Raw genomic sequence first — 110,161 nt, forward strand, 5'->3', positions numbered from 1 at the left:
GAAGACAGCTAGTGACAGGAGGAACAGCAGAAGAAATATGTCTGACAGCAGGAAAGCTAGGGACAGCAGGGGAAGAGATGTGTCTGACAGCAGGACAGCTAGTGACAGGAAGAACAGCAGAAGAGATGTGCCTGACAGTAGGACAGCTAGTGACAGGAAGAACAGCAGAAGAGATGTGTCTGACAGGAGGACAGCTAGTGACAGGAGGAACAGCAGAAGAGATGTGTCTGACAGGAGGACAGCTAGTGACAGGAGGAACAGCAGAAGAGATGTGTCTGACAGGAGGACAGCTAGTGACAGGAGCAGCAGGAGAAGAGAGTTGTGTCTGACAGCAACCCGATAGCTAGTGCCAGGAGGAATAACCTGCAAAGGGTAAAGACTAGGAGCTGGATAGCTAATGGGAATGATTGTACACATCTCTTCTCCTGCTGTTCCTCCTGTCACTATCTGTCCTCCTGTCAGATACATCTCTTCTGCTGTTCCTCCTGTCACTATTTGTCCTCCTGTCAGACACATCTCTTCTGCTGTTCCTCCTGTCACTAGCTGTCCTCCTGTCAGACACATCTCTTCTGCTGTTCCTTCTGTCACTATCTGTCCTCCTGTCAGACACATCTCTTCTGCTGTTCCTATCACTAGCTGTCAGACACATCTCTTCTGCTGTTCCTCCTGTCACTAGCTGTCCTGCTGTCAGACACATCTCTTCTGCTGTTCCCCGTCACTAGCTGTCCTGCTGTCAGACACATCTCTTCAGCTGTTCCTCCTGTCACTAGCTGTCCTCCTGTCAGACGCATCTCTTTTGCTGTTCCTCCTGTCACTAGCTTTCCTGCTGTCAGACACATCTCTTCTGCTGTTCCTCCTGTCACTATCTGTCCTGCTGTCAGACACATCTCTTCTGCTGTTCATCCTGTCACTATCTGTCCCCCTGTCAGACACATCTCTTTTGCTGTTCCTCCTGTCACTATCTGTCCCCCTGTCAGACACATCTCTTTTGCTGCTCCTCCTGTCACTATCTGTCCTCTTGCCAGACACATCTCTTCTGCTGTTCCTCCTGTCACTAGCTGTCCTACTGTCAGACATATCTCTTCTGCTGTTCCTCCTGTCACTAGCTGTCCTGCTGTCAGACACATCTCTTTCTCTGCTGTTCCTCCTGTCACTATCTGTCCTCCTGTCAGACACATCTCTTCTGCTGTTCCTCCTGTTACTAGCTGTCCTGCTCTCAGACACATATCTTCCCCTGCTCTGCCTCCTGTCACTAGCTGTCCTCCTGTCAGACACATCTCTACCTCTGCTGTTCCTCCTGTCACTATCTGTCCTGCTGTCAGGCACATCTCTTCTGCTGTTCCTCCTGTCACTAGCTGTCCTGCTCTCAGACACATATCTTCCCCTGCTCTGCCTCCTGTCACTAGCTGTCCTCCTGTCAGACACATCTCTTCCTCTGCTGTTCCTCCTGTCACTAGCTGTCCTGCTGTCAGGCACATCTCTTCTGCTGTTCCTCCTGTCACTAGCTGTCCTGCTCTCAGACACATATCTTCCCCTGCTCTGCCTTCTGTCACTAGCTGTCCTCCTGTCAGACACATCTCTTCCTCTGCTGTTCCTCCTGTCACTAGCAGTCCTGCTGTCAGGCACATCTCTTCTGCTGTTCCTCCTGTCACTATCTGTCCTGCTGTCAGGCACATCTCTTCTGCTGTTCCTCCTGTCACTAGATGTCCTGCTGTCAGACACATCTCTTCTGCTGTTCTTCCTGTCACTAGCTGTCCTGCTGTCAGACACATCTCTTCTGCTGTTCTTCCTGTCACTAGCTGTCCTGCTGTCAGACACATCTCTTTCTCTGCTGTTCCTCCTGTCAGACACATCTCTACTGCTGTTCCTCCTGTCACTAGCTGTCCTGCTGTCAGGCACATCTCTTCTGCTGTTCCTCCTGTCACTAGCTGTCAGACACATCTCTTCTGCTGTTCCTCCTGTCACTAGCTGTCCTGCTGTCAGACACATCTCTTTCTCCGCTGTTCCTCCTGTCAGACACATCTCTTCTGCTGTTCCTCCTGTCACTAGCTGTCCTGCTGTCAGGCACATCTCTTCTGCTGTTCCTCCTGTCACTAGCTGTCCTCCTGTCAGACACATCTCTTCTGCTGTTCCTCCTGTCACTAGCTGTCCTGCTGTCAGACACATCTCTTCTGCTGTTCCTCCTGTCACTAGCTGTCCTGCTGTCAGACACATCTCTTTCTCTGCTGTTCCTCCTGTCAGACACATCTCTTCTGCTGTTCCTCCTGTCACTAGCTGTCCTCCTGTCAGGCACATCTCTTCTGCTGTTCCTCCTGTCACTAGCTGTCCTGCTGTCAGACACATCTCTTCTGCTGTTCCTCCTGTCACTAGCTGTCCTCCTGTCAGACACATCTCTTCTGCTGTTCCTCCTGTCACTAGCTGTCCTGCTGTCAGACACATCTCTTCTGCTGTTCCCCGTCACTAGCTGTCCTGCTGTCAGACACATCTCTTCAGCTGTTCCTCCTGTCACTAGCTGTCCTCCTGTCAGACGCATCTCTTTTGCTGTTCCTCCTGTCACTAGCTTTCCTGCTGTCAGACACATCTCTTCTGCTGTTCCTCCTGTCACTATCTGTCCTGCTGTCAGACACATCTCTTCTGCTGTTCATCCTGTCACTATCTGTCCCCCTGTCAGACACATCTCTTTTGCTGTTCCTCCTGTCACTATCTGTCCCCCTGTCAGACACATCTCTTTTGCTGCTCCTCCTGTCACTATCTGTCCTCTTGCCAGACACATCTCTTCTGCTGTTCCTCCTGTCACTAGCTGTCCTACTGTCAGACATATCTCTTCTGCTGTTCCTCCTGTCACTAGCTGTCCTGCTGTCAGACACATCTCTTTCTCTGCTGTTCCTCCTGTCACTATCTGTCCTCCTGTCAGACACATCTCTTCTGCTGTTCCTCCTGTTACTAGCTGTCCTGCTCTCAGACACATATCTTCCCCTGCTCTGCCTCCTGTCACTAGCTGTCCTCCTGTCAGACACATCTCTACCTCTGCTGTTCCTCCTGTCACTATCTGTCCTGCTGTCAGGCACATCTCTTCTGCTGTTCCTCCTGTCACTAGCTGTCCTGCTCTCAGACACATATCTTCCCCTGCTCTGCCTCCTGTCACTAGCTGTCCTCCTGTCAGACACATCTCTTCCTCTGCTGTTCCTCCTGTCACTAGCTGTCCTGCTGTCAGGCACATCTCTTCTGCTGTTCCTCCTGTCACTAGCTGTCCTGCTCTCAGACACATATCTTCCCCTGCTCTGCCTTCTGTCACTAGCTGTCCTCCTGTCAGACACATCTCTTCCTCTGCTGTTCCTCCTGTCACTAGCAGTCCTGCTGTCAGGCACATCTCTTCTGCTGTTCCTCCTGTCACTATCTGTCCTGCTGTCAGGCACATCTCTTCTGCTGTTCCTCCTGTCACTAGATGTCCTGCTGTCAGACACATCTCTTCTGCTGTTCTTCCTGTCACTAGCTGTCCTGCTGTCAGACACATCTCTTCTGCTGTTCTTCCTGTCACTAGCTGTCCTGCTGTCAGACACATCTCTTTCTCTGCTGTTCCTCCTGTCAGACACATCTCTACTGCTGTTCCTCCTGTCACTAGCTGTCCTGCTGTCAGGCACATCTCTTCTGCTGTTCCTCCTGTCACTAGCTGTCAGACACATCTCTTCTGCTGTTCCTCCTGTCACTAGCTGTCCTGCTGTCAGACACATCTCTTTCTCCGCTGTTCCTCCTGTCAGACACATCTCTTCTGCTGTTCCTCCTGTCACTAGCTGTCCTGCTGTCAGGCACATCTCTTCTGCTGTTCCTCCTGTCACTAGCTGTCCTCCTGTCAGACACATCTCTTCTGCTGTTCCTCCTGTCACTAGCTGTCCTGCTGTCAGACACATCTCTTCTGCTGTTCCTCCTGTCACTAGCTGTCCTGCTGTCAGACACATCTCTTTCTCTGCTGTTCCTCCTGTCAGACACATCTCTTCTGCTGTTCCTCCTGTCACTAGCTGTCCTCCTGTCAGGCACATCTCTTCTGCTGTTCCTCCTGTCACTAGCTGTCCTGCTGTCAGACACATCTCTTCTGCTGTTCCTCCTGTCACTAGCTGTCCTCCTGTCAGACACATCTCTTCTGCTGTTCCTCCTGTCACTAGCTGTCCTCCTGTCAGACACATCTCTTCTGCTGTTCCTCCTGCCACTGGCTGTCCTGCTGTCAGACACATCTCTTTCTCTGCTGTTCCTCCTGTCAGAAACATCTCTTCTGCTGTTCCTCCTGTCATTCACTAGCTGTCCTGCTCTCAGACACTTCTCACTGCTGATGCAGTTCCTATTTCTGGCCATCCCTTCAGCACAACAGCTGCAGGATCCATCTGCCAGCCCCAAGTAAAGGTTAGCAGAAGCACAGCGATTCCTTCTCAGGTGTCCGACGCCAAACTCACATGACCAGCCAGTCACATGACCTCCCCAGAAGGTGTCTCTTCCTTCCAGCACCTCTCAGACTGCAAAGATCAGGAAGCTGCTTAGTCCAACCTGGCGACACATCCTATTGGCTGACACCTTTCATTTCAGTGGGCTTATTGCTCAGTGCTGCTGTCAATCACCCGGAAGCCCCGCCCCCTCATCGCTCCAGTCCTTACAGCTCCCTGTAAGTTATACCGCGGGGTCTGTAATTGGCAGCTGCTGGCAGGCATCAGGCTCCCGGGGGACGGCAAGACGGCTGTCAGTCAGTAGGTCACTGACGTCCGTGCCATGGAGGCATTGGGGAGTGACAAGAGCCGGTTATCATAGGGAGGAAGTAAGTTTAGTGAGGAGGAAGAGTCAGTGCGGGGCTGCACTTCTTAAAGACTCTGCAGCAGACTCCTCCATTGTCCTGCTTAGAATCCCTTTACCCTGCCTGTTAGCACAGATGCCATGTGTGGGTGGTAGAGCTGTGTGCCATGCCTGTAGGGACCCCCGCTAGTCTTCAGTTATGGATGAGAAGATAGAGGAGATATTCGGGGATGAGGTGGAGAGCCGGACCTCGCTGGAGGTCTACGATGAGATGGTCACCAACATGGCGGGCAGCATTTACACCGAGCTAGAGAAACTGGTGGGCGCCTACGGGCAGGAAGCCGTTACCGGCCTGATGCCCCTCTTGGTCTCTGTCCTTGAAAGCCTGGCGACAACGTGTGCCCGCGCCAGAGAGAAAGAGGACCAGCTAGAGATGGTGCGAGAAGACAAGCAGAGGCTGCTGATCCAGTATGAGAGGGAGCGGGATGGACGCAAGCGGGCAGAAGAGGTAAGATGGCGTATCTGGAGCTCCACGTTACTTACCACACTTGTCGCTGACTATTTCGTCTTTGTGTTGAGCTTGGGCTACTCGTCTGTATTGTGTGCGCATCAACGCACCTGGAATACCCTCGAGTGAAGCTGGTCTTTAGTGGCGGTGTTTAGAGCCAAAGCCAGAAGTGGATCCAGCGGGAAGGAGGCGTGCCGGGCGGCCCTCTCTGTGGAGGCGTGCCGGGCGGCCCTCTCTGTGGAGGCGTGCCGGGCGGCCCTCTCTGTGGAGGCGTGCCGGGGGGCCCTCTCTGGGGAGGCGTGCCGGGGGGCCCTCTCTGGGGAGACCCAACTGTTCCTCGATGACTTAAGGCCCATTTAGACACACAATATATCGCTCAGATGCCATCTTTCAAGCGATAATCGTTGTGTCTAACTGCACTGACATCGTAAAAGACAACGATGAGCCTTATCAGGGATTCACAGCGGGATACAGCTGATACTATTGTTTCAGCTGTATCCTGCTCCCTGAACACAGGCGGGGTATGAAGAACAGAGCTGTCCAGCTCTGTTCTTCATACTCAGCACGAAGCACTCGGCTGCATACCAGCTGAGCGCTCCGTGCACAGCCAGGGTATGAAGAACACAGCGGTCCAGCTGTGTTCTGCATAGCCCGCTCAGAGTGCTCGGCTGTATAACAGCCAGGCGCACTGAGCAGAGAACAGCTGGATGCAGAAGACAAGTGGCCCCGCTTGTTTTCTGCATCCCCCTTTCGGAGCGCTCCGAGCAGAGAACAGCTGGATGCAGAAGACAAGCGGCCACACTTATCTTCTGTATACCCCGCTCGGAGCGCAAAGTGATCGCTCAACGTTTGAGCGATCGCCTTGCCGTCTAAAGGCACACAACGATTATTGCTCAAAAGACATCTTTTGAGCATAATCGTTGTGTCTAAACTGGGTTTTAGTAATTTTTGTACGGTTCCCTAGGAAAATTGATATGAATAAAGATTTATGAAAGCTATCTAAAAGAAAAACTGTCTGTTGCCCATAGCATCCAATCACAGCTCATCTTTCATTCCGCATAGCAGCTCTTGAAAAAAACTGAAAACTGCTCTGTGATTGGTTGCTGTGGACGGTCAACAGACAGTTTTTGCTTTGCCCATAGCAACCAATCGCAGAGCAGCTTTCCTTTTTTTCAAGAGCGCTTTGAGGATTTAAAGCTGAGGTGCAATTAGTTACTATAGACAACAAAGTTTATTTTAGGGCATGTTCATCATTGCATTCTGATCGTGCTCTGAGCATGGGAACCAGGACTGTAGTAGCGGGCAGGGACTGCTGTCGCCTCTCTCCCTCCCACTCCCGGCTGGCAGTACTCTGCCTCCCTCCAGTGCCGGTTGCTCTGTTTTCCACACTCTGATCATGCTCCGATTGCAATCATGAATGTTGGTTGAACCATCGCACCTCAAACACAGTGGACTGCACCCATGACGTTGACACATGAGGTCCAAACGGGCATCATGTGACTCAGTGTTCCACAAGCACGTTCTGCGTTGAGTAGCATTTGCTGTTTGTGAATACTGGTGACCAGGTTCATTTGGGCAATGTTAAAAGGCATTTCGGAAATTCGTAGGGTGAAGAAAGTGAACCGATAAAATCCAGGATTTACAAATATTACAGACCAATTAATGGAAGGTTACTTTAACGTGCCGCACATGTAACGCAGACGTGACGGGAATAGTAAGTTATTTGGGTGACTGATTAATTTAAGGTAGATTCACATCCCCCTTGGAGGTTCCGCCGCAGATCTGGCTCAAAATACCGGAGGAAAAAGCGCTGCATGCAGCGCTTTTTTTCAGTCTAGAAGCCGGGTAGCTGAGTGGAAACCAAACAGACCCCATTAGTCAATGAGGTCCGTTCGGCGCTGTCCCGTTCCATCCTCCGACATAGCTGTTCGGCTCCTGAAACGGAACAGGAAAGCAGAACCACGGGCGCAGGTGTGAAAGCACACTAAGAAAAACCAGTGGCCACCAAGATCCTCAGAGCTGACGCCACGTAGTTTACTGAAGGCCCGTCCGTGTGTACAGCTATAAGCCATCAATAGTCAGCGCCCTCAAAGATACAATATGGCGGGAGGTTGCTGCCATCACCTTAGCAGAGGTCTTCGCCAATATCCATCTTGTATACAAAAGTGTTGGATGCTGGAGGAGCCGTTTTCAGCATATGCAGCCGACGTGGTTTGTAGTATACGAGGTAATTACGTTACATTTATAGGGAACCAGACAAGAATAATGGACCTCTTGAGGACGGTTTGGGTTTTCCAGCAAGAGCCCTGCCCAGTAGAAGTCCTCAGTTTATGTTTCCTTTTTGTGAATCCACATCAAAAAACTATATGTGGTATTCTAGCCTGAGGCAGTACAGATAATGCTGCGCCAGACAATCTACCCTAAACCTTGACCCTTAGGTTCACACGGCCGAGAATCTTGCGCAAGTTTGATTGCGAGCCTCACAAAACTCGCACGAATATGAACCCCCAATCTTTTGAATTTGGTCATATGCATGAGCGATGTTGTTCCGCACCACGCTGAAAAGTCCTGGCATGTCCTAGCTATTCGCGTTCCTTGGAACGCATTGTCCATTGTTTTCAATGGGACAGTAAAACGCCTCGCACGTCATCCAATGTGCACGCGAATGCCATGCGAGGTTTATGCCAGAAAGAGCGCCCTTGCCTGTGTGAATGTAGCCTCACTCTTATCGGGAACGTGATATATATTATAATAATTTTTTCCCTGCGAGTGCAAGGTGTTTTTGTGTTCAGCTGCATCGGAGGATCGGTAAGTGTTTCCCATTGTTTTCAATGGGAAACCTCATATTGCACTTGTGTGCAGATCACACGCCATGCGATTCTTTTGCCAGCCCCATTGAAAACAATGGGCGAGTTGTTCCAAGGAAATTCCCAAACATAGGACATGCCGTGATTTTTTTACGTGCACTGCTGTGTAATTTGGGAAAAAATCGCTCATGTATATACTCAGGTTTATACTCATGTGAGATTTGTGCGTCTCACATTGCAATCTTCTCATTCACGTGAAAGCGGCCTTACAGTCCAGAATCTGTACTGCGCATGTCTGACAGCGAGCCGTGCAGACCATCTGCAGTACAGATGTCCCAGCAGAAAAGACGTTTGCGTGGATGCCACTGCCTGGCCACACAGGTACGCAGGGTCCTTGGCCGTGGGCAGTGTGGAATCCCACTGCAGGCCCCTACATGCAGAATGCAACCCGCCCGTGGACATGAGGCCTAAGAGTTAAAACTTGCTTTACCTACCCCTACACCAAGATTCTTTGGGGTAGTAATGGCATTGGGGTTCCCCAGGAGTGGAAATGTTTTTTTGGGGGTTCCCTGTAGTATAAGGATTGTGAGTTGCGCACATGTGGGAACACTATAACTCGTATACATGCAAGTGGCATTTTTGGTGGATAACATTCATACAATTTTGGAAAACCCCTATTCTGTGCTTTCTGTAAGAAAATAACTATCACATCTACTTTACAGTATTGAGAAAGTTCGCTTCCACATCCTGCTGAATTCCAAGCCTTATGCCACGATGGCTAGTCACCCACCATGGTCACTGAACGGTACCATATCGCCTCGCTACCCGAAATAGGAAATTGCCTGCACATGAAGCAGTTTTTATCAGGACTGGAAATGTATATGAAAGGTTATTTCCTTACAGCGGACGTAGTCAAAACGCTTTTTGAAATTCATCCAAATCTCTGTAAATCCCCTAATATACACTCATTGTAGAAAAAAAAAAAACAGGAGTCTGGAAGTAGTTTTCAGAATAGAATGAAACTTGTGTGATTGTAACCTTGATATAAGTGATTACAATATCAGAGCAAAAGGATAAACTGCGGAGAACTGGCCCCTTGAAAGGAGGCTCCTGTACCCTGTTGGGCCACCTCTAGCTTGGATACAAGATGTGATACGGGTAGGCATGGATGCATACAGGTTCCATATGGTATCCTACAGCATATCAGTCGACACTTGCTGTAACTGAGCCTCTTGATCCTGGAAACTCACAGGCCGTAGAAGTTGGCGTTCCAGATGGTCCCTTACATGTTTTATTGCAGTCTGGGCAGGCTATGGAAGTGTGGCAATGTTGTGGTGGCATTTCTGTGGCACTTTGCTATTGGAAAACGCCTCTTGGAAGCCCTGCCATGAGAGGCAACACATGTGGCTGAACATATCACTGAGTTTTCATTGTCCCTCTTACCACTATGGGGGGTGACCAACTGTCATGTGTAATGCCTCCCTTCCCGTCCCACCAGACCATAACATCAGCAGTGGAGACAGTGTACTGTACAAAGGCAGGACTGAGGTGAACACGCCCGTCATCAGTGTCCAAACTAAACATGGATCCGCATCTGAAGACAACCTGTTTCTACTTCATAACAGTCCAGTTTTGTTGTTCATGACACCACAGCAAACGGAGGCAATGGTGGGTGGATGTCAAAGGCAGGACATGTAATGGGTACCGTAAGACCAAATGTCCTTCAGACAAGCGCCTGAAAAAAGAGCCTGTAACAATTAGGCCTCCTGTCTCTGGATGGCGGACAACAAAACAGTTGGAGCTGCTTGTACTTGTCGAACAATCCTCTCTACTCGTGGTTTGTCGAGGGTGCCCTGAGCCGGTTACCTTGGATGAGTGCCCTCACGCATCCCACTGGTCCCAAGACCTTCTAACAGTCTGGTAAGAATGGTTGGTGTCCCATACATGTTCTATTGGTGATACATCTGGCAACTGGGCAGGGCACAGAGGGGATAGCAGACAACAAAACAATTGGAGCTACTTGTGCTTGTTGGACGATCAGATGATCCTCTCTATTGGTGGTCTGTCGAGGGTGTTCTGAGACGATCACCTTGGACGAGTGCCCTCAAGCATCCCACTGGTCCCAACACCTTCTAACAGTCTGGTCAGAACGGTCCCGGTGGCGGCAATTCGTTGATACGACCATCCAGCTTCTCACTCTCCAATAATGTCCCCTCTCAAACTCTGTTAACTGGGTGAAATCTCTCATAGTGTCGTAGAGGAGTCTAGTGGTCAACAAGATCTACACAAGTGGAAAAAGAGGCCCATTACACACAAGGAGCCTCTGAGAGCCTTTTTATAGGCCAAGGGGGGAACCACTTTTAGGGCCTCAGGTGGCAATAGCATTGATCTAATCACACCACAACGCTGATCATTTGCATATCTGCCTGAGATGTAACTGCATGCCGAGTTTTGCAGTAAAAGGACAACTTCTTCTAGGGTCCGTATTATTAACAATAATAATTAATAATAATATTTTTTTTATCAAAGAGTACATTTAGAATATTTCCATTCACTGGCAACAAACACAGATTTTGTGAGGAACTGTAACACAAAACCCCTTGTGTGCATTAATGGAGTTTGCATGAAGCTGCAGTTGAATATTTGTGATGTTGCTCAGTCTATGGGACTGATGGAGACGGCTCAGTATAGTTCTTGGCTGCTTCCATCTGTGCCGTAGATATACAATGGAGCAATAGTGCATATGATCGACCGCTGCTCCATTCAAGCTCCTCCCATCTGTGGTCCCCAGTTATCAGGCTATTCTCTCCTATCCTGGGGACATGTCGATTATGAGAAAAACCCCTCAAAAAGGATTATGCCAAGTTTTAAACATGTCCACCTTAAATGGGATAGGGATAGGTGTCTGATTAGTGAGAGTCCGACCACCACTGAGATACCCCACCAGTCAGAAGAGGGGAGATCCTGTGCTCCCCTCCCACCATTACCATAAAAATGGAGCTGTGGTTCAGTGGCAGCGCTCTTTCGTGATTGTTGCGGATGCCCAGCAGTTTGACCCCCACTGTCACTTATCCCTATCCCGTGGTTGGAGTATATATTTAAAACTTAGTACAATCTCTTTAGGCCTGTTTCACACAGGCGACGCAATAGCTCATCGGTGGTCTGTGTGATATCGCAGTGTTTTCTCGTGGCGATTGAAGACACGTCACTTTGTAGTCATATGTGCGAGGATTTTTGGGGGTGCGCTTGAAATATAAGCCCTAACCTGGAAATAAGCCCTAGTTGTAGAAAAAAACCATTAACACATCACCTAAGAAGCACTATCTGTCTCCACTGCATCTTCTACCCGCTCCCTGGCTTGTCTTCTGGCCGGGGATTGGAAATTCCCCACCTCCAGGAAGTGCTGACTTTAATTGGCTGCTTAATGAACCAATCAAAGCCATTGTGAACGAACCTATAGGAAAGCAGGGGCTTTACATATATGCGATGTGTAGCATTGTCGTGAGAAAATCGCGCTATAGGCCTCAAAGCTACATCCACACAAGCGTGAATCTTGCATGAATATGAACTCCATACGCATTATGTGTGTGTATGTATGTATATGTGTGTGTGTGTGTGTATATATATATATATATATATATATATATATATATATATATATATATAAAACTTTTTTTTTTTTCCTTCACAGCGATGCCGTGAGGTAAAGAATCACTGCATGTCCTCTGAATGTATCACCCGTTGTTTTAAATGGGACAGTCAAACACACCGCATTCCGTGCAATGTTTCCCATTGACATCAATGGGAAACGATTGCTCATCGTCCAACGCGCGGGGAAACGAGGCGAAGGATCGCAATTTCACTGAAGTGATGCAAAAACCGCTTGCATCTGTGGTTACAATGCACATTGACAAGAGTGACATCGGGCTGGGTTTCTCAACCCAATATCGCGCTCGCCCGTGCGAATGTAGCCAAAGACCTCCTTGATACTAACATGCTTTTTGAAAATGCTTGTTAAAAAAAACAAAAAAAAAACGCTAAACGCATTGTACGCAGTGTATTTTATGAGTTATAGTTCATATCTGACAAAAAAGGAAAAAGGCTTGTGAAAAACTCTATTAAAAAATGCTGCGTGTGTGAAACCACCCTTAGGCTTGGTTCACACAGGGCGGATTTGCCGCGGAAATTCCGCCGCGGCAAATCTGCCTGCGGCCGCTAATCTCGGGTTTAGCCAGCCATGTGGACGAGATTTCTCAGAAATCTCGTCCACACGGGACGGCCAATCCGCTGCGGTAAGTCAGGCTGGAACCGCGGCTGCGGCAACCGCAGCTACGGCTTTAGAAAATGCAGCATGTCTATTTATTTTTTCTTTCCGCTGCGGCCACGCTCTCCTCCTATGGGAGCGCCGGCCGCAGCGGAAGGGCGAGCGGCCGGGCCGTTTCAAAGCCGCCGCGGGTTTTTACGCGGTGGTTCTCCCGGCGGAAGTCTCGCGCTTTTTGCTGCGGCCAGACGGTGGGATTTCCGGCGGGAATACGCCCCGTGTGAACCCAGCCTTACCGTTCTAACACAGTGTTTTCCCACAACAACCAATCAGATCACTTCTTTTATTTTGAAACCAGCTCAGAAAATAAGAAAGCTGGGATCTGAATTGTTGCCGTGGGAAACCCTACCATGTTCTTCAGTACTGATGTGTGAGCATCATGTCTACCAAAAAATAGCATCGCTAATCTTCTATAGTAAATGTATACAAGTCCCCGGTTCTGTTACGACTCGAGTGACATTTTCTGTGAGCGTTCTTCAGCACCAGGCAACGAATACGGGCGTAATTATAAATCGGAAACTCGCCGACTTTCCCTGTGATTTTTGTTGGCGATACAACCAATCACAGCTCAGCTTCCATTTTGTTATATTGCTGAGGTAAAATTCGGCTTTTAGCACTCCTCATCATTGACATTTGCTAAACGCTCGAAAATCGTGGCGCTGGAAAGTACCGTGATCGAACGGCTGTGTGAGAGGCTCCATTAAAAACAATGGGAGCTTCCGACAGCAGTTAGGCCTTAAACAAAGAAAACAAGGCTTGTGTGAGAGTGCCCTCCGCCTCCCTCACACAGACGCTTTTAAGCACTATTAGTGGGGCGTTTCCACGCAGCGCTAATCGCTGTCTAAAGCTCCCATTGTTTTCAATGGAGCCTCTCGGAGGGCCGCTCGATCGTGGTGCTGGAAATTTTCGAGTGCAGTCTGTTTTAGGTTTGACTTTTAGCACGCCTGAAGCATCATGAGGTATCTTTAATTCTACTGTCGGCGGCAGGGAGCTGCGGACAAAAGTGAAAGTACAATCATGGCAAAGCGTAGCAATTGAAATCGCGGCACTTTGCCCAACATCTGTGTGAGGGAGGCTTATACTGCTGAGGTAAAATAAAAGCTGTGCTGTGATTGGTTGGTATTTCTTATACTGCTGAGGTAAAATAAAAGCTGTGCTGTGATTGGTTGGTATTTCTTATACTGCTGAGGTAAAATAAAAGTGGCGCTGTGATTGGTTGGTATTTTTTTATACTGCTTACTAGAGATGAGCGAGCATGCTCGGATAAGGCAGTTACTCAAGCGAGCATCACTCTTCTCGAGTAACTGCATTCTCGTCCAAGCAGGTTCGGGAGGCGCAGGGGGGGGGGGGGGGGAGATCTCTCTCCGCCGCCCCCTCCCCGAGCCTGCTCAGATGAGAATGCAGTTACTCGAGAAGAGTGATGCTCGCTTGCGTAACTGCCTTATCCGAGCGTGCTCGCTCATCTCTACTGCTTAGGTAAAATAAAAGCTGTGATTGGTTGCTAGAGCTCAGCTTTCATTTCTTACACAGCTGAGGTAAAAAAAAACCTATAAGAGAAGCTCACACGGTGGAATTGAACTTGGATTCCTGCTGTGGCTATGCACACGTGTACCTGTAGATGCACATGGGATTTAGCCCCTTTTCAATAGGCAAATCCACGTGCGTAATCCACAACAATGTGCACTAGTGAAACACTGCTCAATTCTGCTGGAAAAAGGATACATCCAGACTGAAGTAGCCATTTCAAGCAGTGCAACCTGTTTACCGCGCACAAATGAATATGTAGGCAGGAAAAGTACAGAAAAATACGCTGATGCGCATGCAAAAAAAAATGGTTCCATAAAGACGTAGCGCAGAGGCGCGCACAAATGTGCATATGTCCGTGTGAAGGAGCAATCCATTCTTCTGGAGATAAAATCGCAGTGGCCGAGGGCCCCTAGGCGTCGCAGTGGCCGATGGCCCCTAGGCGTCGCAGTGGCCGAGGGCCCCTAGGCGTCGCAGTGGCCGAGGGCCCCTAGGCGTCGCAGTGGCCGAGGGCCCCTAGGCGTCGCAGTGGCCGAGGGCCCCTAGGCGTCGCAGTGGCCGAGGGCCCCTAGGCGTCGCAGTGGCCGAGGGCCCCTAGGCGTCGCAGTGGCCGAGGGCCCCTAGGCGTCGCAGTGGCCGAGGGCCCCTAGGCGTCGCAGTGGCCGAGGGCCCCTAGGCGTCGCAGTGGCCGAGGGCCCCTAGGCGTCACATCTGAAGATTGGTAAAACTTTGAAAGACATGAAATGTTGCTGTGTCTCATCTGGCATCCGGGTGGCTATCTCTGATTGAGAGGAAAGCACATGGGTCTTTGGGGAATTTTAAAGTTAGTTTTACTTCTACATTTACAGTGGAACAAGTATTTTAGGTATGTATTTAAATATTTGAATGGCTGTCGCCCACAGTGGCTGTTCTGCACCTCTCCCTAATGAGCTATAAAGACCTGTCAAGTCATCGAACTGGAACTCATATTGTGTAGAACCCCCTCTAGCCAACTCGACATTACATGGATTCCACACCACATTGCCGAACAGCCTGTTTCTCTCTCTTTATGCAGAACACATGCACTCTCCACTGGGGCCATTGTATGTGGGGAAGGGAGGAGTTCACTGAGGTGGTGATTGGCTCTATCTAAAATGTGTATGGCCAACTTTAAGGTGCATTTAGACAGAAAGATGATCGCTCAAAAGATGGCTTTTGAGCGATCATTTTGCATAATCTACTAATTAGTACTAATGCCAAATTCTTTGTCCTTCCAGCGGGGCTAACAGTTGAGAACAGGTGAGACCATGCAATCAGCAGTTATCAGCTCTCCCTGGGCAGAGCACAGTGTGCGGTCCTGCCCATCAGCTGTCCTGTTGAACTACGGTTTTCAAGCCGAACTGACATCCATTGTTCGACAAAAAAAACTGAAAGATGAGCACATTTACACGCAACGGTTATCGCTCAAAAGATGGCTTTTGAGTGAATTTTGAGCGAGAATCGTTGTGTCTAAAGGGGCCTTTAGAGTTTCCACAGGTGGAACAAGCGTCGGTTAATTGTTTTCTAATCCATTTACGGAATCACCTGTGATAAACTGGGACACTGTAAGCTTCTTAGACTTAGTCTTCAGTGCCTGTGCTCACATTTTATATAAAGTACGCATGAAGGTTACCTCATCATTACTGTAGTCAAAAGTTTGAATAATATGAGTGTTAATTTATAAGGATGCAATGACACAACCACAATTTATTTTCCTTTTGAAGATCAAATTAATGCTTCATATTCCGTTTACTTGAAATTGAGCAGTTTTGCTGATATTGAATCTTATTTACTAACGGAGGTTACACAAAATGCTGCAATTTTTGTAACCTTATGGCCTTGTGTTTATTTAGCTGCACGTCTGTACCTGGATGCCTAGGTTTAGCGCTGCTGCTGCTTAGTTTCTTGTTTGACTCCTAGATTATCTGTTTATTGTTCACCTTGTGAAAGACTTTTAGATGTGACTACAGAGTGCTAGTCTATCCACTGTGATTGTTCCCAGCAAGAGAAGCCACGTAACCTTGTAGATATGATACCTGTTAATGGCTAACCTTAAAGGGTATCGTATCTACAAGATTATGTGGTTTCTCTTGCTGGGAACAATCACATTTGGCTCTACTGGCTAAAGGCCCATTTACACACAACGATTATCGCTCACAATTTGCTCAAAAGCCGTCTTTTGAGCGATAATCGTTGTGTGTAACTGTACTGACATCATGCAGTTTTCATTAAACCATCGCTCATCGTTGTCTTTCAGCATGCTGAAAGACAACGATGATCCTTATCAGGGATTCACAGGGGGATACAGCTGATACTATTGTTTCAGCTGTATCTCGCTCCCTGATAACAAGCTCGGTATGAAGAACAGAGTGGTCCAGCTCTGTTTTTCATACCCGGCACAGAGCGCTCGGCTGTAAAACAGCCGGGCGCTCTGTGCAGAAACCGGCTGTATGCAGAAGACAAGCGGGGAAACCCCGCTTGTCTTCTGCATCCTCCGCTGGGAGCGCTCGGCTGTAACAGCCAGGTGCTCGGAGTGGGGGAACAGCTGTATGCAGAAGACAGCGGGGACACCCTGCTTGTCTTCTGCACCCTCCGCTGGCAGTGCAAGGTGATTGCTCATCTTGAGCGATCATCTTGCGCTGTAAATGACACAACGATGATCGCTCGAGAGTTGCTTGAGCGACATCTTTTGAGCGATTATCGTTGTGTGTAAATGGGCCTTAACACGGTGCTAAAGTTTTTTTTTTTTCTTCAGTCTATCCACTGTAATGTTTCAGATCAGTCACCCGTGCCGGACATTCCCAACTTCTTGATGTTTAGTGACCATTGCTTTTTTTCATTACACACTGGAGGTTTTCAATTAGGCTCCAAACTGGAGACTCTTTTATTATATCCTATTTGGTGAGACATGTGACTGAGGGCTGCCCTCCTCCCCCCTGTTCATGTCCGCACATCAATACGCACATGACCAGAAGGGGTTGGCAACCTTCCTGGTCCAGGCTCTTTGACCAGAGAACCTTCTTGTGGAGGCTAAACTAGGGGGAAAAGAAGAGTAAATACCTTGTTTCAGATCAGGCGAGCATCTCTCAGCTGAAGATATCCCTGCCATTCTGGAAAGCTGCTGAAATAGAGAGGAGTAAGGCTGGGTTCACACAGGACTGAAATCTCGCAGAATGACCGCATGGAAATACCCACGGGAGAAATGCTGCTTCAAAGCCCATGGGCTTCGCCGCCTGCATTCCGCTGTGGCTATCTCCCCATAGAGAGGAGAGAGGCCGCCACGGAAACAGGGAAAGAATTGACATGCCGCATCTTTGAATTCCACGCTGCATGTCAATTTCAGCGCGGCTTAGCTGCAGCGGTTTGGCCAAAGTGTGTGGATAACATTCTTGGAAATCTCATCCACTTTGCTGGCAAATCCCGGGATTAAAGTCGCAGTCGGGATTTCTGTGCAGAAAGTCCACATGGAAATTTTGGGGCAATTACATGCCGTGTGAACCCAGCCTAAGTCTCATTTTGGAAGATTTCTCTTCATTTCTGGTATTTTGTGCTGGAAAGAATAGCATGGTCTGTTGATTTAAGACGGAGGTTTCTGGACATCAAAGTTGCCACCAGGACGCACCAGCAAGTTCCCAGTATCCTTTGTACCGATGATGTACAATTACTTTTCCTAAAAGAGACATTACTGAAGTATTTAACTGCAATTAGAAGATGAAGTTGTCTGCCATTAACCCTTTGCAATCCAATTTTGGATTCAGGGTTTCCTAGGGGGATTTCTCTTTCTGCCATTATACAATGGCGCCATCTGCTGGCTAGAGCCAGTACTGCGGTATGGGACATGCTGGAGAAGCCCCCAAACAACAGAGTGGCCAGTAATATACAGTAAGAATACCCTGACGGACGTCTTCAGACATCGGAGCTGTACAGTCTTCAATCAGAATGTCTTTAGATGTCAGACAGTGGATTGGAAAGGGTTAAAGTAGAGAATTTATGTTGTAGCTGCACTAAATGTTGGCCACTAGAATGTAAGTATACAGATTGCGGCTTTCAAGACAACATCTGGCAAAAAAAAGTAGTGCTGCCAATCACAACACTGACCCAATTAATTATCGGGGTTAATTTTGTCATCCCTTTTTCTTCTGACGTGTTTTTTTTTCTTTTTAATAATTAGCCAGATCAGAAAAAAAACAAACTATGAGTATGAGATGTACGTCAACGAGTCCTAACTTCATCAATATTCAAATGTCCAGGAATCTTACTTTACATGAAACTTCACGTAAACTCCTAAATGTTTTATATTTAGAAATTCAGCTTTATCCAGGTTAGTTTTGGATAGTGATGGAAACAAAACACCTTGAGGAAGAATGGGTTATCTTGAAATTTTCTCTTTCAGTGGTCCACCAATATTTTTTTCCTTCTGTCATTTCATTGTATTTCTATTGGTCTTCCTTTTCAGAGATGCATGGAAATGGAAGACGGTATCGAACAGGAAAGAAAACTTTTTAAAATCAACTTGCTAAATATGGAAGGTCAAACGAAGAACATGGAGACGAAAGCCCGAAGTTATGCAGATCAGAGTAAGGAATAAGACCCTCTTTTGGTCTTCTCACTATCGCATTCCCAGTGTTGTGACTTTTTTTTGTGGTGGTCTATCAATCTAACTATAGTTCTCATTTATTGATTAACCTCTTAGTGACCACCCATACATGTTATCACACCCTGGGGGTCTGGGCATTATTCTACAGAGCCGTAAAAACACGCTGGCCCTGTAGACTAAAGCTCCAGAGTTGGGGAGTGTGACAGCTTCCAGGTATCGGAGGTAGCCAAGAGCCTGGAGCTGTCATAGGGGCCACAGTGGGGTGCCCCAGTCACACGATCGCCGTTATCCAATGGATAACGGCAATCGCATAAAATTTTAAAAAAAATTAGTTTAATCTTCCCTCACAGATCAGATCCATGGGGGGGGTGGGAGATGGAACTATTTACCTCTGGCCTCCGCAATGTCCCACGATGATCTGGTCCTACGAGGACCTGATGCCAGCTTCTGCGTATGTGCGCTACCCGCAAATTGTCGGGCGCAAGAGCCCGAAAAATTTAAAATCTCCCAGCTACCAAAGGTAGTCAAGAGCAAGGAGATGTCACCTGCGGCCCCCGGTCACGTGATTGCTGTCTTCCAATGGATAACGGCAACCATATAGAAGTAGAAAAAAGTTTTAAAAAGAAATTCAAAGTTTACTCTTCCCTCAGGGATCATATCTGTGAGGGGAGAGGAAATTACTTGCCGAAGTCCCCTGGATTTGTCCACCAACAAGATCTTTATACACTGACTTTTTCTCGGCTTCTGCACATCCTCCCTTCAGCAAAATTGAGGACGCATGCACAGAAGCAAGAATTGCCCAGGAAATTTAAAATCTCCCTGCTCCTGGTTACCAAAGGTAGCAGAGAGTCTGGAGCAGTGATTAGAGGCCTCGTTTAGCGGTCCCTGGTCACGTGATCAATTTTTTTTCAATGGTATAAAAAGGTGGCAAACCTACCTTAGGCCGGTCTCACACGACCGGATAGGGATTATGGATTTCGCAAGCGTTTGATCCGCAGTGATGCATGGCTCAATCAAACGCATTGGATTACACAATTCTGCTCACATTAGTAGTTCAGAATTACGTAATCCATTTACAGGAAATAGAAAGCAGCATGTTCTATTTTACCCCGAATATCCACGACCATTGTTCTCTACGGTTGCGGATATGCCTGCAGCCCATACGCAATTACATTGTGTAAGGCTACAGGTACCCACATCATCGCTAAGCGACGGTGCGGAAATTATAAACAAAAAAAAATGTGTACTGTGCATGACCACCTGCGAAAGTACACAGTTATGCGCAGCACATTACGCAGACTTACCCACAGCCACAGCCAGGCTCACAGCTAAGACCTGCTATGGCCTCCACAAGCGGATTCAGCATATGGCTGTGTGAGCCCGGCGTTATTGAGATCGCTACCTGTAACACATAATTTACTAGAAGCCCCGGGAACACTTGCCTTTCTGCAGTTCCAGGAGCAGCTTTCTAAGCGCTTTGTGTGTGAGACCACCGCACCTCAGCAAGTTTATGAAGCCTCAGATAACGCCACTTTCTACACCCCATCCCTGCCACTAAGGTCAAGAACCCCCCCCCCCCCCAAAAAAAAAAAATACAGGTGGTCCCCGACTTGCGAACAGGTTCCGTTCAGGGAGCCCGTTCGCAAGTCCGTTTTGTTCGCAAGTCCAACAAATGGTATGGAGCGGGTGGATCCCGCTCCATACAACGTCGGTTGCCGGCTGTTCTTACAGCGGGCACCCGGCGGCAGCAGTTCCGACGAGCCGCGCCGCTTGTCAGAACTGTTAACACTTTAAATACCGCTCTGACAGCGGTATTTAGAGTGTTAACAGTTCCGCCGAGCGGCGCGGCTCGTCGGAACTGCTGCCGCCGGGTGCCCGCTGCACCCGACGTTCAGGGGGCCCGTACAGCGTCCCACGATGAGATCGCGGGACGCTGTGCGGTTGCTAGGCAGCCAGGGACCTCCTGAAAGGCCCCAGGGCTGTCTATGCAGAGTGCCCATCAAGCGCACGGCTTGATAGGCGCTCTGCATAGACAGCCCTAGGGCCTTTCAGAAGGCCCCCGGCTGCCTAGCAACCGCGATCTGACCGGACAGGCTTCTGTCAGGCTTGATAGAAGCTTGTCCGGTCCCTGCACAGTATGATGTAATGCCATAGCATTACATCATACTGTGCTGTACAGATAGTTCGTATCTAGCGAAATTCGTAAGTCGAATGTTCGCAAGTCGGGGACTATCTGTAAATAAAAAATTGTTGGGTTTGCAGCAAGCATGAGAGGAGGAGGGATACCCGGTTTTATTGCCCCATGTGACCTAGCCGCGCCTCTGTAATTACCCCTCTTTTGAGAACTTCCACACAGTTGACATTATTATTTTTAACTAAGATTTAGGGAAATTCAAAAACAAAAAAAGGTAGTTGAGGGGACTATTTTTAGGGAGTCAATTTTTTTTTTCCCTGTACAAGTGTGCAATGAGGCTTGAGGTATGCTGCTACTTGCACAGTGGCCCCAGTAGGGATAGTGATCCCCACAGTAGTAATATTAACCCCTACAGTGGCCCCAGTAGGGAGTGACCCCGACAGTAGTAATTACCCCCACAGTAGCCCCAGTAGTAATATAAAGCCCTTCATTAGCCCCAGTAGTAATATTAACCCCCTCAGTAGCCCCAGTAATAGCCCCCCAACCCATATACTTACCTCCTCTGTGTAGTCAGCGGCGCTCATCCCCTTCTCAGCGCTTATCCCAGGGGCACGCACTGACGGCCGTGTGTGCGCCTGGAACGCTTCCTCCCTTCTCCTTGCCCTCGGAACTAAGAAGGAGCTGTGAGGGGAGGAGGATCCCGGGTGCACACACTGATGTGTGCATCAGGGATAGGGTTGGGACATCGACACAAAAATATCGATAGTCGATAGTTTGTTCAACGATAGTCGCTACTATCGATTATTGTAAAGTATTGGTGGAAAACTATCGATATTTCGATAGATCGACTTTTTTAAATGCTGTATAAAAATAAAACAGGTCTAGGGTTAATAAAGCAACACAATCAAGAACAAAAATTATAGTTTTCTTCTAGAACTTTAAAGTGTTGAATTTTTTATTAACTTCTAACTATTAATAACATCATTAAATATATTAAAGCTATAAATGAAAATAAAAAATTACAGATGAAACCTAGAATTAAAATATATATATATATATATATATGGTATATGAAGAGAAGTTTTTTATCATTGGCGCCAATAAACGTTATCTAATGAGCCAACAAACACACTGAAACAAGGTCCTGCCAGCTACAAGGATGCTGGTTCTGACACACATGATCTCTGTGTGTTTGTGGGGCTGCGTGCCCTGCATGTTTTCAAGTTGCTGCTGAGGGACCAATGGTCTCCATGGCAACTTGTAAACAATGCAGGGCCTGGTAACGCGAACGCAGTGCCCCAAACACAATTGTAATTGCGTTAGATGGCTCTCCTATCTTTTCTATGGGCACTGCGTTCGCGTTAGACGCTGATCACAAGACATGTCGCGTCTCCTTTTCTGGACACGACCTTCATGCATTCAGCGCAGCCCTCCATCTTTCATTTAGAAAGCATTGCCTACAGCCATGGCGTTAGATGCAAGCGTTCAGAGCCTACATCTAACGCGATGAACAAACGCATGTGGAAAAGGGGCCGAAGACCGCACTGTTTCTGAGAGTCGTTTTGCCTGGAGCAGACCTTATTGGTGACAAAGAGTCCCTTAACACTTTCCAAAAGTTTCTAGAACTTGTTTATAAGTTCATTAGTGCCGCGAGCAAAACTACATCCTGTACAACACAAAGGAAAGGGCAGAATGTAAAGAAAGAGGATATGGTCACTAGACCACAAGACACGGTTCTGCTTTACAAAAATCAATATTATATTGCCTTAAACTATCGATGTTACCGATATATCGGACATAACAATATCGATGAAAAGCATCGCCAAAGCATTAGCGATATATTGATATTTTGATATATCTGTTTTAAACCTTAATCAGGGATCAGCGGCGCTGAGCGATTACCGGCCGGGGAGCTGCAGCACCCCAGCTGGTAATCGCCATCATGGTGAGCAGCCTTCGGCATGAATGCCAGCAGAGAGAGCTCTGCGTGCCATTGGTTTGCCACCATGGGTGTAGGAAAACAAAATGCTTTTCAAAATTTTTATAATTAATGTTAAATTTGTACATCTCCTAAATGGTTTCAAAAAAACAAAACAAAAAGAAAACCTAAAGTTTTTCAAATGTGCTTCCAGAATAAAGTAAACAGATGGAAATATATATCTTATCAAAAATTTGTTCAGTGCGTTTGCACATATTTAACATACTGCAATTGAAAATGTGAAAAAAAGACAATTTTTTTTTCTCTAAATTTTCACAATTTTGGTGCTTTTAATAAATGCACACAAATTCTATCGGTCTATTTTTTTTTCTACCTAAATGAACTACACATATGTAGCAAAAAAACAATGTCAGAATTACCTAGATGTGCAAAAACTTTACGAAGTTATCCTATATTAAAGTGACACATTTCTGATCTCCACAATTTGGACTGCTCACTAAGGGGTTAACATTTATTTTGTTCACTTTTTAAGTTTGGATGAAAATGGTGCGTGAGCGTTAGGCTGCATCCGCACGGGCTACAAAATCTCGCCACAAAATCATGGCTACAATGTGAAGCCCATGGTTTCCAATGGGTTCTTCCACATGAGCGATGTTTTGTAGCGAGATTATGTAGCCCGTGCGGATCCAGTCTTATTCCAGGGCTCGGCACAAATGTGTTTTCATATAGTGAACTTTCTTACAAAAATTAAGTCTTACTTTTGTCCCCTTTGGGGACTTGCAGCAGTGACCAATACTTAGTATTCAAAAACATTATTAAGTGTTATTGCTTGTCACGCTGACCTGGTAGACATGAGCTCCACATGCTAGAAGTGGGGGGGCTTTTTTTTATAGATCCCTGATAGCCATGTTAACCCATCAATGCCTCACAATTGAGTCAAGTGGTGCTGATGGTCAGATAGGAGGAGCTTCTTACCACTGACAAACACATTTTAGATGCCACTCTTGCTATTGACCATGGAATCGAAGGGATTAAACAATTGCCCTCATGTTCACGGCTGTTATAAATTGCCCGGGCATCAAGACTGTACAACATGGTCTGCGTTTCACAGAAGTAGTCCTCTGAATGGCCATCACAAATGCATTAAACGTCTGTCGTTAAAGGGAACCTGTCAGGTTCTAGAAGCACCATGAACTCATTGGCTCCTAGTACAGGGGTGTGTTTTCTATACTTGCATGCCTTCCCAGTTCCTTCTTTGTCCGCCAGGGAGACAGCCACTTAGTCCTTGCATCGGGCTCATCTCTGCATTCTGTGTTTGCAGCTTACACAGCGTTTGCTCAGTGAATGAACGAATGAGTCCGATGATGGAGCAGATGGACATCAAAGGAATGGGGTGCTGGGTAAGGACAGAAAACACACCTCTGGACTTCGCAGCCCCCATCCTACAAGCCCCATAACTTTGTGTATGTTGCTCATAGGACGTGACAAGTACACCAAGAACTTTGTATTTTCGAACTATAAGATGCACTTTTTGTTAGCAGGACAAATCTCTTGCTAACCATTCCCTTTGCCTGCAGTTAGGGGAGCCCAGCAACGCCAGACCCTGTGACCGCTTCCTGATGAGCGGATAGCACCCCTGGAGAGAACTGTGCGGCCGTCCTTGGCCTCCACATTCTCCCTACCCAACACTGAGCTGTTTCATCGGTGCATGAGAAGCTGAATGTGAGGTTCACATGGCCATAAGCTTTCTGTCACAGCGATTTATAACTGTTCATCTCCCTCTCTGGTTGCAGCATGGGGGACATGAACTTCGCTGAAGCCTGAAGGAGGCAGCTGTTATCGGGTCAGACAGGACATAAATGTTACGTGTGACACAGACCCATCACTGCATGTCCTCCTCTTTAGTATCTGCCACCTATCCTTTCCATTAGTGGTAAGAGTAGGACAAACACTTCAATGACACAGAAATACATTAGGGCAGATTTATTCCTAGCCATCAAATAAGCAATGTTTCCATTATTCTTCAGCCTCTGTCGGCTTCAGCTGTTAAAATGAGTACACACAAAAGCAGTATATGAAATACAGTTGTGGCCAAAGGTTTTGACACACAATTCGTTTTTCACAAAGTTTGCTGCTTCGGTGTTTTTAGCTCTTTTAGTAGTTTTCTACTGTATACTGAAGTACAATTCTTAGCATTTCATAAGTTTTTAATTTTTTTTATTTTTTTTGGACAAATTTAGGCAAAGACCTCAATATTTACAATCTTGACTCTTCCCTTTTCATGAATTATGCAATTCACCCAGCAGGCAAGCCGGATATTTGCTTCTGGGCGAGCCACTCTTGCCTAATCGGTGCTTGGAGATCAGCACAATTTCTGTGTGTCTGTTTTGTTAACCTGCATTTTGAGGATTGACCACTTGTTTTCAATCAGATTGAAATTCAGGGAATTTCCTGGCCATGGACGCAAAATGTTAGGCCTCATGTCCACGGAGAAAATCAGGCCCGCCGCGGATTCTTCACGCAGCGGGTCCCTCCTTTCCCGTGGACATGAGACCTAAAAAGAAGATTTACTTATCTGTCCGGACGCTGTGGATCTTCCCTCCGTCGTGGCCAGATCTTCTTTCTTCGACCTGGCCGATGTGCCCGGCATCGCCGGCAGCATGCCGCGCGTACGCGCAGTGCACTTTTTTTTTTTGAACTCCTGCTCTCCTGCGCTCCCATGCCAGAGAGCAGGAATTCAGCTGCGGGTGTGCCGCGGATCCAGACGGCTTCCATAGGCTTCAATAGAAGCCTGCTGGAGCCGTCCCTGCGGGAGACCCGCACCTAAATGGAGCGTGCTGTGGGTGTTTTCCCGCACACACAATCCACACCTCAGGGGAAAATGACATCCGCAGGTATTTAACTACCTGTGGGTGTCCAAAGCATCCCTATGGGGCGCCGATCACGTGTGCTGTGACCCGCTGCGGATCTGTCCCCATGGACATGAGGCCTAAATGTTTTGTTCAGAGTCACTTTGTTACAACTTTTGCCTTGCGACATGGTGCTACATCATCATACTGGAAAAAGCATTGTTCATCACAAAATTGCTCCTGGATTGTTGAGAGAAGTTTCTTTTCGAGGATGTTTAGATCGTTATTCATGGCAGTGGTCAACACTGTGAATATTGAGTCCTTGCTTAAACTTCATGTATTCATCAAAAGTTTAAAAACGTGTGAAACCAAAATTTGTGTTGGTCTCAAAATATTTGGCCGTGATTGTAGTGACGTTATTACCCTCTCCACTTCCTTGGACCACCAAGGTGGTTTTATTTAGTGTGAAATATTTTCCCCCTCTGTGTGCATCCTATAGTCAGAAAAATGTGCTAATATCCCAAATCAAGTGATTACCTGTAAGTGGATGGCTGCAATTAAAAAAAAAATAAAAAATCCTTGTGAGTCTAAATAGCTGTACAGTTTATATTTAGAGATGAGCGAGCACGCTCGGTAGAGGCAGATACTCGAGCGAGCATTGCTCTTCTCGAGTAACTGCATACTGGTCCGAGCAAATGTGGGGGGGAGCAGGGGGGGGGGGGGGGAGAGAGAGCTCTCTCACTATGCCCGCCGCATTTGCTCGGACGAGTATGCAGTTACACGAGAAGGCCGATGCTTGTTCGAGTATCTGCCTTTACCGAGCGTGCTCGCTCATCTCTATTTATATTGTTTTTGAAAACTTGCGTATTGTCGCTTCCATATTTTCTGATTCTGGTCCACAGGATCACAAATTGTTCCCACATAAAAAGCTTTTGTTGTATTTAAAGGTATTGTCTGATGAAGACAACCACTTTATAAGTGGAGGACTGCCCAATTGCTGCGGGTCTGACTTTTCTTACTCTGCCTTGCTTCTACCTGGGAAAGCCGCGGCTGGCCAGATATGTTTCCTGTGGTGCCCCCTATAATGAATCCATAAAAGAAACAAATCTGTACCTTTTTTGAATAATGTATCCTAACTCCTAAACACTTACCATGCAAAGTGTACAACTCTCACATCAGACTGATGCATTGTTAGTTTTTCACAGGAAGCTGACCAACATCAGGTTATGGCTACAATGACGCTTATGTAAAAAGTGTTAAGGTGGTCATACATATTAGATGACGGTCGGTTGATCCTGCTGATCTTGGTAGGGCTGGCTGACCGTCTATGGGGTGATGGGGTTTCCCAAACCCCACCCCTCTTCCCCTCCCAAACATGCATACACCCTGCCGCCCAACGGCAGATGTCATGGGAAAGACAGTTTGGGAATGTTGGATTTCAATTTGCGCGATTCTCTGTTCCCATGGGATAGAAGTTTGGCCAACAGCTATCTGAGGGGTGTATGGGCGTATATGTATATGGATGGACAGTACAAGATCTTTCCAATGATCTATCTATACCTAGGTCTCTTATTATAACCAACCTCACCCACTACACCTAGAGGAAGCAAAGGGCATAATCATTGGTGAAAATTCTTAACTTTTGGAGTAGTGAGAATATGGAACTCTGCCACACAATATTGTGATAGTTAATCCATTGAACGGGTTTCAGAAGGGCCTGGATGCCTTTCTTAAAAGCTATTATGTCACCAGGTCTAGTTATTAGATTTCTGCAGATGGTTTATTGATCCAGTGAAGAAATCCGCTGTCAACCCAAAATAGCAGCCCCAAACAATCCTGTGTTAGGTGCAGGTCTAGTGCAGAAATCCCAAACTACAAAATGATCCCGCACTCAAACCAGGGTGCAGAACACCATGAACTTTATTCCATAAAGATTAATAGATTAGGTTAATATAAGGACATTCTGCAAAGTTTCCACTTGCATGTTTAGACCCTAGTAGAGTACGTACTCCTAGCGTGACTGGAGACATGTTGACTCACTATTTTATGGGGAGTGGGAACCACTTACACACATGCGGGTTGATTGATCACAGGAAACTACCTTGCTAATGAGCATTATGTGGAAAAGGTTAGGACTATGAATAAATAACATGCAGACCAAAACCTTCTATATATGCAAAGCAATCTCTAGTTGAAACCCATGGGAAAGTGGTTTTTAGTGTTAGAATCCTAAAAGTCTCTGGGACTAGTAAATATGGATAATATAGTCCTCAAGTAGGAGGGTCATGTGGTGTCCACACCGCCATTTGTAGGCATGTCCTGATTGTAACATCTTTTAATCTTAATGAGATAAAGTTCTTGGTTTTATGCATCCCTGGTTCGAGTGTGGGATCATCTTCTAGTTTTGGTTTTCAGTATTCATCCTGATTGGAGTGTTTGGAGTTGGGAAATAATTTTCTCTACAACGGGGGTGGGGCAGCAATTTCTTTCTGCCTCATACTTTGATGCACCTGTCTTTTTTTTTTTTTTAAAGCAAATTGGCCTTCAATTTATTTTTTTCATTTTTTTGTAATTCAAGATCTAAAGCTCTATTCAAACCAGTTTGGGGCATGTATGTAATGAGGGTGATTAATGAGTGGAGCAGGTTACCACAGGAGGTGGTGAGTTCTCCTTCAATGTCTTCAAGCAGAGGCTGGACAGACATCTGTCTGGGATGATTTAGTGACCCTGCATTGAGCAGGGGGTTGGACTCGATGACCCTGGAGGTCCCTTCCAACTCTACCATTCTATGATATATAGATAGATATTTTGTTACAAACGTATGCAACTCTATGCCGATGTTGCGTCCCATATGCTACTGGTTTAGAAAAATGTACTTGTGTCTACTTACAAATTCCCTGTAGTTTTTACATAGGTTTATTATCTTGTATATGTATATATGTTAAGCACCAATAAAATGCATTGCTAATTGATATATTTTAATTAGTTGCTGGATTGGAGGAGCAGAAGACACTCCTGAATAAGGAACTTGCCTCACTTACACAACTCCATGCTAAGGTAACCGAGTTTGAGTTTTTCTTTCTTTAAAAAAAAAAAAAAAATGGAAGTTCTGAGAAAACCACTACTGTGATGGACCTGAAGTTTCCCCGGAGCAGTTAATTGGCTTTAGGGTACATTCACATGTTTAAAAACTATGAGAAGAGCCACCTATATTTTGGGATTGAAATCTTCAATAAAAACACTGCTAGGAAGGTTTTTTTTTTTTTTTTTCTGAATTGCAAATGGACACTTCAAAATCGATACCCTCACCCAAGACTTTTTCTATTTCTTTGTGATGTGTTTTAATGACGCAGCTTTGTGCATCTGAATGTTTTACGTTTTTACATAAAAATCATTTTTGCAGTTGGTTATTATGTAACCGCTTTACTTCTATACTTCAGCGTACTCCAATACACTGAGAATTTTGTAGAATCCACTCATCCGGCAAACCGATGGGAGATGAGTAGGAATATCTGGGGCAATGGGATGTGTAAGATGTTTATTGCAGGTGTAGGGCAAGATCTGTCAGAGGCGCTATAAGAGATATAGTTAAAGCTGATTAGGATTTACACGCATACACTCCGCAGCATCCCTGTCTGTCTGCACAAGGGAAAAGAGATCTCCGTACAGGAGTGAAGCTGTGGTAGGTCATGAGAGCTAGAGAAGGCAGTAACATCCTGGACCCACATCTCTAATTTCGTATGTACAGGTGCGTCCACACTTAACTTTGAATTTTGTTAAGCACTCTAATGTCTAATGATACAAATTAAATTCAATATTGCGGTATGCCTACAAACCTGTCAACTGGCTGCAATTCACATGACATCCACTGGGTGGCCACACATAGACATGTATAGCATATACATCTCCTGACAGAGTATCATGAAATCATGTTAGGTTGAGGTATTTTAAAACCTACATGTTTGATTTTGTAAAAAGGGGCTAGGCGTGTATTGTATAGTGTTACGTTGTAAAATGATTAACCAGTTCATATTCATCCTGCAGATTGTGAAGAACTATAAAGAGTTAAGGTACCAAAGAGCACTTTCATCTGAAGCTGTTCGACTCTCTGGACATAACGCTGCACTGCAGGGCTTGTGAGTAGCACTGAGGAGTATTGGCAACTTGCAGTCATAAATTGCAGCAATGTGTCCATGCTGGTTACATATATTGTCAGTTTTTAGGTTAAGGCACTTTTCTGCGTAATGATTATAGTTTAAATAATTGTTGTAAACTAGCAAAAATGAACGATAATCATTCAGTGTAAACATGGCCAACGATTGAACGACAATTCGTTCACTTATCAATCATATCCTCTATCACAGAAAGGGAAATATAAAAACAAACACTGAAGACGGCCAAAATTCGTTCATATGATGGCATATGAGCGATAATCATTGCGTGTAAACTCTGCCATCGCTCACTCTTTAGCTGATTGATGATTTTAAGGTGAGCTTAAAATCCATTGTTCAGCCGCAGGGAAGACAACAGGGACCGCATGCTGTGTTCTGCACAGTAGTCGGCGATTACATTGTATTCTGCCGACAGCCCTTGCAATAGCAATGGAGCTGTGTGCAGAGCTTAGACCACTTGCTGTGCTCTGCAAACAGCTCCCAGAGGCCCTTTTACACGCAAGTGAAGCTAATAAAGTGTTAATGGACATTAGTGTCTGTTAACACTTTATGCAAAATGATCACTAAAACTGACAATCTTTCAGTCATTTGAAAGATTGTCTTTGTGTGTAAATGGGCTATTAGAGTCCCAGAATACCCATTTTAAGCCTCAAACAGTTGAGTTGACTACATTTCGCTTTATATAGCTCAAGTTGAACTAAATTTAAAAAAAAAATGTCTCCAGGAGTGTTGGGGCTGACCTCTGGGATTTATACTATTACCAAGAGCAAAGGCCTTTTAAGAGCCTCCTTTTTCCCAAGAGTAGTTTTGGGTGTGTAGTCTCTCTCTATGGAGATAAATGGTACCGACAAAAACGGCAGAAGCGGGAAATGAAGTCCTATTTAACAGAAAAGCCAATCTATGAAGATATATTATGAACTGAACAAGCTCGCTGCTTATGTTAGCATCGGATGTTGGCGGCATTGAAAGAAATTTAAACCTTCCTACCAATATCCGGTAAATGTTGTTACCATGTGACAGATGGCAGCAGAAGGGCAGTCTGACGTAATTATGTCTAGCATGAAAGTGCATGTAAAGCAGCTGTGCAATTAAATTCCGCCATGCATAAAAAAAAACCTGCCCTTCTTGACATTCATTGATGCTTGCTGAACTTTTACAGAGACCAAAACAGTGGATGCTGGCACAGTGAGGCGGTGGGTAGTGCATTTCAACAGTGGCATAAAAGGCAAGCTACGTTCTGCGTGACCATGTACAGCTGTCAATTACATATCCACTGCTTGGTCTCTGTAAGTGTTCAGCAAGCGTTAAATGTCAGTAAGTGCGGTATCATGTCAGACGCCATTCTGTCACACTGCCCCTCTGCTGCCATACTGGCGGGAAGTTTCACACTCTTTCGCCATACCACCATCCTCTGCTTCTGATGCTGTATGCCAACCTAACAAAATAGGAGGAATTTAGTTTTGGAGTAATCCTCGTATTTGGATAACAAAAGTGAGAGGAAAAAGTAATGTAGATGAAGGTACCGCTTAATGTCTGTTATTTGAATGATGCTTGATTCTTTTTAAGAAACAATTGAGGCTAAAAAGTCTGACCCCCATAAGTGGGATTATGGCAATAAAGAGAAAATGTCCATGTGGAGCAGTTTATTACACCAACATAAAAGGCCTACACTTGTTGGCATCCTATGGGAACACAAACTGCATTGCCTTGCTACGGCCCCACTTCCGGATAGAATTCGGTATGAGTTTGACCAAGGCTCTGCTCAACTGCATTCAGTGTGTACACCCAGATCCATGCCCTACAGCTGATGTAGGTGCCATTAAATCTCACTAGAAGTAAAAAAATGGGAAAAAGTGTCTTGCAGGATGACCTTGTATTGGAAAGTGCAGGTATGGCAATACATACTATCCCAACACATGTCATAAAGTTACTCTTTAGTAGAGATGAGCGAATGTACACGCTAAGCAAATTACTCGAGCGAGTATTGCCTTTTGCGAGTACCTGCCCGCTCTTCTCAAAAGATTCGGGTGCCGGCGGGGTTGAGTGGTGAGTTGCGGGAGTGAGCGGGGGGGGGAGAGATCTCTTCCCCCCCCCCCCCCCCCCCCCGTTCCTCCCCGCTCTCCCTCGCCGCTCCCCACCCCCGCCGGCACTCGAATCTTTTGAGACGAGCGGGCAGGTACTCGCAAAAGGCAATACTCGCTTAGTTTGCCTTAGCGAGTACGCTCACTCATCTCTACTCTTTAGGCATCCGGTTCATTATAGGTTTATGCATATCCAATGCTATGTGAGCGAAGCCTTGCAGTATCTTAGAATGAAATAAAAGCTACAGAAGCTAACCTCTATTTATTTAGCTTTTCTGTTGATTCTACATATAAAAGACCTTGTCTTGTACTTTTGTTCTGCGCTTTCCTCCCTTCCTGCGATGACGTTATTCGTAATCCTCGTGAGAAAGTGACTGCTTCCACTACACTTCTGCCACACCAGATTCTGACCTACAAGACATTCCCACAAATCCTGTTTTCTCTGCATGAATTTCAGGCCGTATTATATAACTTCATAACTTTGTTTTTGAAGAACAAAAAGTTGTTTTATCAGCATTCTGGTAAAATATGTGGTATACTTTATAGTCGCTGTCAGAGGCCACAAAATGGGGAAACCTGTTTTCCAAGACACTCTCCCAAGTTAGTATTATGTGGGTGGCTCTGTGGCTGAGAGGTTAGCACTGCTGCGTTGCAGGCCCAGACTGTAGACTCCAATCCAAAATCGGGCAACATCTGCACGGAATTAGCGTTTTCTCCCTGTGTGGGTTTCCTCAAAGTAGTCTGATTTTTCCCACATTGCAAAAGCATACGTGAGATAAATTAATCATATAAAGCTGCACAAATATTCTACATCATTTTTACTTAAAGTGGTTATCCTGCCCCAGTAATTTTTTTTACAAAGTGTTATATAATAACAAATGGAGTAATAGTCTCCTGACTAGTTACTTGCTGCACCCATGTCGACATTTCCCAGGTCCCCTGCTGGTCTCCGTTCACCTGCCTCTAGTCATGAGGTGTCAAAATGACATGTGACCTCTGAGGCCAATCACTAGCCTCCGTGGTGTCAACAGTTCACTGTTATGGCTACTGGTTGGCTGCAGCAGTCACATGTTGTCAACACTTCATTGCTGGAGCTCGGTGAACAGAGACCAACTGGAACGGGAAACGTCACAGTGGCAGTGACTGGACTAAGTTGACGATTACACCTTTTTGTTTTATCACATTTTAAGCTAATGGTAAAAAAAAAATCTATCCATCTCATAGGTCTGAACAACCCTTTAAATCTGTAGATAGATTTGAATGTAGTGCCTTCATTTTTATGCTTCACATTTTGTTGGAAACATTTGCCCAAAATTTAAGCTTTTGTTGGCTTCCCTTACCAAGACACCAAGCTGCATCCCATATGACGGATACCATTGATGAACCCTACTGACCTTTAATACAATCTGTTGGGTTTCGTTGTGGTCTCCCTTGTTTTACCAAGAAGCATAGTACTGCATGCAGAGCCGTCGTTCTCCTCAGATGTGCCAAAATTTGTGCCTGCACCATAAATGTGAAAAGAGCCTAATGGTCTCTTTACACAGGACCGTTATCAGGCACTTAGGTGTCTGACAGTTGTCGTAGCGATGATCGTTCAGGGAATGGATTTGGGAGTGGGACAGAGATCTCTTCTGGCCGCTCGCCTCCATTCACAGTAAACAGGCAGTCGTTCACAGATTAACGATCGCCTGTTTACTTGACCCGATCATCATTTAATTTTTATGCCTGACTAAACTGAACGACTAACGATAACCGAACAAATTAACATTCCTTGTTCAGTCGCTGGACCAATTATCATCCAGATATGCATGATCCAGCGAAAATCTGAATGATCATTGTTCCGTATAAACGGGCCCTTAAATCCTCATTTATCAAGGAATTTTGTGGCAGTTTGGGGCTTTAATACATTGCAAACTTTGATGCACACTGTTTTGCCTAAATTAGATCTATTTCACTTTTGTGCCATGAGCAGCATTTTTTAAAAAGGGAGCATGGTATCCACAGTCCGACATATTTATCATAATTTAGGCCAGAAACTGGAGAAAATTATGGCGCAGATTTATGCCAGGTCGTAGCAGGTGCCTCTACAAAAAATTGACACTTCTTACTTCAGTGCAGTTTATACATCAAGACAGGCTTGGATAATGCATATCTTACTAAATCAAGGCCTTAGAGCCTAAAAAAAAAAGAAGTAGATCACGCTTGGAACTAAACGTATCGACTTAAAATTTACTGTTAGAATTTCACGATCATTTGGTCCTTCAATTCTAGAGAGAAGAAGATACCTCTGCTAGACTTCCAGGAGGCTCCACCATCTCTAGAAAGTATCCCTGATGTTGGCTCCGACCTCGCTAGTGAAAAAGTAAGTCAAATTGACATTTTAAATTGGGTTGCATCATCAACCTTATGACCAATTTTAAAGTTCAATTCTCCCCAAGTCTCCCACTTCCCCTCAAGTCATAGACGTGCAGGAAGCCTGTAATTTGTGTTTTTTGGCAGTTACTTCACAGTGGAGAAATGTGTTGGCCAGTCTGCGGGACTGATACTAAGGGAACAAAATAATCACTAGTGAATTTCTTTCCCTGAAAGCAAAATACTAGAGAACAGCAACCACATGTTAGACATGGAAAGCACAAAGCAAACTCAAGGAAACACATGGGAGCTGTGAATGTATTGTAACAGACTGATGACTGTAAGCTTTATGTATCGCTTTACAAAGACCTTGCCATCCCTCCGGACTTGTATTCTTCATGAAATAACAATTCGGAGGCAGTTCTTCTTAGATCTCTACGTTGTGCTGTACCGCTGTTATTTGTGCTAGAAATATATGAATCAATTGCCCATGGAGTGCCGTCCAATCAGTGCTGACTGTTTAGGGAGACGCCCCCTCACAAGGGGCGGGCAACCCCCAACCCAGGAGAAACCAGAGGAATGGCACAATGCAGAGGTATGAGAAAAGATGCTCCAGGATTATTATATGGGGAGTAACACTGACACATCAGGAATGCTGATGGGTACTCTTCAAGGGTTTTTTCCGAGAATCCCTCCCCCATCCTCACACCACTCACCTTCATTTCTGTTTTAAACATGTAAATCCAGAACAATTTGCAATATAATTGCTGTACAAATGCTGCCAATATGGTGGCTTACTGTTTCTGGTCATGTGATACCTGCCATAGTATCTTTTTCTCTTTCACTGACGTCCCATAGCTTCTTGTACACCAGTGTCCCATTTAAAGTAACAACAGCAGTGATGCAATCTACAGGGGGCTTGGAAATCTAGTGGCCTCAACAAGCATGTGTTTTTTGTTGTTTTTTTTTAAACACCCGGCACGAGCACAGAGGACAATTTTTGACTCGGGCTGATTTGCATTACATGTATGGTAGTATAGCAGAGAAGGATGAAGAATTTGGTGGGGCGGGGTTGGATTATAGGATGTTGGGTTTAAGAAATTTTGAAACCGGTCTAATTTTTTTTCCATTTTTTTGCATGTATGCAGCTTAGGTTGTTCTTATGTTTTGTGCAAATATGTGTTTAATTGGAGCAGTGAACTCTAGAAATCAGTTAAACTGAAATGAAGAGTGCTAGTAGTTTCCTTTCTATACACAGCTTCTATCGATTTTTTTAATTTTTTTTTTTTTTTGCAATAGATTTCCATATATCCCACCCCATGTATAGAAGGGGTTTGGCTTTAGTTCAAACTAAACCTACTGTAAAAGGATCTGGTTGTTCTCAACGTCTTGTATTGTTACTATTAAGACCCAGACGAGCAGGTCACCTCATATGAGCAGACTGTGATTCATATAGTTATTTGCTCGGGTCATGGCCAGAATGACATTTTCATGCAGAGAAGTCACATTGGAATTCACTTCTATTCTCTGGTTGTGGGTTTTGTTGTGTCTGTATTTCTACGGTGTATTCTTGGTTCTATATATCTTTTATTTTATTTTTTACGTGAAGGCTTACCTATTTCACTATGTATATATAATTTATGACATTACTGGACTGTACTTTTTTACTTCACTTCATTGTTTTTAGAAACTGCACTAATAAGAATCAGATTTAATATAATACCCCCTTTCTCAGGTTTTAATTGAAGAGTGTAAACCAGTCATCACAGCCACCAATTCTCAAGCTGGCACGAATGGCCTCCCTAAAGACACGTCCAAAGATAATGTATCTGCACTAAGAGATGAACTGCAACCACAAGTTGAAGGTATAGAAGGGGCAAGATATTGCACCAACATGACCAACGACAAGATCTAAGCTACTGTATTAAGTATATAAGTTGTCTCTTTATGGAACATTATGGATGTTCTAGAGTGGCGCTCCATGGGTAACATTGCCAGATTGAACAGCTCCCAAAGACCGTGATATAATTTAAAGGGGTATTGTCATATGAGGCATTTATCACCTCTGAAATCAAAATGCTAACGACCACCTGTCCGGGAGTGAGTGAATTACATGTTCCACCCACCCAGATCACACGACAGTGATGTCATCAAAGGTCCTAAAACATGCAAAATCTGACAGCAGCCGTGTGCTGACAGGACCTATGATGTCACTGTCGTATGATCCGTCACCTCAGCTCTGTGTCCATGAGTGAGTTACATGCTCTGCCCCTGATCATTTGACGGTGATGTCATCACATCCCTGTGCAGCTTATGGGTGGAATACATCCACTACAAACACCCGTGGCCTCAGTTGCTATGCAATACTAACGACAACCTGATTGTGAGTTACATGTGAAGATTCCACTATCATGGGATCAGTCACCGGGGCTCTGAACTTCATTAAAGAGCTGCAGAGCCGGACAGCAGCCGCGTGCTTGCAGGACCTGTGATGCCACAGTCATGATCAGTTACGTGTGGGAGGAGTCTGGGGTCACATGACCAGAAGGTAAGAGTCCTGTGTGTGTGCAGGACTCTTCTGTGCTGGTTGTGATCCTTGTTGTATGGGATGAAAAATGTATGTAGCAGATCTACATGTGATGTACATGTAGCAGAGCTGTAGCTTGACGTGCATGTAGGTGGCTGCTAGAAACACTGGTACTACAATTTCCTAATAATTACTAGTATATGCCATAAGGGTCTGATAGGTGGGATTCAGAGAAACCTGTGCCTATCAGGTGATTGGGGGTCCATTTTGGAGAGGAAGGATATTATAGGTTATAAACCTTAGGTTAATTGTTAATCCGGGTATACAGGCAGGTAGGAACTATTAGGGGTTGATCCAGGGATTAGTCTGATTGCCATTAGGGAGTTGGGAAGGAATTTTTTTTCCCCAAAAGGGCTATTTGGCTTCTGCTCTTGGTTTTTTTTTGCCTTCCTCTGGATCAACAGCACAGGAGGATGGACATTGTCTTCATATGTTACTATGTTACTATATTTCTTTCCCATTATGTAGTACTCCCATAGAATATGGGACTTACAGGAACTGTCTAAAAAGTTTATAGCACTCATAAACTATAATTCAGAGAGCTGCATTAGATGGCCATTATTTCCATTTCAATTATGTTTTTCTGGAGTAAAGTCCTTTTTGAAAATAGGTTAACTGAGTATACAGTGAGGGGAGTGGGAAGAGAGGTCCCGGCTGACCTTTGTAATTTAAAAGTTAATGGCGCAGAATAACTAATACAGTTCTAGCTAGAAGAAAGCCAAGAAAGTTCTCCACCCCCCCTTCCCCAAGCTGCTGCTGTAGTTTGATTGGTGTCCAGGAAGACAAAGGAGATAAAGGCTTGGGTTTGTTTGGAAATATTGGGGATGCACTTGTTTGTTAGAGCTTCCTATGGGACTTTGACATACTCATCACTCTTACCGGAGTGCACCATGTGAGTTTGTTTCAAGGGGTAATGCCAACACACAAGGTTATCTCCTGACCACAGAATAGGAAATAACTTTGATTGATATTGTCTGACAGCTGGGTCACCCACTGATTCCGAGAACGGGATATCCGAAGGTGCCTACATGAATAAAGCTGAGGTTGCACATGTGTGCCACTCCATTCATTTCCGTTGGAGCGCTAGAGATTGCCAAGCACTTGTACTCAGCAATTTGTAGCCATGCACAACTTTCACTCCATTCATTTGGGGGCCGCTGTTCTTGGGATCAGTAGAGGTCCCAGCTTTTTAATTACTATTAAATTGTAATTTTAAAAATGCTTCCGTCTCTTTATATTGCACACATGGATATTCAGTCAAAACCGAAGAAATTATAGTATTTATTCAAAGAGTCTAACAAACAAAACAAAATAACTGCTGGTCGAGATCTTTGCACCTAAAAAAAATCCAACCTTCTTTTCATCCAAGAAACCACCTTCAGCCTTTAAACACTCCTGACTACTTTCGGCATCCAATTACTAGATTTTGTGGAATGGTTGGTTGTAATTGCTTCCATGAGGCCTGCAATATATTCCTCAGGCTTTCTTGAGACATGGAAATGGTTTCCGTCCTTCACAGTCGAGTTCTTTTCACCTTTCTATAGTTGATTTAAAGTTGCTAAGGTTTCGATAACACAGCGGAAATATTTGTAAACGCGCTGACCACGGCAGCAGTGCTGATTGACATCTAGACTGATCACTGTTGTCAACTGTATGCTTACCTCCAGGAGGTTACATTTGGGATAGGTAGCTGTTTACTGACCTACAGTAATGTTCTCTATTAGTGAGACAATACCCATGTTTTTCAGTTGTTAGTATTTGCCACAAAACTCCGAATGCACATGGTCGCCAAAGACTTTTTTTTCATGGCAATATTTTGATTTCCCTCTTAGAACATCCACTTAATTGACCAGTGCTGGTAGTCACATCTGCTGAATCTCTGCACCTGAGTCCTCTTGGACAAGTGGAGTTATCACTGATATTTTGCAGGCCAGCCAATAAGAATCGGGATGCTAAAAACTGCTTCTTCTCGCTGGCACTTGATACATTAGATGGGCGTAATGAGAGAGAATCAGAAGAAAAGCATGGAGTAAAATAACAAGTATATAACGGCAATCAAAAAAGTGTGTGGAGACACCCAGGGGGTGAGTGGATCAGGGGATGGCACAGTCTATCCCTAAGGAGAGCACCCAGAAGGGGTGTGAGGACACCTAAAAACTAAGTAAGGAGACTTATAAGGCAATGCTCCTCTGGGAAATTTCTGCAAATCAGAAAGATGGAAAAATACCTCCACAGCGCCATCTATTGGATAGAAGCATTCCTTCAATTCAAAGTGATCTTTACACAACACAGCTTCTGACCCACGTCATAGGCCCCTTACAGACTAAGGCTTTTACCACATTAGCGCATATTGGACGGTGTTTTCATGGCCGGCTAATATACGCTTCTATCTGGGGTGTAGAAGCTTGTGAACGGGCGCACAAATCTAACGTTTGTTCGCCCGTTCACACGGCATGGGGCCCGGTGCATATGCAGCTGTACTGAAGATTTGTGAAGAATTCTAAGTGGGTGGAATTTTTATAGTAAAAAAAAACAAACATTTGCACCAATTGTGTGTGTTTTGTTTTCTCTTCATCATGCAGTATGAATAATGTGATATTTTAATAGTCAAAATTTTTACAAACTTGGTGATACCAAGTATGAGTTTTTTGGGGTTTTTTTATGGGCGAAAAATAATTATTTATGTAAAAAAAATTTCTTTTTTTTAATTAGTTCCCATGGGTGACTTGAACTTGTTACCACTTTAGTGCTGCAGCATATATTACTTTTCACACCATATTAAGGCTTTCTTCTTCATTAGGAGCAGTGCTTCTAGAGTAGAGCACCTCTATAATAAAGCATCAGACCTGAATGAATCGGACAGAAAAATAGGGTGTCTTCTGTGTAAAATCATTGGTTCAGAGGCACAGTAGGACTGTATAGAAGTCTGTGGGGCAGGTCATTACAGCAGCACAACTCGGCCATGTGAGAAGGGCTGGCCTAACCAATGGTTGCTTATGCTCTAATTTGTACTCCGATTCAGACTTATTGCATTTGTTCTCCATTGATTTATACATTTAGTGTCTTTCCATAATACATTTGTAATGCTAATTACTTTTTCTGTGTGTGCACTGTGTAGAGCCCCCTCAGCCAGAAGTACCATCTGTCGTTGATGACATCATTAATTCTACTCCAGAACTGAAGCTTGATTCGGAACCTTTTGAAGCAAGGTTAGACTAGTTCCCCCTTCTAATGTACGATTGTGGTGCTGGTGTTTTTAGATAAGTGTTTCAGAGAAGACAATGCTGAAATTCCACCCTATGTATCTTTTGTTTATACGTTATACATCTGTTCTTGTTGTTCACCCGAGGGTTTTACGTGTGTTACAATAATTGACTGTCAGTTTTCAGTGTCCGTGTTATACGTTGTCTGGTGACAATATATTTTTTTTTTACTGACAGGTGCACAGGGCTTAAAGTAAAATGAACAGTACTTGGCTGTCCTGAGCGCCGCAGACTCGCAGTCCTCCCGGTCTTTGCGTTGGAATGGACACCATGTGACGACTGCTGCCAATAGGAAGCCAGAGCATCGCCACCTGTTCTCCTGGCGTCGGTGCTCACAACCTAGGCACCGTGATGCCGGGAGTTTGTAATCTGTTGCTATGGCCTTTGATTGGTTGCAGCAGTCACATGGTGTCCATTCCGAAACCAAGACCGGTAGGACTGTGAGATTACAGCGCTCAACCACCAGGGTTGAGGCTTGGAAATTACCGTATGTTATATTATTTTAAGCCCTGTGCACCTGTTAGTAAATAATTTATTGTAACCAGACAACCTCTTTAGAGATACTAAAACGCTGCATGACAAAACCGCTAAAGACGAGCTTCATTTCTGAGTCACTTTAACTGGTTGAGGGACAGGACATTTTGGTTCTTCAGGACCAGACACAGTTTGGCCATTTTGATGTTAGTTTAATGACTAGAAATTAGTTGTGTGTTTGGTTTTTTCCTCTTCACCCATGACCTCACCTGAGAAAGATAATAAAAAGATAGAATCTCTCCCCACACCTAAGTGGTTTCTCTCCTTCAGGGAGACCTAAGGTTACTTTCACACAGGTGGGATTTTGCTGTAATACACACCTCAGCATGCAGTTGAATCTGTTGCTGTTGAGATCCAGCTAGATTCTGCCTGTGTGAAAGCATCCTTAAGGCTCTGGTGTGGCAGAACACAAGGAACGTCTTCCTTTTCTTCCACTATTCTGTATCTGGTGGAAAAAGCTTTGCAAATGAGTAATGGAATAATTCCCTCACTGTGCCACCTTTTGGAGGGTAGCTTCCCTATGAGTCGATATCTGACATTTCAAAGGGCCTTGCAACATGACTAACGATGTAGGCCAAACCCGACTACTCATGTAGAGAGTATTTTTTTTTGACATCCATGCTTTCTACTCTACAGCAACCCCAGTTACAATGATTGTCACAGTTAGTGTTGTGGAGTGTCAGGATAGACCCAGAAACAGCTTCACTGTCACACGATCACCGGTATCCACCAGATACCGGTGATCGCATTAAAGTAAACGTAAAGTTGCAGTTGCCACAATCCGGGATATCCTGCGCAGCTGAGACCCAGGCCGGCACTGACTTCCCCGGGGGGAACTGACTTCCCTGGGGGAACATCTAGGGACCTGTAAGGTCTCCTGCGTGGAGATTATCCTGTGGGGCCACCTTGGCCTGAAGATTCCTGGGCTCAAGTACCGGGCGCTGATGGACAGAAATGCCTGGCTGGGACCTTCCCTGCTCGGCGGATCAGAGCGGCCCTGTATTGGAGGCATCTGCAGGGGGTGAAGAGCCTGCCTGCCCTCTACTGCTGTGAACTGGGTGATTGACGCTGCTTTTAAAATGACATTTTTGCAACAATATGACATTTTTTTTCTCTTCTAAACTGCATTAACTCCTGGAAAAAAAACTGCTGGGTCAAAATACTCCTGACCCCCCCCCTCAGTGAATATAGTAAGGGGTGTAAATGGGGTCATTTGTGGGGGTATCTATCATCCTGACACCTATGAACCTTTGCAATCTTGGCTTGGTGTAGGAAAACAAAGTGTTCCTCAAAATGTTGATAATCGGTGTTAGATTTGTACTTCTCCTAAATGGTTAAGTTTTTCAAATGTGCATCCAGAATAATGTAAACATATGGAAATATATATCTTAACAAAAATTTGTACAGTATGTTTGCACATATTTGAGATATTGCAATTGAAAATGTGACAAAATGACAATTTTTAATAAATATACACAAATTCTATGTCTGTTTTTACCGCCTAAATGAAGTACAACGTGGTGAAAAAACAATGTCAGAATCCCTTAGATATGCAAAACCTTTACCGAGCTATTCTATGTTAAAGTGACATATGTCAGATTTCCAAAATTTGGCCTGGTCATTAAGGTGCAAACAGGCTTGGTCACTAAGGGGTTAAATTACATCAGAAGCTGAAAATGGGGCATATGGCAGGAGACTTTCCTGACAGAACATCTGATAATGTGCTGTAATACTTCTGTACAGTAATGCATACCAATGGTTAATTCCCATAGGTGGTCTCAACAATGTAGAAAAAAATATACAGAAAAATCTGTTATTAAAGAAATGCTTTTATATTGAAAAATCTAGTAAACTACACCGCTCCGTAGATGGAGAAATAACAAAGTTATGGCTGTGTAAATGTGGCCACACAAAAGGCATGTGGGAATGATGTAATTGGGATATGTTTTGCCTTGTGTAATATGCCTTCATTTTCACAATAGATGTAGTATTTAATGTACACCATTTCTGTGTTCTTGTGTCCTCACTCAAGTACCCCAAAAGGAAACTCTGATCTTGGAGAGGAGGCTCGTGACCGCAACAATGATTCGCTTTTTGCCGAGATGTATGGAACCAGTCCAGAATTTATTGCAGATGTCGATGAGGGTGCTGACTTACAAGGTATTGGACTTTTTTTCTTATTGATTTTGTTCTACATCAGGGGAATTGCTTAATATTCACTATGTTTCTGTAGCAATCGCCATAGAATAATTTACCGTCACCATAAGCAAGCAGATGTATGGGCCATGGTATAACAGTTTTGTGTCTTTAAACTTTCATTTACCTGTCTGGCATAACTACAGAGCTCCCCTGGTAAGCCGCAGCTGAAGCCTAAGCTGGCCATAGCAACAGAGCTGTGCTGTCCTTTACCACTCGAGAGTCAATATAGGAAATATACTTAAACAGGATCACGCTTAATGGCGGTGCTTGCTGTGTGATCAACATAAAGTTCCAAAATGCCATTGGGAGGTCCACATGATGAAAACCCAGAATTCTTTTATTGCATAAACATACAACATGTTTCCAGCCTGCACTAGGCCCGTCTTTGGCCACAGTTCATCGAACAACCAAACTCTATTTTAAACAGGTATTGTTCGTCGGCGGTCCTAAATCTGTACCTCCCCAATGTGAAAACCAGCGACCTGCTAAAATTAAAATCCATGTTCTAACCTTCTCACTTATAACCTTTTAAGGGACTTCTAGTAGATCACATATTAGAAGTCACTCACAATGTTGTAAGTGAGGAGGTTAGAACATGGATTTTATGTTTATTTGGTCTTCTGCACACATGCCTTCATTTGTTTGAATGGTACTACAGCCTTTGGAACCAGCATAGGTTTTACGCCCAATGTTTTAATTATGTTGCTGTGTCATTTTATTCTTATCGTGTCATTCATTTTTTCAGCATGTGACATACTTCCAATCAGGCCGGGCTTAGTACAATTCTTTCCGGCGCACCGTGCACTTAATACATGACGAGGCCTCCATTTGGTTTCAGGGAAATATATGCCAGTTTCTTGTGTAAATTATACATCTGTCAGTTTGGGGCAGCTACCTTCCCCCTCCAAGCAAATGCCACCCACTTTTTGAAAAAGTTGTGAGGCTGGCACAGAAAGAAGAAAAGGTGTCAATCTTTGCGCAAATAACCCCACTTGGCAAAAATTAGCACCTTTTTACGCCAGAAACTCACGTAAAACCTTTTGTAAATGTGCCCCGGGGTCATTTTTTTAAAGGTATCTGTTCACTTTATGTCCACTTACATTTTTGGTTATGCATTCTACAGGCTCCTTCTATACTCTAAATTATGATTATACTGACATCTAGTGGCTAGTGTGAAACAGGAGCAAACCACTGGATTTTAGATTAACAGCTGCAGCAAAACAGAAAATATCTGCAAAATAGGAAAAAATTCTTACAAAAAATGATAAAAGGGGTTATTTTCTGCATATAATTTTCCTTTAATCATTTTGCTGCCAGATTTTTTTTTAGCACCTTTGGTAGCCAGAAAACCTTTCCAATTTTTGACATGCACAGATAAATGCCAAATTACTAAATAAAATCCTAATAAATTTCCATATAATTTCTGAAAATGGACAACCTGCTGATTGCAATTATCTTGCATTAACATACATCTGCACCTAAAACGTTTATTAACTTGCTGTATCAACTTCAACCTACTGTATATCGGGCTGCATTGTGGACAGAGCTTTGATTTTTGTTTTCAAACCAAGATTCTTCTCTTTAAAACAAGATCAAAGCTGTATCTGTAATACAGCCTAAGATACAGATACAGGCTGTAGAAATACAGTTGGGAGTTAGGGGTGTAGTAAGAGCTGCCGGTATATGCAACTCCGAATTCAAAATGGCTATATCTCAGGCTGTACGTAGGAGATACAATAATACCTCCATTTTCTGCTAAGAATGTATCTTGTCACCTCCGGAAGTGTGGTTGGTGACAAGATACAGGCTGCTTGACAGCCCGTTCACACCCCTAGGAGCTGATTGGCTGGGATGTCCGCTGCCGCCGGCCAGCGGGTAGATTGCCCCGCTGGCACAACCGTCACCTTTACGATCCCCCTTGGAGCACACAGCGGCTATAGGGGCCAGGCTGACCCCCTAGAAACCCAACAGACAGCGGCCCTGCAGAGTCAGCAGCGGGGTACGGAGCTGTCATCAGCCAGAGCGCGGTGGGGGAAACCTTCTCTGACTGCAGCGTCGGGGTCAGGAGCACTGGAGCTGCCAGACGAAATTACATTAGCAGGGTTGGGAGATAGGTGAGCCCGCAGGGCTGCTTTCTCCAAAATGTGAGTGCAGCAGGGTCGGGAGGTGGGAGACGCCGCTGGACAGCTGCCTCCAGGAAAGTGTGACCGGCGGAGCCAGGACGCAAGGCAAAACTGATGTGAGTGAGCCACGGAGAGCGACAGCGGGGAGCGGAAAGCAGCGGAGCACTGATGAGAACAGTGGGCAGCAGAGGCTGACATGCCGAGAGAATTGTGTGAGCACCAGGGCCGGGACACGAGGCACACCTGCAGCATGTGGGGAAGCGGGGAACCCAGTCTACAGTCCACAGCCAATCGGGAGCTAGGAGCGTGACAGGGGCGTTCATCACTGCTAGCCCTGTCAAACCCCTAGCTTCCAGTGGTGACAAGATACAATAATACCGAAAATAGGTTCATTAAATTGGGGTCAGCATGGTCATTTTGAGTGGTCTGTGATTATACATCCTGATATGCAGCAAGCTGTGATGCACTGTGTGCTCTGACACCTTTCAATTGCCTTCATCACTGAAAATAATAATTATGGCTGCTGAGAGGTAAAAAAGAAGAAAAAAAAACTTCTATTCATTAAGGACCAAACAGGTTTGGCCTTTATGGAGTTAAATATTATGTGCATTATTTACACTTTCCCTATATACACAGATTATCTGTGCTCCTCTAAATTATCATAAAATATTCACACTCTGGCTGTAGAATTTGTTTTATTCAACTGTCAGAAAAGACAGCTACATTATTTTTCAACATAATCTCACTGTTTCTCGATACATTTTGTCCATCTGTCAACAAGCTTTCGTATTCTCTCATTAAAAAAAATTGTTTTAGGCTGAGCTGCGAGCCACATGCACCGCTGTCTTCACCTCTTCTTCAGACATGAATCTTCATCCTCTTTGGGCTTCTTTCAGGAGACCTCGTAGGTTATTGTCAAGATCAAGATTAAAGGGAAGATGTCTTAACACCTCAAACTAACGTTTTTGGAGAGCGTCTGCAGTATGGGCAGTGTGCGGATGTACATTATCATGCTGCAACACAACACCCTTGGATAGCAGTACTCTGCATTTTAGAATTTTAGGCTTCCGCTCTTCAGTGAGCATCTCACTGTAACAAGCGCTGCTGATTATTGAACATTTTCTTTTATGTAGGTCAAGTGGGGCAGCCATTTTTTATTACACTGCAGCAATTGACTGACTTAAGGCAATTTTCTGGGCATAAAATGGAAATTCTGAAATCTAGGATGTATAACTAAATGGCAGCAACCTGTGCCTTTTTTATCTGCCCCTCTAGACCCTCTCCCTTATTCCGTGCAGCCACCGATCCGCGGCTGTGTTTACATGCATCACTTCCACAGTAAACACAGCAACAGACTGTTCCCTACAACTCCCGGAATGCCTGTTTACCTGCCAGAGCTGTAGCTCCGCCCCTATCTCACCGGTCCTACAACTTACTAGAGCCAACCTCCCTCTCACTGAGAGAGCCAGAGAAGGCCTGCAGGCAGACAGACCGGACCTTCCGGGACTCTAAACGGCACATGAGTAATACAGTGCAGTGCTTCCTGTCCTCCCATCATGCACTGCTCACAGGATGTTGGAGGTTATGGACAGGGGAGGAAGTAGCAAATGGGGACAAGATGTCAGAGAAAGTAGAGATACTTTTCAGGTGGAGAGTCATGTGACCTTGAAAATGAAGGTAGCTGATCCTGTTACACAATGACTTATTGTGGTGATATACATTAGATTTTGAAATATTAGTCTGGGCTCGGAATACCCCTTTAACACATTCAGACCTGCACAGCAGTGACTGTGGAGACTGCAATCTGCAACAGAAAACATTGATAGGCCAATGAGGCCAACATACGTTTTAACATAACTGGCGTGCAAATAATTTTTCACTCCCTTGTACATATGTTTCTCTTCTTTTCAAGGTGGTACTCCTTTAGATGCTCTGTTGGCGGAGAACGCACGGCTCAGGGATGCACAGTAAGTAGGCTGAATAAATGCATATTTTACTCCCGGAATGATTTAGTTTGGTTTCGTGTATTAATAAAATACAGAATTACGTGTTTTTGTTTTTTTTTCTTTCTATTCAATAATTGCATAATTCGTATGTTGTGTTTTTTTATATCTAAAGGTTTGTTCACATATGGCTTTTCACAGAAAAAAAAATCGAAAGTCTGTTAAACATAAAACCCATAAGTTGTTTTCTAATTAGCATATTGGCTGTATGCCTGGACATTTGTGAGTTATGTTCCAGAATTTCACATGTTTAATATAGGCTTTGGACAAATAACTGTATGAAGGTCCTTTATAGCGGTTTTATGTGTGCATGTATCAGTTCCTGATCTTGTGTATTATGTAGATTTTTCCCAAGAGCCTTTACCCTTCTAAAAACTATTTGGCTCTTCTCTGTATGATACATGAAGAGGTCCCATCACACAGGTTCTGGAAAACATTATCTATCTTTGTAAGAGATGTTAAAAAGCTACAGAACTATTCACCATTTTAATGACCAAACACTCTTTTAGCAACTTTTGCTCGCGTGTCTTCCTGGTGCTAACTTGATCTCCATGGCCTACCAGAGTAATGGTTTTCTTTGTGACACATAGGGCTGTTTTTACTGTTCTTCACAATGCCTATAATAAAACAAAAAAAGAAAAAGTTCTTTAAACTAAGCTAATTACACATTTACATTAAAATTATAGGTTTGTAATTTTAATTAATAATATGTTAAGTTTTGGGTTGAGGGGAGGCTAATGACCGTGTGGGCAGTGTGTGTGCTCTGATTTTTGTATTTTTTTATCCTTTTATTTGTAGTTCATTTCATAATTTCATTTTCTTTTGTTTGTATATATAAATGCATAAGGCCGAATGCCCACGGACGGATTATTGCTGCGGGATTCGCGGTCAGACCCCCCCCCCCCCCCATGAATCCCTCAGCAATAACTTCCAAAGACATGCTATGTTAACAGATTCTCACTTGCCCACGAGGGGCAATCAACTGAATTTTCCGCTCTCGGGGAAAATCGCAGCATGTTCGATTCATCATGGAAATTTGCGTGGACGGCTTCCATTGCAGTCAATGAAAGCCGTCCGTCCCGCAATGCCCCGCGCTGTGAGCACTGCGGAAGCATCACGGGAGATCACGTCAGCACTGGCTCTTCATGCACTGCGCATGCGCGCCAGCTTGTTGTCAGACTCTCCCTGCGGATCAGGAGAGGTGTGTATAGGGTCTCTGGAGGGCGCCATGTCTGATTCTGCTGTGAGATTTCGCAGGCGGAATCCGACCCGGCCTAAATGCAGGAGCTTTTCACACATTCATTTGCACTTTTCCACTGTAACTGCGGCATTCATAGGAGAAAAAATGTTGATCAGGAGGGGTGTCGTGTCTTCTTAAAGAGAGCACCCAAAAAGTGTGTGGAGACTCCTAGGGGATGAGTGGGTCAGGGGGTGGTACAGTCTCTCCCCAAAGAGAGTACCTAAAAGGGATGTGGGGACGCCTAGAAGGTGAGTGAAGAGACTTATAAGGCCATGCAAGCTCCTTTTGGGTAATTTATGCAAATAAGGAAGATGGAAAAACACCTCTGCGGCGCCACCTATTGGATAGCAGCATTCCTTCAAATCAATGTGACTTTCTAACAAGTTTTAACAATGATTGGGAACAGGAAGCCAGAGAACCATGCACATAGACAGCACTCTGTGGTGGCACTGCTGCCCCTAATCAATATGTAGACTGTGAAGGAGGATAAAAAGCAGTTATATAGCCCATGTTCACGCGTAGCTAATTTGCTGCAGGTTTTGGTGCAGATCTGCAGCAGATTTCACACTTTCACATTGAAAGTATCGGCAGATTTTGCCAAGTTTTTCATTGTGGTTGTGATACAGAATTTGGTGCGGAATGTCCATTGAGGACATTGCGCAACATTTTTCACTACCAATGAATATAAAATATAGCATATCTGATATATCTTCTGTGATAATGAAGGATGTGTTTTATTAAAAGGCAGCGGGAGAGTCGGGATGCCGCCATAAACTTAAAAGTAGTCAGTGTTTATCTCCATTCACTACTATTTTTTTCCAGGACTGAAGTGGATACAGCTAGAAAGAGTCTCATTGCAAGAGTGGAGGAGCTGACTGCAGAGCGAGAGACTCTTAAAAGCGAGGTTGAAACCGTAATGCAAAATCTGTCTCGCTGTGAGTTCAAGTTAAGGGAGTCCGATCAGGAACTGCAAATGTGAGTATGTAACAGTGATTTTATTAAGGTAATGTCATGGTGTTCTAGTAAATCTGCAATAACAGATCTTCAGCCAGATTATTATAGAGAGGTACTGGCTTGCCCAAACTTTCCTATGCAGACATTCCATTCATCAGAGCAAAAATGTTATTGTAATTTGCCAAGAATGACTCGAACATTCATGGAGTTGAACAATAACCATTTTGCTTACCTATGAGGTCAGATGTTTTTGAATCTTTGCTAATTCTTGTCTTTGGGCATATATTCAGGAGCTGACTGCACTGTTTTTCTTCGTGCCTCAATAGAAAATGTTAATCTCCTATATTGTACAGTATACACGTTTCTTCTTTAGCATCGTTACGTAGGCCAACAACTACCTAAGTCTTGTATTATTCTGCAGTGTGGAGAGGAAGAAACTCCTACTCTACTCAAAATATGGCAGAATAAATCCCAGGATCAACTCTTCATCCCAGCAATCTTACGGAAAGTTCCCAGTATCTAGTGTCCTTTTAGTCTCGGTTGGAAAATGCCCTTATTAAGCCACAGGGTGCCTCCCATGCATTGTCAGAAAGACCTGAAAGATTGTAAAAATATCATAGCCTATAGAAGGATAGGCCACAAATTAATCAATATATGCCATCAAATTCCAAATTGGTGATGTATAGATAATGAGAATTCATTGATGGGATGTCATCTACTCTTGAGAAATTGCAAATATTTTGGGTTCACACCCAAGTTCAAATATCAACTTAAAGGGGTTGTCCCGTGATAGCAAGTGGGGTTAAGCACTTCTGTATGGCCATATTAATGCACTTTGTAATATACATCGTGCATTAAATATTGGCCATACAGAAGTTCTACACTTACCCCTCCGGTGCTGGCGTCCCCGTCTCCATGGCGCCGACTAAAGCTGCGCCAGAAGACCTCTGCAGCGCGAGCATGCCGGAGCCGGACAGAAGAGGGCAGACAGCGCAAGCGCGTCTAATCCCGGCAGAAGGCAGCTTTAGTTGGTGCCATGGAGACAGGGACGCCAGCACCGGAGGGGTAAGTGTAGAACTTCTGTATGGCCAATATTTAATGCACGATGTATATTACAAATTGCATTAATATGGCCATACAGAAGTGCTTAACACCACTTGCTATCACGGGACAACCCCTTTAACCCTTTCCAATCCAATTTGTATCCTGGTTTCCCTATGGGGCTTACTCTTCTTCTGCCGTTATACAATGGCGCTATATGCTGGCTAAAGCCAGTACTGCATGAGGTGACACGTTGGATAGGCTCCGACAGCAGAGAGGCTGGCAATATTCAGTAAGAGAACCTCGACGGACGTCTTCCAACATTGGAGCTGTACAGCCTTAAATCATAATGTCTTTAGACGTCAGACAGTGGATTGAAAAGGGTTAAAGTTTATTATAGTGATAAATGTGATTCAATTACAATTGAAATTCTGTTGATTTTTAAGTGGACATTTCTTCATTTTTAAGGACTCGAATTGAACTTGATGAAGCAAGAAAGTTGTGCAGAGAGGATGCTGAGGTACATTAATCAAACTAAGATGGCTAATAATATCCCTTATACAGCACGTCAATCCTCTTCTTATCACATATAGTATTTATGATTTAGTTCCTTTATTTGCTAAATTACAATACAATGCATAAAGATGACAATCGAGGTTCCACAAAACTCCATATCATTCACCTAATGCCATTTCCTCTAATGTAATAATTTTATATTCCAGGGAATACCAATTATGAGTGTTATTTTTCAGAATGTATTTTTGCTTTCTTTTTTGTAACTTTTTAAAAAAAATCTTTTTTTAGAAGCTTTTTTTTTCGTTTTCTTCTTTTTAGCCCCTATATGGTACTTGAACATGTGATAGAAGTGATCAAACTATGATACACTGCAAGACTTCTGTACTGCTGTGATTTATGCCTGTCCGTGATACTTAGCTAGCATAATCCAGTTTACTTTGGGCAATATGTAATAATCTCATGTCTATTGCAAACCAGAGTGCGATGAGAATCCATTGGCACTCTAGTTCCTTTAAGAGCTGCAGTTGATAGAAAATGTCCGCTGTTAGAGCAGCCGCTCAGCTGTTATTAGACAGCTTGCATACGACAGCCATGCAGGACATATTCTCCTGCACTTTAAAAACACGATGCTGTGGAATATGTCCCTTTTAATAGCTATTGTTAAAAGGTGTATAGGTGGTTGTTAAGGGGTTAAATGACTCGTGTGTCTCAACAATAATTTTCTGTAATCTTCTGTCCTCAAAGGTCGACATTCCAGCTGCCCAGAGAAAACGGTTCACTAGAGCAGAAATGGCTCGTGTACTGATGGAAAGAAATCAGTACAAGGAGAAGCTTATGGAACTTCAAGATGCGATACGCAGAACAGAAATGTTAAGGTATTACAAAGAGCGTGAGCTGGAGCAATAGTAGACTTTTTGTTGTAAAACAAGGGATTTTTTTTGTTGTTGTAAAACAAGTAAAATCGACTAACAATCATATACTCCCATCTCAAACCTCCCCTTCATCTCCAAATTACTCGAATGCCTGGTCTACTCCCGCCTCACACGCTTTCTCTCTGATAACTCTCTCCTCGACCCCCTTCACTTTCCGCCCTTTGCACTCGACCTAAACCGCCCTCACAAAAGTATCAAATGACTTGATGACGAGAAGTCAAGAGGTGACTACTCCCTAGTAATCCTCCTCGACCTGTCTGCTGCATTTGACATGGACGACCATGACCTGCTCCTTGCTATGCTGCGCTCTATCAGCCTAAAGGACACTGCACTCTCCTGGTTCTCCTTCTCTGACCGCTCTTTCAGCATCTCCTTTGCTGGCTCTACCTCCTCTCCACTTCCTCTTGCTGTCCGGGTCCCCCAAGGTTCGGTCCTTGGTCCCCTTCTCTTCTCTAACTACACAGCCCCAATTGGACAAACCATCCGCAAATTTGGCCTCCAATACCATCTCTACGCTGATGACCCCCAACTATACACCTCCTCCCGTGACATCTCTGAACCATTGCTCCAAAATATCACAGACTGTCTGTTCGCTGTCTCTAATGCTATGTCCTCCCTTTTTTTTCTCAAACTTTACTCCTCTAAAACTGACCTTCTCGTCTTTCCACCTTCCAACTGACCTCCCCATAACATCTTCATTCCAGTGTGTGGCACCACCATAACCCCAGACAGCACGCCCGCTGCCTTGGGGTCACACTGTACTCTGATCTCTCCGTTATCCCCCCGCATCCAATCTCTGACCTGAACATGCCACCTACACCTCAGAAATATTGCTACAATCCGTCCGTTCCTCACCACGGACACGTTAAAGACGCTTGTTGCCCTCATCCACTCCCGACTTAACTACTGCAATTCTTCTTTGGCCTTCCCCGCACCAGACTCGCTCCTCTCCAATCCATACTAAATGTAGCAGCAAGGTTCATTTTTCTAACTAGCCGCTACTCTGACGCCTCTGCACTATGCCAATTACTGTATTGGCTGCCCATCCACTGCAGAACTAAATTTAAACTATTCACCCACAAAGCTCTCCATTGCACCGCTCCACCGTACATCGCCTGCCTCCTGTCGGTACACCATCCAGCCCGCTCACTCTAATCCGCTAACACATTCAGACTAAACACCCCTCTAATACGAACCTCACATGCTCGCCTCCAGGACTTCACCAGAGCAGCACCCATCCTCTGGAATGCTCTACCCCAAGGCATCCGGACAATTCCCGATGCACGGAATTTCAGACGTGCCTTAAAAACGCACCTCTCCATGGAAGCATACCAAATCCCCTGACCTAGTCGCCTGCCCCTCCATATGGCTCCCCACACCTTCAACCCTGCCTATCACATACGACCTCTACCACTGCACCTCTTTACCGCCTCCACCAGTTTGCTTCCTAACAACTGATTTCCATATGTAATTCCTGTACCGCCTGTGTTCCCCCATACCAACCCCCCCTTGCACCTCCTGTATCACCCCCACCCCGTTTGTTTCAAACTGATTATATATCACATGTAATTGTTGTATTGTCTGTGTTCTTCTGCGCTTGAAAGCGCAGCGGAATAAGTTCTACAAAGAAAGATTATTAAATATTCGCCTCTCCCTGCTGTGTCTCGCTCTACCACTCCAGATCTCCCCCCTGACATCATGTTTATAGGCTGTCCCAGGTGAAAAGGTGCGGGAATGCAAAAATGTGTTTTCGACAGAGTGGCTTTTAAAATTATGTAGTCTCTGTGCCCAAAATAACTTTATTTTAATGATTACTTCATAAAGTTGTACATTTTAGTAAAAAGAATTAAATGAATGTATTATCTAAAGAATGTTCTGTTCATATCAGCTGTAGCATAAAGTGTTGGCATAATAGCACAGTATGCTATAATAACACAGTATGCTGTGCTATATTACCCTGGAAAGCTTTGAAGGCCATGTCAGAAGCTCAACAGACCCCATGATAATGAATAGGACCCTTCAGGTGCCATCTAGATCCAGCATATGGTGTATCTGGCACTTCTGTTTTTACAGTTTAGCTCCTAGAATGGCGCCAAATGGAAATCCAAAAACGCTGATATGAACCCTTAGCCTTAGTCATAGCCAGCCTACAAGTGTATATACGGTACGTAATAATTAACAAAACCTAGCGTATCTGCGTTACAGGGAGACGAGACCAAAGGGAAGGTTTAACCCCTTGAGTGGCGGGTTTCCTACCACCCTGTTGTGCCCACTAGGGCAGGTTTTTTAAAATGGTCTAATCATTGAATTTCAACTAATTTTGCAGTTGCGTCTCAAGAGCCATAACGTTTTCATTTTTCCATTGACATGGCCATATAAGGGCTTGTTTTTTGCGGGACAAGTTGTGATTTTTTTAAACAGGGGGGAGGAAAAAAAGAAATGGGGAAAAAAGAAAAAAAGGGCCATGTCATTAAGGGGTTAAATAATGCATTAACTTCCTTCTCTGGGTCATTACGACGCACATGGATACCACATGTGTGATTGTATTTTTTTACAAAGTAAAGGGAGACAAGTGTTTTTATTATTTTTTTTAATTATTTTTTTACTTTTATTATTTTATTTTTATTTTTTTTCTTTTGTCCCTTTAGGGGACTTCCACAGGGACCCATCAGGACACCTGATCACATTCTGGGGGTCCGATGGTGACAGCCCTTTACATGCTGCAGTGACAGCCCTTTACATGCTGCAGTCACATAGACTGCAGCATGTAAAGGGTTAACACAGCAGAGATCGGAGGTTTTCTCTGATCTCTGCTGTAAGAACTGGTACCTAGCTGTCCTCTGACAGCTAACAACCAGCTCTCCCTGCCACAGAGACCATCGGCTTGCTTCTGACAAGCCGATGGTCTCTATGGCAACCTGTAAACAAACCAGTGCAGGAGATTGCCGGAATATCGGCAATATCTTCTGCTGGTTTTTCAAAGCCCTTGCTTTGTTCTCTGTGGGTCTGTGCAGGCAGAGCACACTGTCACAGCTTGTGGCATTGTGCTCTGCAGCTCCCATAGTGATACATAGCCCGGAAATCTTCCGGGCTATGTTGCTATGGGCAGTGGAGCTCGTCCCGGAAAATTTCCGGGCGTGCCACTCAAGGGGTTAAACAACACTGGTCCTGTAATCTGCATAGGGGGTGTAAAGCGAAATGTAGGATTTCTGGAATAGGCCAGTGGAGTGGATTTTTTTTTTCCCCCTCTTAAATGGGAAAGCACAAATTTTGGATGGAGAAGTAAAAGGAGAATTTGCGTAAACTCATAAAAAGTAAATACTTTCTCAATACCTTGTTACTTAGGCCAGCTTCAGACAGCCAAGAAAATTGTGCAAGATCTGTGCGTTTACAAGACGCACAAATCTCACACAAATATGAACCCCTTTCTTTTGAATGGGGTCATACACATGAGCGATATTTCCCTGCATGGCGCTGTGATGTAATGCTATGTGGGAAACAGAGCGCAGCATGTTCTATCATGCTGCGAGCTCTCGCATTGCAGCATCCATTGTTTGCAATGGGGCTTGCAGCAGCGCAGCACATGCTAGGTGCACGCAATGCGCCGTCTCCCATTGAAAACAGTGGAAGAAAATCTGTGATTTTCCCCTGTCGCGGCTGACAGCCGTGGCAGGGGATTCCCTTTATCCCCGAAGTCATGTGAGGCTATTTTCATATGAAAAATGCCCCTGGGCTTTCACATGAATGGCGAGCACCATATTTGGGGGTGGGATTCACAGTTCTATATCACACCCGCCCGTGTGGGGTTGGTCTTGGGGTATGAGAAATTGATTAACTGTACCTATAACATGGTTTTCGTTCATGAGATGTTCCTATTAATTTCTAACATGGAGATAATGCTTTATTGATCTATTTTTGCAGGATTTCCAAGGACGTGCAAGATGTACAGATGAAAAAGTCTTCCTTCTGGAAGCTGTAAGGAGACAATAATGTAACTTTATGGATTTCTAAACTATGATCAGATCTAATCTAAAGGCACGTTCCCATGTGACCTCTCCTGGACAGACCAGAGGCAGCCAATACCACCCTGTTATGCTAGTCAGGGCTGTCTTCAGATTATTGTAGAAGTCATAGGGATATGACAAATCGGGGAGGTCGGGGGAGCCCTGCTCTGAAAACTTGGAAGGCATAACTCATGAATAGCCTATAAATGTCAGAGACTGGAATACCTGTGTAATGTTACATGCAGACCACCAGTAGTTAGACGTGCATTAGGATTCCATTAATGGATATTTTATTTTTATCTGATGGTAGGAATTGTAATGGAATTTTGGATGTAGTTTTAGATTTCTTTAGTTTTTTTTGTTATAGCAAATGGAAATTAGGCAGTTTTTCCACCAGGTTAAGGCCTATGTGAATGAGTGCATTCTCTGTTCAGCGCTGAAAATATTTGGCATCGTCTGCTGTGCAAAAAGAATGAGGTATATGATAACATGGCATATATTAACTATATCGCTTGGCAACGAAACAACCGGCTTTGATGAGCAAAGTGTATATTAAGCCTCTGTTTATTTACACAGTGTGCTGGTCACAGCTTGCATGCTATTTGCATTCTAACATTTGCTCATCTGCATCCTACACCAGGTTGCCCTTTAGTTCATTTCAGGTTAATAGTAGTACTCTTAGTTACTGTAGGTGATCTTGAAGGGTACATAAAACGCTTACTCACTTATTCCTATATTTACTAATGCTGCTGTGCTGCGTTCACTACATTTATATATGTTTGCACAAAAATAACTTTTTTTGTTTTTTACTTATTTTCATTCATTTGACGCAAAATATCATTTGAAATGCTACTGTACTTTCATGTGTTACAGGGGTTATCCAGTCTTTTGAAGAGTTTAGTTATATCAGATTTTTAAATATATTACACTATAAGGCTACTTGTCCACCGGTGAGATTTCATAGCGAGATCTGCAGCAAAAAATCGCCTGTGAAGTTCGCATGACATGCTTTCCATAGGATAACTATGAAAAGCACAGCCTGACGTCTACAAGCGGAGAATCTTAGCGATAATCCGCTTGCGTAATTTAAAATCGCGGCATGCCATGATTTGTCGCGATTCTTCGTAGTAAGCCTATCAATTAGATAGGCTCATTGTGGGGACCTTACAGTGCTCCCACCTTCTCTACCGCAATGGAATATATCTCTAGCGATATTCTGTCACGGCCATGGACAGGCCGCCTTATACTGAAGAGAAAAAAAAAAACCTACTCCTGACACGTATATTATACTCTGCACTTCCAAAATGCCCAGGAACACCGCATGAATTCAGGTCACTTGATCACCAGTCCGATGCAAACATCTTGTGTTTGTGACATTTCGTATTCGTATCACACAATCCTTCTCACCTCTGTGAATCCACAAAACTCTAAATGTCACAGATCATATGACAAATGCTCTCCGCTCATTGACACCCTTGAACACATCGGCCCAGATAATGCGACAATTCATCTTCAGTAATCGACTTCCTTAAGCTAAATGTACTAGGGACAGTGACCAGGGCTACTGTGACCTGTCCGCGCAAGGCGAATCATGAGAGTTATAGTGTCCCCTTTCCCAGTCTAGCCAAATGGGACCGCTTGGGTTTTAGAAGCAGCGTTTGTAAACAGCTCTGATGCAAAATATGGAAATGCACAAAATTTGGCAAAAACTAGAAGAAAGGACGCAGACATTGGTGAGTATCACTGCAGTAGATGTTGGCTTGATTTGTTTTTTTATGCAGTCAAATAACCCCTTTAATGCATCCTGTATGTTATACTTGGTATTTCACCTGACTATGGTGACATTTTTAAAATCTTGCTTTATTTGTACAGATTTGACAGATTATTTAGTCCGTCTACTGCCCCACAAGGGAAACCAGTAACGCCACCGAAAACACCTTCTCCAGTACTTAACAGAACCCAATCTGATGCTGCTATAATGTATTCTGCCGCTGGAAATAGTGTTGTACGAAATCAGCCTGTGAATTTTTACACATCTCATACCTCAGAGTGAGTAGATTGTTACCTTTTACTGAATCCTTGTGTACAGAAGGGATGTAGGCATTATAAAATACATTTTTGTTATTTGTATAGCGACAACTTATTCTGCAGCGTTTTCAGGTAATCTATTTCTTTCCACACCCCATCGAGCTGGGTACTCCTTTTTACCGACCTTGGAGGAATGGAAGGCTGAGTCAACCTTGAGCCGGCTACCTGAACCATGCGGGGATTATCTGGTATTCGGTATACTACAGGGCTTCCTGCATATGTCAGCGCCTTTACAATCACATTTTAGGTTATGCTCCCTAAATTGTTTTTGTAGACAATCCTCTAAATATTGGCTACTCACCCTTCAGAACATGACACGTTCGTTCTTGTCACTTAAAAGTCAGGATAAACAACAAGGAGTTGTACCTAGTACATCATTTGTTGGGTTGGTGTTCTTTTAATTTAAGGTCACCAGGAACTTTAGAACTTGAAAAAAAAATTGTGTGGTGGTAATTTACCCCAAAATGCGTTATTGAACATCGTTTATTATAGTAAAATTAAGGCAATGCCCTAATCCAACAGTTAAAAATTATGAAGTCGAATTGTAGGAAAGTTACTACGAAAATGGTAACATAATGGTGAATTTTACTGTACGATAGATTTAGTATGAAATACCAGTGGTTTTAGAAATGTCTTCATTTTTCACCAGTGATGTTGATGCCGTGTCATTACGGAGCAAGAAACATGAACATTATCGTCACATTCGTTCTCACATCTGGAAAGAGCATGGGAGAGCACAGATTCATGGCTGGAGCGTCCCTCCCGCTTTTAAGAGCAGGGTAAGCAAAAGTTACTATTACGTTACTTGCATGCACTGCCAGTCAAAAGTTTTAGAACATCTCAATTTTTCCAGTTGTTGTTTATATTTACACAGTTTAATGTCTCAGGTGTACTTTGAAATGAAAGCACAGAAGAAATAAACAAGTTAAGATTAATACAAATAATGAATTACCATATATACTCGAGTATAAGCCTAGTTTTTCAGCACGTTTTTTTTATGCTGAAAAAGCCCCCCTCGGCTTATACTCGAGTGAGGTAAAAAAAAGCAACAACAAAAAAACCTGCAATCCTTACCTCCCAGCCTGTGTCTGTGTCCCCGACGCGATGGTCCCCCTGGCGGTGCGGCAAGCTGCTTGGGAATTCTCCCTGCTCATCTTTGAATTCCATTGCCCTCAGTGCTATGCAGGTAAGTGCTGTGATTGGATCGAGTGCCAGCCAATCACAGCCTGCGCTCGATCGTTCACAGCCATTCAGAAATTTCCTCTCAACATTGTTGCAGAAGTTCCCACAAATGTGCTGCACTTGTAGGTTGCTTTGTTTTCATCCTTCTGTCCAGTTCATCTCAAGCAAGCTGAATGGAAATTAAGTCTGGAGACGGTGCAGGCCATTCCATTCCTACCTAAGCTTTGAAAGTAGTCTAAAAAAGTTGAGACACTTGTAGGAATAGTTTCCAATTTCAAACCATAACTTTCTGTGCTGCAGAGCAGCTGTTTTTTATTTGTTCCATGAAAAATCCCTTTGGTTAAAACCATTAATTGAGACTATTGTTGCGTTTTCAGGTTAAAACTTCATGATATTTTTTAAGTTTTGAACATTTTGAAGATTTCAAATTATTTGCTGGAACTGTGTTAATATAAAACATAACTGGAAAAATCGAGGTGTTCTAAAATGTTTGACCGAGTGTACACCTGGGGTGTCTAATGCTCCGGTATGCTAAGAATACTTCAGTATGAAGATTTGACACTTTACTACTATACTAAAGATATCGTCTTTTATTAATATTACCGCACTACTGTTCCAGACTCCAAGTAGTATCTCACCCTTTTCCTATTGACCCTGTAAATTACTGGGCCTCTAAATTTGAGGTCCTACACACAAGGCCCCCCTTTTTGGGGTTTGATTATGAGTGGCGCACAGCCCAGACTTTTGGATCAGCTAGCGGTAAGCTGTATGCTCGCCACAGCAGTCATATGCAAGATGAGAATCTGCAGCAGCCCCTGATGCCTCTACAGGAGTTATTAGGAAGTACTTGTGAGAAGGGGAATCGCACTTCCTGTAGTAGACCTATCTTACTGGAAGGCATTGTGTTCCTTTTACACCTCTTTTTGATACTTTCGGTACAGCAGGCAGACTTGGACAGGTATTTTCTTGTATGATATTAATACAAAGAACTTGTATGTGCTAGGGTGACTCTCATGCAGAAAGTGAGTCTAGGAATGCACCGGTGTTGGTCCAGCTTCGCCTTTTGGATCAGAAAGATCCCAGAACAAAGGTAAGTGAAATTTTGTCCTTTTACACCTCCAAATGAGATGTTTGCAAACCATGCCAAAAGTGACACTCTTTCCGAAGGCTGTGCACACGCATTCTAATTCATCTCTATGGGAATAAGCGTACACACCCCTGTGAAATAATCAAGTTTGTTGTGCGTGTGCTTATTTTGCCAGAGATTTGGGTGTGCATGACTGGGTGAGGATTCCATGTCAACTGAAGTATAAGCACTGGTTTATGTTTCGTATATGGTGCTTATAGTTAATGACAGGTTCCCTTTTAGGGGGTTTTGCTGTGGTGTTCAGTGCATTTTTGTTTTATGTTCTCCCTGTCAGGTTGAGGGGAAAGGGGCTAAGGACCAGGTCCTTGAGGGTTTTTACAAAAGCCCCTTGATTTCATTACATTTGTAGGATTGTTATAAAATAGAATCTATATTTGCCTTTTCATTCATAAATTTTATTTATTTTTTAAACTTCCTTTAGGGATTACCTAAGTTCTAAGAATCCCCCTCCCTTCCTTTCATCTAAGCTTCCCTCCCTGGTTGATTTTGATATGCTGTAGGTTTTGTTTCCTTCTTGTGCCTTATTGGCGCATTAGTTTTATGATGAGATGCATACTCTGACCATTTGTATTCTGGTTTCTAATGGCAAAATGCAGTAAAATTCTCTTCTGATGCCATAAATGGATGTGAATGCTTCGAATTTCCAGAAGTAAATTTTGGTTCTTTTTGAATTTGATTTTTCTGTTACTTGAAATCTGACAAAACAATCTAAAAGTCAAAGTGTTTAAGTGGTCAAAGGGGTTATCTCAAAATTAACTTTTATTACCTATCCATGGGATAGGTGATAAAAGTCTGATCAGGATGGATCTCACTGCTGAGACACCCACTGATCTAAAGAATGGAAGTCCCAAGTCTCCCTTTTCTCCTCACTGCATCCACCACAATGGGAAGGATATCTAATGGAGCGGTGGTCGAGCATGCTTTCAAACTGCCTGAGAAAGCCGAGTGATTGTCATTTGGCCACTTTCATCAGCCCCATTGAAGTGAATGGAGCCGAAAACGCATTCTCGTCCACTACTCCATTAAATCTCCATGTCACAGTGAGGGGAGTAGTGAATCTGTAATAAGGAGAAGAGGCCACGAGACTCCCCTTATTTTTGGGATTGGTGGAGGTTTCAGTGGTGAGACCCCAATGATAAGACTTAAGTTATTTTGGAAATGCACCTTTTAATAGAGCTCTTTCATTAGTCAGGGTTCACACATTGCAACCATGATGTTTGTCATCGTTTCCCAAAATTGCAACAGAACGTCAGCATTTTTGCCTCAACTGGAAAACCTTGAGAAGCTACACTGCAGCCGTAACGTGTAGAACCAGCGTTGGGAAATTCCGTTACCATTTGTGAACTCTGATGTCTAATTGCATCTTTCCCGATTTCCCATGATAACATTAGGCGATGCCATTTTTGTGTCTAAGAAAAGTTTATTTGTCCTGTTCGCTTATTGTAAAATCTAATGCAAAATAGCTTTTATTTCGAAAAAAGTTTGCTTTTGTGGTCAGGACATAATTAAAAATACAGTGGTGCCTTGGGTTAATAGTTTAATTCGTTCCGTGATGGAGCTCTTGACCCAAAACACTTGTAAGTCAAATCAATTTTCCCCATTGAAATGAATGGAAAAGCCATTAATCCGTTCCGGATCGCAAAGCTCTCCCACTGATTTCAATGGGGATGGCGTTGCCCCATTGAAAGCAATAGGATGCCGGCATCCCCAGAGTGATTTTTCTAGGAAGGGCTTTAAATATAAGCCCTTCCCTGAAAAGCATCTCTAGCTGTAGTAAAAAAAAAATTAAAAAAAAAAAAAAAAAAAAAAAAAAAAAATATATATATATATATATATATATATATATATATATATATATATATATATATATATATATATATATATATATATATATACACACACATACATACTCACCTGTCTGCCGGGGCTCAGGCGCAACTGGCCACCGCTTGTTCTCCCTGCACTGCTCTGAAGCTTTTCAGCAGGCGGGACATAAAAATGCAGGGAGAACAAGTGGCGGCTAGACATGCCTGAGCCCCGGCAGCAGCAGACAGGTGAGTATATATTTTTTACTACAGCTAGGGATGATTTTAAGGGAAGTGCTTATATTTAAAGCCCTTCCCTAAAAAAACACTGCAGGGGGTTGCAGGCAGGCCATTTCTTTCAGTGGGGCCACCGGCAGCAGCAGCGGCCCCATTGAGAGCAAGGCTTGTAATCCAACTTTTTCCTCTTAAATCAGAGCAAAAGTTTTGGAGAGAGCCTGCTCTCAAGTCAAAAAGCTTGTAAGCTGAGGCACTCTTAACCCAAGGCAACACGGTATATGATTTTGAATTTCAAATGCTTCAAGAACATACGCAGTGAGAGCCAAAGTCATTATACAATGCAGAGTATGTCCATGCAGTTCAAAATGAATGAAAAATGTCTGGCTCTTTTCATTAATCCCTTCCAGTGGCTCACTCTGCACATCCCAAGGAGGAGTACAGTAGTGTCAAATTATTTTTTTTTTTTTTTGCTGCCTAGTGTAATACCTCATTGACATGACCTCTAAGGCTGGGTTCCCACAGGGAAGATTCTCGGCGGAAATCTCGCGGTTTGGCCGCAATGAAAAACCGCCGCTGCAAAACTCGCGGCGGCTTTGAAGTGGCGTTGCCGCTCGCTCTTCCGCTGCGGCCGGCGCTCCCATAGAGGAGAGCGCGGCCGCAGCGGAAAAAAAAAATGAACATGCTGCGGCCGGCAAAACCGCGCCGCAGCAGCGGCTTCTGCCGGCTTAGCCGCAGCGGATTTGCCGTCCCATGTGGATGAGATTTCTGAGAAATCTCGTCCACATGGCTGGCTAATCCTGGGATTAGCGGCCGTATGCGGATTTGCCGCGGCGAAATTCCACACGGAATTTCCGCGGCAAATCCGCCCCGTGTGAACCCAGCCTTTAGCGTATTTTAGTGTACTGCTTTTTGTTTTGTTTCTGCAGAAATTACAATCCACTATTTTATACTTCTTACAGTTATGGTGTGCAACTGGAGCAGCAACAGACTCGACGGACAAGAGAAATGAAGATGTAATTCTACTTTTTGCATTTTGTTGAGTGTTACTAATCCGTCTACCAACTGGTACACAGGCAGATTCACACACCAATTCACAGCAATATACAGAAAAGGCTAAATCCTACATAGGGGTGTCAGTACTTTGTGTGGTTCACTTACTATAGAATATGTGGGGCAGCTTGTTTGATCTAATATTATGGGCATGAACAATAGGCTGTAAGTCAGTATGTTGCACTATAGGAAACCATGTGATTGGCAGGCTAGACAAGCATTATATATGCAGTTTAAGGGTAGGGTCTCAGAGGCCAATGCATATCCAAGATATGGACATGAAACTTCTCATGTCAGTGGAGTTTGCAAATTAATTAAACGTTAATTGACTCTTGCTTGTTAAGGGCCTTGTGTTTTTGGTTACAATGGCACATCAATTAACAATTAGTAGTCCGTTAACAATTCATTTGCATAGCTGCAGGGTTCTTGGCTGCATTGTGGCCTTATTTTGGATTATGTGAGAACCTAGTGATAATACTAAGCAGCCACTTCCCTTGTGAATGGTAGGTGTGTGAGTGGTTGTTCATCGGTATCTGGTAGCTGTACATCCTCCTCCATATAACATTTTGTCTTTTTTACATGCTACTGGAAAATGTGTTCAAACCTGCCTTTTCATGCCTATATTAGACTGACCATTCTCGTATGTAGCGGTTAACCCAACGCTCGTTGCCCGACAACCCCATATATATGTTTCAAATGCAGAGAGGGTAGAAAGCTTCTGCCAGAGAGGATTATCTCCCAGAGAACAAAAGCATCAGGAAGTTGAAATCCAACTGTCGACTCTTATCTTCCCTGTCATCTGCTGTCAGGAGGCCACTGTACATATTAGATGATCAGAGAGGACCGCCAAATCAGTGGGTTTTGCAGATCTGCGAAATGATTTTGGTGGTCTTGGCTGATCATCAAAGGTTTCTCGACATCAGAACAGACACAGCCCTTGCCAAATATTTATTTCAGACCACTTTTTTTTTTTAACCTGGGATCTCTTGCTAATCCTCCTTGGTACCCTGCAGCCATGTGACAGAGTGGAACCCCCTTTTTAGAAACTTCGGCAGGGCTGTAAAGCTATATTCACATGGTGCAGATTTGTGGGGGAATCCAAGACAGAAATCTGAGGTTTCTCCACCTTAATAGGTGACTTGTATTTTTCCGCAATGCAGATTTTTAATACATGGTGGAATAAATCTGCATCAGGTGAGCTATAGATGTCGGAGTCTTCAATCTGACTGTAGCATCATGATACATACATTTACGGCATTGCAGTAAAGTTATCCTAATGTGTTAAAGTTTGCTTTTGTTTCATCTGAATACCTATTGAAAATGAATAAGAGTTAGAAACTTCACAGGAAATCCATGTGAAATCCATCTGTGAGGTTTCTATGTATGAACATCCCCTAAGGGCCTTTTCTTTCTGGACCACTGGAATCAGAACCATAATTGTTCAGTGTAAATACTTGCACAATCTGAATGACGAGCGATAATTAGTTCGTTATTCGGACTGTGCTGGCATAAAAGTCAAAACGACGATCGCTCTGCGGAAGCAGGACACTGTTCATCTATGACTGACAGCCTATTTACTGTGAATGGAGGCGAGCGGGTGGAATGATCTCCGGCCTGCTCCGCCTCCATTCACTGAGCAATGGTCTGTCCTGTGTGAAAGCGTCTGCGTGCCCTACAGTCGTCCAGTGTAAATGGGCCCTAAGGGCTTTTTTGCCTTAGTAATAAAAATAATAAGAAAACTGGTTTAGACTTTACATCCTGATTTTCTGTATTTCTAGCATATATGCACTTTATTACTTATGCTATTGCAGGAACGGTTATTAGATTTGCTTGTGTTCTACATATTGTGCAATATACATCTTTTTGCTGTATTTTTTTGTATGGAATAATACAGACGACTATACTATTCACAGCAAAAAAATGACTGACTACACATAGTGACCCATCGTATGTTAAATGGACACTCGTTAACCACCTGTCGGATTTAGGGATGAATTCGGCATATGCGCCAAGAGCTTTCTTACCACATACTCTAAATTTAGTTCACAAACCTGATTTGAAGGTAGCCTTAGTTCTTTAGTGTCATATTGAGCTGTTTTTCAGAAAATGTTACTAAGAAGTAAACGAGTCTAAGGGGTATGTCTCTTTAAGTCTAAAGTCTGGGGCATGAGTGGTGATATGACCAATCAGCTGTCAACTTGTAGGGGAAGTTGCCAAATTAGTTATTCTAAGACAGAGGAATCCGTAACAAATGCTGATAAGCCGACCTTTTGAATAGATGCAGATATGTTAATGTGTGCTTAAACTGTTCTTTTTTTTCCATGTGCTGATATTCAATACTTCCTGTGTGGACAGGGTACCAACTTGAATAGTTTAGCGTGGATCTGTTCGGGTACCCATTCTGTCAGCGAGATCATGGTGATAGATGCAACGTCTTCCAACCATGTTGTGGATCAGTTTGAAATCCACAATGTGCATGTCCTCTGCGTCGCCTATGTGCCAGGTATTTCTATTTCTTTTTTCTGTGAAGCAAAGTTTTGTTGCTCTTAACACTTATAAAGTGAGCTGCGCTAGAACTCCTCCATCAGGAAGGCGCATCACATTTCTGCCAGCCCTCAAGCGAATACTTTTTTAAACAAAAAAATGTATTGGTTGACGTACCTACTGACTAGAATTGGTGAAATGTAGTTCAAAAGTGCATACCTTTGACTCATTTAACCTCCCTTACGTTAGTAATCTATTTTTGTGGGATAGAAAAGCACAGCATACAATTCTTTGCTGTCCCACAAAAACATAGAAATGTAGGTTTTCTTCTTTTTTTTTTTTTTATTTTTTTATTACAATCAATGGAAAAAAGTTCTGGAAGCGTATAGCTATACATTTCCATATATTTGATGTATATGTGTTTTTATTATAAAGTTCCTTAAAGTGACCTGTCCGTTTAGGGACAAAATTCTTTCCAGAACTGGTGGGGGTTGTATATTACCTGCAGTTGTTCTTCTCTCCAGTTTGCTGGTTTTAGGTCACTTTTTTTAGCTGTCCAATACGGCAAAATACTTTGTAAAACTACTACAATACATACGATCACTTCAATGGTTTCTCATTGGTTGGCTTTGTTGTAAAGCTGTAGTACTTCAGTTGGACTCCAGTTAAGATAAAGTCTGAGATATTTGAAATGCACAAAGAAGGTTCCTCACAACAGTATTTTAAAAAGGAATCAAGTTTGGAATATAGTACAGTACATTGGCCCAGTTACCCCCCCAGGGGGAGGGTCCTGACTCTTGGATCAGCCAGTTGGCAAACTAACCAATCCCATCTTTGATTTCTTAATTATTAAAATACTAGAATAGAACCATTTGCTGCATTCTATAGCAATGTAAAGTTATTTTCTTTGTACTGAGTAACTTCAGTAACCTCTTCAGTGGGGTTTACAGTCAAATTGTTCTTTTTTAGGCTTCAGTTTCATATGAGGCCGATTAAGCTATATGTTTGTTATATTTTCTTCTTTTTTTTTCTATGTATCCTCTATAGCTCACAAACTGAATGGAGCAGAAGAGCAAGAAGCCTGTAAAGATATCAACAGAGATTCCACTATTTGGTTCGGGACACAGGAAGGAAGGTTAGAAGCAACCCCTGCTATCTACTAAGAAATATTCTTAATCTGCAATTAAAAAAATACTACTACATTATAAAATAATACCTCTGGCTACTGTGTTAGGTGGAGGAATCCAGTCTAAATGTATTTCTCATGTTTCACAGATAAAATGCTTATTGGAACCCTCAAAGGCTGTTGAAAAATTTCACTAGCTGAATTTATAATTTTTCGTGCTTTTCATTGGGGGACACAAAAAAGAGTGGATATAAGCTGCTTGCCACTAAGAAAGCTAACTCCTTCTACATAGGCTATGCCCAGCCTATGGGCACCACGATGATCAATTCTAGTTCAGTGTCAGTAATTGGCAGACATTCGGCATCCTTGTCCCTCCCACAGTGACTCAAGCACAGAGGGTCAAGGAAATTGCAACAGCTGGCAAAAGGGAACAGACCAGTTTTTCTGCTCTGTTAACCATTCCAGAGGTGACCTTCCGTGATTATCCCTATCTGCGTCCCAGAGTGTCGCGAGGAGACGTATACTATCCCTTAAAGAAGACCATGGGTGGAGAGGATAACTCCCCCTCCTGTTTATTTAGCTCTTCACCCTATGGCCCCCTCCGAGCAGTGATTTTTCAATGCTATGTTTTATCAGTTTTATAGGGGAACATGCATTTATGTAAACTCTTATAATACAATGCGTTTCTTGGCTTCATGGTCTGAGAGCTTGTTTTTCTGCGGGGTGACCTAAAGTTTGTATACAGGCAAGTCTTTAATAGGCAAAAAGTCATGGCAGCCCTGTGGACCTTCAGAAGACCCAAGGCACCCAGATGGCACCCCCGCGATCCCATCTCATGTGAGCCATTCAAATTCTGATTTTGGACTTTTAGACTTGAAGCAGTAATTAAAGGGTTAATAGCAGCGATCAGAGTTCTTTCTGATCGCAGCTGTTGACGGTGGGTATCTTCTGTAAAAGCCACCATGTATGGAGGGGGTTCCGCTCCCAGACCTGCTCCATAGACTGCATGGGCTGTGGATGACTATATACGTGCTAATGGCAGGGGTATGTGCAGTTTGGGCGTATATAGTCTTATGTGTGTGATACAAAGGGCTTCATGAAGACCTTGTCCTAGCTTCAAGCTGAATGTTGTACTGTCAGTATAACTGTATCTGTTTTTCTCCTTTTCCTTCAAATGATCAGATTTGCTCTTTGGCATTTCGGACAGATAATACAAGGGGTTACATCTGGATTCTGCCTTTTTGTGCCTCTAACAGGGCAAAGAAATTGATTTCTCTGCTGCTTTATTTTTATTGCTGTCACTTATGCCACCGTATTATATCACATTAATGCTCCTCCAGTGAGAGGGAAATTTAAATGTATTTTCCCTGTACAATAGCACACTCGTTCTAGTCTTCTAAGTATTTTATGAAATCTCTGTTTATCTGTGAAGTCAGAATTCTAGAACACTGTGTTGGATTCCGAGCCCAAACCATCACATAATCTGCCATCTGCTTGGCTGGTGGTTCTTTCCACGCTGCACTCTGTGCTCTTTTGCATTCCAACATGTATACAAAGAAACTGAAGCAACTTTGCAATTGGCCTTGATTTCAAAATATCTTATTGGTTTATGTAAACGGATGTAATGCAGATCTCTGTGTTTCTATGGTAGCAAAGTCCAAAAAAACATCTGTCCCTTTTCTTGCTAACGTAAAGACCCTTGAAAATGGGAAGAGTCGCAGGATCAGATCGCACAGGATTGTTTGCAGCCTGTAGACACACAACTGTATACAATTTGTATTCTGCATATTTTATATTGGGTACATATGAAAACGGAACAAAATGGTTGCAAAAATACACATGTGCCCACTGAAATGTTAATTCAAATATCCTTTTAAGTGATCCATAAAGGTGACTACCCACAACTTAAAATTGCTTTGCAGTCACTCTGTGTTTCCTCTTGGCTGCTGACCCGGACCTGGGACTGCTACACACTCCATAGCCAATCACTGGCTATTGAAGGTCAGTGCTAAGGCCAGTGATTGGCTGCAGCAGTTACAGGTGCTCCAATCAGGAAGCACAGAGCAGCTGCAAAGCAATTTTTAAGTTGTGGGAAAACCCCTTTAACCCCTTCCTGCTGCAGGGCGGGCGTACATTTACATCCTGCAGTGTTAGGCTATGTATTAAGGGAGATCGTGCGGCGATCTCCCGTTGAACGCCGCGGGCAGGCTGTTTCTTACAGCCGCGCAGCTGATCAAAGCTGTTAACCCTTTAAACGCGCTGTCAATTCTGACAGCGGCATTTGAATCCCCCAAACGATGTTTGGAGTTCCCATACGGCCCCCCGCGATGAGATCGCAGGGAGCTGTCCGGATGTCATGGCAGCCAGGGGCCTTCTGAAAGTCCCCAGGGCTGCCATGACAGAATGCCTAACAAGCCCTCCATGTGGGAGGTTTGATAGTGCAATTGGGCAGGCAGTCTATGATGTAATGCTATGGCATTACATCATACTGCAGGAGCGATCAAAGCATCGCAAGTTGCCTCCTAGAGGACTAAAAAAAAAAAGTAAAACAAGATCAATAAAGTTTTAATAATTTGTAAAAAAAAAATTAAATTCATTGCGCACAGAAGATAGCGGCAGAAAATAATTTAAAACAATTAAATGTATTTGAAAAAAAATAACAGTACGGCCAAATAAAAAAACCTACATAGGTTTGGTATCGTAGTGATCGTACTGACCCATAGAATAAAGTTATCATGTTATTTTTGTTAGTTTGTGCACCGTAGGGAAAAAAAACGCAGAAAGATGGTGGAATGTCCTTTTTTTGTTTTCATTTTACACCTTTTAGAAATTTTTCAGTACATTATATGGTACATTAAATAGCACCATTGAAAAATACAACTCGTCCCACAAAAAACAAGCCTTCATACAGCGACATCGATGGATAAATAAAGGAGTTGCGATTTTTATAAAGGGGGGAGGAAAAAAACGAAAATGCAAAAAAAATAAGGGCCGTGTCATTACCGGGTTAAAGAAATGTGTGGTGCCTTATTATGCCAGGGCCTCATCTGCGCTTCTTTTTACCATACAGGTGTTGTGTTAATTGATTATTCTAATTTGATATGTTACTTTTTCTGTTTGCTTCTCAACTACGGTTCTCCGTTTTTTTTCTTTTGGTATGTTTTTAATTCAGTTTGTTCATTCATTCGGCTGTGTCTGGATGGAGGACCTGTCTTCAGAAAGTTCATCTTAAAGATGCAATTCACAGTATTACGTAAGAGACTTTTGTGCTAATCACTTGTTTTTAATGCAATGACATTTTCATTAGAAGTTTAATGGGGTTATCCAACATATATATATTTTTTTCTTAAGCACACGTGCCCTACATCATAAAAGAATAGCCTTCTATTATACTCTGCTTTCCCAACTTGCTGGATTTCCCACAACACCGCTCTGTCCTCTGTGCCCGGTCTGTGTTTTGCAAGCTACAGCCAGTCTGTGAAAAGGACATCACAGGCTGCTGCAACCAAGTACAGACCTCGGCACTTGTGCACTGAGCTCTATTAGTGGCTGCAGCAGCTTGAGATGTCCCTTACAGAGGCTGTTGTAGCCTGTAAATCAGATCTGCTCATCTGTTTCTGTAAAATGAGGCCACCTCAGGCAGCCTGCATGTGGCACAGGGTAAGAGTAGGTTAGCCGGGACAGGGTCAAGAGGCCATATTTCTCTAGAGAGGGGGGTGGGGCTTGATGGGGGGCCCAACCTGCGGTAAATGTCTGAAAAAACAACAATAATCGGGTACGTTAGATTTCAATAAGATCTTGGCATTTCCTTGGGAGATGAGACATGCTCCATAAGCATTTCATGGTAATTAATTGCTCTCTCTATTGAAATTACCTGCACTTTTGGGCTGGCATCCCACTATTTAAGCATTTAGACATTGACTAGCCTCACAAGTGGCCTATATTACTTTTTTATTACTGTCTTTTAGTGGTAGATGGCATCCAAGGTGACACACGTACATTTGTGTGCCCCTTTAGCAGTTGGGTGGGATGGAATACACAGGATATGCCATGGAAGTCTGATAGATGCAGGTCTCACCTATGTCAGAAGGACAAAAACAGCTGAGTGCGCTTTGCTATGCGGTTTCCGTAAATCCTATAGAAGTCAATGGGAGTTACGCAAATGGTGTAGCAGAACAATCTATGCTGTTTCTGGAACACTGAAAGGGAACCTGTCGCATCCCCACAGCACCATAAACTAAGTCATGGTGCTGTTAGATGTATCAGAGAGCTTGGTGAGGTATTTTCATTTTTTATTGTTTTATACTCTGCCTGGTCTTGCAATCTAGCGCGGTCACCTATTAAAATCTGACTCTTCAGAGTCCCATGCACACGCTCCCCTATACAAGTCTATAGGAGAGCATACAGACAGGATTCTGAAGTCATTACGGCACGAAAACCTGACTCTTTTCAGAGGGGGACACCGCTGGATCGTGAGAGTGGGCGAGTATAAAAAATGCATCCCCCGGCTCCCTGTCACTTCCCCTAACAGCACCGGAACTTAGTTTGTGGGGATGTGATCGCTTCCATTTAAGTTACATAAACAGGGTAGTTCACTGCCCCACCTTGTTTCCGAACCTCCCATTCACTTAGAGGAGGTAAAGTAACCTGAATTTGGTTATGCAAACCTAACTCCCACCTTCTCTTTATTTTATTGTCCATGTACAGTTTGACACATTCACCATAAAATAGAGGACAACCGTTTTTCATAAATCTGCCAACAAGTTTAATAAAGACTCTTAACATTCTTCCTTCTGATACCTGATCACAGGCATAACAAGGACCGAGTAGTAACTACTTTGGGTGATGGGACACTTGCAATTTTTAAAAGGAATGCAGGTAAGTAAAACTGAGAAATTCAAAGGCTTCCAGTATGCATCCTCTATTAGTATGAAGCTTTTATGTTGTCCTTTTTACTAAATGAATTTCTCATTAATTCAGATAGGAACTGGGATTTGGATAACCCAAAAGTTATGGACTTGGGGAGGCCGCAGCAATCCATCCGCTGTTCTGCAGCTGTTCTTGGGGAAGTGTGGTGTGGTTACAGGAATAGGATATATGTCATGGATCCAAGGATGGCCAAAATGAAAGTAATTATTGCTGTTACTTTATAGAAATCACTTTAGTATTAATAAACATTTTAACAGTTCTAGTGTAATGGATTGAGAATTTATACATAACTAGTGCAACATGAAACTTGGTAGTAGCTTCACTGAAACATGTCCTCTAAAAAAATCCCCCTGTAGTGCTCTCTCTTTACATAATGTACCGGCAGTAATGTAACACAATATCCGTACAGATATATTTACTGGGTTCTCCATCCCAAATCTGGTATTGGACGGAATTAAATGTTTAGTTTGTATGAATTGGACACTCAGATTAGAGCTCTCTCGGTAAATTCTATAGTATGGTATAGTAAGGATTTTATAATATTACTATAGGTGTATTCATCATTGCACTCCAAGCATGCTCTGCCTGTTTATCATTGCCAGGAGCATTTCTGGAGCACATGCTCTGGCTATTCATTATTATTGGAGGAAATTCAACAGAGCATACTCGGAGTGTGCTAGCTTTGCTGCATCCGAAAGCTGGGTATAAACAGAACATCCAAATGGCAGCACCCAGTGCAATAACTGATCCAATTTATCCTGCACAGATAGCATTGAAATGGATGCAGAAGCAGTACGGATGTACGCGTCAGAAGCCATTTCTCTATCTGATGATGATTTATAAGCCTGTATACAGTGATGATGGTAGAATATATTAGGTTGAACAAATCTGCAGTGAACCAACAAAATACTTTACAAGTCAGCATTAATGTTCAGCTTGCTGCTACTAATGGACAAATAATTCCCAATAACTAGGTTACATCTGCTTCAGACTTTTGGTCAGATGATGTGTGATCTGTCTGCTGGTGCTCAGTTTGTTCAATGCATCTGCAGTCCACCAGGTCACATGATTTACTTTATGATGTCAAAGATTACTCTGGGAGTAATCCAAGAGTGTAACGATGTCACATGCCATAGAAGATGGTTGTCCCATGTAAATTATCAACTTTTTTTCTGTTGGTTCTGGAGCAGAAAAATCTTGCTTTCCTCGTAAATAGCTTAAAATTAATTAAATGTAATTTTTATCTAAAAACTTGGATACAACATTCTTTGTTGATTTATTTAATTTTCCCCAGTCGTCTCCACGACAGCACCAATTGAGATTGCCTCCTCCTGGTAGGACAGGAACATACTGAGAGGTTAAAAGCTCCCCCCCCCCCCCCCCCCCCCCCCCGTCCCCACTTTCCTCAGTGTCTTCCTGTCCTGCCAGGAGGCAGGATCTCTGAGAGGAGCTGGTGGAGAAACCAGCCAGGATTACTTACAGGCGGATCGGAGGGCAGTGGGTCAGCCTGTCCTCCCTTCCAAGCCAGACAACTCCCGGGATGCCACATGGGGTGGTAACCCCCAGGCCAGGTTCCTCCCGCGGCGGCCCATGGGGGGTACAAAGCAGGAGCCTCAGTCCCTCTCCTCCTCCCTGCAGAGTTACAGCGCGGCGCTCCAGGAAGCCCTTTGACGGGGGGGGCGGGGCGCCGCGTCACGTGTCCAGCGCGATGACGTCATCGCGTCTGCATCAGGGGCGGAGGGGGCGGGGCTTAGCGCAGGAGCGCGAAAATTTAAAAAATATAGGAATATAGGAAGCCTCTGAACACCTGCATCAGATACAGAAAATTCAAGATGGAGTCCATCGCCTCAACGATAAAGTTGATTCCCAAAGGAGCCTACATGGCATCCATCGATTTAAAGGATGCTTATTTCCACGTACCGATCCACGAGGGGCCCCGGAAATACCTAAGGTTCGCAGTGGATATGGGCAAAGGAATAGAGCACCATCAATTCAGATGCCTGCCCTTCGGGATCTCCTCAGCACCCAGAATCTTCACCAAAATTATGGCAGAGGGAGCCGCCTACCTGAGGAAGAAGTCGGTCCTAATAGTACCCTACCTGGATGATCTTTTAATAATAGCAGAGTCCAGAGAACTCCTAATGGAACACCTGGGGATAGTGATAGAACTTCCCCAATCCTTAGGATGGATCATAAACTGGGAAAAATCCAGCCTAGATCCCGACAAGCAGAAGACGTTTCTGGGAATAACGCTCAACTCAGAATCGCAATGCTCCTGCCTACCCGAGGAAAAAATACAAAAAATCCGACGGTTAGTCAAGACCTTCCTACGGAGACGATTATGCACAATTCGGGAAGCCATGTCTCTCCTGGGAAGCTTGATGTCATGCATTCCAGGAGTGGCATGAGCCCAGGCTCACACCAGAGCCCTGCAAGCCTCAGTCCTATCCACGTGGGACAAGAGGCAGTCCTCTCTAGGGACAAGAATGTACATCCCAAGCAGGGTAAAAACATCCCTGCGTTGGTGGACATCCCCAGAGAACCTGCGGAGAGGGGTTCATTGGCTACAAAACCCAGCCACTCACATCACAACGGACGCAAGCGCCTGGGGATGGGGAGCGCATGTGGGGAACCAGTTCTTTCAGGGCCCCTGGCCTCAAAGGACGAAAGAACAGTCCTCAAATTACAGGGAACTACAGGCCGTATGGCAGGTCCTACAGCAGTTAGGGAACTCTCTACGGAACCGGCATATAAAGATACTGTCAGACAATATCACCACGGTCGCCCATATACGACACCAAGGGGGCACAAGATCTCCCGCCCTGCAAAACATCGCACAGAAAATTTTTCACTGGGCAGAGGGCCGGATCCTTTCGATCACAGCAACCCACTTGAAGGGGACGCTAAACCAAAAAGCGGACTTTCTAAGCAGGAGGCAAATAGACCCAGGAGAATGGTCTCTCTCCCTGGAGGCGTTCAGAATCCTGACCAACCGGTGGGGGACCCCACAATTGGACCTGTTCGCAACCAGGGAAAATGCCAAAGTAAGCAACTTCTTCTCCCTCCGGCCGGGAGATCGTCCGACAGCAGTAGACGCCCTAGGCCAAGACTGGGGAGAGGGGCTGGCGTACGCCTTTCCTCCTATACCGCTGATCCCCAGAGTCTTACAACATTTCAGAACCCAGGTATGCACACTAATCCTGGTGACCCCCTTCTGGCCTAAGAGAAGCTGGTTCGGTCTTCTAGCAACATTGAGCGTCCAGGACCCAGTCAACTTTCCTACCTGGACGGATCTTCTATCGCAGGGGCCACTGAACCATCCGAGCCTAGACAAGCTCCACTTAACAGCATGGCTCTTGAGGAATCCTCACTAAGAGAGAAGGGATTCTCAGAGAGGGTAGTAGAAACGTTAATGTCCAGCAGAAAAAAGACGACCCACCTTATCTACCAGAAAGTTTGGAGAAGGTTTGCCTCATGGAGACAGGGAAGGGATTGCGGAGATTCTATCCCGGACATCCCTCTAATCTTAGAGTTCTTGCAGGAGGGCCTAGAGATGGGCCTCTCTCCAAGCACCCTGAAGGTCCAGGTCTCAGCCCTTAGCGCCATATGTGACACAAAGTTCGCAGACAACAGATGGGTCAACAGGTTCCTAGCAGCAGCAACTAGATTACGACCTAGGCCCATTAATCTTTTTCCAGACTGGAACCTTAATTGGGCTCTAAGGGCCATGACAGCGGTACCATTCGAGCCGATCGAAGCACTACCCATAAAAATGCTTACTATCAAGACCATTTTCTTAGTAGCCATCACCTCCGCAAGGCGGGTTAGCGAGCTGCAGGCCTTGTCCATTCGCCACCCGTTCCTGAAAATTTCGGACACCAAATTAGTATTTAAAACGGACCCGGCTTTTATGCCAAAAGTGGTATCACATTTTCATAGGTCCCAAGACATAATAATCCCCTCATTTTTTAGTAAACCTAAAAACGAGGAAGGAAAAAACCCTAAGCTGCCTGGATGTTAGGAGAGCAGTCCTAGGCTACATAGAGACGACAAGCCACTGGAGATGGGACGACAACCTGTTCATCCAGTTCAGTGGCCCAAATAAAGGGAGCAAAGCAGCGAAAAGCTCCATAGCCAGGTGGATCCGCCTAGCCATCATAGAGTCCTATAAAGCCCTCGGGAAGGAAATCCCTTTTAGCTCTTAAAGCTCATTCTACAAGGGCAGTAGCATCCTCATGGGCCGAACATAGCTCAGCCTCGGTCGAGCAGATATGCAAGGCCGCAGTCTGGAAGAAACCCCACACGTTCGTTAAACACTATAGGGTAAAAGTGCAGCAGGACGAGGACATGGCCTTCGGCCGCAAAGTCCTCTCGGCAGCAATCCCACCCTAGGAAAACTTTAGTTGGTACGTCTCAATTGGTGCTGTCGTGGAGATGACTGGGGAAAAAATAGATTATACCTACCCGATAATCGGGTTTCCAGTAGTCTCCACGACAGCACCCGTACCTTCCCCCCCTAAGAAAGTAGTATAGAATATAATTTCCCCCCAAAAAAAACAAAGCAAAAAAAAAAACCCGGTTAGGGGAAAAAATTTAGGTTGAGCTCCTACCCCGGCAATTCGTTAGAATTCACTGAGGAAAGTGGGGAAGGGGGGGAGCTTTTAACCTCTGTGTGTTCCTGTCCTACCAGGAGGAGGCAATCTCAATTGGTGCTGTCGTGGAGACTACTGGAAACCCGATTATCGGGTAGGTATAATCTATTTTTTCCCTTTTTTCAGCTGTTTTACTAATGCAGCGCTTCAAAACCCATACATAGACGTACGACTTTAAATCACATAGTAGACTGCGGACTTTGAATTGCATAGAATATTCAACTCCATGATAGGATGGGTATCGGAAGCGTAGCGAAGCTCCACCATGTGGCAGTTACTGGAATCTTATCAATAATTTTGTCTTCATAAGGCTTTTGAAGCTGCTGTAACCCATTCCCGCTTTATCACTTATATGTACATCACAGAAGAGGTACCTGTACATGATGATGTTCATGCTGGACGCCGCTTTTCTGCTTATGCATCATCTTCTGAAGGATGGCTGTGATTAACAGCCGCCCTCCAGCACTAATGACTGGGAGAAAAGTTTACAATCCGGTCTTTTAACCTTTTTTTGCATTGTGATCAATGTAAATCGCAGTGCTGACAAAGGAAGGTGGGCTCCATTTGTCCTATCGCTATTAGCCCTGCTAATGCGATTTCCAGTTCAAACTAGGAAATTGTGACAGGCTTGTGCCCAATAAACACATTCAGGCCCTGTGCTGGGATTGTGGGTCATACGTATCGAGTCGGTAGCAATGGTTGAAAATGCATACAATTTTAATTTGCGCTTTTTGACCTCTAGATATGGTTTGAAGCAACACATCGCCCCGAAAGTCAAGTAAGACACATTGCTGCTGCTAGAGATGGTGTGTGGGTATCTGTCCGCTTGGATTCTATTCTACGGCTGTTCCATCCCGAGACTGGGCAACCTCTACAAGAACTGGAATTGGAGCCTTTCATTCAAAGAATGTTGGGTGAGAGAAGCTACCAACACCTAGCTATCGTGTCGCATGTGCTTGTGCAATTTTCGAAGAGGTTTTTTTGGTGTCCAGATGCATTACCAACCCCCATTACTTCTCAGAATGGTACTGCAGTAGCTGATTTGTGCACTGAAGCATTTACTGCTGCTTTAAATTATTAAAGGCGTTAGAAGGCATAGAGTTACACTGGAGTGATCTGTATAAATACACTTGACCTGTAGACTTGTGAAGTTATAAGCCCACGAAGCATTTCTGTGAGGTCTAATGTACATCTTCTTTACAATTACACAAACAAGAAAAGAATTAAGGGAAAAAACATAAGTACAATTGTGCATACAGTTCTAAGTAATAAACCCGCTCTTGAAATTTCCCAGGTTCCTGTAGTCCTCCATTTAAACAGTAATCTTCATTTTTAGAAAACTTACGAGATGTCATAGACACCTGTCAGAAGTTATGATTGGTGGGGATCTGGGTGCGGAGACCCCATCGATCATTAAAACAAAGAGGCAAAAACAATCAGCTGAGTGTTGTGCCCCTTTGGCTATGATCATTACTCTTTGGGAAACCTTGTTACCTGAAGTCTGGCTCTTAGCCTTCTACAATACCTGGATTTTTTTATTTTTTTTTACTGATTTTTTTTCATAGCATTCCATGTGTAGTATACTGCCTGAATGATTGTTAAAATTTATTTTATGACAGATATTATGTGCATATAGTAAACCTACTATTGATCATTAATATAACAGTGTGGAAAAAATAAAATCCAAGAAATTCTTTGCAGGTTCTAGCAACTTTATGTCAATGTCACAAGTCTCTGCACTGTCAGTATTCTGTGAGCGCTTGTGGGTCGGAACTTCCTGCGGTGTCATTATTTCCATTCCTTTCTCCAAAGGTAAGACTATTTCTAGCTGCAATCTGTGTGCCTCGAGCATTGTGATAAGGCTAAGGCACCGGAACAGTCAGACACTGTATTCAGCCATCCAGATCCTGTCCTAAGCAGCATCTGCATACATAGAAAGACCTAATATTTCCCAAGGCTTAAAGTATTCTACAATTGTATCCAGTCTAAGCACTCATCAGTGGGCTAAACAGAAAAATCAAATTGTAATGTAGAAAGCTATCAAAGCCCTCTTCCCTTCGGAGCTCCAGCAGCGTGAATACCCATGCTCCACACTCCTTTTACTCACTCCATTAGCAGACAGCCCTGGCAATGGCTTCCTTGACCCAAGTATCCAGCAGCAAGCTCCCCTGTGCTTTCTGCTATGTTTGCTTGATAATGCTGTTACCAAGTGCACCTTTAATGCACTTTATTCATTTATGTCATTTCATAGGTTAGACATTGTCCAAGGTATTTCATGGCATCAGCAGCTGCAGTGACACTCATGGCTATGGGGACGGCTATCTTGCCTTTTTGCAGTTAACATTATTTAGAGTTGCTTATTTTTAATATCTTAATCTACATTTTAAATAATCCTAAAATCCTGCAGTTTTCACACTGATCATTAAGCCTAATAACCGTTCTGTTTATGGAGAGACCTTTTCAGTAGTCCTCCCATTATCATCACAGACAGGATTACCATGAAATGATGTATATAATTTAGGATCCACCATTCACAATAGGCCTTGGAAACAATTCATCTATTCGCCCTCTCTATTATATTTCTGAAAGCTGCTGTAAAACATGTCTCTATAGGTCAGGCGAGATAGTAGCGCCCATAGTATTGCCCTAAGCTGACTATGTACAAAAAAATGAAAACAGATTGGACAAATGGAATATGTATCACTATCTGGGATGCCAGATAGATGCTTGAAGACTAAGGCGGGGTTCACATTTGCTTTGGTTCTGTTCAGCACCTCTGTTCCAGATTTATCATAAAGTCCCTGATGAAATAGCGCTATTTTCATCCAGGAAAGTGCAAGTTGGAAAATAAGAAGCCGAATGGACCCCGTTATAGCGAATAAGCTCCATTTGGCACTAGTCTAAGTGCATGTGGCGGATCTAGTGGTTCTGGTATTTTCATTGTTGAGCTCTGAAGACTGAGCCAAACAATGGTGGTAGGTTGGACACGCAGGTGCAGGTGCTGTAAGAATGTCAAAGGGAGGGTGTTTTCACACCTGCGCCCGGGGTTCCACCTGCCTGCTCCGTTTGGAGAACAGGAAAGGGGAATCCCTGCAGCCAAATTGCTCCGTCTCAGGATGGAACTGAGCAGTGCCGAATGGACCCCATTGACTATATTGGGGTTCGTTCGGTTTCCGTTCAGGTGCCCGGCTTTTGGATGGAAGAAATAGCTCTGCATGCTGCGCTTTTTCTTCCGGGATTTTGAGCCGGATCTGGAACCTCTGCCCGGACATTCCAACGCAGATGTGAGACTGGCCGAAGCATATCATAAAGTGTAAACCTCTTACTTAAATGCAGTACAATACATTGTTATGACCTGAATGTTTTACAAAGTAAGGCCACTCTCATTTTTACCTCCACTTATAACAGTTTCATTGATCTTTTTTATAATGGATGTATTCTACTTGCAGAAACAAATGAACAGTTGGAAGAAATAAAAGAAAACAAAGATAACTTACATCAGACGGGCCCTTACTGTTCCCTGGAGAATGCACAAGTCTCATTCCATGGTCACAGGGATTCTGTTAAATTCTTTGCATGTGTTCCAGGTAAGAGTCTGTTCTCCTATTTAACCTGGGAAAGTAAGCAGAAGATTGCGATGGACAACTGTGTTCTATATTTTTTATTGATCGTTTGCTTCCTAAATGCAAGACTTAAGAAACTTTCTAAAAGATCTTCATTAAAAATTTCCTACCACATTTTCTGCTGTAGAATCTATATAATGTCTTCACTTGGCTGGTTGTCCTGCTGCTTCTGACATTCCACATCTACTTCTCTTGATACTTGATTCAAATTTGTGTTAATTCAATGTAACCATAAACATATATAAGAATGTTTGTTTGTTTTTTTTCCCTTTTTTTTCGCACCATGTCAATGTTGTATGTAACCATTAACCCTTTCCAATCCACTGTCTGACGTCTGAAGACATTCTGATTGAAGGCTGTACAGCTCCGATGTCAGAAGACGTCCGGCAGGATATTCTTACTGTAGATTCCTGGCTGTTCTGTTGTCGGGGGGCCTCTTCAGCATATCCCATACCGCAGTACTGGATCTAGCCAGCAGACTGCGCCATTGTATGATGGCAGAAAGAGAAAGCCCCCTAGGAAACCCTGAATCCAAAACTGGATTGGAAAGGGTTAAAGGGCCACTCTTGTGATTTTTTTTTTTTTTTTTTTTTGTATTCATGTTTTAAATTAATTATGTAGCTAGCCCCTCCCCACCCCCTCTTTTTCCCCAGTATATATACATTACGTTGGCCAGTATTACTTTGGCTAGCTACTCCTTTTTCCCTGAAACTTCCTGTAGTCCTTTTCCTCAGGTGATCATGTGAGCTCATTCAGACCACCAAGATTTACTTGGTTTAATTCCTGTGCGATAGATCCTAACACGTTAGCTCTCACAGTTACTGCTGATGATTAGAGACTCCTGTCACACAGTTATAATGTAGAAAGTCACAGCTCATCCTTCTGACCATATACCTATGGTCTGTAGCTTATTTAGGTGAATATAGAAGGCAATAATAAGTACAGTGTCCTCCCAGCAGGCAGAGAGAGTACTGTCTCTAGCTGGTCATGTGATGTTGTGCTGATGCATTATGGGATAGTGTGCACAGAATAGGGAAAAAGAAAGCAGGGAAAGTTCTCAACATCAAGATGGTGACTGATGCGTATTAGACAGCAGGCTGCGCCACTTTCATGTGAAAGTGACTTTCAGACTGTGGACATCTCCTATCTATGTTGCAATCAGGTGAGGGGTGCAGTGATGGAAAAATGTGTTTTCACCGGAGTGGCCCTCAAAAGATTTTCTTCTACACACAAATCTTTAATTATGGATTAGTAGGAAGGTGAGAGTGTGCTCTTTAATGTTTTTGTATGACCTATAGGGTAAGGACCGATGCCATCTAGGACTATATATAAAAAGCAGGGCCTCAAAAAGCTAAGAAACCATATAGAAGACTTCTAAGTTCTGCCTGATTGTAGATTCTCATGGCAATGAGAGACATTGGGGATACATAGACGGGGCACATACTAATGCGGATGGTTGAACACAAAGTCAATTCTTTTGCAACATTGGAGTTGCCTATTCAATATGAAAGCTGTTTTTAGCGCGGATCTGCATACGGATTTAGCCCTGTCATTTCTGTATGTGGAAAAACACCAGAATTCTTCACATGGATTTTGCCCATTGACAGGGCTGAATCCACGCACTGATTGATGCGTTGAATTCCGCTATATGACCGGATCCAAAAAAATGAAGATCCTTTTAATTTTGTTTTTTAAAATAAATGAGTGTAGGAGCGGCAGGCAACTGAAGGAGACCGCAACACTTGATCGATGTAGGTAGTCAATAGGTCAGTGGACGGCAATCAGGTGATTTGGGGAAATCTTTATTATTTCCACATACTTATCCCCTCCGGGGGGGCTCTTCTCCTACACAAACCAATTCTGAGAAGCTGACAAGCAGAAATTAGGTTGTCTGAACTGGGGATGGTTGGAATGCCAGCCCAAGACTTTGTAACTGGCTAGTTACGATTGCCAATACCACACTGTTGTGATTGCTCTTGTGCTGATGAGCTCTGCCCTCCGTCCAGAACGGTCATTTGAGACTCTGACAGTTTATGATGTAACTGTACATTGGGTTGTGGATAAAGCACCTCCCATCCCCACGTCATTTTGTGGGAAGGAGTTAAGAAATATTTAATAAAATGTGACTTGTTCCATATTTGTGATATGATGAATTATAGCTTTCTGTATCAGTTCTTCTTGATTTTCAAGAACTCTTCTTCCCTTAAAGAGGTTGGTCTCTTTACATATGTAAAGTACAGGGCCGGGTAGGATGTGTGTTTAGGCAATTTACTACTGTATATGCTACACAAATTCTGCAGCGTTTTAAGTAACCTCTTCCTCACCAACCAGGTTTCTTGGCGGAGCGCACAACCGCCACATTGTAAAAGTGGCTGCTGATGGAGGGCATGCGTTGGAACTCTGTCTTTCAGCACTTCCCAAGCTCTGCATCTGCACCACTTTCCTGTTCATTTGGACCTACATCCAGGAAGGAAACTGGTGTGGCGTGTGGGTCAGGGGAGGCACTGATGGACTGGGTCATGCCACTTGCCCCTCCATCAGTGGTCATTTGAAGAATGGCGAAAAGGATGTGAAAAAAACTGGTATGGAGGCCCAACCCTCTAAGCTACTAGAAGATGTAGATCAAGGTCTAATGTGTGATGGTGAAAGCTTTAGCATTCTTTTTCCCCTGTCCTCCTGCACATACAGGACCTCTGACACATCCAATACACCTTTGGAATCGTGTCACCCCCAGGCATCCTGTTGTCCTATCCAGCTGAGCTGACGAAGGGGTTCATCCCCGAAACGCGTATTGTATTGCTGGTTTTTAATTTGTGAAAAAATAAAAAAAGAAGTGCTTTCACCATCACACATTGGACCTTGATCTACATCTTCTAGTAGCTTAGAGGGTTGTGCCTCTATAGTATGCATTAGTAAGCTGCATATATACATCCTGCGCTGTCTTGTACTTTCTGTATGTAAGGTGACAAACAGCAGCAGTGCAGCAGCCAATGTGTTGGACACTCACTTTGAGCTCTATCAATTAAGTTTTTATGTAGATTTTCCAGTTTTTTTGCTGCCCCGCTGTTTGCAGTCCACTTACAGGTGTGTGTGGAGGAAGAGGGAGCCCTAAGAAGCCAGACGTTCTGCCAGGTTCTCTACTGGGTAGGACTTCCTCTTCCACATTTCTGATGCTGCTTTGCATAGCCTTCCTTCAATCATCTGCAAGGCAGTATCTGAATGTTGCCTTTCTGGTGCATGTAGCAACTAGCAGTGTTCCTATTTCTAGAGAAGCCAAATGCCCAATGACAGGCAGTGGATTGCAAAGGTGCCTAAAGGGAGACCCCTAGTGGCACCCACTTCAGACTTAAATTTCAGTGGTGAAACAAGAAAAATGTTAATATAACTACTCGTATGTTACAAGATTGAGGATGCACATATGTATAAGCTGTTAGATGAGCATATGTTGTATGAAAAGTTAGTGTCCATTTAAAGAATTGTTACAGAAAGTATTCTTCATTATACAGTGAATCACCTTTATTTGTTGAAAATCCTTTTTAAATGTTACTATTCCTATTTCTCTGAGATACTGTGACACACAAATAGAATAGACATAAACCTAAGGATATGTACGCATGAGTTGAATTCCACGCAAACTTGGCTAAACTGCTCAGCAGGTGGAGCTTAGACTTAGGGAAGGGTTTAATGGTCTTTGTGTCTTATTGCTTATGAGCTGTGGAGGCAATCTTCTTCCTTAAGGCCCATTTAGACACAACGATTATTGCTCAAAAGCCGTCTATGAGTGATAATCGTTGCGTCTAAACGTGCAGCCATCGTGCCCTCTTCGTTTATCGCTCATTTCTAGCCAGCTAGAAATTAGCGATGAGCTTTATCAGCACTGCCTGATTTCTCAGCGGGCGGTACTGATTAGCATTCTTTCAGCTGTAATCCAGCTGGCAGTTCTCAGCGGAACACTGGCTGAAAGTGCCAAGAACAATGCAGCTGTTTATATATAAAAACAGCTGTATTGTTCTCCAAGCTATCGCGGCTGTATCCCGCTCCGCCTGCATAACTCTTAAGTAGCTATTTAGCTACAGAGTTATGCAAAGATGATCGCTCAAAACTGTCACTCTAACTATCGTTTGAGCGATTTTTGAGCAATCATCGCTGCGTGTAAATGGGCCTTTAGCCAGAACCACAGGTCTTACAGACAGGTTTCTAAGGAAAAGGGAAAATGTGTCTGCTCTTGTGGCGCGCACACTGATTTGTTTGTGCTGTATATTTCTCTTTTTTGATTGAAGAATAATACAAAATAGGATTAACGGGTAAAAAAAGAAATTAAAGGACAAATTGCTGGGATTGATTTTATTTTAGAATTTTATAGTGTAAAATGTATTTTCTACAAATGTGTTACCCATAGCATGAAGTGATGGTGTTGTACTAAAAAGCATATACTGCTGGCATTAGTAATGAAGACCTGTTCACTCATCAGGTTGTATCAACCCTTCACTGCCAGCAGGTGGCAGTGAAATCACAAGCAACTCTAGTATCCTGGTGATGAGCGGAGGCGAAGGATACATTAACTTCAAAATTGGTATGTAATGAGTTATAGATACTGTAACTATTTGGATTTGATGTGCTTATTTTTACTTATTTTTACCTTTTTGACATAGGTGATGAAAATGGAGATGCAGAGGAAGGTTACAGAGATCTCCTGCAAACGAACCCAAGATACAGAAGAACAGAGAGAAGCCATCTCATTATTTGGCAGATACCAACGTAACATCTGAACACCATTTAATGACCTGACACTGACAAGACCTGCTTGTTTTGTAAAATGTGAACATTTTGGATTAGTGGTTTGTTTGGCCGCATTTTACTGTAGGTACGATGTATTTGCCTTAATGTAAAACCCGACATTCTGGGTTCTGTGCAATGTGACTCTCTGGGATACAATATACTTGTGCTGTGGATATTTCTTTTATTATCTGCCAGAGATGTCATTCGGTAATGCTCTAAATGACTGCTTTCTGATATTCACATGATTTTCTATTTTTTGAGCTTGAACAAGTGGCGTGGCATGTCTGTAATACAACTATACAGTATATGGCTTTATTACTACTCATTTGGAGACCTTCAAATATAGGCACAACAGAGGTGTTTGTTTTTCTGCACAGAGATGGATGACCTATTGCTCGTATTTGTCAGGGGTCGCAGGCGGCAGATCCGTACTGTCATTAGTAGAGTCTCTTCACGCATCATTTTTTAACATGGAATCACCATGAAATCCATCCATTACTTTTAATTTGCACACAGATTTGAAATCGGAGAGCAGAAAAGAGTGAAATATCCCATCTTGATGCGGACTCCTCATTGAGGAATACACATGCTTATTTGCTCACTGAAAAGTGCTAAACCCATGTGCGTGTTCACGGCAGACCTCCATGGTTCAGCCATGGTTTTTGAGGCAGAATCCAGGCGGAAAGATTCTGTCCTGTGAACATAACCGTGCGGTACTAGGAAGTCGCACTGCGCCAACTCTGATTTTTCTGGAAATCTTATGCGTAGGCTGTTGACTGCTATGATCCAACATGCCGTCTCCTGAAAAAACACTTTTTTTTTCTCTAAAAGAACTCCCAGCTATCGGTCATTAATGACCGATCTATAGCAATATGCCATCAATGTTTGTGCATTTAAAATTTAAAGAGGGTCTCCATGGCTTTTGCTATTGATGGCTTATCTTCAGCATGGGTCATCAGTAGTTGATTGGCAGGGGTCTGCCACTTAGGATTCTCATCGATCAGCTGATCCCAATACTGGAAAATGACAGCCCTGTCTATATTGCAATGGCATGGCATGGCTTTATACTACAAGCATAGCTTCCATTGAATTCAGTTGTAGCTGTGCTTGTAGTATTAAACCAGCCTGTGCAATGTTGACAGCAGGGGTGTAACTATAGTGGATGCAGGGGATGCGGTTGCACCCGGGCCCAGGAGCCTTGGGGGGCCCATAAGGCCTCTCTTCTCCATATAGGGAATCCAGTACTATAAATAAAGCATTATAGTTGGGGGCCCTGTTGCAGAGTTTGCACTGGGGCCCGGGAGCTTCAAGTTACGTCACTGGTTGACTGCTGTCCGCACTAAGAGCGGGCCCTTGGGATCAGGTGATCAGCTTGGATCACCCCCGCCGATCAACTATTGATGAGCTATCCCGAGGACAGGTTATCAATAGTAAAAGTCCCAGTTATTTGCTGATGGTGTGTTCTGCATCTCATTTACGCGCTGCGTGAAACTCTAGCAGTGTTACCAGCTGTGTGTGCTGCATTCTCCTCTACAGGCCCGCCACCTCTTGATTGTTTACACAATTACAAACTAAAGATTGTATTTGGTCTCAGGGTTTATAGACGTAATACCTTAACGAGGACTTATGAAGGGGTCAGTATGGTTTTTAATGGAAAATCCATTAGCCTTAAAAATAAATAAATAAAAAATAATCAAAATATAACTAATGAAAAAATATAAAGGGAAAAAAAGGCTTCGTATGTCGCACGCAGAATATTTAAATAAGCCGACTAACTTCATGACACCTGTGACGTTTGGTGACATCTGCTATACACTGACAGCACTTTTGTTACTTACAGCAAGGAAATCTGACAGTTTTTCTACTGTAAGCTGCTAGGGTTTATGGGAAATTTTGTCTGCTTATTTACATGATCTGTGTCCACTGTATAAAGCTTTTTTTTTTTTTTTAAAACTTTATTACATTTAAGGTGGTATTAAACAAAAAAAAACATAGTGATCCCCCATGATACGTTCTCTTTAGGCTAGGGCAAAACAGTGAATTTGGCCATGATGCACATCTTGCATCCAACGATCCGTGTTGTGAAGCCTTAATCTCAAGCACACTCACTTTTATTTAGATGAAGACCATGCACAGGTGAGTCTCTGCCTGATGTAGGCAGTCGCTGTGTAGCCCTAGCCTTAATCTCTACCAGCACATGTCTGACACTATAACATGTGATAACTGACCATCCGTGAAAGCACACACTGGACATTAATCCCAGCATTTTGTCGCTTCTCAGGTTATTTTGCCTTTTTGTAAATTGTAAATTCTGCATTTCCTTATAAGCTGGCCAATACACAGTAGACTCATGGCTGCCAGATCACAGTAACCTGTCTCAATTGGTTCACCCTTTTTTCTTACCTGTTCATGGAGAAAACCGATGACATGTATTCAAGTGGTTGGATGTAATATTCAGTGTTTAAAGTGGAAAATCAAACTAACATTACCAAAATGTCTGGGAAGGAGAGTGGAGGGTTCATGAGTGTTAAGACCTTCACCCATTACCAAAATGAAGGAGGTCAAGGTTCCTCACCCTTCTGGTGCTGCATGATCGAGATTTGTACTAGTTGGATGTATCTTCTCTGTATGACAAGTCAGGTAAATTAGGCGGGTTTTCCTTCTAATCCTAATTTATTGTGATATGGCGTATGCTGGGTAAGGGGAAAACGGGGCAAATGGAGTTTTCAGAAATGCATCTTATTTTTATATACAGCATGTATAATTTATTTTATAAATATGCAAGGTGATTAATTAACAACGTTTATGAATACAGATCTACAGATATTTGGGTGGGTTACCTAAGTAATATCTAAGTGTTCTCTTTCTTTTTAAAGTGGTTGTCTGGAATCAGAAAAAAATTGGGTCAGGGTGGAAACGGCATAAAATAATAAAAGCAGCATTGCTTACCTGTTAAATCCAGCATCGCTGCTTCCCCTCCAGCCTTTCTTTACGGTGATGCCATGTCAACACATGTGACAGGTGCAGCCAATAACTGCTCACACCGCTCGATCCAATGATTGACTGCAGGAATCGCAGGTCTCAATAAGACTTCATCGTTGTAGCGGCAGGGAGCAGTCATGTTGGATGTAACAGGTAAGTAACACCAGTTTTATTATTTTATGCCACTGCCTCCCTAAGCCATTTTTTCCCTGATCCCAGGTAACCCCTTTTAATTTTCTCTTCAATTTGCTTTTCAAGTATTCAAAGTTCTTTTTATGATTACTGGTTAAGTTCTGCTACTAACGTTCCAAATATAAAAAGATTGAGATATGAGACAACACAATAAGGTGCGGTCATTATTTTGTGTTTGTTTATATTTCTGTGTTGTGAAAGTTTTGTACCAGTATTGTTACAGCGCCATAATATGGCAGCTGGTTACTTTCGTGGTCTTTACCGTAAGGCTGTTTTCACTTGGCCGAGAAAAGCGTGCGTGATTCGTGCGTTGCGAGACTCCCAAATCTTGCATGATTATGAACCCCATTCTTTTGAATGGGGTCATACACATGAGCGTCCATCCCTTCCCCATGATGCAGGAAACAAATTGCAGTATGTGCTATCCTTAGGTGTTCTCTCACATTCCCCATTGTTGTCAATGGGGCAGGCAGCAGCATCGCACCGTGTGCTAGGTGCACGTGCGTGCGATGCGAGGCTCACCCTTATTGAAAACCATGGGAGGCGTGCCGGAGGATCACTACTTCCCCAGAGTGATGTGAGGCAGTTTTGATATCATTGGGCCATGATTCTCTGCCCACTAATGCACTCGCCCACGTAAAATTGGACTAAGGGCTTCCTCACACTGGTGAGATAAAACTGCATAATCCTTTTTTTTTTTTTTTTTGCACAAAAGTCAATAGGACTTTTAAGTTTAAAAAACACATCGCACAAAAATCGCAAGTTCATGCATTGCGATGTGTTAAAAAGGAGGCTCCATGGGGGAAACCTGGGAGGAAAAAAAAAATTGCGAAATGCAAAAAGATAGGACATGCTGTGATTTATTTTTTTAATTGCAACATCGCTGGAGTGAAAACATCGCAAATGGGAATGAGACCATTGAAAATCAATGATTTCATAATTCTGCGTTTTAACTCACTCTCGCATCGCACGAAAATCATGTGATTTTATCGCAAGTATGAAGGCCCCCTAAGGGGGTCTACAGTTTTCTGTGCAGAATCTTTTTTTGTTAGATTCCATATGGATCCCACACAAAAAAAGACGGTGTAGTCCCGTCTAACAGACCTACAGGTACAATTTGCATCAGACCTACCAACTTAGCAAGAATAAATTCCATGTTTTTAAGACCTAATTTAACAAAGTATGTTTGCCTGGGAAGCTTTTTTTTCGTCAAGAAGCATACACGTCAAAAAAGAGAAAAAAAAATCTATAGTGTGGCAAAATATTCAGCACAGCTATTCTATAGTCCAAAGAATTGCCTGGATTGAATATGAGTTGAATAATTGTTTTGAACGATGGAATCTGTCTTTGAAAAAAAAGCAAAAAACCCTATCTGCCGTAATGTTCTCATTTATGAAGCAAGAGGCGTTGAATTGTAGTAGCATTGTTTAAAGAGCGTTTCTCCCATCCCCAATCCCCTCCAAGGGGGGAAAAGAAAATACTCACAGGTGCCTGGCCAACTACACCGAGCAACACTCTTAGAACCGCATCCTGACCTGACCATGTGACCATATCCTAACTGGTGCCTATGTTTGTACATTTTTCCTATATTTCACTAAGGACTCAAAAAGGTTTGGTACCGTGTTAGCCAGTAGAATAAAGTGTGATTGTTCTCAGGGAGAGAAACCAAGTAATCTTGTAGATATGATACCTTTTAATGGCTAACAAAAATCCATGGTGTTATAGCAAGCTTTCGGACCTGCACAGGGTCCTTCCTTTATGCCTTGATGAAGGACTCTGAGTAAGGCTGGCTGTCCACGAGTGATTTGTCATAGCGTGATCCGTGACAATAAATCGCACACGGAGCATGCATAACACGCTTTCCAATGTACACGAGTGGAAAATTGCTTGCGTCAAAAATCGCAGCATGCCCCGATTCTCTGTGATGAACCTATCATTAGATAGGTTTATCGCAGAAAATCGCGATGATATTAGTGCTCCCGCGCAGTGGATAATCACTCAGATATTCCTGCCCGCCCGTGGACACTCAGCCGAAGTCCGAAAGCTCGCATTAACATCATGTATTTTGTTAGCCATTTAAAAAGTATCATACCTACAAGATCACTTTGTTTCTCTTGCTGGGAACAATCCCTAAGCACTGAAATGCAGCTTAAGGTGGGAGAGTTTGTTTGTGACGAGCTGATTTGTCATGTGTTGTTCATTTGATCATTTGTGATCAAGCTCTGCACCTTTTTCTTAAAACTAAATCTCACAAAGTTTTAGGTGGTGTGAGGCAATAGCTTCATCTTAGTCACTGTGCCCTTAAGAGTTGAGACTTAATCAGCATCTCTATACAACTGCGCATTGCTACTCTCCCAACACCACTGGACCAATCTGCGCACCCAGTAAGGTTCCTGTAGTTCAAACACCCTAACAACATGATTCAAAAAAGGGGTTCAGAAAGCACCTCAGGGTTCCTCTACCGGTTACAAGCTGTATAAATCACATCCTCTGGAGCCAGGGAGAGCTGCAGAAACGATAAAGGGGATTATCTAAACAGAGAGTCTCCCCCAAAGAAGAAAGCAATATATTGTCAGCAAAAAAACTCCTGCGCTCTTGGATTGTGCAGCAGTAACCAGATGTGCTAATTCAAGGATGAAGAGATATAGACAGCACTTACTCAGAAGGAGGGGGGTATGACCAGCAAGAGCCCCCTCCTAGAAGTGACGACTCTTAAGTCATGAAAGAATATTCACGTTCAGAACGCTCCCAGTATGGATCCAAGAACAGGTCCTTTATTCGAATGGGTAAAATGTGGCCATACAGTGAATAAGTGGCAACGCATTTCTGTGCTCCATGGCACCTTCCTCAAGCCAATGTTAACCAACAATACAAAGATACATATATAATAATACTTTACGTTACTTTGATCGGCGTCCCCCAGTGCCAGTGCGGCAGGAGCAGCTGAAAACATCCTGACGCCACGTCATCACAGCCATCGTGTGATGGGCTCCACGTGATTAGTGTAGGTGGTACGCATGCTGCACTCTACCCGTGATTCATGGAACACATTCTGCGCTCCACCCTGTTAGAGAACCGTTTTGATTGCATTGATTTTCTTCTTGTAACTATTCTTGATAGTTATTAGAGTTGAGCGAATGTACTCTGCTGAACTTGATGCTCGTTCGAGCATTAGCGTACTCGATGGTGCTCGTTACGCGAACGAGCATCAAGCCGTGTTCGACCCTGTTTTTGGCTCCTCCCTGCTGTGACATGCCTGTTTTGGCCCCTCCCTGCCACGACGCAGCGCGCGTCATTGGCAAATTTGGCTGGCTGGAGAGAGAGAGAGAGAGAGAGAGACAGAGAACTTACGAGAAAAAAAAAAGCTCGGCACCAGGCGTCCCACATACAAAAATGCTCGAGTCTTCCATTGTAGTCAATGGGGTTCGTTACTCGAGTAGAGCTCTCGAATTTTACGAAAAGCTGGACTCGAATAACGAGGACCTGAGCATTTGGGTGCTCGCTTATCTCTAATAGTTATACAAAGTGGTTCAAGAAGAGTGATCCATCACAGTAATGTGATACTGACGAATAGTGTCTGCCCATCCAACTGCCGACATCATCTACACCAATGGCAGAAAGTAGGGCGCACTCCCAGCAGAACAGTCAGGGATGAGGGACAAAGGGAATGACTCTGGGTGGGTAAGACAATGGGACAGGATCCTCCTACTGCTCCCAGTGAACATTTAACTGTAAATTTACTTGGAGCAACCGGAGTTAAGCAGCTGCTGCAAAGACCGTTAACTAAAATCCCAAGTCCTTTTCCATGTCAGTGTTTCCCAGTGGTTTCCCATTTAGCATGTAATGGTGACATGTTTCTCCCTGCCACTGTGCATAACCTTACATTATCAGTGTTAAATCTCATATGCCACTTTTCTGCCCAAGCCCCCAACTTATTTAGATCGATTTGCAACCATATACTTTCCTCTCTTGTTTTAAATACTTTACATAGTTTTGTATCTGCAAGTATTTTATATTTTACTGTACAATCCCTCCACAACACAGTTAATGAATATCTTAAGAGAATAGAGCCCAATACTGACCCCTGTGGTACCCCACTAGTAACGGTGACCCAATCAAAGTATGTACCATTGATAACGATCCTTTTCTATCGTTGAGCCAGTTACTTATGCACTTGCATGTATTTTCACCCAGACTAAGCACTCTCATTTTATATACCAATCTTTTAGAAGGCACAGTATCAAATGCTTTGGAAAAGTCAAGATCTACAAGATCCAATAACTCTTCCCAGTCCAGTCTAGAACTTACCTCCTAGTAGAAGCTAATCAGCTTGGTGTGACAGGAGCGACCTCTCATAAATCCAGACTGATACAGAGTTATACAGCTATTTACCTTGAGGTCCTCCAGGATAGCATCTCTTATAAACCCTTCAAACATTTTACTCACAATAAAAGTTAGACTTACCGGCTTGTAGTTTCCTGGTTTACTACTTGAATATCAACACCACATTTGCGATGTGCCAATCAAGTGGAACAGACCCAGTCCTTAACCCTTGTGTGGTACCAGTTTCAAAGTGCAGAGTTGCAACATGATACAACACAAGCATAAATAGACTGTTATTTACTATATCATATTTTTTAATTCCTTTAAAATCCGGACCAGCCTGGCCATTGTGTCATGATGAAACCATTTGTACATCATGGCTGTGAAGTTGCATTACAGATCATGAAATACAGTGCTTGAAGATAAGAAATGTTTGGTCTTTGTTTTATTTCTAATTATTCTTAAAACATTTTTTTTTTTTCAGCATAAAACTCCCCTTAAGTGATCGTACAATTAGAGGGACAGTCATTTTGGACTCAATATTGACCAGCAGACCTGACAGAATAGCAGGGGTGAAGAGTGAAGGGCTCCTAGGAAATCATAACCATAATAATTTTAAAGTAAATTTTAACTTGTCTTTCAAGAGAGAGTTTTATAGGGTAGCTACGAAATACTAAACTTTAGGAAGGCCAAGTTTGATCAGCTTAGTGATGCCCTTAACCTTATTGACAGCAACATTGTCCTCGAAAATAAGAGTCCAGATAATAAATGGGAAATGTTTAAAAACATCCTAATTACTTACTGTGAGAGGTTCAAACCTTACAGGAATAAAAAGTTTAGTAATAGGTGAAAACCAATGTGGTTCAATAAAGATATAAAGGGGACAATAAACAGCAAAAAGAAAGCGTTTAAACTGCTAAAACAGAAAGGCAGCAAAGAAGCACTAAAAACCTATAGGGAAAAAAATAAATTATGTAAAAATCAGATAAAAACAGCAAAGATGAAGACAAAGAGACTTATTACTTTATAAATAGTAAAAAGATTAGGAAAGAGGTGACATGCTTCACACATGGTGGACATGGCCGGAGGTCGAAAGGTGCACAACTTGCTCAACCAACTATTTGTGGGTCCGATTCCCAAATGCTCTTCAGTATTCCACCTGGGGGACCATCTTCCGTGATTTAAAGCTCATAAAATGATTCAGTACGTATATATGGCTGCAAGGATCCATATTGCTTTTAAATTGAAGTCCACTACTTTTTCCTTCCCAGAGGGGCTCAATAGAATATCTTCAATAATGTTGTATGAAAGGAGTCATGCGATCAGAACAGACACCATGACAATGCTGGATTGATTACCTAGAAGTCTCAGGGCTGTACCATAATATTTCGTCTACTTAATTATCGCCCTAGTAACCAACTACACCCATGTGTATAACTACAACCAACTTTACACATATATAGACATTCTTGGACATTGATACGGATTCTTGATAGTAACATAGTTTGTAAGGCTGAATGAAGACAATGTCCATCTAGTCTAGCCTGTCTATCCTCCTGTGTTGATCCAGAGGAAGGCAAAAAAACCCAAGAGCAGAAGCCAATTAGCCCTTTTGGGGAAAAAAATCCTTCCCGACTCCCTAATGGCAGTCAGACTGTTCCCTGGATCAACCCCTAATAGTTCCTACCTGCCTGTATACCCTGCTTAACAAATTATCTTAGATTTATAAATTATAGCCTATAATATCCTTCCTCTCCAGAAAGACATCAAGTCCTCTTTTAAACTCCTCTAAGGATTTTGCCATCACTACGTCCTCAGGCAGAGAGTTCCACAGTCTAGCTGCTCTAACAGTAAAGAATCCATTTCTATGTCGGTGATGAAACCTGCTTTCCTCTAGACGTAGCGGATGCCCTCTTGTTACCGTTGCAGTTCTGGGTATAAACAGATCTTGGGAGAGATCCTTGTATTGTCCCCTCATGTACTTATACATGGTTATTTAGTCGCCTCTTAACCTTCTTTTTTCTAGAGTAAATAGTCCCACTGTGCATAGCCTCTCTGGGTATTCCAGTCCCGTCATTCCATTTATTAGTTTAGTTGCACTTCTTTGAACACCCTCCAATACCGTAACATCTTTCCTGAGCACCGGTGACCAGAACTGTGCGCAGTATTCCATGTGAGGCCTGACAAGTGCCTTATATAATGGAAGGATAATGTTCTCTTCCTTCGCCCCTATACCTCTTTTAATGCATCCCAAAACTTTATTTGCCTTTGCAGAAGCTGATTGGCATTGGTTACTCCAGTTTAGTCTATAGTCCACTAGTACCCCCAGGTCTTTTTCTATATCACTTTTCCCTAGCGGTACCCCATTAAGCAAATATTGGTAACATCCATTCTTGCTGCCCATGTGCATAACCTTACATTTATCAACATTGAACTTCATTTGCCATTTTTCTGCCCAAGCCCCCAGCTTATCTAGGTCTGTTTGTAGCCATACATTGTCCTCCATTGCATTAATTATATTGTATAGTTTTGTGTCATCTGCAAATATTGAAATTTTACTGTGCAGCCCCTCTATCAGGTCGTTGATAAATATATTGAACAGAATGGGGCTCAGTACTGAACCTTGTGGCACCCCACTAGTGACTGTGGCCCAATCGGCGTATGAGCCATTTATTACCACCTTCTGCTTTCTATCATTGAGCCAATTTTTAACCCAATTACACATGTTTTCGCCCAGTCCGAGCTGTCTCATTTTGTATATTAGCCTATTATGTGGCACGGTGTCAAACGCTTTAGAGAAGTCCAGATATACGAGATCAATAGACTCTCCCAGGTCCAGCCTAGAGCTTACTTCATCGTAGAAACTGATCAGATTTGTCTGACATGAGCGACCCTTTATGAATCCATGCTGGTGAGGAGTTATTCCCTTGTTCCCTTGTTGAGGTGCTCATCGATGGCGTCTCTCAGAATCCACTCGAGAATTTTTCCCGTTACTGAAGTGAGACTTACCGGCCTGTAGTTGCCAGGCTCACTTTTGGTCCCCTTTTTATAAATTGGAACCATGTTGGCAATGCGCCAATCCAATGGTACAACACCGGTCTTGATAGTGTCCAGAAATATTAGGTATAGCAGCCTAGCTAACTCATCATTTAGTTCCCTTAGTATCCTTGGGTGTATTCCATCTGGGCCTGGCGATTTATCGATTTTAATCTTCTTTAACCTGTTCTGCACTTCCTCCTGCGTTAGGTATGACATATTTTGCGAGGGGTTTATTTTATTCCCCTGTATCTTGTGTGGCATTTCCTTTTCGTTTGTGAGTACGCTTGAAAAGAAACTATTTAATAGATTTGCCTTCCCTCCATCCTCTTCAATGATTTCCCCTGCATTACTTGTTAAAGGGCCAATGCTCCCCCTGCAAATCCTTTTGCTGTTAATATAGTTGAAAAATAGTTTTGGGTTGTTTTTGCTCTCTTTGGCGATCAGTCTTTCCGCCTCCTCCTTGGCAATTTTGATCGTATCTTTGCATATTTTGTTTTTTTCCCTGTACGATTTTAGCGCTTCTTCGCTGCCTTGTTTCTTTAGTAGTTTGAACGCTTTCTTTTTTCCGTTTATTGCCCCCCTTATCATCTTGTCGAGCCACATTGGTTTCCTTTTAGTTGAGATTCTTTTATTTTTAAAGGGAATGAACTGTTCACATGAAGTGATTAGGATCCTCTTGAACTTTTCCCATTTGTCCTCCGTACTGATATTTTTGAGGATGTTGTCCCAATTAATGTTACTGATAGTAGTTCTAAGCTCATCAAATTTTGCTTTACTAAAGTTTAGTTTGTTTGTCACTCCCTGATAAGGCTTCTTATTGAATGACAGCTGGAAGTTGATTATATTGTGGTCACTGTTCCCCAAGTGCCCTTCAACCTGTACCCCCTTTATTCGATCCGGTTTGTTAGTTAGTACTAGGTCCAGAATGGCCCTCCCTCTTGTTGGTTCCTGCACCAGTTGGTTCAGATAATTATCTTTAATTACTCTCAAGAACTTATCACCCCTGTGAGATTTGCAGGTCTCATTTTCCCATATTATATCTGGATAATTAAAGTCCCCCATGATAATTACTTCATTGCGGTTTGACACCTCTTCTGTCTGCCTTAAAGGGGTTGTCTCGTGAAATCAAGTGGGGTTCAGCACTTCTGTATGGCCATATTAATGCACTTTGTAATATACATTGTGCATTAATTATGAGCCATACAGAAGTTATTCACTTACCTGCTCCGTTGCTAGCGTCCCCGTCGCCATGGATCCGTCTAAATTTGCTGTCTTTTGGCGTTTTTAGACGCGCTTGCGCAGTCCGGTCTTCTCCCTGGTGAATGGGGCCGCTCGTGCCGGAGAGCTGGTCCTCGTAGCTCCGCCCCGTTACGTGTGCCGATTCCAGCCAATCAGGAGGCTGGAATCGGCAATGGACCGCACAGAGCCCACGGTGCACCATGGGAGAAGATCCCGGCGGCAATCTTGGTAAAGGAAGAAAGAAGTCGCCGCAGCGCGGGGATTCGGGTAAGTAATAAACTTTTTTTTTTTTAAACCCATCCTTTGGGTTTTTCTCGCGCCGAACGGGGGGCCTATTGAATACAAAAAAAAAAACGTTTCGGCGTGAGACAACCCCTTTAATAGTAAATTTTCAGTTTCTTCTGTTGCTTTTGGTGGTCTATAGAAGACCCCTATCAGGATTTTGTTATTTTTTCTTCCCTGTATTTCTACCCACAGAGATTCCACCTGTTCTTCTCCTACCCCTATGTCCTCCCGTAGTCTCGGATTTAAGTTTGATTTGACATACAGACATACCCCTCCCCCTTTCAGGTTCCTTCGGTCTCTTCTGAAGAGATTGTACCTCTGTAAATTCGCCGCCCAATCACACTTATCATCAAGCCATGTTTCCGTTATTCCAACTATATCATAACTCTCATCAGTCATTCTTGCTTCAAGCTCACCCACTTTACCAATCAGACTTCGTGCATTTGTGGTCATACAATTGATATCGTTATTTTTGTTTCTTAAATTCGTTTTGTTGCTATTCGTACTAATGGCTGACCTCACATTTCTAACTGTACTAACCCCCCCCCCCCCCCACTCGACCCCCATTCCCATTTCTTTGACCCGGGTCGTTATCTACACTGGCTACCCCACTATTTCTCATTTTGCCCTCCCCCCAGTCCCTAGTTTAAACACTCCTCCAGCCTTCTAGCCATCTTCTCCCCCAGCACAGCTGCACCCTCCGCATTAAGATGCAGCCCGTCCCTACGGTAGAGCCTGTAGCCGATAGCAAAGTCAGCCCAGTTCTCCAGGAACCCAAATCCCTCCTTCTTACAGTCGAACTCGAGCGCCAGGAAGACAACACACCGTTCGACGATCCCGGTCTTTATGGCAGATTGCCCTATCTGTCCCCCTAATAATTGAGTCCCCCACCACTAGGACCTGTCTAGCCTGCCCTGCACTCCCCGTCTCACTGGCGCAGACATCTCACTGGCGTTCAGAGGGCGTGTCGTGCTGCAGCGGTGCTGGCTCTGTAATGGCATCCCCCTCATCTGCCAATCTTGCAAACTTGTTGGGTTGTGCCAGTTCAGGACTAGCCTCCCTGGTTCTCTTCCCTCTATCCCTCCTTCTTTCTGTCACCCAGCTGACTGCCTGCTCCCCCTGCACTTCCGTACTACCGTCCGCCCCCGCCTCTACCCCAGCGAGTGCCTGCTCAGTGAGCACCAAACTCCTTTCCATGATGTCAATGGCTCTCAGTGTTGCCAGTTGCCCATTTAGATCCAGGATTTGGGCTTCTAAATGTGCGACGTGCACGCATCTTGCACAACAGTATGCACCCTCGATCGGCTGATCAAGGAATGTATACATTGCACAAGCAGCACACTGGATGACATTGCCAGGCATGGAGCTCATCCTAATGGGGAGCTACAATTTACTTGTGGAAGTAGTGAAGATAGACTTGTTCACACTCCGCTCACACGCTGTCGCCTCTGCTCAACCACTCACTCGCTGCCACTCACCTTCTGCCTCCTGCAACGACCACTCACACGCAGTCACTCACACGCTGCCGCCTCTGCGCAACCGCTCACACGCTGCCGCCTCTGCGCAACCGCTCACACACTGACGCTCACGCGCAACCGCTCACACGCTGCCCCCTCTGTGCAACCGCTCACACGCTGACGCCTGCACGCAACCGCTCACACGCTGACGCCTGCACGCAACCGCTCACACGCTGACGCCTGCACGCAACCGCTCACACGCTGACGCCTGCACGCAACCGCTCACACGCTGACGCCTGCACGCAACCCCTCACTCGCTGACGCCTGCACGCAACCCCTCACTCGCTGACGCCTGCACGCAACCCCTCACTCGCTGACGCCTGCACGCAACCCCTCACTCGCTGACGCCTGCACGCAACCCCTCACTCGCTGACGCCTGCACGCAACCCCTCACTCGCTGACGCCTGCACGCAACCCCTCACTCGCTGACGCCTGCACGCAACCCCTCACTCGCTGACGCCTGCACGCAACCGCTCACACGCTGACGCTTACCCTTAGCTCAACCGCTCACACAACAAAAAAAAATTTCCCCCCCCCCTCCTCACTTAGACCCACAGACACACAAACTTACACTAGATACACATAAAACACACTAGGACACACTAGATACACAGAAGACAAACACTTAGATTCACACACACACAGAAGATACTTATCGGCTTCTGTTGCAGCTCCTCCATAGTGACGTCACCGGCTCTCCCAGCGGCCGCTCACTCCACCTGTCACTCTGCCCTCCTGCTGCTGCTCCGGGACCTGCTCAGCTTCTGCACTCCTCCTGCCGGCTCTTCCCCGGACTCCTGTCACCTCCGGGCACCGGTATCGGCTCCTCCACTGGTCCGATGCCCCCTTCTGCCCTTCAGACTCCCGCTCGTGCCTCTGCCTCGGCGCGCTGCTCCTGGCGTCTCAATGATGACCCATTGTTTGATTCCCCATGTTAACCCTTTTCCTTACCCCTATATACATGAGAATATTTAGCCACTGTGGCTTACAACATTCTGGTTGGCAATATCTGTCCACCTGCGAGTGGATTTAGGAATGTTAAGCCTATTTTATGTTTGAATATAAAATACAATAAAACCTTTTGAAACTAAATAGTAAAAAGATTAATACAGAAAGAGTTGGCTCTTTAATAAATAATGTGGGAGAAATTGTAGAGGGTGATGAGAAGAAAGCTAATCTATTAAATACTTTCTTTCTCCAGTGTATTCCCAGATGAAAAGGAAATGTCAGATGAGATGCAGAGTGATAACGTAAACTCTCCACTAAATGTCACCAGTCTAACCCAGGAAAAAGTGCAAAGCTGTCTTAAAAAGATTAAAATAAACAAATCACTGGGTCCTGATATCATACACCCCGGTTTGCACCTGAACTGGTGTAAGAGACGTTTTCCTTGTCTGTGACTTCGCTGTATCCTGGGGAGCCCACCCTGGTACATGGCTTACATAGCCAATGTGGTGCTGATATTCAAAAAAGGATCAAAAAGTGAACCTGGAAATTAAAGGCCAGTAAATCTTTCTTCTATTGGGGGTTTCCAAGAGATGTTGTCCTGGAAAATAGCTGTATAACTCCATATTCGGATGGATTTTGCTTCTGTCAAACCAACCTAATCAGCTTCTACGAGGAGGTAAGTTCTAGACTGGACCTGGGAGAGTCATTGGATCTGGTGTATCTGGACTCTTCCAAAGGGTTTGATGCTGTGCCGCATAAAAGGTTGGTAAATAAAATGAGAATGCTTTGTCTGGGTGAGAATGTGTGTAAGGGGGTAAGTAACTGGCTCAGTGATAGAAAGCAGAGGGTGGTTATAAGTGGTACATACTCAGATTGGGTCACCATTATTAGTGGGGTACAACGGGTCAGTTTTGGGCCCTATTTTTTTTAATATATATATATATTGCCTGGTAGAAGGATTGCACAGTAAAATACAATATTTGCAGATGATACAAACTATGTAAAATAATTAATACAAGAGAGGGCAGAATGCGGTTGCAAGAGGGTCTGGATAAATTGGGGGTTTGGGCAGAGAAGTGGCAAATGAGGTTTAACACTGATAAATGGTTATGCACATGGGCAGGGGAAATACATTTCACCATTACACACTAAATGGGAAACCACTGGGTAACACTGACATGGAAAAGGACTTGGGGATTTTAGTTAACTGTAAACTTAACTGGAGCAACCAGTGTCAAGCAGCTGCTGTTAAAGCAAATAGGATCATGGGGTGCATCAAAAGATATCTGGGGGCACATGATGAGAAAATTGTTCTTCCTCTTTACAACTCACTGGTCAGACCACACATGAAATATTGTGTACAGTTTTGGGCACCGGTACTCAAGAAGGACATATCAGAGCTTGAGTGGGGACAATGATGGACAAATAAAATATTAAATGAAACAAGTGGACTGAATTACTCAGAAAGGTTATCAAAAATGGGATTATTTAGTTTAGAATAAAGATAACTGATGGGTTATATAATAAGCATGTGTAAGTATATAAGAGGACAATACAGGGATCTCTCCCATCATCTAATTATACCCAGGACTGTGACTGTAACAGGGGGCATCCTCTATGTCTAGAGCAGAGGTTCCCAAAGTGGTCTATATAGACACCCAGGTGTTGATTTTGACTTCTTGGGGGTCCATGCCAACAAGAAAACATTTGTGGGTGCACGTGAGCGGACCCCATTTAGGCAGGTCATTATCAACATTTAGGCGTTCTGTACATGACATAATCCACCTTACACAGATTGTGTACATAATACTTATCATAGAAATTACCTACTTTTTTGATATTTCATAAAATTGTCTATGTAGACTTTGCGCAAAACTTCTTAGGCTCTGGCGACAGACAAAACAGACCTGCGCAGAAGCTAATTTACCTATAAAGTTTCTACTGCGCATAGTTTTCACAAGCCCAAGAAGTTTTGCGTGAACTATACCTGATATGCCCTTTCATAACCAGCAGGATTGGCCTCGAGTAGATATCCCCTTGATAATGAGGGAGACTAGCCTTGAGTACATGCTGATTTGAATAACAAGCAAGAGCTATGCCTTTGATAGTAAGCAAGTATTGCAATACCTTACCACACTCTCTATTTGTATAACCACACCACGTTTAATGAGCACACCCACAAATATGTTAACTTGGTAGCTTCACTTCCACTGCTAACTCCACCTCTATTGCTAGCTCTGCTTACACGTATAGCCCCCACGTATAGACTAATTGCTCCATCTACACTGTCTCAGACTCAGATCCTTAGTAGAGATGAGCGAGCACCAAAATGCTCGGGTGCTCGTTACTCGGGACGAAATTTTCGCGATGCTCGAGGGTTCGTTTTGAGTAACAAACTCCATTGAAGTCAATGGGCGACCCGAGCATTTTTGTATATCGCCGATGATCGCTAAGGTTTCCATTTGTGAAAATCTGGGCAATTCAAGAAAGTGATGGGAACGACACAGCAACGGATAGGGCAGGTGAGGGGCTACATGTTGGGCTGCATCTCAAGTTCCCAGGTCCCACTATTAAGCCACAATAGCGGCAAGAGAGCCCCCCCCCCCTCCCAACAATTTTTACTTCTGAAAAGCCCTCATTAGCAATGCATACCTTAGCTAAGCACCACACTACCTCCAACAAAGCACAATCACTGACTGCATGACACTCCGCTGCCACTTCTCCTGGCTTACATGCTGCCCCCCCCCCCCGCACGACCCAGTGTCCACAGCGCACACCAAAGTGTCCCTGCGCAGCCTTCAGCTGCCCTCATGCCACACCACACTCATGTCTATTTATAAGTGCGTCTGCCATGAGGAGGAACCGCAGGCACATACTGCAGAGGGTTGGCACGGCTAGGCAGCGACCCTCTTTAAAAGGGGCGGGGCGATAGCCCACAATGCTGTACAGAAGCAATGAGAAATATAATCCTGTGCCACCGCCATCAGGAGCTGCACACATGGGCATAGCAATGGGGAACCTATGTGCCACACACTATTCATTCTGTCAAGGTGTCTGCATGCCCCAGTCAGACCGCGGTTTTTATAAATAGTCACAGGCAGGTACAACTCCGCAATGGGAATTCCGCATGCACCCACAGCATGGGTGGCTCCCTGGAACCCACCGGCTGTACATAAATGTATCCCATTGCAGTGCCCCTAGACACAGGCAGGTACAACTCCCTATTGTGAAGTCCCTGTGGACCGACAGCATGGGTGGGTGCCAGGAAGCCACCGGCGGTACATAAATATATCCCATTGCATTGCCCATCACAGCTGAGGTAATGTCATGTTTAATGCAGGTGGGCTTCGGCCCACACTGCATGCCCCAGTCAGACTGGGGTTCTTTAGAAGTGGACACATGCAGTTAGAACTCCGTGTGGACTGACAGCATGGGTGGGTGCCAGCAAGCCACCGGCGGTACATAAATCTATCCCATTGCAGTGCCCAGCACAGCTGATGTAACATCAGCTTTAATGCAGGTGGGCAAAAAATTTATTGGATTACACTGTAGGCGAGGGCCCCAAAAAATTGGTGTACCAACAGTACTAATGTACGTCAGAAAAATTGCCCATGTCCAACCAAGAGGGCAGGTGAAACCCATTAATCGCTTTGGTTAATGTGGCTTAATTTGTAACTAGGCTTGGAGGCAGCCCAGTTAAAATAAAAATTGGTTCAGGTGCAAGTTTCAACGCTTTAATGAGCATTGAAACGTATAAAAATTGTTTACAAAAATTATATGACTGAGCCTTGTGGGCCTAAGAAAAATTGCCCGTTCGGCGTGATTACATGAGGTATCAGGAGCAGGAGCAGGAGGAGGAGGATGAATATTATACACAGATTGATGAAGCTAAAAGGTCCACGTTTTTGATGGTGATAGAGAATAATGCTTCCATCCGCGGGTGCAGCCTACATATTGTTTAGGTATCGCTGCTGTCCGCTGGCGGAGAAGAGAAGTCTGGGGAAATCCAGGCTTTGTTCATCTTGATGAGTGTAAGCCTGTCGGCACTGTCGGTTGACAGGCGGGTATGCTTATCTGTGATGATTCCCCCAGCCGCACTAAACACCCTCTCTGACAAGACGCTAGCCGCAGGACAATCAAGCACCTCCAGGGCATACAGCGCGAGTTCAGGCCACGTGTCCAGCTTCGACACCCAGTAGTTGTAGGGGGCAGAGGCGTCACGGAGGACGGTCGTGCGATCGGCTACGTACTACCTCACCATCCTTTTACAGTGCTCCCGCCGACTCAGCCTTGACTGGGGAGCTGTGACAGTCTTGCTGGGGAGCCAGAAAGCTGTCAAAGGCCTTAGAGAGTGTTCCCCTGCCTGTGCTGTACATGCTGCCTCATCTCTGCGCTTCCCCTGCTACCTGGCCCTCGGAACTGCGCCTTCGGCCACTAGTGCTGTCGGATGGGAATTTTACCATCAGTTTGTCCGCCAGGGTCCTGTGGTATAGCATCACACTCTAACCCCTTTCCTCTTCGGGTATGAGAGTGGAAAGGTTCTCCTTATACCATGGGTCGAGCAGTGTGTACACCCAGTAATCCGTAGTGGCCAGAATTCGTGTAACGCGAGGGTCACGAGAAAGGCATCCTAACATGAAGTCAGCCATGTGTGCCAGGGTACCTGTACGCAACACATGGCTGTCCTCACTAGGAAGATCACTTTCAGGATCCTCCTCCTCCTCCTCCTCAGGCCATACACACTGAAAGGATGACAGGCAAGCAGCATGGGTACCCTCAGCAGTGGGCCAAGCTGTCTCTTCCCCCTCCTCCTCATCCTCCTCATGCTCCTCCTCCTCCTCCTCAACGCGCTGAGATATAGACAGGAGGGTGCTCTGACTATCCAGCGACATACTGTCTTCCCCCGCCTCTGTTTCCGAGCGCAAAGCGTCTGCCTTTATGCTTTGCAGGGAACTTCTCAAGAGGCATAGCAGAGGAATGGTGACGCTAATGATTGCAGCATCGCCGCTCACCATCTGGGTAGACTCCTCAAAATTTCCAAGGACCTGGCAGATGTCTGCCAACCAGGCCCACTCTTCTGTAAAGAATTGAGGAGGCTGACTCCCACTGCGCCGCCCATGTTGGAGTTGGTATTCCACTATAGCTCTACGCTGCTCATAGAGCCTGGCCAACATGTGGAGCGTAGAGTTCCACCGTGTGGGCACGTCGCACAGCAGTCGGTGCACTGGCAGATGAAACCGATGTTGCAGGGTGCGCAGGGTGGCAGCGTCCGTGTGGGACTTGCGGAAATGTGCGCAGAGCCGGCGCACCTTTCCGAGCAGGTCTGACAAGCGTGGGTAGCTTTTCAGAAAGCGCTGAACCACCAAATTAAAGACGTGGGTCAGGCATGGCACGTGCGTGAGGCTGCCGAGCTGCAGAGCCGCCACCAGGTTACGGCCGTTGTCACACACGACCATGCCCGGTTGGAGGCTCAGCGGCGCAAGCCAGCGGTCGGTCTGCTCTGTCAGACCCTGCAGCAGTTTGTGGGCCGTGTGCCTCTTCTCTCCTAAGCTGAGTAGTTTTAGCACGGCCTGCTGACGCTTGCCCACCGCTGTGCTGCCGTGCCGCGCGACACCGACTGCTGGCGACGTGCTGCTGCTGACACATCTTGATTGCGAGACAGAGGTTGCGTAGGAGGAGGGTGGTTTAGTGGAGGAAGAATACACCGCCGCAGATACCACCACCGAGCTGGGGCGCGCAATTCTGGGAGTGGGTAGGACGTGAGCGGTCCCAGGCTCTGACTCTGTCCCAGCCTCCACTAAATTCACCCAATGTGCCGTCAGGGAGATATAGTGGCCCTGCCCGCCTGTGCTTGTCCACGTGTCCGTTGTTAAGTGGACCTTGGCAGTAACCGCGTTGGTTAGGGCGCGTACAATGTTGCGGGAGACGTGGTCGTGCAGGGCTGGGACGGCACATCGGGAAAAGTAGTGGCGACTGGGAACTGAGTAGCGCGGGGCCGCCGCCATCATACCTTTGAAAGCCTCCGTTTCCACAACCCTATACGGCAGCATCTCCAGGCTGATAAATTTGGCTATGTGCACGTTTAACGTTTGAGCGTGCGGGTGCGTGGCGGCGTACTTGCGCTCCAACACTTGCGCTAGCGATGGCTGGACGGTGCGCTGAGAGACATTGGTGGATGGGGCCGAGGTCAGCGGAGTTGAGGTTGTGGGTGCAGGCCAGGAGACGGTAGTGCCTGTGTCCTGAGAGGGGGGTTGGATCTCAGTGGCAGGTTGGGGCACAGGGGGAGAGGCAGCGGTGCAAACCGGAGGCGGTGAACGGCCTTCATCCCACCTTGCGGGGTGCTTGGCCATCATATGTCTGTGCATGCTGGTGGTGGTGAGGCTGGTGGTGGTGGCTCCCCGGCTGATCTTGGCGCGACAAAGGTTGCACACCACTGTTCGTCGGTCGTCTGCACTCTCAGTGAAAAACTGCCAGACCTCTGAGCACCTCGGCCTCTGCAGGGTGGCATGGCGCGAGGGGGCGCTTTGGGAAACAGTTGGTGGATTATTCGGTCTGCCCCTGCCTCTACCCCTGGCCACCACACTGCCTCTTCCCACCTGCCCTGCTGCTGCACTTGCCTCCCCCCTCTGAAGACCTGTCCTCAGTAGGCGTAGCAAACCAGGTGGGGTCAGTCACCTCATCGTCCTGCTGCTCTTCCTCCGAATCCTCTGTGCGCTCCTCCCTCGGACTTACTCTAATTACTACTACCTGAGTGATAGACAACTGTGTCTCATCGTCATCGTCCTCCTCACCCACTGAAAGCTCTTGAGACATTTGCCGGAAGTCCCCAGCCTCATCCCCCGGACCCCGGTAACTTTTCAAAGGTTGGGCATCGGTCACGACAAACTCCTCCAGTGGGAGAGGATTCGGAACCATTGCTGCCCATTCTGGGCAGGGGCCCGAGAACAGTTCCTGAGAGTCTGCCTGCTCCTCAGAATGTGTCATTGTAATGGAGTGAGGAGGCTGGGAGGAAGGAGGAGCAGCAGCAGCCAGAGGATTCAGAGTTGCAGCAGTGGACGGCACAGAATTCTGGGTGGTCGATAGATTGCTGGATGCACTTTCTGCCATCGACGACAGGACCTGCTCACACTGCTCATTTTCTAATAAAGGTCTACCGCGTGGACCCATTAATTGTGAGATGAATGTGGGGACACCAGAAACGTGTCTCTCTCCTAATCCCGCAGCAGTCGGCTGCGATACACCTGGATCAGGAGCTCGGCCTGTGCCCACACCCTGACTTGGGGCTCCGCGTCCTTGCCCACGTCCACGTCCTCTAGGCCTACCCCTACCCCTCAGCATGCTGTATTACCAGTAGTGCAGAAACAGAACGCTGTAATTAAACGTGCCGCTTATTGGCCTGTGGTTGGAGGCTGACTTCCCTTACGGAACGCACAGCAGAGCCAGGAAACAATTTTGCGCACGCCTGTAGTGAGACGTAGGTGCGTATGACTGAGCTAGTGGAATTCACAGCGCAGAAGCAGTCAAGTGGCCAAAGGCCAGTAGTAGGCCTTAAAGGGGTTGTCTCGCGAAAGCAAGTGGGGTTAAGTACTTCTGTATGGCCATATTAATGCACTTTGTAATATACATCGTGCATTAAATATGAGCCATACAGAAGTTATTCACTTACCTGCTCCGTTGCTGGCGTCCCCGTCTCCATGGCTCTGTCTAATTTCGGTGTCTTCTTGCTTTTCTAGACGCCCTTGCGCAGATGGGTCTTCTCCCTTCGGCTCGGTAGCAGCGGCGTTTTGGCTCCGCCCCTTGTACGCGTCATCGCGTAGCTCCGCCCCGTCACATGTGCCGATTCCAGCCTCCTGATTGGCTGGAATCGGCACATGTGACGGGGGCGGAGCTACGCGGTGACGCATACAAGGGGGCGGAGCCAAAACGCAGCTGCTACCGAGCCGAGACGAAGGGAGAAGACCCATCTGCGCAAGCGCGTCTAAAAAAGCAAGAAGACACCGAAATTAGACGGAGCCATGGAGACGGGGACGCCAGCAACGGAGCAGGTAAGTGAATAACTTCTGTATGGCTCATATTTAATGCACGATGTATATTACAAAGTGCATTAATATGGCCATACAGAAGTACTTAACCCCACTTGCTTTCGCGAGACAACCCCTTTAAGTATTTTGCTTCTATTTTTTTAAAATGCTGAGCTGAGACAGCAGACAGATACTGTAGGCAGCGTATAATATTATGTATACTGTTTCCCTCTGGCGGGATGACGGCGGTGATGTAACGGAGACAGCAGAGCCAGGAAACAATTTTGTGCAAGCCTGCTGTAACGCTTTGCTGCGTATTAATTAGGACTACTACCCCCAGCAGATAGATACTGTAGGCAGCGTATAATATTATGTATACTGTTTCCCTCTGGCGGGATGATGGCAGTGATGTAACGGAGACAGCAGAGCCAGGAAACAATTTTGCGCAAGCCTGCTGTAACGCTTTGCTGCGTATTAATTAGGACTACTACCCCCAGCAGACAGATACTGTAGGCAGCGTATAATATTATGTATACTGTTTCCCTCTGCCGGGATGACGGCGGTGATGTAACGGAGACAGCAGAGCCAGGAAACAATCTTGCGCAAGCCTGCTGTAACGCTTAGCTGCGTATTAATTAGGACTACTACCCCCAGCAGACACGCAGTAAACTGAAGACGGTCACAGGCAACCCAAATATAGTATTTTTCCCCAATTTTTTTGAAAAAGCCCACTGCCTATATAGCCTGAATATCTCTTTCCCTGCCTCACCAGTACTGGCCCTATACTCTGTACAATGACTGCAGACTGAGGACGCAATGCTCTGCACGCCCGATATACAAAAAAAAAAATTGTGCAACACTGCTAAAAGCAGCCTCAACAGTACTGCACACGGTCAGATGTGGCCCTAAGAAGGACCGTTGGGGTTCTTGAAGCCTAAAATCACTCCTTACGCTCTCCCTATAGCAGCTCCGGCATCAGCAGCACTTTCCCTGATCTCTGTCAGAATGCATCTGTGGCGAGCCGCGGGAGGGGCCGATTTATATACTCGGGTGACACCTGATCTCGCCAGCCACTCACTGCAGGGGGGTGGGATAGGGCTTGAACGTCGCAGGGGGAAGTTGTAATGCCTTCCCTGTCTTTCTATTGGCCAGAAAAGCGCGCTAACGTCTCAGAGATGAAAGTGAAAGTAACGAGCATCTCGAACACGCTAATACTCAAACGAGTATCAAGCTCGGACGAGTACGTTAGCTCATCTCTAATCCTTAGCACTTTTTCGAACCACACTCCCGCTACATGCTCCCTCTCTAATTCTCAGACTTTCTTGAACTCTAGGATGGAGATTAGCTGCTAGCATGTCTACAAGCACTGCACACATAGGCGAGCAGGATATATCTCTCTCTCTCCCTCTCTATCTCCCTCTCCATCTCCATCTCCCTCTTTATCTCCCTCCCTATCTCCCTCATGAATAGCAGCTGCATGGTGGACATTATAAAATAGTGTTGATCAGTGTAGATATAATTTCAGTACTTCTAAGCCAGTAACTCACTTATTAAAAGCTGTAGTTACTTCTATGGCAGTCTTTGTTTCTGTCTCTCTCAGCTCCTCCTCCCCCCCTCGTTTCTCTCCATAGACTTTGTAACATAGTATGTTAGGCTGAATGAAGACAATGTCCACCTAGTTCAACCTGTTTTTTTTAAACCCCCTCTCCCCCCACACACACACTTGTTGGTCCAGAGCAAAAAAAAACAACGAGCCAATTTAGCTCATTTGGAGGGAAAAAATTCCTTCCTGTCTCCATATGTCAGTGAGAATAAGCCTGGATCAACATTTGAGTTTCTACCTATCTCCAAGACCTGGATCAAGAACCCCACTGGTCACCGATATACACGTCCTGTAATATCGTAGCAGTCTAAAAAGATGTCTAGTCCCTTCCCTTAAACTCCTCTGTCGATTTTGCCATCACCACATCCTCAGGCAGAGAGTTCCACAGTCTCACTGCTCTTACAGTGAAGAAGCCCCTTCTATGTTGGTGTACTAACCTTCTTTTCTCTAGACGTAGAGGATGCCCTCTCGTTACCGTCGCAGTCCTGGGTATAAACAGATCATGGTAGAGATCCTTGTATTGTCCCCTCATGTATTTATACATAGTTATTTGATCGCCCCTTAGCTGTCTTTTTTCCAGGGTAAATAATCCCAGTTTTGATCGCCTCTCTGGTTATTCCAGTCCCTTCATTCCATGAATTAATTTAGTTCCCCTCCTTTGAACCCCCTCCAATACTGTAACATCTTTCCTGAGCACCGGTGTCCAGAACTGTACACAGTATAACATGTGAGGCCTTGTATAGCAGGAGAATAATGTTCTCGTCCTTCGCCCCTATACCTCTTTTAATGCACCCCAAGACTTTATTAGCTTTTAAAGCAGCTGATTGGCATTAATTGCTCCAGTTACGTCTACAGTCCACTAGTACCCCCAGGTCTTTTTCCATATCACTTTTCCCTAGCAGTACCCCATTTAGTGTGTATTGGTGACATTCTTTTTTCTGCCCATGTGCATAACCTTTCATTTATCAATATTAAACTTGCCATTTTTGTACCCAAGCCCCCAGCTTATCCAGGTCCGTTTGTAGCCGCACATTGTCCTTCTTTGTATTAATTGTCTTGTATAATTTTGTATCATCTGCACATATTGATATTTTACTGTACAGCCACTCTATCAGGTCATTGATAGATATATTGAATAGGATGGGGCCTGATACTGAACCCTTTTGCGCCCCCTACTTGCAACGATGGCCCAATCAGAGAACGAACCATTTATGACTACTCTCTGTTTTCTATCTCTTAGCCAGTTCTTAACCCAGATACACACGTTTTCACCCAATAAAATGTCTCATTTTATATATCAACCTATTATGCCGTGTCAAATGCTTTAGAGAAATCAAGATAATACCGTGTTTCCCCGAAAATAAGACACTGTCTTATGTTATTAATGACATCATTGAATGACTGTGATTGGCTCATCGAGCGCCGGCTGTGATTGG

At 44.4% G+C, this 110,161-nt stretch overlaps 1 protein-coding gene across 1 annotated transcript; it reads left to right on the forward strand.

Moving 5' to 3' along the window:
- Positions 1-4,596: 4,596 nt before the first annotated feature.
- LOC136632657 (C-Jun-amino-terminal kinase-interacting protein 4-like) lies at positions 4,597-86,936 on the forward strand. Its single transcript, XM_066607699.1, has 27 exons — positions 4,597-5,284; positions 18,411-18,531; positions 28,460-28,530; positions 29,518-29,609; positions 33,998-34,088; positions 35,814-35,943; positions 39,784-39,874; positions 42,495-42,622; positions 46,697-46,751; positions 48,850-49,002; positions 50,491-50,542; positions 51,283-51,413; positions 55,392-55,445; positions 57,347-57,523; positions 58,212-58,341; positions 59,748-59,834; positions 62,893-62,946; positions 65,339-65,486; positions 66,515-66,602; positions 69,766-69,846; positions 71,404-71,471; positions 71,574-71,722; positions 76,917-77,088; positions 77,876-77,986; positions 79,624-79,761; positions 84,269-84,370; positions 84,450-86,936. Exons 1-27 carry the CDS (start codon positions 4,976-4,978, stop codon positions 84,557-84,559), a joined length of 3,093 nt encoding a protein of 1,030 aa, XP_066463796.1. The 5' UTR covers positions 4,597-4,975; the 3' UTR covers positions 84,560-86,936.
- Positions 86,937-110,161: the final 23,225 nt, after the last annotated feature.

The sequence above is a fragment of the Eleutherodactylus coqui genome, chromosome 6 (assembly GCF_035609145.1).
Source record: "Eleutherodactylus coqui strain aEleCoq1 chromosome 6, aEleCoq1.hap1, whole genome shotgun sequence".
In the NCBI taxonomy this organism is placed as follows: Eukaryota; Metazoa; Chordata; class Amphibia; order Anura; family Eleutherodactylidae; genus Eleutherodactylus; species Eleutherodactylus coqui.

What these genes read in the sequence shown, in the direction of transcription:
- LOC136632657 (XM_066607699.1), top strand. Translation starts at nt 4,976, where the DNA reads ATGGATGAGAAGATAGAGGAGATATTCGGGGATGAGGTGGAGAGCCGG. An exon ending in TCGGAACCTTTTGAAGCAAG is followed by an intron (nt 39,875 to 42,494) that starts GTTAGACTAGTT and finishes TCCTCACTCAAG; the next exon opens with TACCCCAAAAGGAAACTCTG. An exon ending in ATACATTAACTTCAAAATTG is followed by an intron (nt 84,371 to 84,449) that starts GTATGTAATGAG and finishes TTTTTGACATAG; the next exon opens with GTGATGAAAATGGAGATGCA.